This window comes from Phyllobates terribilis, unplaced genomic scaffold (assembly GCF_046119375.1).
Source record: "Phyllobates terribilis strain yellow unplaced genomic scaffold, ASM4611937v1 Scaffold_1__5_contigs__length_1240528914, whole genome shotgun sequence".
NCBI classification, from domain to species: domain Eukaryota; kingdom Metazoa; phylum Chordata; class Amphibia; order Anura; family Dendrobatidae; genus Phyllobates; species Phyllobates terribilis.
In genome coordinates, this window is record NW_027362761.1 from 129,562,322 (window position 1) to 129,706,500 (window position 144,179).

A 144,179-nucleotide genomic window follows, 5' to 3' on the forward strand; every position below is an offset into this window, starting at 1 on the left:
TGGACAATGACCCAAAACATAAAGCCAAAGCAACCCAGGAGTTTATTAAAGCAAAGAAGTGGAATATTCTTGAATGGCCAAGTCAGTCACCTGATCTCAACCCAATTGAGCATGCATTTCACTTGTTAAAGACTAAACTTCAGCTAGACAGGCCCACAAACAAACAGCAACTGAAACACTGCGTCTGGTGATGTCCATGAGTTCAAGACTTCAGGCAGTCATTGCCAACAAAGGGTGTTCAACCAAGTACTAGAAACGAACATTTTATTTACAATTATTTAATCTGTCCAATTACTTTTGGTCCCTTTAAAAACAGGGTGGCACATGTTAAGGAGCTGAAACTCCTAAACCCTTCATCCAATTTTAATGTGGATACCCTCAAATGAAAGCTGAAAGTCTGAACTTCATCTGCATCTGAATTGTTTTGTTTAAAAATCATTGTGGTAATGTCTAGAACCAAAATTAGAAAAATGTTGTCTCTGTCCAAATATATACGGACCTAACTGTATATAGAGCACCTAAGGCAGAGACTTGGACTTTAAGGGTGCTTGTCGCCAACCCCAACTCGAGGCCCTTCTGTAAAAATTCTAAAATTTTACCAAATGGAGCTCCCCCACCAACTGTAGAACCAGAGAAAGATAACATTTTTTTCCAAGTTCTAGCGTAAATCCTGGTAGTGACAGGTTTTCTACTATGCATTAGTGTAGTCACTAGATCTCGGGAGAATCCTTTGAGTTCTAACAGGGACCTCTCAAGTTCCATACCGTCAAGTGGAGGCCAGGAGCTTGAGGATGGAGTATCGGACCCTGGCTGAGGAGATCCGGGATTTCTGGTAGGACCCAAGGATCGGAGATGGACATGCTCCTCAGGCATGAGAACCAGGGCCTCCTGGGCCAAAAGGGGGCGACCAGAAGGACCCTCGCCTTGTCCTCGCTGATCTTTCTTAGAACCATGGGAAGGAGATTGAATGGGGGGGGGGGGGGGGGGAGGCGTAGGCCAGACTGAAATCCCAAGCTATTTGGAGAGAGTCTACTGCCAGGGGGTTTTCTCTGGGATTTAGGGAGCAAAAGAGCTTTGTCTTTCGATTTAGCCTTGTGGCAAAGAGATCTACCACCGGAAGACCCCATTTCCGGACTATTTGGAAAAAAATATCCTGCTTTAGTTCCCATTCGCCCTGTCTCAGAGAAAAACGGCTTAAGTAGTCTGCTTTTACGTTTTCTTTTCCTTTGATATAGAGGGCCGTTAAGGAAAGGAGATGGCATTCCGAAATCTGAAAAAGATGATCCGCCACTTTCATCAGTGATTCAGCACGCGTACCCCCCTGATGGTTCACGTAAGCTACCGCTATCCTATTATCTGAAAGGATTTTAACGTTCTCATCATGAAGGAAAGGCAAGAAATGATTAATCGCCTTATTCACTGCTAGCAGCTCTTTAGAGTTGGAGGAAAGACTTTTTTCAGCGTCTGACCAGGACCCCTGGGCAACCATATCTCCCAGATGAGCCCCCCCCCATCCATGGAAGCTTGCATATGTTGTAATTAATTTAGTGACTCTAAACACCCAGGGAACACCTCGTGACAGGTTCCCCATGTCTACCCACCATTGTAAGGACTCAACCGATCGGGGAGACAAGGACATTCGTCCCTCTAAGTGCCCACTTAACAAAACCTCATTATTTAGGACGTCCCATTGCAGAACCCTGGAGTGGTATTGTGCCCACAGAACCCCAGGGATGCAAGATGACAGGGTACCCAACAAGGACATCGCAGCTCTAAGGGACATGACCAGGTTTGATAATGCTCTCTCTACCAGAATTTTAACCTTTTGTTTTTGGACTTCCAGGAGGAAACATGTTTGAAGGTCTGAATCCAGCATGATACCAAGGAACTGTTGAATTTTTGAAGGTACAACCCTGGACTTCTCTAGATTTAGGATCCAACCCAGACTTTCCAAGATGGAGGATACTAATTTAAGATGATTATTACATTGGGAGGCCGAGTCTCCAACTATCAAGAAATCATCCAGGTAAGGGATAATTAAAATATTATGTTCCCTAACATGGGCCATGACTTCCGCTATAACCTTAGTAAATACCCTGGGGGCTATGGCCAGACCGAATGGTAAGGCTCTAAACTGGAAATGTTTAATTTCATCATCTATGATCAAAGCCACCCTGAGGTATTTCTGGAAATCCATATGTATAGGTACATGGTAATAGGCGTCTTTCAGGTCTAACACTACCACGTAACAGCCTGAAAAAAGTAACTTTATTGCAGATTTAATAGATTCCATCTTAAAGGTGGGAACTAACAAAAATGTATTAAGGGCTATAAGGTTGATGATGCACCTAAAAGACCAGTCCGGCTTAGAAATCAAAAAGAGAGGCGAGTAGAATCCTAGCCCCCTTTCTGCTGCCAGGACTTCCACTAGGACTCCTTTATGCACCAAGTTCCGGACTTCCACTTGTAGGGCCGTCTGCTCTAATGCTGAGGAACGGTTTGGGGTTAAGATGAATCTCCCATGAGGAATCTGCCGAAACTTGAACCTCAGACTGGAACTTACCAGATCAAGGATCCAGTTACTTGAGGAAATTTTTGTCCAGGCAGGAAAGAAGCCCAACAGTCTCCCTCCTACCTGGGCTGCGAGTCATTGACTCGGTTTCCGGGGGCCTTGGTTAGAAGACGAAGAGCCGAATAGGAGCCCTCTACCTTTCGGTCTGCGGTCTTCCCATTTCTCCTGACCCTTCTGATGTCTTTTCCGTAGAAACCTTCTCCTATGGAAAGGACGTTTATACGTGGGGATAGACAAGCTAGGGTAACCTTTATTTTTGTCACTCGCTTTATCCAGAAGTTCATCCAGGACCGGCCCAAAAAGATGCTCTCCTTCACAAGGAATTGTGCAGAGTCTCGTTCTTGCTTGAATATCACCCGGCCAACATTTCAGCCACAAGGCTCTACGGGCTGAGTTGGACATGGCGGCTGACCTCGCTGCCAATCTGACAGAATCCACAGAGGCGTCTGCCAGGAAAGCCGCTGCCCCATGTAGAAGTGACATATCCGATAAACTCGCCTTCCTGGAGGTGTTATTTCTCAGATGGGATTCAAGTTGGTCCAGCCATATAATTAGGGACCTGGCGGTACAAGTAGTGGCAACCGCGGGTTTCAAGGCCCCCGCCGATGTTTCCCAGGCCCTTTGAGAAAAAAGTGTCAGCCTTTCTATCCAAGGGGTCCTTAGCCCCCATATCGTCAAAGGGGAGAGAGGATCGTTTAGATGCCTTAGCAATAGCCACATCTATTCTGGGGGCTTTCTCCCAGGAGGAAGAAGCTGATTCTTCAAAGGGGTATTTTCTTTTGAAGAACAGAGGCAGAGTACCTTTTCTCTCTGGCTTTTTCCATTCTCTACGTATCAAGTCCTGAATTTTTTCGTTAAAGGGAAAGCTTCTTATTTTCCTTTGTCCCAGCCCCCTGAACATAACATCCTGGACTGATTTTTCCGGTCTGGCATCTGTAATACCCATGGTTGACCGAACCACTTTAATTAAACCATCGACCCTGCTAAGGGGAAAACAATTCTGACCCCACACCACTATCTGAGGAAGTGGATGAGGAAGAGGCTGCGTCGTCCGAGTCCGACTCATAAGCGGAGGACAGGGGGTCATCCGGGACTAGGGAGACTTCACAGTCTGTGTCCACCTTTCCTTTAGTTTTTTTGGAGAGGATTTTATTAATTTCGGATTTGACCAAGGTTTTTAATCCCAATGTCAGGCTAGGGGTCTCCTCTGCCAGTGTTTGGTTTATACAAGACTGACAACTTTTTAGGGTATGAGTCAGGGAGGACGGAGTTACACAATGCACACTGAATATGCTCGGCCTTGGAGGTACACTTCTTCCCCTGTTAAAATTAGAAGGGGAGAAGGGATACTCCATTACTAAGTGAACTTTCTCGAAGATCACTTACCCAGGTGGCTCAAAAAAGGCTGGTACCGATTTGGAGGAAGGACTCCTCTCAGCAGGGGGATCATCCCTGGAGGCAGCAGATTCATCCATCCTGCTGGAGCCGTGATGACTGGACTTAGACGCCGAACCTCATTTTACTGAGGACTGGGCATTACCAGAAACACGCGGGCGATGCACTTTTTGGGGCTCCCCAAACAGCCGCTGAGATGGTGGAGATGGCGGCTGCTCCACTTGCTGCTGCAGTAGCTGCTGCTGCTGTTCACTATCAGACTCCATGATAGGGAGAATGAAGCTGGGAAGCCCTGAACAGTGGTGCCTGGCCAGTTAAATAGGCCTTGATCCACCCCTCCGCCACCAGATTCTAATCAAATTCCTCTTTTTTTTGTTGTTGCAGGGACGCATGCACCGCGGTTAATACCGCACTAACATACAGATGCCGGTAACCCGACTTCCGGGTTCCGGTCACATGATCTCCTCGAGGCGCGGTGACGTCATCAGGCCGCGACTTACAGGAGGACGGAAGTGCGCGCCCGCACGAGCCTCGCGCGAGGAAGCATCATACACCGCCGGCACTCCCCGGTAGGCCCTGCCCCTAGCAATGGCCTGCAACCTCGGAACGGGGCGCCGCTCTCCCACGGCCCGCTCCGGGTCGAGGCGGAGGTTCGCAGACAGCCTCAGACCCGGCGCGCCGACCTCCGCCGGGTGTCGATGCGGACAACACCCCACGCAACCCGCATCTCCAGGGCGATGGTGGGCTTGCCACCCCAGATAGGGGCGCAGTCCCACTGCAATCCGGATCCCAACAAGGGCAGACTCCTCCACAGAAAGCGCAATCTGGCTGAAGCAGATAAAAGGGCTGCCACCCCAGATAGGGGGGGCGCAGCCCCCCTGCATATCTGGTGCAAAAAATGTTGTGCCTTTCCCAGATAGGGGTGCACTCGCATAGGCAGAGCGCTGGAGCGGCAGATCCCAGATAGGGGCGCTGCTCGACAGCAGTCGCCATCCAGATCTTCCACGAGCCTGCAATAGGTTCCCTCCATCAAGGACAGGAAACCAAACTGAGGCGAGAGGAAGGGCCGCCCCCTTTTAAGCCTGTAGGTTACCTGTCCTTGGTGGGCGGATCCCCTCTCTCGTGGTGCTGTCATGGTCGACCGATAAAAAAAAGTATTTAGTCAGCCACCAATTGTGCAAGTTCTCCCACTTAAAAAGATGAGAGAGGCCTGTAATTGACATCATAGGTAGACCTCAACTATGAGAGACGAAATGAGAAAACTAATTCTGAAAATCACATTGTTTGATTTGGACAGAATATTTTTTCAAATTTTGGTGGAAAATAAGTATTTGGTCAATTACAAAAGTTCATCTCAATACTTTGTTATATATCCTTTGTTGCCAATGACGGAGGTCAAACGTTTTCTGTAATTATTCACAAGGTTGGCACACACTGTTGCTGGTATGTTGGCCCATTCCTCTATGCAGATCTCCTCTAGAGCAGTGATGTTTTAGGGCTGTCGCTGGGCAACACGGACTTTCAACGCCCTCCAAAGGTTTTCTATAGGGTTTAGATCTGGAGACTGGCTAGGCCACTACAGGACCTTGAAATGCTTCTTACGAAGCCATTCCTTCTTTGCCCTGGCGGTGTGCTTGGGATCATTGTCATGCTGAAAGACTCAGCCAAGTTTCATCTTCAATGCCCTTGCTGATAGAAGGAGGTTTGCACATGGCCCCATTCATTCTTTCATGTACACGGATCAGTCGTCCTGGTCCCTTGGCAGAAAAACAGCCACAAAGCATGATGTTGCCACCCCCATGCTTCACAGTAGGTATGGTGTTCTTTGGATGCAACTCGGCATTCTTTCTCCTCCAAACACGGCGAGTTGTGTTTCTACCAAACAGTTCTACTTTGTCATATGGTCAGATGAAACCATTCTCCAAATACTCTTCTGGATCATCTAAATGCTCTCTAGCAAACTTCAGACGGGCCTGGACATGTAATGGCTTAAGCAGGGGGACACATCTGGCACTGCAGGATCTGAGTCCCTGGCGGCATAGTGTGTTACTGATGGTAGCCTGTGTAATGTTGGTCCCAGCTCTCTGCAGGTCATTCACTAGGCCCCCCCGGGTGGTTCTGGGATTTTTGCTCACCCTTCTTGAGATCATTTTGACCCCACGGGGTGAGATCTTGTGTGGAGCCCCAGATCGAGGGAGATTATCAGTGATCTTGTATGTCTTCCATTTTCTAATTATTGCTCCCACAGTTGATTTCTTCACACCAAGCTGCTTGCCTATTGCAGATTCAGTCTTCCCACCCTGGTACAGGGCTACAATTTTGTTTCTGGTGTCCTTCGACAGCTCTTTGGTCTTCTCCACAGTAGAGTTTGGAGTATGACTTTTTGAGGTTGCGGACAGGTGTCTTTTATATTGATAACAAGTTCAAACAGGTGCGAGTACTACAGGTAATGAGTGGAGGACAGAGGAGCCTCGTAAAGAAGAAGTTACAGGTCTGTGAGAGCCAGAAATCTTGCTTGTTTGTAATTGACCAAATACTTATTTTCCAGCAAAATTTGAAAAAAGTTTCTTTCCAAATCAGACAATGTGATTTTCAGGAGTTGTTTTCTCATTTTGTCTCTCATAGTTGAGGTCTACCTATAATGTCAATTACAGGCCTCTCTCATGTTTTTAAGTGGGAGAACTTGCACAATTGGTGGCTGACCAAATACTTTTTTCCCCCACTGTATATTATTCGCTAACTTTGGTTCAAAATTGTACACATTTCTGGTACAGTGTCGCACGTTATGCCATGCTCGTTTTTTCACTACACTGCGCCTTTTCAGCTTGGGAATGCCCTCATGTGGGACAAGGCCTAGTAAGTGCCTAAAACACATCAGTATAGTTAAAGTCATAACAGACATTTTTTGGGGGCGCAAATCACATTTAGATTAATGAATCTCCCCCAATGTATTGCCATAATGTCAGTTCCACTATTACATAAATGACAAATGTTATGCAATTCATACTCACTAAAAGGGAGCAACTTACATTTTATTTGCCCTCACTTATACAGACAATATAGAACCTGAAAAACATTAGATAAATGAGAATATATAAATACAGACATTTGTATAAAACCGAAAGAAGCGGTGACAGTTAAAAGGTAAAGACTAGGGTTGAGCGAGTATGTTCTGTCAAAGTATGCTCAGGCTGAGCTCCGAGTATTTACAGCTGCTCGGTGATAAGTAAGGTTGAGCGAGTATGTTCTGTCCAAGTATGCTCGGGCCAAGCACAGAGTATTTACAGCTGCTCGGTGATAAGGTTAAATCGCTACCGTGTGCATGATTTGCAACTGTTTGACAGCTTTATTACATGAGAGGAATGTCTATTTCTTACACATTCCTCACATGTAATAAAGCTGTCAAACAGTTGCAAATCATGCACAAGGGAGCAATTTAACCATATCACCGAGCAGCTGTAAATACTCGGAGCTCGGCCCGAGCATACTCGGCGAAAGGGTTAATAGAACATACTCGCTCAACAGTAGTAAACACATAACTATGGGCCCCTGCGCAAAACCTAAAAAGGGGCCTCAAGTAACAATGGCCATTAGTAACAGCAAGTTCATTCGAAAAACTGAAAAGTATAATGACGGTCACTTGTCTATCCTGCGGGTTTTCAACTCTTTTTTGACCTTTCAGTGCTCTGCATTCCACTTCATATCTTTATCTTTAAGGCTCTTAAGAAAGTAACTGGGCACTGTTAGCTGTTTAAGAGGTATTCTCATGCTAATAAATTGCTTAGGTTAGACAGTGTGAAAATAAGCAAGTTTGCAATTGACTTGCTTTTTCTGTCGTCATTCTCCTGATTTGAGTGCTTTTACAATTCATAGAGTACATCTCCATAAACACTAGAGCCTGGCCTAGAATGTGCAATAGTTAAATTCCAGGAAGAATTAACTCCCAACATACCACTCAGCTGTCCAGATGATTGATTCCTATACAGCATTTAGCATCTTACCACACAATGCCTTGACCGTTTCAAGAGCAGATCTCTTAATAACAGCTCTCACTTTCCTGAGCTGAGTGCTTGTTCAAATGCCCTGTTATCTCTAGGACTGCCAAGTGGCTGACGAGGAAGTTGCAGGACATTTAATTTTGCCATTCTTTTTCAATATTGGAATATCACCAAATATGAAGAGAGTAGTAAGAGGGTAAACATATCAGGGAAGTTCTATATATGCAGATGCCCAACATATTGTATACATAGAAAGAGTTGGCCTATGGCAGTCCAGCAAGACATAAGGCTTTCTATATTTTTTAACATTTTATTTTTATACAGCATATAAATAATAGTCACAGTTGTAGCGGGAACATATTCATCCACATTACATACTACAGAATTTTGTGAGAAAGACCTACACAAACTGTCTCAAAGACAGAATTTAACAGAATTATTTCAGGACTTTGGAGAGAAAACCTGATGGCTTACAAGTAACAAACTAACAAAGAATTTATAAAATTCATGCAACTGTACACTGGAGTGCAACAAAGTCTGCAAACAATTACTGACAAAGGAAAACCGAGTCACAACAATAATCTTGTAAAATCTTTAACATTCTAGGAAAATGCTTGTTACTTCGCCCACATTCCAGACAGAATATTCAGCTGGACAGATCGGAGCATACAGTGCAAGTTTCTGGAAATGGAATCTGTCTCCAGGATTTGACCCCACAAATTATTCATATGTGCATGTAGCTCTTAGTGAGACAATTCCATCCCTACCTACAGTGGGGGAAATAAGTATTTGATCCCTTGCTGTTTTTGTAAGTTTGCCCACTGACAAAGACAGGAACAATCTATCATTTTCTATAATTTTAAGGGTAGGTTAATTTTAACATTGAGAGATAGAATATCAAAAAAAAGAAAAAAAAGAAAAAAAAAAAAAAAAATCAAGAAAAAAATCACATTGTATAAATTAGATACATTTGTTTGCATTTTGCAGTGAGAAATAAGTATTTGATCCCCTACTAACCATTATGAGTTCTGGCTCCTACAGACCAGTTAGATGCTCCTAATCAACTCATTACCTGCATTAAAAGACAACTGTCTTACATAGTCACCTGTATAAAAGACTACTGTCCAAAGACTCAGTCAGCCTCTAACCTCTACAACATGGGCAAGACCAAAGAGCTTTCTAAGGATGTCAGGGACAAGATCATAGACCTGCACAAAGCTGGAATGGGCTACAAAACCAGAAGCAAGTCTCTGGGTGAGAAGGAGTCAACTGTTGGTGCAATAGTAAGAAAATGGAAAAAAAAATATAAAATGACTGTCAATCGACATCGATCTGGGGCACCATGCAAACTATCACCTCGTGGAGTATCCTTGATCATGAGGTGAGAGTTCAGCCTAAAACTACACGGGGGGGAACTTGTTAATGATCACAAGGCAGCTCGGACCAGTGTCACCAAGAAAATCATTGGTAACACATTACACCTTAAAGGTTTAAAATCCTGCAGTGCCCGCAAGGTCCCCGCCTGCTCAAGAAGGCACATGTGCAGGCCCGTCTGAAGTTTGCCAATGAACACCTGGATGATTCTGTGAGTTATTAGGAGAAGGTGCTGTGGTCAGATGAAACAAAAATTGAGCTCTTTGGCATTAACTCAAATCGCCGTGTTTGGAGGAAGAAGAAGGATGAGTACAACCGAAGAATATCGCCCAACCGTGAAGCATGGTGGGGGAAACATTATACTTTGGGGGTGCTTTTCTGCAAAGGGGACATGACAACTGCACCATACTGAAGGGAAGATGGATAGGGTCATGTATCACGAAATTTTGGCCAACAACCTCCTTCCCTCAGTAAGAGCATTGAAGATGGGTCGTGGCTGGGTCTTCCAGCAAGACAATGACCCAAAACATACAGCCAAGGCAACAAAGGAGTGGCTCAAAAAGAAGCACAGTAAGGTCACAGAGTGGCCTAGCCAGTCTCCAGACCTTAATCCCATAGAAAACTTATGGAAGGAGTTGAAGCTCAAAGTTGGCAAGCGGCAGCCTTAAAATCTGAATGATTTAGAGATGATCTGCAAAGAGGAGTGGACCAAAATTCCTCCTGACATGTGCGCAAACCTTCAACTCATCAACTGCAAACAACGTCTGACTGCTGTGCTTGCCAACAAGGGTTTTGCCACCAAGTATTAAGTGTTGTTTGCCAGAGGGATCAAATACTTATTTCTCACTGCAAAATGCAAATAAATGTATCTAATTTATACAATGTGATTTTCTTGTTTTTTTTTGCATATTCTATCTCTCAATGTTAAAATTAACCTACCCTAAACTTACAAAAACAGCAAGGGATCAAATACTTATTTCCCCCACTGTATATAGCTTGCTATTCTGTTCTGTTACGGAGAAATTGCCATAAGGGTAAAGTGCTGTGGGCATGACAAAGCACATTCCATGCCTCAGTCTACTCCGTTCTACTCCCTGGATTGCATGTCTGTGCTTTTCCTGCTCATGCTTCCTCTGAGGCGATTCTTCTAAGTGTATTTTAAGGAGGAGCGGTGCATGCACAAATGAGTGCTGAAGCCAGAGCCCACGGTAAGGAGAAGCACAGCGCAGACAAGCCATCTGAGCATGTGCAACATTTGGATCCCTGCTGCTTCATGTAACACAACACAGAGGCTGTCAAGTCAAGCAGGATAAGCCCGTGCTAGGCGGGAATAGAGCTGAGGAAGCTGAGGCTTAGAAAGTGCTTTGACAGGTCTATGTAAGAGCTACAAACACGTGTGAACAGTTTTGGGGGTCAAATCCTGTTGACAGAACCCCTTTAAAAGAAATCTGTCAACAGGTTTTTGCTATGTAATCTGGGAACAACATAATGTAGCAGCTGAGACACAGCTTTCAGGGATGTGTCACTTATTAGGCTGTGTGCTGTTTTTATACAATAAATATTTTATTGCCAGGACATTATCACTGTCTGGACAATAGTGCATGCAAGCACTGGTCCGACCATGCCTCCTCCTCTTATAAGCAGCTCACTGTCAATAGACAATGTACACAGAAAGCTGTGAAGTGGGCAGGGTTAGCTTTCTGAATTCTGCCACATCTAAAAACTGATGGATTTCTAGGTGTAGCAGCTGACACAAAGTGATACATGGTTGGAATCAGGGTCTCTTTCCCTACATCATGCTGCTCTCAGAGGAGGTAGCAAAAACCTGGCGACAGATTTCCTTTAAAGGAGTTGTCTAGGAAGGGTCTATCCTTGTGCAAAAAAAATGCTCACTTATTTGTGTTGTGTCCGGATAATGCTGCTCTGTTCAATTCAACTTAAAACATTTGGACCCCTTCAGGAGCAATCTATTTTTACTCAAATGCATGTATTTTTGACTAGAAATTGGGTTCCATTAAACACTTTGCACGGTTTGCCTTCTCTAGCCTATGTGTTGCTCTATGCCGGCTGCAGAATGAGTTAACTTAGAAACCATCAGTAAGCATTTATGACACGGAGTTTATAACACTTATCTTCCTTCTCTAGAGCTCCTCTCAGCTGATTTAGGACCATATGAATGTTGAAGTGAACTTTGTGTTCACAAATGAAAAAAAAGCAGTACTAACCCTTCTTTCAGAATAAGCTTACTGACAGATCCACAGTTAACCCCATTCTGCAGCCATAAATACACAGTACAACACAGAGGCTATAGAAGTCACACAAAGTAACATTTTTAATGAAACCCAATGCATTAAAGAAAGAAGAAAATGCTTCCAAAGGTGTCAATGTCTTTTAAAAGAAGCAAACCTGCAGTAATAGACACAGCCTGTGGATAAGAGTGGAGCTATTTCTAGGAATGTTTTTTTTTCTTTAAGTAATTGTGGAGAATCTCTCAAATCTATAAAAGCCACTGGACTCTTGTCACCAGAGCAGGTGACAGTAAGTTATACCCAAGCTGGTACATACAGGTCTGCAGTTAAGCTGTGTACAGAGTCCAAAAATAAAGCAAGAAACATTTGACTTTGGGTGTAAATTGTGAAGAAAGGGTCACAAATAGTAGAAGCTGAGCATTTATGAAGGTACGTCACTTTGATGTCATTTAACTGTGAAATGAAGCTCCAAAAGGTAAAGTTTTCCTTTAAAACATTTTTGTCAGAAGTGTCTTACCATAGGAAATGTCTCAAGATGCCTTTATACCTGTGACAGAGGTATACGTGCCGCCTTTGCCTGAAGTATGACATTTCCCAGCATGGACACTTTTATACAGGAGTCTCAGCGGGGTCTGCATATTCCATCAATCATTAATGCATACAGTAGCTTATTAAACAAGAAGTTTAACAGAAAGAATAGCATAGAACCATAGAAAACTTTTTTTCCCTCCAAAATACACAAGATTATGGGAAAACATTACTATACCAGTGTAAGACAAATACATCACGTACTGCCATACGACCCAATGCAATGTGCTTGTAAAGCAGACAAGGGGTATTCTTCAAAGTGCAGCTTAAAAATAGACATCATAAATTTCGGCACTGCCCCAGAATCGTGAACGAATGCACCCACATGAAAGGTTCTGACAGTTCCAGGTGCTCAGTGATCCATAGCTAAAAAGTCATTAACACATCCCGCTCTTGTACACTGGTGTGAAAAGGCTTCCCGAAAATAAACGAGTGAAGTCCTGGTTTGATCTTTTCAGCTAAAGACATCACAATGTTGAGATCGCCCTCTGCTGTCAGATCCAGATCAGTCTTCAGGTTACGCAGGGACTTGAAAACTTTCTTACCCTTTTGTCTGAAGGAAAACAAAAAAAAAGACCCATAGGGCATCAGTGAACTGCGTGGTGTTATGGCATTAACAAGATGTACTTGTAAATGCAAACAGGTCACTTCCACACGGAGATCATCATTTACAGATAACCGGAGAGGTAAATGCAAATATACTCATACACTTTACAAGTGTCAGCTGTGTTTCTAAAATGGTTCACCCATGTCAGTGCAGATCTGTGAGGTTGCTTTTGGTAACGAACAGGACCTGGACCTAAGTGAACGACTATTCGTAGTTTTCAGCAAATACAAATCCAACACCAGTGCTAGCCTAGCGACTATCATGTTCTTCTAAGGCCAGCAATGCCAAGGCTGATCCATATGGTCATAGCCATTCCTAATAGCACAGCTTCATATACTTTAAGCCAGACTGTTTATGGGGTTACCCACAATCACAACCTGCCATTCCTCCACACTGCTGTCAGTGGTCCCCACTGGTCTTCTGAATGACAGCAGCGGTCAATTTGTGTCCGAGAAGGAAGAAACAGTCTTCTAAACACTTTTTTCGTTATTGAATGGAATAGGACTTCTGTTTTTTTTTTTTTGTTAGGACCACCATGGGCTCATTTGTACACTTAAAAATTTAGGTAACTTCATAAAGGTTGCTCTGTACCCATCTGTATTGGAGCGACAGTCATAGATTAAGTCACTATTACCAGAAGAAATAGCGCAGCATGCAACATTAATTTATTTTTCTGGTAAAGCAACGCACACCATGATGGAAACTCGATGGATCTCATTACTGTCAAGGGGACCCAATTAGGAGCTTTGATGGATCAGTCCTGTGCAGGAAGTTTTTATTTTTTAACTTTTTCTATAACTGAACAGAAAAAAAAAATCTCTAACACACACACAGAAGTCTGGTATAATGTATTTTTCGGACTATAAGACGCACCAGACAATAATACGCACTTAGGTTTTAGAGGAGGAAAGTAGAAAATAAATTAAAGCAAGAAATGTGGCCATGATGCACTGTTATGGAAAGGGGGGGGGGGGGGGGGGCGGAAGGTCTGCTGTTGACACTGTTATAGGGGTAATGTCCCCCAATTCTATACCAATATCCCCCATCCTGGTATATATGCCGCCCCCATCCTGATATATTTTTTGTCCCTATTCTGGTATGCATGGCCTCCTCATCCCCAACCTGGTATGCATGGCCCCCTCATCCCCCCATCCTGGTATGCATGGCCCCCTTCACCCACTTCCTGGTATGCATGGCCCCCTTCACGCTGTACATAAAAAAAAAAAAATATATATAATGATTCTACTCACCTTCCTTCTCTCTGCTCCAGCGCTGCGTCCGGTTCTGCTGCCATCAGCTGATCTCAGCGTGTAAGCAGCGCATGATGTCACTGCAATGCGCGCACACACACACACACACACACACACACACACACACACACACCAGCTGCCGGAATATTCACTGCTCTCCACGCCGGGACTATGGGAGTGGAGAGTAGGGAATACTCATTTCCTTTAATAAGCGGGCACGATGTTAGCCGCAGCCGCCGGCTTCCTGCAGCGGATTGGCGATTATGTGTGCCCGCTGTTAAAAGAAAATGAATATTCACTGCTCTCCATGCCCATGAGAGTGGGGAGCAGTGAATAGTCATTCTGTTTAATAGCGGGCATACGTGATCGCCCAGCTGCTGCAGGAAGTTGGCGTTTGCTGCTAACAGAGTGTCTGCTATTAAAGAAAATGAATATTCACTGCTCTCCACTCCCATGGGCATGGAGAGCAGTGAATATTCATTTTCTTTAACAGTGGGCACAGTGTTAGCCGCAGCAGCCGGCTCCAGCCTCCTGTGACCAGCACCTCCGCCGCTGCTGCCCCCCCGCCATCCACAGTCCAAAATATACGGTAATCCGATGTCCTGTGCCAGTGTCTTAGAAATCTGCCATTTCATTATCGTTCTTTGCATTCCTCATCTAGGACAATTTCTCTTTTTTCTGCATGTTAAAGGGGTAGTTTCATAAATAACATTTATCATCTATTCCCAGGATCACAGGACGATTTGTCTGCTGGGACCATGAAAGATCACAGAACGAGGCCCCAAAGTCCTCAGTGTGGATGGAGTGATGGGGCATTAGTGAGCATGTGTGACCAATACAGGAAACTATGGAATCCACCCCCCCCCATACTTATGATTGCAGCTGCTGCAAAGTTCTTGAATTTTTAGTTGTCACTGGTCTACTCACTCCCCCTTGGGTTCATTTAAGCAAAAGTCACTTTGAATGCTCTGCAGCATGCCAAAGACCCTTTGCTCTATCCGTAGGTGAGGGTCACAGAATCCGGACACTTGTCTAATTTTTTTTTAGTTGGCAATACTCGTTATAGAAGTTCTATTAGAAGAAAAAAAAAAAAAAAAAAGGTGTTATTTACTTACCCTTCCCAGGTCCGATGCTGGGTCTTTTCTGTGGCTCCTGATGTCTGTTATTGTGTGTAGTGTTGGCATCACATTGTCAGAGCTGCAGCCAATTTGTGAGCTAAGTAGCGGTGAGTCGGCGAGTTCAGTTATTGGCTGCAGCACTATCAACATGCCGTCAGCGCTGCAGACAATAACAGACATTGAGAGCAGCGGCAGAGACTCAGCATTGGACCTGGCGAGGACGAGTCAAGTGTGGTTTGTTTTTTAAATAGAAACTGCACCTAAGGGCAGGGGTTTTCTGAAAATGGAAAACCCTTTTAACGTATTACTAAACCTGATTCTCAGGAAAAACGGTGTGACAATGTTATATGTAAAAGCGGTATACTTTTTTTTCCGATGGGGAAAGAATAGAACTTCCGAAGTAACAGGATGAACTTTTTTTTTTTTAATATTAAAAGTAGTTTTGGCAGCATTGCGCCAACAAGATTTTACAATATCTTGTCCACTATAATAATATGTCTGGCACAATGGCAAAACATAGCAGCATACCTTAAGGAAATAGAGGTAACACAGAAATAATATAGATCATCAGGATAGTAGATGCACAAAACCAATTAACAATGCTGTTATATTCAAAATACTATTTTTTTTCATATTTCTGAACTTACGTGTCATCTTCAATGTATTTTATTAGTGTCAGTGCCTTACGATGAAGTATCAGCATAAACTGTGCCAAGAAAGAACTTCTTAGAGAGAGGTTAGGCTTCAACTGGAATATCTGGAAAAAATAATGAGTAGCATAAATATTGCATGGGTGTCATTAGACAGGACTAATCAGAAAACGCACCACAATCAGACTTTACATGCCTTCTTGGCTCATATGTAGTGTTGAGCGAACGTGCTTGGATAACGTGTTATCCGAGCATGCTCAGTCTTACCTGAGTATTTTCGGCGTGCTCTGCTAATATGTTTGCCTAGCTGCATGTTTTCCGGCAGTAGACAGATGCAACACATGTGGGGATTGCCTGTTTGTTAGCCAATCCCTGCATGCGTTGCGTCTAACGCAGGGCAAGTTCCCACAACACTACTCATTAACAACCCATCCAATCCATACAGGCAGAGAAATCAAACCATAGATGTTCATACATTAAAGTTGTGTGTAATAATGAGAAGTGACAGGGAAAAAATATTGAACACATGAAGAAAGGTGCAAAAAAACAAAGAAAAGTCATGATGGCAGCTGAAATCTATCAGTAATTAGAAAGGAATTCATGCCACTTATTTTTCACTATCAGTTAGTTTTAACTGATAGCTTGTAAAAAGGTGTCTCATTACCAAATTGCCACAAAAACATACACCTCATGATGGGCAACAACCAGTGAGCAGTCTCAATACCTTCGCAAACTTATTGTTGCAAAACATACTGATGGCATTGTTTACAGAATTTCTAAAGTACTGAAGATTCCAGGATTGTTGGAGCCATAATCCGGAAGTGGAAAGAACAGCATTTCACCATGAACCAACCATGACTGTGTGCTCTTCTCAAGATTTCAAACAGAGGAGTGAAAAAAGACAGAAAAGTTGTTCATAGACCAAGGACCACATGTGGAGAGCTACAGAAAGACCTACTTATACATTGATGCCTTATCCATTGGGTCTGGCACCCCGCCGATCAGCTGATATCTGTGTTGGTGGCTGGAAGTACTTACTTGCTGAGATTGGCCATCTAGTTGTAGTGGCCGTCGCGGGTTCTACACATCCGCCTCCCATTGAATTGAATAGGAGGTAGATGTGTAGTACCCCGCGGTGGCCACTAAGGATATGGCATCAATGTATAAGTAGTGGACAACCTCTTTAAGAACCAGAGTGCATAACATTCTGGGGGATTCTAAGCCCATGTTTCATATGGACATTTGTTCATTTGAATATGCCAAATTACAGTGCAATTCTCTAGTTGTTGCTGCTACATGACAAAACAGCAACTGTGGTCAATTTCTTCATCCTTTCACCAGTCATAGGAGCCAACAGTGTGTCTCATATATAATGGTTCTCTATGATTTGACATCGCTTTTATTGAAACTTTGATGGGGTCAGTATTTGGACTGATGAAGTGAAATCTATGAAGGTGAAGCTGTAAGTGAAAGGACTGCAACAATTTATTATATTCTAAAGACTAGGTAACTGATGCCTCACAGCCCAGGTGTAAAAAATGAATCTTTTGAAGATTGAATTCTAAAAAAGTAAGAATCCTGAGCCGCTTAGAACAAAGAAGCCTTTAAGAGTCAGAAATCTGTCCTCCTGCATTAACTAGTATGCTGTATTCCTAAAATCTTTAGCACTTGCAAAACATAACAGAAGAGCTGGCCAGGTTAACATAAGTATTAATCGCATGGTGGCCAGGCTGAGAGGGGGCATTTGTCATACAGGTCACAAACGGCATAATAATCTAATAAAGATGAGCAATTCGATTTGGGCTGCCCCAGTCTGGCATACTGTCCGTCCCGCCATGGCAGCTAGTCTTCACTTTTGCACCCGTCTTGGGTCCTAGTAAGCACCTGGCAATGGTGGTTACTAGGACCCAAGACGTGTATCGCAATGTCATGACGTCACGGGGCTTAGAAAGCGTGAGAGGCGTCCAGCATGCCAGATGGACTGAGGATTCTGGTGCAGAAGTCAAGACAGATTGCCACACAGGACCGGCCTGTATGCCAGACCAGGGCAATGAAAATCAAATTGCTCATCTCTATAAGCTATTGATAAGCAGCATAGAAGAATGTCTAATATCATCTAATCATGTCCTCCCAGCTTCCCCCACTGCTGCATATGACACTTCACATGCCATGATAACATCATGTGTTTCAACATCCTTACAAGGATCTCTGAAATGATTAAGGGGTTAGGACATAAACGCAGCCCCTCACTGCAGAGAGATGGGTGAGAGGTGAAGTAACAAGTGCTTCAGGGGAAAAAACCAACAAACCAAGTAAACTGAGTAAAATAAACCACCACCTAGGGTAAAGTGCATACCCTACCTGTTCCAAAAAGTTATTGACAAATGTGTCTCTGTGTAGAATATCTTGGAAGATGTTCCTAGAATAAAACATTGCAAGAAAGTAATAGAAAAATGGATTAAAGTAATGCAGCGTTATCAGGCACAACTTTACATTATGAGGAACCTGAAATACCCATTACTTTACAGCTTCCACTGGTTTACTTGACAGAACGGATTTTCAGTATTTAACTATATTAAGAAAATCATCAGGAATGTGGTAAAATCATCCAACCTCCTTGGCAGCGAGCAGGGTGGAGGTGGGAAATTGACTGCTTTAGTATAAAGGAATTGGATGTTCTGGAGATAATGAAATTACCATTTCACTAGACACTGGCTCACTGCGGCCACCCTGCTGTACCCATCCGTTCATCTGCTCAGCTGAGCAGCTAACTGCAGGCTTCAGCTCTCTATTAATACTATTTTCCATCAATATTTGCTAAGACTTTCAAATGAGCTTTTATACACTTAAGATGTCACTCATCTGATGCGTCTGAGACATCAGGAAAACGTCGGCTTTTGAAGAGACAAGTCTGCACAGCGGGGACTCTGTCTATTAAGGGAATGCTGAAAGAGGGAACTGTTAATATGAAAATTGATGGTAACACAGGCTCCACTTACAAGTTAGGGGTGAAGCTCTCATCTGTGTGGATGACTGAATCTGCTGCCATGTCTTCATCTGAGGTGGCCTTCCACAAGGCAGCCAGTTCTGCCCTCATGTACCGGCGCTGGTTGTATGTGTGCTCATGACAAGGGGGCATCTGCTTTACGGTGTTGACATCTACATCAATATGGGTAGCAGGGTAGGGAGCATACATCACCTGGCGGAATGGCAGCACAAAGCTTCCAGTTGCATCCTAAAAGCAATTAAATGCTTGTTATGGTTTACACAAATACAGAGTACTTTTCTTTGTCACTTAGTGAGACCAAATGTCTGTCTATGGCCGGAAAATATGAGACACTGATTGGTTTACAGGGTACAGTAATTACATAATCTAGCCATAGGGTCACAACAATCACTGTAATGGGGGGGTCCCAATCACATCATTCTTTATCATGACTGCAGTAAGAAGGGAATGCAAAAAAAACCTTTTGTCCTATTAGGGGACCTTACAACTGCAACCTTTGTATAATTAATTGACATACACAGAATGACAGCATTAAAATGGGCTAGTGTTACACATGCCCCTGGAAAGGCCTAGTAGGCATTGATAGTGCCCACGCCACATTAAGGGCTAAAAGGAAGCAACATGGTACAGACTTATGGCCCACTTATAAAACAGCCCCAAGTAGACCGTTTGCCCCTAGCATTCATGCTACTTTTGATAACTCCACTGATCAGCAAATAAATAGCAAAGGACTTTAATTTTTTTTTCGAGAGGTCTCGGTTGATAACCTCACGTCTATACAGATCAGGGGTGTGGAGTCGGTAAGCCATACCTCCGACTCCTCAATTTCCATGACACCGACTCCACGACTCCCTCATACATGGCTCATATTTAAAGTGATAAATTTACTGTAGCACAGATTCATCTCGGCTAAAAGTCTAGACCCTTAGATCAGGAATAGGACATTTATAGAGCATTTCATAACTTTCCCAAATTCTTATGAAAAAATATTCCCAACAAACTGCATTGAACTACTGTACCCAATTTATTATAGATTTTAGGAGTTGGAGTCGGTCCATTTTATACCAACTCCACCAAAATGGGCTCCGACCCCACGACTCCGACTCCACAGCCCTGAATTACAGACTGACCTTAAGCAGTCCTTGAATGAACAGACCAGATTCATACTTGAAGGATGACTCGGCTCTACAAAGTCGGGAGCATTTTCGCTCTGCGAGAGAAAGAAAGAGGCACAGCGTCCTCACCATCTTTACCAGAAGGGGAAAAAGAACATGTTTAATGCAACAGTATGTCCATAGTACATTCACATAAAATGATTTACTTTAAATAAGTGTAAAAAAAAGCCTACATAGAAGCCTCAATGGCTATGAAAACAAATAAATATATCTAAATGCATGTTTTTATAATAAAGGTTGCAAAAATTGTGCTATTAAACTATAACTTGCGGCTTATTTTTTAGTCTTTTTATTGTTATTCAATAAAGGTATCCCCCCATGCTACCCGCACATAGAAGCTGTTCATATATCTACCATTACTCAGACTATACAGTATTTCAACTTCTTCTGACCTTGATACACTCCTAATGTCAGGTCTGCCCCATGCTGTAAGGCGACTGACACTATACTGCATTGCAAGAAGATTATCACACTTGAATAGGACTGAAAGGCTTTAGAGGAAGTAAGGGGATTATAGCGGAGCAATTGCGTTTCATTTTTCTTATAGCGTGAAAGGCTTCATGGAGCTGGAGTCATAGAACATGTGAATGACCCGATAAAAGGCAGTTTGGCTGTGGATACCAAGCAGACTATAGTTAAGATACCAGCACCTTGTGCTTCATAATTGGCCAAACTAAATTTAAAGTTGTATTGCAGGTTAGACAGTTGCTTTGCATGCAACTCCCTACTCTAAAATAATAAGAATCACTTTCCTTACAAGCTGGAGAAACTAGATAATAATTTAGTAATAATTCTGTAAAGAAATTGAATTCCTTGCCATTCTAAACACATGGTTTATCACAGTCTGAAGCCTGGAAATGAAACTGTCAAAGGAGCGATGAGCCCAAATGGTTTATTCACATTAATAGAAGCTATAATTGGGACCTGTGTACATAGATTATGCTGGAAAAATGGAAGGGATTTAGAGTAGTCTTTGCTTTACTTGCTCGCAAAGTTATCGCCTTACTATGCGCATTGACAGTGCGCTCTCTTGCCAGCTCTTCACTTCTCATCAGTGCTGGTGAGGGAGTGCATGGTCACTGTGCATTAAAAAGAATATTGCACAGTGACAAGATCCTACTGAGCTTGCATTGGAATTGACAAGGTATGCTTGCTCAGTGGAGTCGGGACTTAGCTCCGCCTTGATGACACTGTTTCAGGCTGGGGACAGAAGCTGTGGCAGTGACTGCAGCCTCTGCCCACTGATGACAGCTCGTTTCAGTATCTCAGCATGTACTGGGGATTCTCAAAAGAAAGGACATAAAACAGGAAGATGGTAAAAAAATAAATAAAAGGTAGAATAGAGAGGGAACTATAGGGAATTTTTAATTCAAGTATATGAGAAAAGCAATTTGATTATTTTACCTTAAATAGATAGACATTAAGGATTACATCAGTGTTAGTTTCGGACCACCTCTTAAGTTTCCAAGATATCTACTTGCCATCAATGAAAGATATTTGTGTTTCTCCCCAAAAGTTGAAAGCTTGTACACACCAAAAAAATGACTACATCAGAGTCCAGTCTCTGCAATATTATGCCTTGAAACAGAGCTCTATCTAGTGTCATCTGTCACTATGTGATGCTGAATGCTATTGACGTATCTGGCAGAACCTTCTCTGAACTAAAACCCCAAAGTATAGCTGGCTGATTTTACTTGATCAAGCACAAGTGAAACAATGATTATAAAAAAGACCAGATTGAATTATATACCTTATTTACTTTTTCCGCACTGCTACCCACTACCACCGAGCAGCCGCATGTCTGCAGATGGGAGCTAATGGCACTGTCAAAGAAAAAAATACAACATATGTTAGATTGCTATTTAACAGGGAAAGTTGCTCGACCTTATAGTACATAATAACCAACATTACTTCTAATCAGGTCGTGTACAAGTCATTTATAAATCTCTTTATACATCTGTGCAAATGGAATTCCACAGCAGAGCAGATCTGTAAATTAAGACTGTAATACACTATATTGCAGGGTACATATGGATAGACCTGTCAATAAAAGATTAGGCCATGGAGAATCCACTGGAGGACCAGCCTCAGACTAATCAGTTGAGACACAAGAGGCCCGATTTATCATTTGTGGTTTTTAAGTTGCTTTATTTTTCTCTTGTGGTACTCGCTGATGTTTTTGTTTGTGCCAAGTTCATCAAAATGGCGTACAAGGTTCAGGAATTGTGTGCAACGTATAAAAAAGAAAAAAGTTTTTTTTATGCATTTAACCATTTTTTTGTGACGATTTGAAGCAAAAAGTAATACATTTTGGACAATGTACCAAAAAAAAAAAAAACTGTAGAAAATCTGGCATAGCTAAAAATCACTCAAGGGCGTAGTGGAGTAAATTTGGAACAAATTTTGCAACTTTTTGAAAAGTCAAGTCGCAAATAATAAATCAGGTAAAAATATCTGAAGTCCTAAAGCCTGTCCACAGTGGCAGACTTTAGAAACAAAAACAAGGCTTATACATAAAATACTTCAAAAAAGCACAAACGGAAAGATGAGTTTGCAAACATCAAAAAAAAGTGTAACACCCCAAAAGCCAGGCATAAAATGCATTAATGAAGAGAGCAGCTGGCCTTTTCAAAGTATGTAATTCCTAAAACCGGCGTTCTTGCCAATCCTAGCAGTTTAAACCCTCACAAGCCTCTGTCAAGAGTGATAGCAGCACATGAGGAGTTTGACAGAAGAAAAGTGCTCACTCTGCTAGCCCATTGCCGCTCCCGCAGCACGGTTGTAGGTGCCTACAGGTTCATATGGCATACCCCACAGCCAATCAGATCCTGCGGGGGCAGTCCTAATAGGACACTCGTCAGTTGAACACTGACTGTGTAGTGAAAAACACAGGACTGCTAAAGAAGTGCTGTATATTACTTGTGCGATAATGGGATTCGATATTAAAATCTGCCGGGGAGACTAAAACGGTTGTAATAAAAGAAAAGTAAAAAATACTTTCCCCCAAATCCCAGATTTCCCAGTAAAAAATAAATGTAGCTAAAAACCTATAACATATTTGGTATCACTGGGTCCAAAATAACATACTATAGCAAATAGCACTATGCCATTAATTATGCAGCAAGGTGAATGGCTAAATGCTTTTTCTAAATAAACCCCCAAAAGACTAAATAAAAGGCGATCAGCAGGTTGTACCAATAAATACTACATCTTGTTATACAAAAAACAAGCCCTCATACAGCTCTGTAAATAAAAAAACAAAACGCTGCATAGCTATCAGAGTGTACTCATTTGGAGAACAGATGCTGGCAGTGTACAGATCAGCACTTGCGTCCCACTAATGGTAGGTTCACACGAGCGAATATAAACAATTGTTCAGTTTCATTCAGAAAAGAGGGACACATTTATTCTCCCTGGTCATCCATCCGCGTGCAGTCCGTACACAATCGTTCTTTTTTTTTTACAGCAGCAGCTATTATTTATAAGACCATTTACAGTTTCCTATGTCACACAATTGCAATGGACCTGTAAAAATCAGATGCTATACTGCGGCTGCGTATGGCATTCAAATTTTTTTTGCCCATAAAAATGGGTAAGTCTCATCCAATTTATGGAAGAAAACTACAGCATGCTACATTTTTTTTTTTCTCTTAGGTCAGTGAAAAAAAAATTGCTTATCTGCACTGCCCTATTGAATAACATTGGTCCGAGGGTCTGTTTTTATTTTTTTTTTCATGGACTGCACTCTGAAAATATCATCATGTGAACGAGCCCTAACTCTGGGGATAATCTGCTGCAGGAGATTGCTCGGATAAGCACAACACTCACAGGAGGAGGCAGGTGCCTAGCACTTTTTTTATACTAATATAGCACAAGACAGGCAAAAAAGCTGGAAAAAAGCAGGGTCCTGGAAACCACTGTCATTTAACAGGAATGAAAACAAATCCCAGAATAAAATGGATTTGCAAAGTTTCCATGCTGGACAAGAACATCACTGCAGAGTAATAAGTGGGCCTCCTGGACATTTAAAGTCTATGTGTGGTTTGCAAGTGGATAAAAAAAAACAAAAAACATATTTAATAATAAGCAGAAAGTAACTTACAACTGACAATGCTTTTGTGGCATGCCTCTTTGCTAGCTGTATGTTTGGCAGTATTCTTCCTTCAAAGCGTTCCATCTACAGGAGGATAGACCTGTTTACAGTGCTGCTCACCAGTATTGGCACCCCTTCATTTTTTTCCACAGACTTTATAATATCTTCAGAAATAAATGGAAATGTACCAAAGTTATATCCTCAGGATTTTTAAATTAGTGGTCCAAAGTAATACAACAATAGAACATTGAAATTGCAACATGGAAGTTGAAAAACAAAGAAAAAAAACTGAGAAAACAGAACGTGCAGCAATAAAGGCACCTCTAATACTTGGTTGTATACCCTTTGACATTGAGGACAGCCTCCAAACGTTTCTTGTAGCCATCTATAAGCTTCTTGCACGTCTCAGCAAGAATTTTCTCCCACTCTTCCTTTGCAGTTTGTTCAAGCTCTTGAATGTTTGCAGGGTTCTTTTTCACAATGGCAGATTTCAGCTCACCCAAAACATTTTCAATGGGATTGAGGTCAGGACTCATTGCTGGCCATTTTAAAACAGTCCATTTTTTCTTTCAACCATTCCGGTGTACTTTTGGATGTGTGCTTTGGGTCATTGTCTCGCTGGAAGACCCATGATCTTCGACTCAAACCACGTTTTCTTACACTGGGTAGAACATTTCACTCTAAAATCTACTGATATTTCTCTGATTTCATGATTCCTGTCATACGGTCAAGGCCTCCAGTACCAGACGCAGCAAATTACCCCACAGCATTATGGATCCTCCACCGTGTTTAACTATTGGTAAGGTGTTCTTTTCCTTATAAGCTTTATTGCACCGTCTGTAATCAATCTGTTGCTTTGCATAGCCAAAATGCTCTATTTTTGTTTCATCTGTCCACAGAATAATTTTCCCAGAAGGATTGTGGTTTGTCAAGGTACTCTTTGGAAAAGATCAGTCGTTCCTTTTTATGTATTTTCTTCAGCAATGGTTTCTTCCTTGGCCTTTGCCCATGAACCTCTGCTTGGTTTAGTGTGTGGAGTATGGTACTTGTTGAAACCATGACCCCAGACTGTTCCAGGTTGGCCTTCAGGTCTTTGGAGGTTTGACGTGGTGTTTTTTTCACACCAACCTTTGAAGACATCTTTTGTCAATTTTCCTCTTTCCCCCACATCCAGGGAGGTTCTTGATGGTTCCATGCTTGGCAAATTTATTCATAACATTGCGCACTGTTGAAACAAGGATAACAAGGTTTTTGGAGATGGCCTTATACCCTTTGGAAGCCTTGTGCCGGCTAATAATAGCAGTGCTGATGTCCTCAGACAGCTCCTTTGTCTTCAACACTGTGACAAAGGAACAAGACCTACTATGTGGCTTTTTAAATGGCATGGCAATGACATGGCTAATTCACGTCACATGGGCACCGACCATCACAGGTGAATCTCTTGATTTACCACAGGCGAGTCAAAATAGGTTTCCATAGTAAATTAATGTAAAGGGTGCCAATACCAGTGTCACAGTAAGCTTTAGGATTTTCTATTTTTTTCTCCCATTGTTTTTGGTTGAAATTATTGTTTATCATTTGCTCTTTTGTATTTAACACGAGTGCTCTATACAAAATAACGGTTTCACTTGATTTATTTTTTTTCAGGAAATATTCCACATTATGTACTTAAACTTTATGGGTGCCAATAACGATGAGCAGGACTGTATATGGAACTTCTATGACCGTACTTGGAGTGGTATGGCCTGCCGTATGCATGAGGTCTTAAAGCGACTAAGAAAGGCTCAAACGATTTCAATTAAAGCAGAACATTTTTACATCATTGTATCCTCCATCTGAATATTATCGGTTCTTCTAAAAATATATAAATATGTGTCAAAAACTACACAATTTAAAACTTTTAGAAAATATGCCTAAGAGCAGAGTTCGGAGCTGCAGTCACTACCCTATCTGTTGTTAGGACTGAATCCTAACACTCACATGGGGATGAACAAACCAAGGGAGATGTTCAACCTGCACACCACAAGTTCCTATACAAACTAGGCAAATCCCCAACTTGACCCTCTGTCCCTGCCTGACCGCGGAGTTTGGCACCCTAAAATTTCACAATAGCGCCCACACTCGAAGTCTGCTGACCCCGAGTGTGTTTAACTGCACCTTCAACTATACACAGACTGTAACCAATAACAACAACAGAACGAAGTGCACACGCAGACAGAGGGTGAGACACAGGGCTAAAGACGAGTTCACACTGTCATACATGAAAGACGGAATAAGAATGGAACCCAAAAGACCTGTGGAATGTAACAAAATAGGAAGAGTGCTGGGAAGGGGAACATGCAAACAAACCACAGGAGAAACAATAGAGAAAACCTGAGCAAGATAATCCTTAACTGGGGAGATGGGACTCCAAATATCTAAGTTTGGCTACAGCCAGCAAAGACTGCATGTGGCAGGAGAGTATAGATAGCCCCTTCCAAAATGTGATAGGGCAAACCAAACGAAGAAGTGAAAACACCTGCACAAAAGCAAAATAGCAATGCAAAACACAAGAGCATTATCAGCAGTTGACAAAAAAGGTAGGGTCCAACAGAGAGGGAAACCAACCACACAGCCAGAGTTCACTGGATCGAGCCCTGAAGTTGAGCTATGACATCGGTTTACATTCTGAAGCAGTGACCATCTGTACTGTGGTCACATTGCACACTGTCCAGCCTTCTCCAAGGCTTGTATTTCTTCATCTAGTGAAATGCCCTCCTGAAGTCACTGACAGTTTTTCAGGTAACCCCTAAATAATGGGGAAAGACAGACTTTTCTCATTTGTGTTCTGCACTCTTGATCTTCTGTGAAGCAGTTCTGCTTGTGTTGTGCTGTGTCCAATCTTGTGCCTGCTCCCTCTGCTCTTCTCTTGGTCGTCTATTTTCAAAAGGGTGGAAATGTCTTTAAAGTATATTGTACCCACTTCCCTGAAGTTCCAGCCTCCTGTCAGCTTCAGATCAGGCACCATCTTGAATTGTTGATTTAAGCCAGCTTCCTATTATTCTATTTTTTGTTATTAATCCCATGATGCCTGGGCACAGCATCACATCAATGGACCATAACTACCTCCCAAGAGGACAGATCGCAGTGTGATTATTCTTCTTTCTAAATTCTACGACAGAAGCTAAAAAAAATCTAAGTATTCAGGCAGGGGGCTAAACTATGATCTCTTATTATGACTGTGTGATAGTGATGATGATTAGACAGCTCTAACTGATAGGAGTTTGTGTATCCCCCATGTGAGAAGTTTTGTGGAACATTCCTTGAAGCTTCATCATACAAGAGTTTCTTTTGAGTTCTGATCATGTCCAGAACGTTGGGAAGTGCGGTTGCCATTGAGAGCCAACATAAAACTCCAATTCACATCTCCACAGATGCCATATTATATTGGACTGTTGTATGATGAGTAGCACTTTATGGGTTCATACGTCACATCTTACAAGGTCAGTGACTTCTCTTGTTTGGAACTTCAGTTGCCTCACTATTAAATAGTAACTCAGTGTGCTAGATCACACAAAAGTGTGATCACTTCTGTCTGGTTGTTGTGATGCCATTTCCCTACCTTAAAGAAGTTGTCCACTACTTTTTTCATTGATGCCCTATCCTTAGGATAGAGAATCAATGTTTGATCGGCCGGGGTCCTGAACCAATTGAATTGGAGGCGGATGTGCAGTACCCTGCGGCAGCCACTACAGCTAGACGGCCAAGCACCGCAAGTAAGTACTTCCGGCCAGTGGCCGCCAGCACCGATAACAGCTGATCGGCGGGGGTGCCGGGTGCCTGACCCTGGCTGATCAAACATTGATGCTCTATCCTACGGATAGGGCATCAATGAAATAGGAGTGGACAACTTCTTTAATTTTAACCAAAATGCTTTTGGTTACGGTCATTTAGTTAAAGAAAACTGACTGCCAAAAGTTTTGCATATACTATTTATTGATCACAACATAGAGAGTAATTCATTGTTTACAATGCCATAATCTGCAAAAATGCAGAACCGGTGCACTTGTTTCTCACCTGGTTTTGGCTTACAAATACTGAGGAAAAATACTGACCAAATATTGATAGTGGGGCCGTAGCCCAAGGTGAAAGGAGGGGAGCTGAACGTCAGACCAATATGTCTCAAAGAGGGAGAGAGAAAAGAGAGCCCTCTTTGGAGCCTCGCCTGATGGAAGTTATTGCTAGAGAGAAAAAAAAAAAAAAATCACCCTGCCAGAAAGCCAAAATGGCGAGATATCTCTGATCAGCATAAAAGGATAAAAGGAGAGGACTATAGGGCATCCAAGACCCCAGTTCTGGTGGTGCTAATACAGCTGCCCAGAGTTCGCCCTACCTGGGCGGGCAGTCCTACCCTATTGCCCACAAGTCAAGTCCTGTTGGACCAGGATAGCCAAGGCAGGAACCTAGCCCTTGGAGGTTTACCCTAGCTCAAGATAGATGTGCAAAAAAAAAAAAGAAAAAAGAAAAAAAAAAAAAAAAGAGGATATCACCGTAGGAGCGCTGCCGATTTGTTCTTAGGCGAGAACCTGCGATTTTTAAATGTAATTATAGAAATGTGACATCTAAGGCCCTTGTTCCCCATTCCTAGCCAGTCAAAGCTAAACTGAAAATCCCAAAGCCTTCCGAACTGTGGACACAACACTCCTGCTGATAAATTAAAATACCAATAAATTGGAGAGGAGTGGAGGCCGTTGGGAAAGGTTTATCTGGATGCTACAAATAATGGGAGTTCTGGACTCAAAATGAAGAATCCAGGCATTCAAAATCTTCAGTCCAAGATGGGGAAGGAGAATCCAGCCCTGATAGGAAAAGACAGACTCCCATGGAATGTAGAAGAGCCAGACCTTTGCCCTGACCAGTCACCTACCTGGGGAACACCCTAGTGGATGAGTTAGGCCTCTTGGGAGAACGTCACAGAAGTAAAATCTCCAAATGCTCCCGAAGCTCTTTCACAGTCATCAAGGACTGTATGCGAAAAAGACTGGACAAGGTGGAGACCGCCTTGGGAACAGAGCCAGAATAAGGAAAGAATCAAAAGTACTGAATTAGCTGCCTAGATAGCCACTCATTGCATCTAAAAGTGGAGCCCTAGTCAGGGACAAAGCATTCACAAGGGCAATGAATCTGGGGAAACTGCCTGAAAAATTCAGCCCACTGGCAAGAAGTCATACTGTCAAGGGGATATGGGGTGACGCGACTATAGGGCTCAGGAAGGGTCAGTGACGAAGTATCTCATCAATGGTCTAAGATACAGTGAATAAAGGACTTCCACTGGCTGAAGAAGCCGATACAAATGTTACCCGCCAGCATCCTGCACTGCAAAGCAAAAAAGACTAGCTGAGTGGACCAGTCATCCCAGCCTCAACAATCAGGAGATGATCCTAACCGGCCTGCTACTCAGATCCATGTCTGACCAAGCTAAACTGAGTAACTGGGAGTTGGCTGCTCAAGTGTAGCCAGTTTTTTTTCCTGAGATGCATTCTTAGGCTAGGGTCACACGACAGTATAAAACACGCAGTCTGATTTTCATCCAGAAAAGTAGCAGGATTTTTTTTTTTCCTCAATCATCATACATATGCCGTTCATATATAATCCGTTTTTTTACTCAGCAGCTATTAATAATTTAGTTTCCTATGTTACAGAATTACAATGTATCCGTAAAAATCGGATGCCATACTGGGGCTCCATATGGCATCCGATTCTTTTTGTCACACCCATCCGATTTCAGAATGAAATCGCAGAATGCTGCAACTTTTTTCATAGACAAATAGTCAGCTAAAAAAAAAAGCAAAAAAACGGTCACCAGCACTGCCCCATTGAATAACAGTGGCCCGAGTGCTATCCGATTAAAAAAAAAAAACAAACAAAAAAAAACACAGATAGCACTCTTCCAATTTATAAGGTGGTGTGAGCGAGCCCTTGGTGTCAGCCTCTAGGTAGCAGCATATTAACCCATGCTTCCTGTGTCCCCCAATGACGTGACCGAGAAAGCAGGACTGGTGTGTTTCTGAGCTTGTGTGACCACCCAGCCCTTAACACAAGATGGATGTTCTAGGAGGGAATAAGAAGAAATTGTTACAACAGCTGCGTCTGAGGTTATATCATGAGAGGTACGTTTTTATGATTTTACGGTGATGGAATAAATATTTAAATATAATTTCAGTGCTGGATATACTTCTCCTATCCTATGGATTCCACTGATGGCACTTCAGTTTCCGATTCCCAGAATTAACATTGAATAACACGTGTCTGGTGAGCTGACCATCTCCATTTTTCACTATATTTGGAATAAGAAGAAAACCAGGGGGTATCACACCAGGCACTGTAAGCAATAATAAAATCTAGAAATGGGCGCATTAAGTGCAAAATTTTTCAGTGTTCTGTGATCCAACAGCTTTAATTCATGCAGGAGTAAGTCACTTTATATCACAGTCATAATCTACTATTTCACCATTAAAATAATAATACACTTAAAATAAAGGTAAAGTAAAATATTTTTAAATATGGCGGCAGCTATAAGCAACGGTGTGCTAAACATTTGGCTGTAGCATACTTGGCAATAGTAAAGAAGCCCCTTGTTATTCTGATTGAGCCATCAAAGGTTGTACTTTCAGAAAATAAGTGAAGCTGTGACGGGAACCTTTCAAGCACCATTGCCCATGCTGAGCGAGCCTTCTGAATATACAGAGGAACATCACTACCGGAGCCCAAAGCATGCCAGAAAGAATGTCAGGCTAAACAAGGGAGACAGAAGGTGATATGGGACTTGAGCAGGTGGATGAACTTGCTTAGGACTGCGGATAGTCCACTCAGGGAAGTATTATTTAGCCAATAGCCATGATAAGAGATGATATACCTAATAAATTAGATTTTTATGAAAGCAGCATATAGTATACAAATCAATGGGGACGCAAAAATTGTTAAAACGCCACAGGAACTCTGTCAGTAACAATTTTAGAGCAGTAGCCTTGACAAGTGCTTCACAGGAGCAGCCATAACCCTTAATAGACTGTTCCCCCTGGCAAAAATAATGAAACCCGCTAGACCTAATGCTGGGTAGTTATTGAAGTGTTTTTTTTCACCACTGTTCTCAGATAAAGAGATAAAATGCAAAATGCCTTCTTACCTTTATCAAGCAGTCACTACGGCACAATTAGTAGTAAGAGTCTGGAGGGAATGTGAGAGTAGCAGCGGGGAGCACTCCAGAAAAAACGGAAACACATGCTTTTCTACACTACAGTACAATAGACTGCTCAGAAAATACATATACTTTTCCTAGGGCCTCATTAATTTGAAGCTTTATCTACAGTACATGGCTTCTGATAGCAGTTGTAGCACAGCAGTTAGATTCCACATCATAACAACACCTACTGTGCTCATTCAGTCATCCTACACTAGAATCGGACGCCTCCTGTTCTGCAGGACCCTGAAAATCCAGGAACTATTGATTAAGAAGCAAAAGAAAGGCAGAGTATTTCACAATTTATACTGCGAAAGTTGAGAACGGGACAGATATTTTGCAGAAAATAAAATAAGTACTCTCAGTTGCGGGAAGGATTTCAAAGAAGCAAGTTACAGGGCAGTTCCCAACATTATAGGATAGCTAAGAAATGGGGGCCAGCAGCTGGAACCTCACTGATACCCAAAACAGGACTGTGAAATGCCCAGTTGGGAAAAATGTAAAAATCACATTCATCATCTGTGAGACTGTCGGAGATATCTGAGTACATCGCTCAGGTCTGAGCGAATACCTTGGCAGCACACATGCATTTCGATGGAGCATTTCAATGCTTTCTTCTCAGGTTTAGTAGGGATCAAGTGGATGGGTGAGAATGTTGGAATGACCCTTTAGACTAAGGGCTCAATCAGACGTCTGTGCAAATCAGTCCAAGCACAGACCGCAATGCATGGACTGGCCGCAGCTCTCCCACCCAGAGCGTGACAGCTTCATATTTCTTCTAGGATGTCACACTTGGGTCGGGAGAGCCGCAGCCAGTCCTTGAATTACAGTGTAAGATCAGACTGAGATCAACGGATGGCTACATGAGCCCTTACAAGTAGTGTTGAGCGATACCTTCCGATATCAGGAAATATCGTATCGGATTGGATCGGGCCGATACCCAAAAAGTATCGGATATCGCCGATTCCGATACCGGAAACCAATGCAAGTCAATGGGACACAAATATCGGAATGAAAATAAACCCTTTCTTTCCTTGTAGGTTAATTCTACATGAAGTAAAACAACTAAGAATAATGTAGAATGACATGAAAAGCCGGCAATTCATCAGCGGCATACACCGGTACCCGACAATTTACAACAGAAAGAATAGAGCTTCACACATAGATTAGATAGATAGAAACATGTCAGTCACATATATATGAAGTACAGTGACAGTGTTGCTTACTGTACTTGTCATTTAGTGTAAAGGATTTATTAAAAAAAATATTAGTGTTTTCGTGCACCGTCTCTTTAAAAAAGCCGGCCGGCAATTCAGCATCTGTACCCGACAATTTATAACAGAAAGAATAGAGCTTCACACATAGATTAGATAGATAGAAACATGTCAGTCACATATATAAGAAGTACAGTGACAGTGTTGCTTACAGAACTTGTCATTTAGTGTAAAGGATTTATTTAAAAAAATAATAGTGTTTTCATGCACCGTCTCTTTAAGAAAGCCGGCCGGCAATTCAGCATCTGTACCCGACAATTTAGAATAGAAGGAATAGAGAATCACACATAGATTAGATAGATAGAAACATGTCAGTCACATATATATGAAGTACAGTGACAGTGTTGATTACTGTACTTGTCATTTAGTGTTAAAATAAAGGATTTATTTAAAAAAAAATTGGCGTGGGGTTCCCCTTAATTTTAGGCTCTAGCGGAGGTTAAGCAGACAGCTGGGGCAGATGTTTGAAGCCTGGGAAGGAGCTAATACCCACGGAGCTTCCCAGGCTACTAATATCAGCCCCCAGCTGAATACCTAGCCTTTACTAGCTATTAAAATGGGGGACCCCCCCAAAAAAATGACGTGGGGTCCCCCCTAATTTAATAGCTAGCACAGGCTAGGCAGACAGCTGGGGGCTGATATTAATAGCCCAGGAAGGGTGCCATGAATATTGGCCCCCTCCCAGGCTAGAAACACCAGCCGTCAGCCGCCCCAGAAATGGCGCATCCATAGGATGCGCCAATTCTGGCACTTAGCCTCGCTCTTCCACGCTGCCCTGGTGCGGTGGCAGGGGGTAATAGGGTTGGGGTTGATGTCAGCTTATAATGCCAGCTGACATCAAGCCCAGGTTAGTAATGGAGAGGCGTCTATAAGACACCCCCATTACTAACCCCATAGTCAAAGTTAAAAGAAAACACAAACACCCAGAGTAAAGTCCTTTAATTGAAATAAAGACACAATTCTTTATTGTTCTAAATTAAACCATACTTACCATCACGCCCATTCCAGCTGAAGCCAACGATCTCCTGCAATAAAAGAAAAATAATAAAGCAACCTCATCCTTACCTTTCGATGGTTCCCAGGACAGCTCCAGCTCTGCTACATCGAGATGACAGGCTGGACCGCAGCAGAAAGCTGCCATCCAGCCTGTCATCCCGCAGACACTGAGAAGCGCAGGCATGCTTGCGCTCCTCAGTGTCTCTCTGTGACGTCATCCAGATGAGCCGAGTTCATGTCCAATGAACTCAGCTCACCTCATGCACGTCACTGACAGCGTGGGAAAATTCTCCTGCACTCAGCGCTTCAGCGTGAGAATTCTCCCACGCTGTCAGTGACATACATGAGGTGAGGTCATGTCCAATGAACTCAGCTCACCTCATGCACGTCACTGACAGCGTGGGAAAATTCTCACGCTGAAGTGCTGAGTGCAGGAGAATTTTCCCACGCTGTCAGTGACGTACATGAAGTGAGCGGAGTTCATTGGACATGACCTCGGCTCATCTGGATGCCGTCACAGCCAGACACTGAGGAGTGGAAGTATGCCTGCGCTTCTCAGTGTCTGCGGGATGACAGGATGGATGGCAGCGTTCTGCTGCGGTCCAGCCTGTCATCTCGATGTAGCAGAGCTGAAGCTGTCGTGGGAGCCATGGAAAGGTAAGGATGAGGTTGCTTTATTATTTTACTTTTATTGCAGGAGATCGTTGGCTTCAGCTGGAATGGGCGTGGTGGTAAGTATGGTTTAATTTAGAACAATAAAGAATTGTGTGTTTATTTCAATTAAAGGACTTTATTCTGGGTGTTTGTGTTTTTTTAAATACTTTACTAGAAATTCATGGTGGTCATGTCTAATATTGGCGTGACCCCATGAATTTTGGGCTTAGGGCCAGCTGATAATGCCAAGCTGGCCTTAACCCCTTTATTACCCAGTGAGCCACCGCACCAGGGCCCTGGATGAGTTGGGTACAGCGCCAGAAGATGGCGCTTCTATGAACGCGCCATTTTCTGGGGCGGCTGCGGACTGCAATTTGCAGCGGGGGTGGCCCAGAAAGCTTGGGTCTCCCTGCGCTGCGGATTCCAGCCCCCAGCTGCCTAGTTGTATCTGGCTGGGCACAAAAATAGGGCGAAGCCCCACGCATTTTTTTTTAAAATTATTTCATGAAATTCATGGAATAATTAAGAAAAAAAGGGCTTCCCTATATTGTTGTGTCCAACCAGGTACAAATAGGCAGCTGGTGGTTGGGGGCAGCCCATTCCTGCCTGCTGTACCTGGCTGGACACAAATATAGTGCGAAGCCCCACGTCAATTTTTTTTTAATTATTTCATGAAATAATTTTTTTAAAAAAGGGCTTCCCTATATTGTTGTGTCCGGCCAGGTACAAATAGGCAGCTGGTGGTTGGGGGCAGCCTGTTCCTGCCTGCTGTACCTGGCTGGACACAAATATAGGGCGAAGCCCCACGTCAATTTTTTTTAAAATAAGTCCTTTATTTTAACACTAAATGACATTTGAGGAGTTAATAAAGATGCAGTCCCTAAATTATTATTTATTTTTTAATTAATTTTTCCCAAAACTTTTGACGTGGGCTTCGCCATATTTTTGTATGCCAGCCAGGTACAGCATCCAGCTTCTATGAACGCACCATTTTCCGGGGTGGCTGCGCACTGCAATTTTCAGCGGGGGGAGGGTGGGGGGCAGAAAGCTTGGGCCTCCCTGCGCTGCAGATTCCATCCCCCAGCTGCCTAGTTGTACCTGGCTGGACACAAAAATAGGGAGAAGCTTCACGTATTTTTTTTTTTTAATTATTTCATGAAATTCATGAAATAATTAAGAAAAAAAGGGCTTCCCTATATTGTTGTGTCCAACCAGGTACAAATAGGCAGCTGGTGGTTGGGGGCAGCCCGTTCCTGCCTGCTGTACCTGGCTGGACACAAATATAGTGCGAAGCCCCACGTCAATTTTTTTTAAATCATTTCAGGAAATTCATGAAATAATTTAAAAAAATTGATGTGGGGCTTCGCCCTATATTTGTGTCCAGTCAGGTACAGCAGGCAGGAACGGGCTGCCCCCAACCACCAGCAGCCTATTTGTACCTAGCCGGACACAACAATATAGGGAAGCCCTTTTTTTCTGAATTATTCCATGAATTTCATGAATTTAAAAAAAAAAAAACGTGGAGCTTCGCCCTATTTTTGTGTCCAGCCAGGTACAACTAGGCAGCTGGGGGCTGGAATCTGCAGCGCAGGGAGGCCCAAGCTTTCTGGGCCCCACCCGCTGCAAATTGCAGTCCGCAGCCGCCCCGGAAAATGGCGCGTTCATAGAAGCGCCATCTTCTGGCGCTGTACCCAACTCATCCAGGGCCCTGATGCGGTGGCTCACTGGGTAATAAAGGGGTTAAGGCCAGCTTGGCATTATCAGCTGGCCCTAAGCCCGAAATTCATGGGGTCACGCCAATATTAGACATGACCACCATGAATTTCTAGTAAAGTATTTAAAAAAAACACAAACACCCAGAAAAAAGTCCTTTAATTGAAATAAACACACAATTCTTTATTGTTCTAAATTAAACCATACTTACCATCACGCCCATTCCAGCTGAAGCCAACGATCTCCTGCAATAAAAGAAAAATAATAAAGCAACCTCATCCTTACCTTTCCATGGCTCCCACGACGGCTCCAGCTCTGCTACATCGAGATGACAGGCTGGACCGCAGCAGAACGCTGCCATCCAGCCTGTCATCCCGCAGACACTGAGAAGCGCAGGCATACTTCCACTCCTCAGTGTCTGGCTGTGACGGCATCCAGATGAGCCGACAATGAACTCGGCTCACCTCATGTACGTCACTGACAGCGTGGGAGAATTCTCCTGCACTCAGCGCTTCAGCGTGAGAATTTTCCCACGCTGTCAGTGACGTGCATGAGGTGAGGTCATGTCCCATGAACTCGGCGCACCTCATGCACGTCACTGACAGCGTGGGAGAATTCTCACGCTGAAGCGCTGAGTGCAGGAGAATTTTCCCACGCTGTCAGTGACGTGCATGAGGTGAGCTGAGTTCATTGGACATGACCTCGGCTCATCTGGATGACGTCACAGAAAGACACTGAGGAGCGCAAGCATGCCTGCGCTTCTCAGTGTCCGCGGGATGACAGGATGGATGGCAGCGTTCTGCTGCGGTCCAGCCTGTCATCTCGATGTAGCAGAGCTGAAGCTGTCCTGGGAACCATGGAAAGGTAAGGATGAGGTTGGTTTATTATTTTACTTTTATTGCAGGAGATCGTTGGCTTCAGCTGGAATGGGTGTGGCGGTAAGTATGGTTTAATTTAGAACAATAAAGAATTGTGTCTTTATTTCAATTAAAGGACTTTTTTCTGGGTGTTTGTGTTTTTTTTAAATACTTTACTAGAAATTCATGGCGGTCATGTCTAATATTGGCGTGACCCCATGAATTTCGGGCTTAGGGCCAGCTGATAATGCCAAGCTGGCCTTAACCCCTTTATTACCCAGTGAGCCACCGCACCAGGGCCCTGGATGAGTTGGGTACAGCGCCAGAAGATGGCGCTTCTATGAACGCGCCATTTTCCGGGGCGGCTGCGGACTGCAATTTGCAGCGGGTGGGACCCAGAAAGCTTGGGTCTCCCTGCGCTGCAGATTCCAGCCCCCAGCTGCCTAGTTGTACCTGGCTGGACACAAAAATAGGGCGAAGCGCCACACATTTTTTTTTTTAATTATTTCATGAAATTCATGGAATAATTAAGAAAAAAAGGGCTTCCCTATATTGTTGTGTCCGGCTAGGTACAAATAGGCAGCTGGTGGTTGGGGGCAGCCCGTTCCTGCCTGCTGTACCTGGCTGGACACAATTATAGGGCGAAGCCCCACATAATTTTTTTTTAATTATTTCATGAATTTCCTGAAATAATTAAAAAAAAATTGACGTGGGGCTTCACACTATATTTGTGTCCAGCCAGGTACAGCAGGCAGGAACGGGCTGCCCCCAACCACCAGCTGCCTATTTGTACCTAGCCGGACACAACAATATAGGGAAGCCCTTTTTTTCTTAATTATTCCATGAATTTCATGAAATAATTAAAAAAAAACGTGGAGCTTCTCCCTATTTTTGTGTCCAGCCAGGTACAACTAGGCAGCTGGGGGATGGAATCTGCAGCGCAGGGAGGCCCAAGCTTTTTGCCCTCCCCCCCCCCGCTGAAAATTGCAGTCCGCGGCCGCCCCGGAAAATGGCGCGTTCATAGAAGCTGGATGCTGTACCTGGCTGGCATACAAAAATATGGCGAAGCCCACGTCAAAAGTTTTGGGAAAAATTTATTAAAAAATAAATAATAATTTAGGGACTGCATCTTTATTAAGTCCTCAAATGTCATTTAGTGTTAAAATAAAGGATTTATTTAAAAAAAAAATGGCGTGGGATCCCCCATAATTTTAGTCTCTAGCGGAGGTTAAGCAGACGGCTGGGGCAGATGTTTGAAGCCTGGGAAGGGGGTAAAACCCACGGAGCTTCCCAGGCTACTAATATCAGCCCCCAGCTGAATACCTAGCCTTTACTAGCTATTAAAATGGGGGACCCCCCCAAAAAAAATGACGTGGGGTCCCCTCTATTTTAATAGCTAGCAAAGGCTAGGCAGACAGCTGGGGGCTGATATTAATAGCTCAGGAAGGGTGCCATGAATATTGGCCCCCTCCCAGGCTAGAAACACCAGCCGTCAGCCGCCCCAGAAATGGCGCATCCATAGGATGCGCCAATTCTGGCACTTAGCCTCGCTCTTCCACGCTGCCCTGGTGCGGTGGCAGGGGGTAATAGTGGTGGGGTTCATGTCAGCGCCAGCTGCCATGAAGCCCAGGTTAGTAATGATGGCCGTCTATATGACACCCCCATTACTAACCTACAAAGTGTTAAAAAGAAAAAACACACTACACCCAGAAAAAAATAATTTATTTGAAATAAAACACCATTTTATTTAATTCTTAGTTTACTAAAAAAAAAATAGTTACCTGTCCACGTTCCTGCGCTGATCTCCCATGCACAGCTGTCACATCTGGAGATGGTGACAGCTGTGCATGGCTGCTGTAAGCTCACGCTGCCGGGAACACGTCCGCTCCCGGCAGCGGGAGCCACTGACTGAGGTCACCGGAGTGCATTCAGGCAGCGCAGCTCCGGAGACCTCCTTTACGGCAGTGCTGTACCGTGGGAATTTCTCACGATACAGCAGTGCCGTAAAGGAGCTAACCGGAGCAGCGCTGCCTGAACTCCGGTGAACCCTTACGGCCCCGTCATTCTAGCGGCGGCAGCGGTTCAGAGCGGTCACATTCTATGTGGCTGCTCTGAACTGGAGATCTTCGTGGGACACTCGTGGACTACTACGGAGGGGTAAGGATAAGGTTGTGGTTTATTATTTTATATTTTATTACAGGAGATCGATGGCTTCGGGGAATTAGGTGTCTTGGTGAGTATAGGTGTAGTTTTTTATTTTTTACTTTATTTTAGGTGGCGATCGGCGGGGACAGGTAATGTATGAACTAATTTCTTTTAGGTAACCACTGGCCACCAATGACATGTATTTAACATTTATTGGGGACACAGTAGGGCAATTTAAATAGCAGGATCAGGCTGATGGGAACTACTGCTCCCATCGAGCTGATCCTGCTGGCAGGAGTGGACGGGGGACAGACATAGGCCGATGGGAGTAGTAGTGTCACATCGGCCTATGTCTGCCCGCACACACACCCGCACACACACCCGCACACACACACCCCGCACACACACCCGCACACACACCCCGCACACACACACACCCCGCACACACACCCCGCACACACACCCCGCACACACACCCGCACACACACCCCGCACACACACCCCGCACACACACCCCGCACACACACACACCCCGCACACACTAATCATGACGGGTCCGGGAGGTGAGGCTGACCTGTGCGACCGTGGGAAAGTTCATGTGAGTTCATGCAATGCAGTCAAGCATGAACTCACATGAACCCTCTGAGGGCACCGCGGCTACTTCAAATGAACAGCTGATCGGCATCACCTGATACCTCAGCTGTTCATTTGAAATAACCGGCGGGAAAGCGCAGCACAGAACGGGAAAGCCGGCGGTGAAGTCTTTTCACTGCCGGCTTCCCCGCCCGGGTCCTTCGCTCCTTGGTGCTGCGCTCCCCGCCCGGTCCTAATTTACGATCGGGATGGGAGGTGGCGAGGGGAGCGGAGGATCGGGGTGGTAGGCTGCGGGGAAGCAGTATGGGGCTGCGTGATTGTTTAAAAGCCGGCGGCTTTTTACCGCGCGCCGGCTTTTAAACAATCAGGAGAATTCTCCCACGCTGGGATGGCATTCTGATGACAAGCTGGATCGCAGCTGAGCGCTGCCACCCAGCTTCTCATCCTTCAGAGACACTGCAGAGCGCAGGCATTATGGGAACTTCCGATTCCGGTATTCGATATTATAAAAGTATCGGAATTAAGTATCGGAATTCCGATACAGTGAATATCGGCCGATACCCGATATTTCAGTATCGGAATGCTCAACACTACTTACAAGTCATGTAAGGTAAGCAGGTAACTTCAGAGAGATACACTTACATCAAAACAATGTCTGTGTGCAATCAATATGGAGTGAGTCACAGTCACATGAAAAGATGAGAAAAGGCTAGAACAATACGCTTGCTACTACGTACTTGCTTAGGAAACCTTCATGGCAGCTGTCACCAATATCGTCATCATTAAGAACAGTAGCGGCAATCTAGAAAACAAATCAACAGGATGAATAAGTCACTAGAACAACACATTTAAAATATAATATATGGCAGTATCTACTGGAAATTGGCCAGCGTGAGGATGTATCACAAAGAAACCAGCCTCCAGCAGTCCCTGACCTCCACCTTCTCTAGATTTAAGAAAGTTCGCCAAAATACACCTGAAGAGCACATTATTCGAGTCTGTGAGGTCAGACCACCACAAATTTCCAAAATTAAGGGGCTAACTTAACTCCTTGATCATTGTAAATTCAACGGAGATCCGAGATTCCTTCAATGTGATCTTCTGATTATCACTTTTGGGTTGAATTTCCCCTATAAACAGCAGAATATAATAAGTAATTGAAGAAAGCCTACTGGGGTCTTTAAAAAAAAAGGAATAAACACATTACAGCAGCAGCAAACACTTAGAACTGGGATGACACCATGATTGACGGACAGCACCATTATTCACTTTTGTCCCCGTGGACCTCGTCTGCAATATCCCAGACCCTGTATCATAAAGAACGGCTGCACTCATCCACACTGTCACCCGTCTTTCCTTCTCGCTTTCTCTTTCCTGTAGCAGATAGCAGGTCTTGTAGATAAGTTAGTAAAACATGATTTCTCAGCTGTATAACAGAGATAACTGATCACACAGGAGATAGGAGAAGACAAAGTAAAGACTCCTTTGTGGACAAGACATGAATAAACTGGTATAGCGGCCCTTCCAGCAGATGAGTGCACGGTGTGAAAACCACCGAGGCTCTTGGCCCCCATGCATGTGCCTCCCTAGCTGGCAGCAGTTTATCATACAGCACTACTATCAGCCATGTAATGGCATTATTCACATGTATACAGGTAAAACCCCCTGTACACATTGGCTTCACCAACGGATTTAGCTGATAGTCTAATGTGTATAAGGGCCCTAGACTGAGGATTGTCAGGGAAGTTAAGGATACAGAGAGTGTCAGATTTTGGACTACACATCATATTATTCTGTAGTTTGGCAGCAGCTCTCTCATTGAGAACACAAGCACTTGGCAAAGGGAGAGCTCTAGTGTATGGGAGGGCCAGCCGAGATTGCGGCTTGCTGAACCATCATTCAGCTGACAGCCATCCAAGGTCTATGAGGGGCTTACAAACCGTACCACCAGCACTCCAGACCAAAGCAAACATTGTAAAATTAGATTATATGCCAGCACAACATAGCACTTAGTTATGTAGCATTCATTGAGCTAGGCAGACCTCTGCCAGGAAGAGGGTATTGTCAGCACGTTTCTCCTTCAAATGGCTGTCTCATCTTAAACTACAAGTCTGCAGTCACGGTATATGACTGCAGACTTGTGAATCCTCACATCATGTCCACTGCACGCTGTGAGGATTCTCCGGTTCCTGCGCCAGGCGCATGACCACTAGTATATGATTTGCATACATGCGGTTACATGACGACTAGACGGGCACAGCCTTGCTCTATGCAAGTGTATTGAGAGAGGCCAGATACAGTCTAGTTGGAATGTGGCTGGAAAGATGCAAATCGCATACTTGTGGTCACATCACCAACCACTTCCGGAGAATCCTCACAGCACCCCGTGCACGTGATGTGAGGATTCACAAGTCTGCAGTCACATAGAAAGACTGCAGACTTGTACCTTAAGGCCAGACAACCCATTTAAAGGATTGGGCAAAACTAAGCATAATAAATGCAGGTTTTCACAAGATGTGCAACTGCATTACCCCATGCACACTGGGCTGATGGTGGGGTTTTCCATAATTATCCACATGTCATATAATGATATAATCAGAGAATGTGTTGGGTCATCTGTAGAAAGTCACACAACTTAACATACCGTGAACAGGCTACTATAGGTTTGTGCAGATTTTACATCATATTAAAAGGTAAAACTTCTGATCGCAATGCAAACTACCCATCACAAAGCATATATGTATGAATATTATATTCCCCACAGCAAGCAGCGAGGATTTTACTGCAGATTTTCTACATCACAGCAGACAAAGCAGAGGGCGGCAAAGAGCCATATTCTCGGGCGCTTCCTAAAGAATGACAAATGTACGAGGTGACACCAGAATGCATTAATCACTGAGCTGACAGATGGATTTGGAGACTCTCTTCAAACAGCCGGGTTTAAGGGCTTACATCTATTTCTTCAGGAACGCCATGCGACTTCATAGACGACAGCAGCTCCATAATAGGGATGACTTCTCCAGTCAACATGGAAATGATGCTCTGGCCCTGTACAAAGAGAGAGAGAAAGGGTTGGGGAGTGATACTATTTTATAACCACAGAATGGAATGTGAAAGTGGAAACAGCTGAATACTTTATCTTTATGGATTCCTGTATCTCTATATATGCTGTTTTGGAAACATTGTGTAGGATCAAAAGAAACAGAAACACAACCACATGTGGTAGTAGATAAGATCCCATTCACATCTAGCTCTTCCACACTTAGCATGTCCGCCAGGAACGTGGTGCCACATTCTGCTCTGAGAGAAACAAGCAGATGCCAAAGTCCTCAGCTTTGCTGGGCAGCATAAGGTTTCCCACTGATCCCTCTGTGTCCTTGAATAGTGCTCCTCCTCACCCTACTTCTCCAGCTCCGATATTCCTCTCTAAGGGCCTGCATAGGCAATATATCCTACATTATAAGCATGCAGCTGGATATCTTGTAGCCTTCACATGGACTATTAGTGGCAAAGTATTCCAAAGTATTCCAGTACTCCTGGAGCCATACAAGGCTTGTTGTACTATTTTCACACAGTATAGATCAGCCATAGAAAAATCTACTGTGGAATTCTAGATAATCCAAATTGGAAACTAAGATTTCTACCATGAATTGACTAGCACATGTGAACTAGTTTCATTAAAGATATCCAGGACTTTTTTTTTTTTGCTGATTGAAGCCGGCTCCACACTGCCTAATTGGGGGAAGCCGTCTGTCAGTCAGCATGACACCAGTAGTCCCACCCTGTCATCAGGAAGAGAAACTGCTGCTCTGTTCACAGGGAGCAGCTGAATCTCCAGCAGGAGCGGTCAATGACTGGCACCGGGTAAAACAGGCAGCTAGTTAGCAACTACATGGCTTTTTTTTTTTTTTTTTTTAAAAAGTACTTCATTCACAGGCACAGCCAGGAAACCAGGGTAAATTTAGGTGCAAATTCTGTGCCTAAATCCGGACAGTATTTCCCCCCATACAAAGACTAATATCTGCCAAACCTGCTGATGTCGACGGGTTTGGCTGACAGTCTAATGTGTATGGGATCCTCCGATAGAGGATAATTGAGGAGTTGAGGAACCGCCATCTTTGATTATGAATTGACAATACTTTTGTTCTCCGGGACATAAGCAACCACCAGAGATGCCTGGCATCAACTTTCACAGAGAACACAAGAGTACTTAGCAGCCAGACAAACTATTTAAAAATGTATGGGGAGGCTTTAGTGCACACGTCAAAATCTGGCCCGGAGGGTGAGTGTATCCTGGATGCCAATACAAAAAAGCAATGATAAAAGAGGGAGCGTCAGCTGATGCTCCCTCAGCCATCATTCTCCCTCTGCGTCTGACATCTCAGCGTAGTGGGCGCGATGATGTCACTACAACATGCCCACTGTGCTGCCAGCAGTGCAGAGGCTCAGAGCGCTCACTGCCGAGACAGAAGTAGTGGGAGACCGGGGAGAGGCGAGTATTTATTTTTAATGTGGGCCCATTATACTGTATGGAGGGCCACGCGGGGCCCATTATACTGTATGGAGGGCCACGCGGGGCCCATTATACTGTATGGAGGGCCACGCGGGGCCCATTATACTGTATGGAGGGCCACGCGGGGCCCATTATACTGTATGGAGGGCCACGCGGGGCCCATTATACTGTATGGAGGGCCACGCGGGGCCCATTATACTGTATGGGGGACTATGTGGGGCCATTATACTGTATGGAGAGCAATGCAGGGCCCATTATACTGTATGGAGGACTATGTGGGGGTCACCATACTTTGCCGGGAATTGAGGGGCTGGGGGCACAGTATGGTCATCATACCGTGCGGGTGGAGAGTACTTTGGAGGAATTCATTGTAGGGGTATCTTACTGGGTTTGGCGGGCACTTTTGTTGGCTTCATACTTTATTATTCAAGTTTTTTTTATTTTTTTTTTTATTTATTACATATCTAAAATTATCCCATATGCTTTTACTGCTCTTGCATAACATATTATATTATTCCAGTATGCCCCATTTGTGATTATGTGTTTATTTTATTCTAAGATATATTAATTAAAATGTATTTTGTTCATGGGACAAACCCTTTAAGGCTATGTGCCCACGATGCAGAAATGCTCCGGATTTTTCCTGAGCGTTTCTGCATCTGCCTGGCAGAAAAAACGCATGCGGATTGTACATGCGTTTTCCTGCCAGGGACATGCGGATGTGAAGCGTTCTTCACATGCATTTTCGCATGCGGATTGTACATGCATTTTCCTGCCAGGGACATGCGGATGTGAAGCGTTCTTCACATGCATTTTCGCATGCGGATTGTACATGCGTTTTCCTGCCAGGGACATGCGGATGTGAAGCGGTCTTCACATGCATTTTCGCATGCGGGTTGTCAAGCGCTTTCCAAGCGATTTTAGCATCACTTGGAAAGTGCTTGACAACTTGGTCACATTATATAAATCCATCCAAAAGGCATTGATTTATATACTGTGACCTTTAAAGAATGGTAAAAAATAAATCTATACTTACCTTCTGATGGCCCCCGGAGTCTTGCTTCGCTCCGTCCTGGCTGCCGGCAGCTCGCGATGCACTACACTGAAGGACCTGCCGTCACATGACTGACGTCAGCGCAGGTCCTTCAGTCCACCACGAGTTGCCGGCAAGTGAAGACAAGGACACCGGGGGCCGTCAGACGATAAATATAACATTTATTTTTTATTTTATTCTTTGTTTTACAGGTTCTATGGTACCCGGGTCCGGAGGAGAGTCTCCTGTCCTCCACAACCGGGTACCATCCGCGCACTCAAACGCTTGGATTCCGCATCTACAGATGCAGTGATGCGGATTCCATGCGTTCCAATGAAAGTCAATGGCGGCGAAAACGCAGCACTTCCGCAAAATAATTGGTACTGCTGCGTTTTTTTCCGCAATGATAACTCGCAGCGGAAATTTCCGCAGCATATGCACAGCACATGCGGATTATCATTGGGGAACATGGCAGGCCTTCTACCATGTGTTTAAGCGTTTCTGCAGGGTTTTTGCCACTGCGGAAACGCTTAAAAAACGCATCGTGGGCACACAGCCTAAGTTTGTTTCCATAAGAAAAGTTTTTCATTTTGGCCCTCTGTGTATTGGAGTTTGGCATCCCTGCTTTAGTGTGTGAACATGGCCGATCGTTAAGAACTTTTCTGATAGATAGAAACTAAAAAAGAAAGGCAATTGTAATAAACACTATATTTAAATAGGGCTGGATGCTTTTCTCATAACAAGTGGAGCTGTGGGTAGTAAATAAGTGATAGATAATGTATGATTGATCCAGAAAGGTTGAACTGGATGCACCAGTGTCTTTTTTCAATCCTTGTAACTATGTTCCATTGGATGCCATGTTATCCAGACACATGGGTGCCTATGGCTACAAGGTATTGAACATCTCTCGTACTCAAACAAGAGCCTGAAGTCGTAGTATGATCAATATTTTTTCTTATTAACGAAGACCAGACACTGAAACATTCTGTTTAGATAAGAGAAACTATGTTAATTTTATATTCTCCATATATGACTGTAACATAGTCATCTTGCCCGAGTTGCGATTTAGAAATATACTTTACAGAAGCTACATGGAAAGAATAGTCTGGAGCGGACTCATTGCCTTCAATGGGACAGTTTTCTAGGCACTGAAATTGCAGCACCAAGAAGGAAAAGTCCTGGAATTGTGGAAATCACTGGATCGATAGACCTGTTAATATCCAAATGATGAAAAAAATGCAAACATTTTCAAAACATCAAGATCCGCTTCTGGCAGCCCCCTTTCCAATTGCCGACCAGTGGCATCCCAGATGTGCTCAATGGGAGACAAGTCCGGAGACACTGCAGGCCATGCAGGTTGCTCACAGTAGCACGAGCATCATGTGGCCTGGTGTAGTCGTGTTGAAATACAGCTTCTGGGACACATTCAATTTCCTTTGTGCAAGCCTCTTCATGGTGTTGCCTATGTGCTATCCAGACCAATCTCTGGCTATCATTGCATCCAAGACAAGAGCGGGACTCATCGCTGAAGAGGAATGACCTCCATTCATGTCTTGCTCAGCATCATAATAGCTGTTGAGAGCTATGGTATGAGGTCAATGTAGCTGAATGCCTGGCTTGTGGCCCATTGAGTGCAAATGCCCTATGACGGTCTGAGTAGACACTGATGTCTTAAACTTGGTATGTGACATGTAATTTCGCTTGCAGTACAGAATGGATCACTACACGCCATTCTTCAAATCTGACGAGACCACGTGAGTAACGTCATAAAGAGGCCTTCATGAGGGAATGTCAAACCGGTCCTACTCCCTGGATTATTGTGTGGTGTGGCATAATGTACAGTAGCCAAACCGACATTGCATTGATTGGTCATGGATCCAGTGATACGGCCATCTCTCCAGACTGTCCAGGAAGTTGTTTTTCAAGAGGACAACATCAAAGTGCATATTGCTGGTGCAGCTTGGGTGGCCTAAACGTGCTACCATTGCCTGCAGCGTCTCTGGACTTGTCACCCATGGAGCACATCTGGGACATTATTGGTTGGCAATTATAAAGGGAGCTGTCAGCAGTAGATCTTAATAATTTGCGCACCCAAGTGCATTCAATGTGTCAGAACATTCCTCAGACAACCATTAATAAACCTCATTGACAGCATGCCAAGGAGTGTAAGTATGTATATTTCTCATACTAAATAAATAGAGATGTTTTGAAAATGTGGTTTCCATTTTTTTTTTTTTTTTTTTACCATTTTCAGATTATTAAAGTGGTGGTCCAAAAGACAACTTAATTTTCATCCTAAATGCCTATGTAATCCCATAATCTAAACTATTTTCTAAAATATATATATATATATATATATATATATATATATATATATATATATATATTAAAAATTCCCTATCCTTCCCTAACTACACTAACTGATTTTCTATATATTTTTTTTTCATTTTCTTTTTGATGACGCTTTGTTTGAGAATCCCATAGCATGCTCCCTGCTCCCATGTGCACAATGACAGTGCGCTGTCACTGGCTCAGATCAGTAGCAACGAACCAGCAAGAGTGCACTGTTAGGCCCCCTTACCATTTGAGTGTGGCATCCGTTTTTCTCACAGATACTACACGTACCAATTATAACCTATGGTGATCTTCACATGTTCGTGTGAGCCACAAGGAGACATGTTCGTTTTTTCCTGCAGCACGGATGACAATGGCCAATACAAATCTGTGGGTCCGTGAAAAACATGTACATGGAGTATGGCATCCGTATATCATCCATGTGCTGTAGCCATGTTTTATTTTCCTTTCAGTCACTCACTTCCTGTCATTAGGGTAGTACATGGAGATATTATAGTCACCGCTCATTCCCTGAAACTGCAAGCGTACCTTGCAGCATGTGTGTGTGTAGCATTTTCGTGCAGGGCATGCTGTCAATCAACTTGCGGGGAAGTCATGATAACTACACTCACTACGTAGTGAGCAGTGACTGTAACATCTACCTCTATCGACCCAATGACTAGAAGCAAGCAGCTGCAGTGAGAATAGAACGTCATTTTCCCCATGTAGCCACTGCTCAAGTAAGGTGGCTACACAGGGTATAAGCAATACCTGCAGATTAACCCTATATCTGCAGATAATTAGCATTTATGGAGGTGACAGCTCCTGTATGAAGGCGGCTCTGTCAACAGATATACAGATTGTATACATTATTACACATCTCTTAGACCTGATGAGGCGGATATACTTTCTTTGAAAATGCATATCAGATTGGCTGTATAATCATTTTTGAAAGTTTCTCTTGGATATTCAAACGAGTTCTAGCTAGAAAGAGAAAAGGGTCATTTTACTATAAGGCTTGTAAACACGACGTCTTTTGTAGGCAGATTCAGCTCGAAAAAGCGCCAAAAGAGTGCCCCACAACTGAATAGTGTGCAACAATGTCAAAACAAACTTGTTCCATCTTATTTCACTTCTACTAACGACTTCAAGGTTCAGAAACCATGAAGCAGTTAAAAGAAGTGACACGCTAAGTCTTCAGTTCACATCAACTGGGAAGCCGCCCACTCTCTATACTTAACAGTACGGAGTGAAAGCCAGAAGCGGTGGAGGACAAGGCACTGGCCAAGCCACGGCAGGAAAGCAACCGCCATGCACATACCCTAAGTATTATACAGCTATATTGACATGGATTTTCAAAGTACGCCAGCCTCAACAGGTCTCAGAACAGTATGTGTGCTGCTTTTATTGTGAGATTTTGTGACAGATTCCCTTTATTATTGTTTTGAAGATCTTTTCTTGCTGTTGGGTATATTATACTTGGCTAGGGATACACTGTGTTTATGACTACTGTGAGGCTCATACACTCAAAGTAGGCATGCCCCCGACAGTGGCCACAGTCAAGGTGGCTTTTACCCACCATAGGGAACCAGTGCAAAAAATAAAAAACCTTAGCCTAAGTTCCCACAATGAGTTTTTGTTGAGTTTTTTCAGGCTGCCTATTTTCTGAAAAAGGCAAGTAACTTATTTTACTTAATGCGCGCAGAAAATCTGCAACATCAAAAACTCACCAAAAGCTCATTGTGGGAATGTAGCCTTTTACTGCAAGCTATATATGTTTTTTGTTGTGACTCTGTCACTCTCTACAGCAAAACAAAAGGTATACAAGCGCGTCCCTGCCAGACAGAGGCCAGAAGAACATACTTTTGGCCTTCTTCTGGTACATGACAGCCTACAAATCTGAGCTGTGTGTATATAGCGCTTGGATGCCAAGCCACATTTTCCTTAGCAACTTATATCATGGAGCCCTCCTTTTCGGATTAATAGCAAATATTACTAACATATCCTGAAATCCGCAGTGTAGACTTACTTTGTGCATCCATATCCGTCCCTTCCTGATGATGTGTGTAAGGCGGGCCACGCAGACCCTGTGCAGAGGCAGGTAGAAGCACAGTTCAGTTTGGGGCAGAATGATAGAGAGGCCATATGTACTCCGATCCCCGTTCCAGTTTCCATCAAATATCAGAGACACAATGATCACTCCCTTCTCTGCAAGTACAAAAAACTTCACATCGATGGCTCCACTTTCTGCATTCCTCAAGATCTCGCCATTCAACGTGTGATTTGCCAGGAACGTAACCTCTCCATCGCTCAGCACCACTTCATCAGTCTTCGGGGCCCAGATGTGTCTCACTCGAGGTCCCAGAATGTTGTCCCAGTATGCAAAGGTAGCAGCTAAAAGTGGTGAGTAACCATCGATAGTGATCAGAGTCTTGGCTACAGCTGGAGAAGGTGGAGGGCAAAGAGCTGCCATTCTTCATTCCAGTGAAAGGACTTTTCCTGAGGAATAAAGAATACAACATGTGAACGAGGTTTACAGCCATTGATCCCAAGTGCAGTATCCACAATACAAATCCATAGGAATTGTTCAAGGTGCGAAATAACCCTATCACAGGATCACAACTTTTTTATTTTATTTTTTTTACAAAAAAACAATCAACTTGGAGAAATAAAAGTTAACTAAACTACTTTATGAAGTGTTAAAGAGGACCCATCACTTGCGCTCAAAAAAAAAGTGACCTTGCAAAAATCCCTGAGGTCCCGATTCTAGTCCAGAGATATTGACATTTGTTTCTTCTGGAGTGCACTTTGTGAAATCTCTGCTTCTACTTCAACTGTGCAACCTTTCTCTGGGGGTGTGCGCGTGTTCACCCCTCCCTCCCAGATGCTGCCAATCACAGCTCAGCAGCTGATCTAGCAAGTCCCCCCCCCCCAAAGAAGACTCTAGAGAAGCGCCCAGTGCAGTTCAGGCCTGCACAACATGCGGCCCGCAGGATCCGGGAGATACAGGCTCCTTACTTCCCATATACAAATGGTTTTGCATTTTTCAGGGTCGGTGCCCACGATACATTTTTCAAGTGTTTATGCTGCGAAATTTTTGCAGCGTAAAGTGCTTGGTAATCCATCCCCCATGGTCCCCAATGAAATTCCGCACTTTCAATGCCCATGCTGCGGAATTTTCCACAGCGTTTTTGATGTGTGGAAAAATCTGCGGCATGTCCATTATTTGTGCGTTTACGCATGCGGAATTGCCATCTCCAATGCATTAGAAAACGCAAGGCAATTCCGCATGTGCAAAACGCTTGAAAAACGAGTGTCAAATTCCGCATGTGTTTTTCCGGGCAAGGACATGCAAAAATGAAGCGGAAATTTTCTGCTTCATTTCAGCATCGTGGGCACATAGCCTCAGACACGAATACATTTGAACACATGTATCGGCATGACCTCATCACTGTACTGCTGTCACCAGTGACGTGGAGACGGCAGGCAAGGCAACGGTGAGCACTCCATTGAGGAGCTGAACATTGAATGTCCTATTATTTTAGATGAGGGGGGCAAGAGTTGGTGTTAATGTGAGTGTACATATGAGGCAATGGAGGGGGGGGGGGATTGTGAAAGGGGACATAGTATAACGAGGGGCAGTGCGTGGTAATATTATGGAAAGTGGCAGATTATGTAGAAGAGCACTGTGGGGGACATTATGGGGAGGGGAAGTGTGTGGGGATTATGGAGAGTGCCAGTGTGGTGGGGACATTATGGTAGAGGGGGGGGAAGTGTGGGAAGTACTATGGAGAGGGTCAGTGTCACAGGGACACTATGGAGAGGGTCAGTGTCACAGGGACACTATGGAGAGGGTCAGTGTCACAGGGACACTATGGAGAGGGTCAGTGTCACAGGGACACTATGGAGAGGGTCAGTGTCACATGGACACTATGGAGAGGGTCAGTGTCAGGGGGAATAATATGGAGAAGTGAGTTGGGGGGGGGGGGCACAGTAAAGGGCAACTATTTATTCAGGTACGCAGCGTGGGAGATATTTTTATTTGTGGAGCAGTATAAAGATACTTTTATTTTTAAGGGCACCATGCTGGAACGTGCTAATAAAGACTGAGAAGAGGAAAATCTACAGACAAGCTCTGGGCATGAAATCTCATCATGACGTCTGTACTACATGGAGACAAAAAACGATGAGAATGACTCCAAAACAGAGAAGATGTCGTCTACAAGGTACGTGGATGTAAATGTTTATTTGTGATATTACCTGTGTCTCATCAGTACTGTGGTCCCTGTATACTCCGCAGTCTGATGATGGCTGGTAACAACAGTTGTAGGTTCATGCGATACAATTGTATAATGAGGCTGAACGGACATTACAATTGATCACTGTACTAAGGTGCTGAATTCATGTACTGACGGTGGTTCTGATCTTGTCCACATGTAGCAATCCATGACGTGCTTCATGGCTATGTTAAAACTTAAAAATCCTAAAAATGTAGAGATTTGAGATTATGAGGAGGATTTGGCGAAAAGTTTCATTAGCTTGTGTTCACACAGTTTTTTTGGAAGCAGAATTTGGCACAGTATGGTGGTATTATTTATGCAGGGTACATGGGTACTATTTTGGCAATGTGTGGTGCTATTTACATGGTGTACAATATGGTGGTATTATTTATGCAGAGTACTATTCTGGCACTGTACAGTGGTATTATTTATGTGGGGTACCATCTTGGCACTGTAGAGTGGTATTTACGTAGTGTACTCTTGGCACTGTTTCAGGATTTGGCGAAAAGTTTCATTAGCGTGTGTTCACACAGTTTTTTTTTGGGAGCAGAATTTTGGCACTGTATGGAGGTATTATTTATGTAGTGTACAATTTGGGCTCTGTATTGCAGTATTATTTATGTAGGCACAGCATAATGGTAATATTTATGTGAGGTACTATTTTAGCACTTTATGGTGGTATTATTTATGTAAGGTGCACAGGTACTATTTTGGCACTGTGTGGTGGTATTATTTATGTAAGGAACGCGGGTACTATTTTGGCACTGTGTGGTGGTATTACTTATGTAAGGCATGCGGGTACTATTTTGGCACTGTGTGGTGGTATTACTTATGTAAGGCATGCGGGTACTATTTTGGCACTGTGTGGTGGTATTATTTATGTAAGGCACGTGGGTACTATTTTGGCACTGTGTGGTGGTATTACTTATGTAAGGCACGTGGGTACTATTTTGGCACTGTGTGGTGGTATTATTTATGTAAGGCACACTGGTACTATTTTGGCACTTTGTGGTGGTATTATTTATGTAAGGTACACAAATACTATTTTGCACTGTCTGCCAGTGTTCTGTACATAATAAATGGTGATACTTTCTTGGTGGTATAAAGCCATATTATTTAGCATCACTTTGTAGGTGGTCCAGCTGTCTCGCCATGGTTTATGGTAGGTGACATCTTCCCATGTCTCCCCACAGACTCATCATTGCGCTGGTCCAGCTTCCCCACAATATACAGTGTGTGCATGATACAATCAGATATCACAGCGATTAGGGTAATACAGAGAACCACAAGCACGATAAGGATCTGTCCAGCCGCGGCAGCTCACATCAGCATAAGGCTCCATACATCCATACAGAGCGCCTAGGGCACACACACGTCACTGCAGCACTAGTATATATAACGCACACACACGTCACTGCAGCACTAGTATATATAATACGCACACACACGTCACTGCAGCACTAGTATATATAATACGCACACACACACACGTCACTGCAGCACTAGTATATATAATACGCACACACACACGTCACTGCAGCACTAGTATATATAACGCACACACGTCACTGCAGCACTAGTATATATAATACGCACACACGTCACTGCAGCACTAGTATATATAATACGCACACACGTCACTGCAGCACTAGTATATATAATACGCACACACGTCACTGCAGCACTAGTATATATAATACGCACACACGTCACTGCAGCACTAGTATATATAACGCACACGTCACTGCAGCACTAGTATATAAAATACGCGCACACACACACGTCACTGCAGCACTAGTATATAACGCACACGTCACTGCAGCACTAGTATATAACGCACACGTCACTGCAGCACTAGTATATAACGCACACGTCACTGCAGCACTAGTATATATAATACGCACACACGTCACTGCAGCACTAGTATATATAATACGCACACACGTCACTGCAGCACTAGTATATATAACACACACACACACACGTCACTGCAGCACTAGTATATATAACGCACACACACACGTCACTGCAGCACTAGTATATATAATACGCACACACGTCACTGCAGCACTAGTATATATAACACACACACACACACGTCACTGCAGCACTAGTATATATAACGCACACACACGTCACTGCAGCACTAGTATATATAACGCACACACACGTCACTGCAGCACTAGTATATATAATACACACACACGTCACTGCAGCACTAGTATATATAATACACACACGTCACTGCAGCACTAGTATACATAATACACACACGTCACTGCAGCACTAGTATACATAACGCACACACGTCACTGCAGCACTAGTATACATAATACACACACACGTCACTGCAGCACTAGTATACATAATACGCACACGTCACTGCAGCACTAGTATATATAACGCACACACACACACACAAGTCACTGCAGCACTAGTATATATAACGCACACACACACACACACGTCACTGCAGCACTAGTATATATAACGCACACACACACACGTCACTGCAGCACTAGTATATATAACGCACACACACACACGTCACTGCAGCACTAGTATATATAACGCACACACACACGTCACTGCAGCACTAGTATATATAACGCACACACACGTCACTGCAGCACTAGTATATATAACGCACACACGTCACTGCAGCACTAGTATATATAATACGCGCACACACACACACGTCACTGCAGCACTAGTATAACGCACACACGTCACTGCAGCACTAGTATATATAACGCACACACACACGTCACTGCAGCACTAGTATATAAAACACACACACACGTCACTGCAGCACTAGTATATATAACACACACACGTCACTGCAGCACTAGTATATATAATACACACACGTCACTGCAGCACTAGTATATATAATACGCGCACACACACACACGTCACTGCAGCACTAGTATAACGCACACACGTCACTGCAGCACTAGTATATATAACGCACACACACACGTCACTGCAGCACTAGTATATAAAACACACACACACGTCACTGCAGCACTAGTATATATAACACACACACACGTCACTGCAGCACTAGTATATATAACACACACAGACACGTCACTGCAGCACTAGTATATATAATACACACACACGTCACTGCAGCACTAGTATATATAACGCGCACACACACACACGTCACTGCAGCACTAGTATATATAACGCGCACACACACGTCACTGCAGCACTAGTATATATAACACACGTCACTGCAGCACTAGTATATATAACACACACGTCACTGCAGCACTAGTATATATAATACGCACACACACGTCACTGCAGCACTAGTATATATAATACACACACACACGTCACTGCAGCACTAGTATATATAATACACACACACACGTCACTGCAGCACTAGTATATATAACACACACGTCACTGCAGCACTAGTATATATAATACACACACACACATCACTGCAGCACTAGTATATATAATACACACACACACACGTCACTGCAGCACTAGTATATATAACACGCACACACGTCACTGCAGCACTAGTATATATAATACACACACGTCACTGCAGCACTAGTATATATAACGCACACACACACGTCACTGCAGCACTAGTATATATAACGCACACACACACGTCACTGCAGCACTAGTATATATAACACACACACGTCACTGCAGCACTAGTATATATAACACACACACGTCACTGCAGCACTAGTATATATAACACACACACGTCACTGCAGCACTAGTATATATAACACACACACGTCACTGCAGCACTAGTATATATAATACACACACACACACGTCACTGCAGCACTAGTATATATATAATACACACACACACGTCACTGCAGCACTAGTATATATAACGCACACACGTCACTGCAGCACTAGTATATATAACGCACACACGTCACTGCAGCACTAGTATATATAACGCACACACGTCACTGCAGCACTAGTATATATAACGCACACACACGTCACTGCAGCACTAGTATATATAACACACACACGTCACTGCAGCACTAGTATACATAATACACACACACGTCACTGCAGCACTAGTATATATAATACACACACACACGTCACTGCAGCACTAGTATACATAATACACACGTCACTGCAGCACTAGTATATATAACGCACACACGTCACTGCAGCGCTAGTATACATAATACACACACGTCACTGCAGCACTAGTATACATAATACACACACGTCACTGCAGCACTAGTATATATAACGCATACACTTCACTGCAGCGCTAGTATACATAATACACACACGTCACTGCAGCACTAGTATACATAATACACACACACACACGTCACTGCAGCACTAGTATATATAACGCACACACACACACGTCACTGCAGCACTAGTATATATAATACACACACACACGTCACTGCAGCACTAGTACATATAACACACACACACACACACGTCACTGCAGCACTAGTATATATAACGCACACACGTCACTGCAGCACTAGTATATATAACGCACACACGTCACTGCAGCACTAGTATATATAACGCACACACGTCACTGCAGCACTAGTATAACGCACACACGTCACTGCAGCACTAGTATATATAACACACACACACACGTCACTGCAGCACTAGTATATATAACGCACACACGTCACTGCAGCACTAGTATATATAACGCACACACGTCACTGCAGCACTAGTATACATAATACACACACGTCACTGCAGCACTAGTATACATAATACACACACGTCACTGCAACACTAGTATATATAATACACACACACGTCACTGCAGCACTAGTATATATAACGCACACACACGTCACTGCAGCACTAGTATATATAACGCACACACACACGTCACTGCAGCACTAGTATATATAACACACACACACACGTCACTGCAGCACTAGTATATATAACGCACACACGTCACTGCAGCACTAGTATATATAACGCACACACGTCACTGCAGCACTAGTATATATAACGCACACACGTCACTGCAGCACTAGTATATATAACGCACACACGTCACTGCAGCACTAGTATATATAACGCACACACGTCACTGCAGCACTAGTATATATAACGCACACACGTCACTGCAGCACTAGTATACTGTATATAACGCACACACGTCACTGCAGCACTAGTATATATAACGCACACACACGTCACTGCAGCACTAGTATATATAACGCACACACACGTCACTGCAGCACTAGTATATATAATACGCACACACACGTCACTGCAGCACTAGTATATATAACGCACACACGTCACTGCAGCACTAGTATATATAATACACACACACGTCACTGCAGCACTAGTATATATAACGCACACACGTCACTGCAGCACTAGTATACATAATACACACACACACGTCACTGCAGCACTAGTATACATAATACACACACACACGTCACTGCAGCACTAGTATACATAATACACACACGTCACTGCAGCACTAGTATATATAACGCACACACGTCACTGCAGCACTAGTATATATAACGCACACACACACACGTCACTGCAGCACTAGTATATATAACGCACACACACACACACGTCACTGCAGCACTAGTATATATAACACACACGTCACTGCAGCACTAGTATATATAATACACACACACGTCACTGCAGCACTAGTATATATAACGCACACACGTCACTGCAGCACTAGTATATATAACGCACACACGTTACTGCAGCACTAGTATATATAACGCACACACACGTCACTGCAGCACTAGTATATATAACGCACACACACGTCACTGCAGCACTAGTATACATAATACACACACACGTCACTGCAGCACTAGTATATATAATACACACACACGTCACTGCAGCACTAGTATACATAATACACACACACGTCACTGCAGCACTAGTATATATAACGCACACACGTCACTGCAGCGCTAGTATACATAATACACACACGTCACTGCAGCACTAGTATACATAATACACACACGTCACTGCAGCACTAGTATATATAACGCACACACGTCACTGCAGCGCTAGTATACATAATACAGACACGTCACTGCAGCACTAGTATATATAACGCACACACACACACACGTCACTGCAGCACTAGTATATATAACGCACACACACACGTCACTGCAGCACTAGTACATATAACACACACACACACACGTCACTGCAGCACTAGTATATATAACGCACACACGTCACTGCAGCACTAGTATATATAACGCACACACGTCACTGCAGCACTAGTATATATAATACGCGCACACACACGTCACTGCAGCACTAGTATATATAACGCACACACACACACACGTCACTGCAGCACTAGTATATATAACACACACACGTCACTGCAGCACTAGTATATATAACACACACACACACACACACACACACGTCACTGCAGCACTAGTATATATAACGCACACACGTCACTGCAGCACTAGTATATATAATACACACACACACACGTCACTGCAGCACTAGTATATATAACACACACACGTCACTGCAGCACTAGTATATATAACACACACACACACGTCACTGCAGCACTAGTATACATAACGCACACACGTCACTGCAGCACTAGTATACATAATACACACACGTCACTGCAGCACTAGTATACATAATACACACACGTCACTGCAACACTAGTATATATAATACACACACGTCACTGCAACACTAGTATATATAATACACACACACGTCACTGCAGCACTAGTATATATAACGCACACACACGTCACTGCAGCACTAGTATACATAATACGCACACGTCACTGCAGCACTAGTATATATAACGCACACACGTCACTGCAGCACTAGTATACTGTATATAACGCACACACGTCACTGCAGCATTAGTATATATTACGCACACACACACACGTCACTGCAGCACTAGTATATATAATACGCACACACACACACACGTCACTGCAGCACTAGTATATATAACGCACACACGTCACTGCAGCACTAGTATATATAATACACACACACACGTCACTGCAGCACTAGTATATATAACGCACACACGTCACTGCAGCACTAGTATACATAATACACACACACACGTCACTGCAGCACTAGTATACATAATACACACACGTCACTGCAGCACTAGTATATATAACACGCACACACGTCACTGCAGCACTAGTATACATAATACACACACGTCACTGCAGCACTAGTATATATAATACGCGCACACACACGTCACTGCAGCACTAGTATATATAACGCACACACACACACACACGTCACTGCAGCACTAGTATATATAACACACACACGTCACTGCAGCACTAGTATATATAACACACACACACACGTCACTGCAGCACTAGTATACATAACGCACACACGTCACTGCAGCACTAGTATACATAATACACACACGTCACTGCAGCACTAGTATACATAATACACACACGTCACTGCAACACTAGTATATATAATACACACACGTCACTGCAACACTAGTATATATAATACACACACACGTCACTGCAGCACTAGTATATATAACGCACACACACGTCACTGCAGCACTAGTATACATAATACGCACACGTCACTGCAGCACTAGTATATATAACGCACACACACGTCACTGCAGCACTAGTATATATAACGCACACACACACACGTCACTGCAGCACTAGTATATATAACACACACACACACGTCACTGCAGCACTAGTATATATAACGCACACACGTCACTGCAGCACTAGTATATATAACGCACACACGTCACTGCAGCACTAGTATATATAACGCACACACGTCACTGCAGCACTAGTATATATAACGCACACACGTCACTGCAGCACTAGTATATATAACGCACACACGTCACTGCAGCACTAGTATATATAACGCACACACGTCACTGCAGCACTAGTATATATAATACACACACACACGTCACTGCAGCACTAGTATATATAATACACACACGTCACTGCAGCACTAGTATATATAACGCACACACGTCACTGCAGCACTAGTATATATAATACACACACACACGTCACTGCAGCACTAGTATATATAATACACACACGTCACTGCAGCACTAGTATATATAATACACACACACACGTCACTGCAGCACTAGTATATATAACGCACACACGTCACTGCAGCACTAGTATATATAATACACACACACACGTCACTGCAGCACTAGTATATATAACGCACACACGTCACTGCAGCACTAGTATATATAATACACACACACACACACACGTCACTGCAGCACTAGTATATATAATACACACACGTCACTGCAGCACTAGTATATATAATACACACACACACACGTCACTGCAGCACTAGTATATATAATACACACACGTCACTGCAGCATTAGTATATATTACGCACACACACACACGTCACTGCAGCACTAGTATATATAATACGCACACACACACACACGTCACTGCAGCACTAGTATATATAACACACACACGTCACTGCAGCACTAGTATATATAACACACACACACACACACACACACACGTCACTGCAGCACTAGTATATATAACGCACACACGTCACTGCAGCACTAGTATATATAATACACACACACACACGTCACTGCAGCACTAGTATATATAACACACACACGTCACTGCAGCACTAGTATATATAACACACACACACACGTCACTGCAGCACTAGTATACATAACGCACACACGTCACTGCAGCACTAGTATACATAATACACACACGTCACTGCAGCACTAGTATACATAATACACACACGTCACTGCAACACTAGTATATATAATACACACACGTCACTGCAACACTAGTATATATAATACACACACACGTCACTGCAGCACTAGTATATATAACGCACACACACGTCACTGCAGCACTAGTATACATAATACGCACACGTCACTGCAGCACTAGTATATATAACGCACACACGTCACTGCAGCACTAGTATACTGTATATAACGCACACACGTCACTGCAGCATTAGTATATATTACGCACACACACACACGTCACTGCAGCACTAGTATATATAATACGCACACACACACACACGTCACTGCAGCACTAGTATATATAACGCACACACGTCACTGCAGCACTAGTATATATAATACACACACACACGTCACTGCAGCACTAGTATATATAACGCACACACGTCACTGCAGCACTAGTATACATAATACACACACACACGTCACTGCAGCACTAGTATACATAATACACACACGTCACTGCAGCACTAGTATATATAACACGCACACACGTCACTGCAGCACTAGTATACATAATACACACACGTCACTGCAGCACTAGTATATATAATACGCGCACACACACGTCACTGCAGCACTAGTATATATAACGCACACACACACACACACGTCACTGCAGCACTAGTATATATAACACACACACGTCACTGCAGCACTAGTATATATAACACACACACACACGTCACTGCAGCACTAGTATACATAACGCACACACGTCACTGCAGCACTAGTATACATAATACACACACGTCACTGCAGCACTAGTATACATAATACACACACGTCACTGCAACACTAGTATATATAATACACACACGTCACTGCAACACTAGTATATATAATACACACACACACGTCACTGCAGCACTAGTATATATAACGCACACACACGTCACTGCAGCACTAGTATACATAATACGCACACGTCACTGCAGCACTAGTATATATAACGCACACACACGTCACTGCAGCACTAGTATATATAACGCACACACACACACGTCACTGCAGCACTAGTATATATAACACACACACACACGTCACTGCAGCACTAGTATATATAACGCACACACGTCACTGCAGCACTAGTATATATAACGCACACACGTCACTGCAGCACTAGTATATATAACGCACACACGTCACTGCAGCACTAGTATATATAACGCACACACGTCACTGCAGCACTAGTATATATAACGCACACACGTCACTGCAGCACTAGTATATATAACGCACACACGTCACTGCAGCACTAGTATATATAATACACACACACACGTCACTGCAGCACTAGTATATATAATACACACACGTCACTGCAGCACTAGTATATATAACGCACACACGTCACTGCAGCACTAGTATATATAATACACACACACACGTCACTGCAGCACTAGTATATATAATACACACACGTCACTGCAGCACTAGTATATATAATACACACACACACGTCACTGCAGCACTAGTATATATAACGCACACACGTCACTGCAGCACTAGTATATATAATACACACACACACGTCACTGCAGCACTAGTATATATAACGCACACACGTCACTGCAGCACTAGTATATATAATACACACACACACACACGTCACTGCAGCACTAGTATATATAATACACACACGTCACTGCAGCACTAGTATATATAATACACACACACACACGTCACTGCAGCACTAGTATATATAATACACACACGTCACTGCAGCATTAGTATATATTACGCACACACACACACGTCACTGCAGCACTAGTATATATAATACGCACACACACACACACGTCACTGCAGCACTAGTATATATAACGCACACACGTCACTGCAGCACTAGTATATATAATACACACACACACGTCACTGCAGCACTAGTATATATAACGCACACACGTCACTGCAGCACTAGTATACATAATACACACACACACGTCACTGCAGCACTAGTATACATAATACACACACGTCACTGCAGCACTAGTATATATAACACGCACACACGTCACTGCAGCACTAGTATATATAACACACACACACACGTCACTGCAGCACTAGTATATATAACACACACACACACACGTCACTGCAGCACTAGTATATATAATACACACACACACACGTCACTGCAGCACTAGTATATATAATACACACACACGTCACTGCAGCACTAGTATATATAATACACACACACACGTCACTGCAGCACTAGTATATATAACACACACACACGTCACTGCAGCACTAGTATATATAATACGCACACACGTCACTGCAGCACTAGTATATATAACGCACACACGTCACTGCAGCACTAGTATATATAACGCACACACGTCACTGCAGCACTAGTATATATAACGCACACACGTCACTGCAGCACTAGTATATATAACACACACACGTTACTGCAGCACTAGTATATATAACGCACACACACGTCACTGCAGCACTAGTATATATAACACACACACGTCACTGCAGCACTAGTATATATAACGCACACACACACGTCACTGCAGCACTAGTATATATAATACACACACACGTCACTGCAGCACTAGTATATATAACGCACACACACACACACGTTACTGCAGCACTAGTATATATAATACGCACACACACACACACGTCACTGCAGCACTAGTATATATAACGCACACACGTCACTGCAGCACTAGTATACATAATACACACACACACGTCACTGCAGCACTAGTATATATAACGCACACACACGTCACTGCAGCACTAGTATACATAATACACACACACGTCACTGCAGCACTAGTATATATAACACATACACGTCACTGCAGCACTAGTATATATAACACACACGTCACTGCAGCACTAGTATATATAACACACACACGTCACTGCAGCACTAGTATATATAACACACACACGTCACTGCAGCACTAGTATATATAACACACACACGTCACTGCAGCACTAGTATATATAACACACACACACACGTCACTGCAGCACTAGTATATATAAAACACACACACGTCACTGCAGCACTAGTATATATAACACACACACACGTCACTGCAGCACTAGTATATATAACACACACACACGTCACTGCAGCACTAGTATATATAACACACACACGTCACTGCAGCACTAGTATACATAATACACACACGTCACTGCAGCACTAGTATACATAATACACACACGTCACTGCAGCACTAGTATATATAATACACACACGTCACTGCAGCACTAGTATACATAATACACACACACACGTCACTGCAGCACTAGTATATATAATACACACACGTCACTGCAGCACTAGTATATATAACGCACACACACGTCACTGCAGCACTAGTATACATAATACACACACGTCACTGCAGCACTAGTATACATAATACACACACGTCACTGCAGCACTAGTATATATAACACACACGTCACTGCAGCACTAGTATATATAACACACACACACACGTCACTGCAGCACTAGTATATATAACGCACACACGTCACTGCAGCACTAGTATATATAATACACACACACACGTCACTGCAGCACTAGTATATATAACACACACGTCACTGCAGCACTAGTATATATAACACACACGTCACTGCAGCACTAGTATATATAACACACACACGTCACTGCAGCACTAGTATATATAACACACACACACACGTCACTGCAGCACTAGTATATATAAAACACACACACGTCACTGCAGCACTAGTATATATAACACACACACACGTCACTGCAGCACTAGTATATATAACACACACACACGTCACTGCAGCACTAGTATATATAACACACACACGTCACTGCAGCACTAGTATACATAATACACACACGTCACTGCAGCACTAGTATACATAATACACACACGTCACTGCAGCACTAGTATATATAATACACACACGTCACTGCAGCACTAGTATACATAATACACACACACGTCACTGCAGCACTAGTATATATAATACACACACGTCACTGCAGCGCTAGTGTAATACACACACGTCACTGCAGCACTAGTATACATAATACGCACACACACACACGTCACTGCAGCACTAGTATATATAATACACACACGTCACTGCAGCACTAGTATATATAATACACACACGTCACTGCAGCACTAGTATATATAATACGCACGCACACGTCACTGCAGCACTAGTATATATAATACGCACACACACACGTCACTGCAGCACTAGTATATATAATACGCACACACACGTCACTGCAGCACTAGTATATATAATACACACACACGTCACTGCAGCACTAGTATACATAATACGCACACACACACGTCACTGCAGCACTAGTATACATAATACACACACACGTCACTGCAGCACTAGTATACATAATACGCACACACACACACGTCACTGCAGCACTAGTATATATAATACACACACACACGTCACTGCAGCACTAGTATATATAATACACACACACACGTCACTGCAGCACTAGTATATATAATACACACACGTCACTGCAGCACTAGTATATATAATACACACACGTCACTGCAGCACTAGTATATATAATACACACACACGTCACTGCAGCACTAGTATACATAATACACACACGTCACTGCAGCACTAGTATACATAATACACACACGTCACTGCAGCACTAGTATACATAATACGCACACACACGTCACTGCAGCACTAGTATACATAATACGCACACACACGTCACTGCAGCACTAGTATACATAATACACACACGTCACTGCAGCACTAGTATATATAATACACACACACACACACGTCACTGCAGCACTAGTATATATAATACGCACACACACACGTCACTGCAGCACTAGTATATATAACGCACACACGTCACTGCAGCACTAGTATATATAATACACACACACACGTCACTGCAGCACTAGTATACATAATACGCACACACACGTCACTGCAGCACTAGTATATATAATACGCACACGTCACTGCAGCACTAGTATACATAATACGCACACACACACACGTCACTGCAGCACTAGTATATATAACGCACACACGTCACTGCAGCATTAGTATATATAATACGCGCACACACACGTCACTGCAGCACTAGTATATATAATACGCACACACACACACACGTCACTGCAGCACTAGTATATATAATACGCACACACGTCACTGCAGCACTAGTATATATAATACACACACGTCACTGCAGCACTAGTATATATAATACGCACACGTCACTGCAGCACTAGTATATATAATACACACACGTCACTGCAGCACTAGTATATATAATACGCACACACACGTCACTGCAGCACTAGTATATATAATACGCACACACACGTCACTGCAGCACTAGTATACATAATACACACACGTCACTGCAGCACTAGTATACATAATACGCACACACACGTCACTGCAGCACTAGTATACATAATACACACACGTCACTGCAGCACTAGTATACATAATACGCACACACACGTCACTGCAGCACTAGTATATATAATACGCACACGTCACTGCAGCACTAGTATATATAATACACACAAGTCACTGCAGCACTAGTATAGATAATACACACACGTCACTGCAGCACTAGTATATATAATACGCACACACACACACACGTCACTGCAGCACTAGTATATATAATACGCGCACACGTCACTGCAGCACTAGTATATATAACGCACACACGTCACTGCAGCACTAGTATATATAATACGCGCACACATCACTGCAGCACTAGTATATATAATACGCACACACGTCACTGCAGCACTAGTATACATAATACACACACACGTCACTGCAGCACTAGTATATATAACGCACACACACGTCACTGCAGCACTAGTATATATAATACACACACGTCACTGCAGCACTAGTATATATAACGCACACACACGTCACTGCAGCACTAGTATATATAATACACACACACGTCACTGCAGCACTAGTATATATAATACACACACGTCACTGCAGCACTAGTATATATAATACACACACACGTCACTGCAGCACTAGTATATATAACGCACACACGTCACTGCAGCACTAGTATATATAATACACACACGTCACTGCAGCACTAGTATATATAATACGCACACACATCACTAGTATACATAATACACACACGTCACTGCAGCACTAGTATATATAATACACACACACGTCACTGCAGCACTAGTATATATAACGCACACACACGTCACTGCAGCACTAGTATATATAACGCACACACACGTCACTGCAGCACTAGTATACATAATACACACACGTCACTGCAGCACTAGTATACATAATACACACACGTCACTGCAGCACTAGTATACATAACACACACACGTCACTGCAGCACTAGTATATATAACACACACACGTCACTGCAGCACTAGTATATATAACGCACACACGTCACTGCAGCACTAGTATACATAACGCACACACGTCACTGCAGCACTAGTATACATAATACACACACGTCACTGCAGCACTAGTATACATAACGCACACACGTCACTGCAGCACTAGTATACATAATACACACACGTCACTGCAGCACTAGTATATATAATACACACACACGTCACTGCAGCACTAGTATATATAATACACACACACGTCACTGCAGCACTAGTATATATAATACACACGTCACTGCAGCACTAGTATATATAATACGCACACACACACGTCACTGCAGCACTAGTATATATAATACGCACACACGTCACTGCAGCACTAGTATATATAATACGCACACACGTCACTGCAGCACTAGTATATATAATACGCACACACACGTCACTGCAGCACTAGTATATATAATACACACACACGTCACTGCAGCACTAGTATATATAATACACACACGTCACTGCAGCACTAGTATATATAACGCACACACGTCACTGCAGCACTAGTATACATAATACACACACGTCACTGCAGCACTAGTATATATAATACACACACGTCACTGCAGCACTAGTATATATAACGCACACACGTCACTGCAGCACTAGTATACATAACGCACACACGTCACTGCAGCACTAGTATACATAATACACACACGTCACTGCAGCACTAGTATATATAATACACACACACACACACGTCACTGCAGCACTAGTATATATAATACACACACACGTCACTGCAGCACTAGTATATATAATACACACGTCACTGCAGCACTAGTATATATAATACGCACACACACACGTCACTGCAGCACTAGTATATATAATACACACACGTCACTGCAGCACTAGTATATATAATACGCACACACGTCACTGCAGCACTAGTATATATAATACGCACACACACACACGTCACTGCAGCACTAGTATATATAATACGCACACACGTCACTGCAGCACTAGTATATATAATACGCACACACACGTCACTGCAGCACTAGTATATATAATACGCACACACACGTCACTGCAGCACTAGTATATATAATACGCACACACACGTCACTGCAGCACTAGTATATATAATACGCACACTCGTACCTCCCACACACCAGCCGCCGGCCAGGACACTGGGGATACACCTTCTATGCCGGAAGTTGTCTCACGTGTTATTATTTGCAAGCATTTCTCTACTCACAACCAATCACCGTGCTCAACTCATTCCACCAATAGCAGCGTGGATAGATCGGGGTCAAATGGATATGAGAAAAGGGGTCCCATTGGCTTCTGGCCTTTTGTTCAGTGGATGACGTCAGTTGTTGCTAGCGAGAGACGCTGCAGGAGAAAAGCGTGATGTGGAGGATAGAGTGATCTGTGCTCATTCATCACAATTATAGCTGGTGCTACAACAGTGACCCTCCATGGGGGAGAGTAATGCCAGCCATGGGGGAGAGTAATGCCAGCCATGGGGCAGAGTAATGCCAGCCATGGGGGAGAGTAATGCCAGCCATGGGGCAGAGTAATGCCAGCCATGGGGGAGAGTAATGCCAGCCATGGGGCAGAGTAATGCCAGCCATGGGGGAGAGTAATGCCAGCCATGGGGCAGAGTAATGCCAGCCATGGGGGAGAGTAATGCCAGCCATGGGGGAGAGTAATGCCAGCCATGGGGCAGAGTAATGCCAGCCATGGGGGAGAGTAATGCCAGCCATGGGGCAGAGTAATGCCAGCCATGGGGGAGAGTAATGCCAGCCATGGGGCAGAGTAATGCCAGCCATGGGGGAGAGTAATGCCAGCCATGGGGGAGAGGAATGCCAGCCATGGGGGAGAGTAATGCCAGCCATGAGGGAGAGTAATGCGAGCCATGGGGGAGAGTAATACGAGCCATGGGGCATAGTAATGCGAGCCATGGGGCAGAGTAATGCGAGCCATGGGGGAGACTAATGCCAGCCATGGGGCAGAGTAATGCCAGCCATGGGAGAGAGTAATGCCAGCCATGGGGGAGAGTAATGCCAGCCATGGGAGAGAGTAATGCCAGCCATGGGAGAGAGTAATGCCAGCCATGGGAGAGAGTAATGCCAGCCATGGGGCAGAGTAATGCCAGCCATGGGGGAGAGTAATGCCAGCCATGGGGGAGAGTAATGCCAGCCATGAGGGAGAGTAATGCGAGCCATGGGGGAGAGTAATGCGAGCCATGGGGCAGAGTAATGCCAGCCATGGGGGAGAGTAATGCCAGCCATGGGGCAGAGTAATGCCAGCCATGGGGGAGAGTAATGCCAGCCATGGGGCAGAGTAATGCCAGCCATGGGGGAGAGGAATGCCAGCCATGGGGGAGAGTAATGCCAGCCATGAGGGAGAGTAATGCGAGCCATGGGGCAGAGTAATGCGAGCCATGGGGGAGAGTAATGCCGGCCATGGGGCAGACTAATGCCAGCCATGGGAGAGAGTAATGCCAGCCATGGGAGAGAGTAATGCCATCCATGGGGCAGAGTAATGCCAGCCATGGGGCAGAGTAATGCCAGCCATGGGGGAGAGGAATGCCAGCCATGAGGGAGAGTAATGCGAGCCATGGGGGAGAGTAATGCGAGCCATGGGGCAGAGTAATGCGAGCCATGGGGGAGAGTAATGCCAGCCATGGGAGAGAGTAATGCCAGCCATGGGGGAGAGTAATGCCAGCCATGGGAGAGAGTAATGCCAGCCATGGGGGAGAGTAATGCCAGCCATGGGGCAGAGTAATGCCAGCCATGGGGGAGAGTAATGCCAGCCATGGGGCAGAGTAATGCCAGCCATGGGGCAGAGTAATTCCAGCCATGGGGCAGAGTAATGCCAGCCATGGGGGAGAGTAATGCCAGCCATGGGGGAGAGGAATGCCAGCCATGGGGGAGAGGAATGCCAGCCATGGGGCAGAGTAATGCCAGCCATGGGGGAGAGTAATGCGAGCCATGGGGGAGAGTAATGCAAGCCATGGGGCAGAGTAATGCCAGCCATGGAGGAGAGTAATGCCAGCCATGGGGAGAGTAATGCCAGCCATGGGGCAGAGTAATGCCAGCCATGGGGGAGAGTAATACCAGCTATTGGGAATAATAAACGCCAACTGTGTAAGACCATAATGCCACCTGTGGAATATAGTAATACCAGCTATTGAGGATGGTAATGGGGAATAATAATGACTTCTTCATTTATGTGCATTTATAGGGGTTTTATTCATTATTCTTGGGATATGCCATCACTGTACACTCTGCCATCCAGTGCCAAAAAGTATGCCCTGGGAATGTCCATGGCATACTGCAAGGGTATGCCATCAATGTGTGTCTGAAGCTGGGGCAGAGTGGCACCATTAGGCCGGGTCACACTACCATGTAGCACGGCCGAGTGCTATGTAATAAACCATCTCATAGCACTCGGCTCAGTGTTATTCTATGGGGCAGTGCAGATCAGCGATTATTTTCTCATACCGATTCGGCACGAGAGAACAATGGCAGCATGCTACGATTGATACAAGTCTATGGGTGCGAGTGAAACATCGCACTGCCCTCTGTTGTCATCCCAGTGCAGTGCGATATATACTGCGAGTCAGGCCATGGAGAAGGTAGAGAAATTACTTTTTCCGTCCCCTCCGCAGCTGTGCTCCTATCATGTGAGAGAATCTGAGCACAGAGCACTGACACTCGGCTCCTGCTCGCAGCAGACCTGGAGCCGAGTGTCATTATCATATCGCATCCTATGGGTGCGTGTGAAACATCGCACTGCACTCAGATATCACCATGCAATACCATGCATTAGGTCTCAAACTGGGCACAACTAACTTTGCAGTACGTCCACCCATAGTGGTTTTGCTACGAAAGGTTTCTGCAGGAAATCCTCTGCAGCAAATCTGCACCAAATAGTGCGGCGTGGCCCTCCCCGCATCTGCTGCTTTGCCACTTCTAGGACTGTCACCACAGGAGACCAGAATGTACCACTGGCTTGGAAACAGTCCTAAGAGAAATGAAAGTGGCAGAAAAGGCATCCCCATTTTCACCATTTCAATAAATTTTTCAGCTTTATAGGATTTTTTTTATTTTATTCTTGACTTGTGGGTTTTATTATGGACCGGAGTGTAGTTGGCCTTTATGGCAGGTTTTGACTATAAACTCATTGGGGAAGTTAAAAAAAAAACAATTTATCCACAACATAAATTAACATGTTGTGGACTAAAAAATTCTGTAAAAATCTAACAACAATTTCTACTTTTATCCTGCTGTTCTGAAGTTAAAGGGTGTTCCTATGGGCCCCCATGCAAAATTTGGACCTGCTCCCCCAACTTCAGGTTGGTCAGATGTATGGGCCCTAGTAGCGTTCTAAATCCTGTAAGGACATATGTGTTGCACCCCCTCCCCCATTATGTAGTAATGTCTCCCATCCTCTACTAATGTCTCCCATCCTGGGCCCCTTCCTTGTATATACAGTGCGTTGTGGAAGTATTTGGGCCCCTTGACCTTTTCTACCTTTTGCCACATTTCTGGCTTCAAACATAAATATATAAAATTCTAATTTTTTTGGGGAAGAATCAACAACAAGTGGGACACAATCGTGAAGTGGAACGAAATTTATTGGATATTTTAAACTTTTTTAAAAAATTAAAAACTGAAAAGTGGGGCGTGCAATATTATTCGGCCGCCTTGAGTTAATACTATGTAGCGCCACCTTTTGCTGCGATTGAAGCTACAAGTCCCTTGGGGTATGTTTCTATCAGTTTTGCACATCGAGAGGCTGAAATTCTTGCCCATTCTTCCTTGCAAAACAGCTCGAGCTCATTGAGGTTGGATGGAGGGCGTTTGTGAACAGCAGTTTTCAGCTCTTTCCACAGATTCTCGATTGGATTCAGGTCTGAACTTTGACTTGGCCATTCTAACACCTGGATACGTTTATTTTTCAACCATTCCATTGTAGATTTTGCTTTATGTTTGGGATCATTGTCTTGTTGGAAGATAAATCTCCGTCCCAGTCTCAGGTCTTTTGCAGACTCCAACAGGTTTTCTTCCAGAATGGTCCTGTATTTGGCTCCGTCCATCTTCCCATCAATTTTATCCATCTTCCCTGTCCCTGCTGAAGAAAAGCAGGCCCAAACCATGATGCTGCTGTGGGGATGGTGTTTTGAGGGTGATGATTTTACGCCAAACATATCGTTTTGCATTGTGGCCAAAAAGTTTGATTTTGGTTTCATCTGACCAGAGCACCTTATTCCACATGTTTGGTGTGTCTCCCAGGTGGCTTGTGGCAAACTTCAAACGAGACGTTTTTTGGATATCTTTGAGAAATGGCTTTCTTCTTGCCACTCTTCCATAAAGGCCAGATTTGTGCAGTGTACGACTGATTGTTGTCCTATGGACAGACTCTCCCACCTCAGCTGTAGATCTCTGCAGTTCATCCAGAGTGATCATGGGCCTTTTGGCTGCATTTCTGATCAGTCTTCTCCTTGTTCGAGATGAAAGTTTAGAGGGACGGCCGGATCTTGGTAGATTTGCAGTGGTCTGATACTCCTTCCATTTCAATATGATCGCTTGCACAGTGCTGCTTGAGATGTTTAAAACTTGGGAAATCTTTTTGTATCCAAATCTAGCTTTAAACTTCACCACAACAGAATCTCGGACCTGCTTGGTGTGTTCCTTGGTCTTCATGATGCTCTCTGCACTTGAAACAGAACCCTGAGACTATCACAGAGCAGGAGCATTTATACGGAGACTTGATTACACACAGGTGGATTCTATCTATCATTACCAGTCATTTAGGACAACACTGGATCATTCAGAGATCCTCACTGAACTTCTGGAGTGAGTTTGCTGCACTGAAAGTAAAGGGGCCGAATAATATTGCACGCCCCACTTTTCAGTTATTAATTTTTTAAAAAAGTTTAAAATATCCAATAAATTTCGTTCCACTTCACGATTGTGTCCCACTTGTTGTTGATTCTTCCCCCAAAAATTAGAATTTTATATCTTTATGTTTGAAGCCAGAAATGTGGTGTAGCATCGGCGTCTCTGCCCCGTACTAGGCAGAGACGCCGTCCCTCTCACCTCCCCGCTCCTGGCGCGGCGTCCTCCAGCGCTTCTCTCCCCGCTGCTTCCGGCACGCGCTCCTTCTCCGGCAGTGTGCTTAGGGCGCGTGCGCGCGCGCTCCCCCTCTCTTAAAGGGACCGCGCGCGCCGTCCTAAGGAGTCCCCGGCCAATTGCCGGAGGACCTCCCATATTTAAGGCACCTCCTCCAAAATGGAGGTGCCCGAGCAATGTTGTTGCAAAGCCTTCACTCTGCTTCAGCCCTCAGGTCCCGTTACCAGTTACCAGCCAGTCACCTGCCAGATTCCTGCTTGTTACCTGCCAGTCACCTGCCGGATTCCTGCCTGTTACCTGCCAGATTCCTGCTTGATACCTGCCTGATATCCGTTTACCTGCTTGCAAGCCTGCGGTCCGACGGTCTGCTTTCTGACACCTGTCAGTCTGTCTATGGACCAGCCTGCCCGCTCACCTGGGAGCGCTCATCTGCTACCTGCCTGCTAGCCTACCTGGAGGCTCCGCCGTCACTTGCCGTGTCCACCTGCCTGTCCAGAGACTCTTGCCTGCTCACCTGGGAGCGCTCACCTGCTACCTGTCTGCTAGCCTACCTGGAGGCTCTGCCGTCACTTGCCGTGACCACCTGCCCGTCCAGAGACTCTCGCCCGCTCACCTGGGAGCGCTCACCAGCCACCTGCCTGCTGTCCTTCTACCCAGAGACTGTCCCTGTCACTTGCCGTGAGTACCCGTCCTTTTACCCAGAGACTGTCCCTGTCACTTGCCGTGACTACCTGCCCCTCTACCCAGAGACTGTCCCTGTCACTTGCCGTGACTACCTGCCCCTCTACCCAGAGACTGTCCCTGTCACTTGCCGTGACTACCTGCCCGTCTTCCCTGGGAGCCACCTGCTTCCTTACAAGGACTGCCCCCTTGTATAGTTGCACAGAGGTTCCACCTCCCAGATCCGTTACAGTTTGCTCGGGCCATGGAACCCGGTGGCCCCCAGATCTCCGATCTGCACCAGGAAGTCTTACGTCAGAAAACTCAGCAGGAGGTGGTACTGTCCTATCTACGGTCCGTTAACTCTCGTCTAGGCGCATTGTGTGACTTGTCTATGTCTACCTCTGGTCCAGCCGTGCCCATTCCTGCGGTACTGCAATCCAGTCCCTTCATGGTACTCGACTATGGACCTCGGCTTCTGGCACCTCCACGCTTTGCCGGCGAACCTACTTTAGCTCGGGGTTTCATAAACCAGTGCACCCTGCACTTTGAGCTATTGGCATACCAGTTCATCTCCGACCGGGCCAAGGTGGCCTTCATCATGTCCCATCTTACTGGGGAGGCACTGGCATGGCTAAATCCCCTGTGGGAGAGAGGGGATCCCCTGGTGTCCGACCTGCCGTCTTTCCTCGCTGCTTTCCGGAAAGTCTTCGATGAACCTGGACGGAAAACCTCTTCTGCCTCCTCACTGCTACGACTCCGCCAAGGGAGTCTCACCGTGGGCCAATATGCCATACGGTTCCGCACCCTCGCTTCTGAGCTTGCCTGGGAAAATGAGGCTCTGGTGTCCGTCTTCTGGGAGGGTCTTTCCGGTCGGATTAAGGACGAGTTAGCTGGTCGGGACATTCCTACCACTCTGGATGACCTGGTGTCACTAGCTACCCGGATTGGCATCCGGTTCCAAGAACGTGCCAAAGAGACTACCTGGGAGAAAGACTTTTCTTGCTCTGCTCCTACTTCCCTGAGACCTGCCTCTCAATCAGTCACTCCGCGGACGCCCTCGCCTGAACCTATGCAGATCGACCAGACCAAGATGGTCAAATCTCGCCAAGAATCTCGCCGAGCCGAGGGAAGCTGTTTCTATTGTGGCAGTATGGAGCACTTCATCCGTTCCTGCCCGGAGAAGCTGGGAAACGCCAGTGTCTAGGACCGCTCGGAGAGGTTGTCCTAGACAAAAGTAAGCCCTCTCCGTCTCTGACTTTACCGGTCTCTATTGCTATGGGAGAAAACCGTCACTTTGAACTTGCCCACCTGGATTCTGGAGCTGCTGGAAACCTCATCTCCCAGTCTCTGGTAGAGAGATACCGTATTCCCACCAAGTCCCTGGCTGAACCATTATCAGTCGCCTCCGTGGATGGAAGACTTCTCTCGGAGACCATCCTGCTCGTCACTGAACCCATAACCCTGCAGGTGGGAATGCTGCACTCTGAGGAAATCTCATTCCATGTGTTGTCCGGACTTTCTCACTCCCTGTTGCTAGGTCTACCTTGGCTCCAGACACACGAACCCGTATTGAACTGGCGATCCGGTGAAGTACTCCGATGGGGTCCAGACTGCCATAGGACCTGCCTGGTTCCGGTCCGCCCAATTCGCCCTCCGCCTACTCCAGCTAATTTACCAGGTCTCCCGGCTCCTTACTGGCCCTATGCGGACGTCTTCGGTAAGAAGGAAGCAGAGACGTTGCCACCCCATAGGCCATATGACTGCCCGATCGACCTGGTACCTGGCACCACTCCTCCCCGTGGGCGTATCTACCCGTTGTCTGCAGCCGAGACCCGGGCCATGTCTGAGTACATTGAAGAGAATCTGGCTAGGGGATTTATCCGGAAATCTACCTCCCCGGCTGGAGCCGGATTCTTCTTTGTCAAAAAGAAAGACGGCTCGCTACGCCCCTGTATTGACTATAGAGGACTCAATCAGATCACGGTTAAAAATAAATACCCCCTTCCGCTCATCTCTGAGTTATTTGATCGTCTTAAAGGCGCCAGGATCTTCTCCAAGCTGGATCTACGTGGAGCGTATAACCTGGTCCGTATCCGTCAGGGAGACGAGTGGAAAACAGCATTTAATACCCGGGACGGACACTATGAGCACCGTGTGATGCCCTTCGGTCTCTGCAATGCTCCCGCCGTCTTCCAAGAACTGGTCAACGACATCTTCCGTGACCTTCTTTACTCCTGCGTGGTGGTATACCTGGACGACATCTTGGTCTTCTCTCCGGATCTTCCCACACACCGGAGGGATGTTCGTCAGGTCCTGCTTAGGCTCAGGCAGAACCACCTCTATGCTAAATACGAGAAGTGCCTTTTTGAGCAGACCTCTCTTCCTTTCCTGGGCTATGTTATCTCCCAGACAGGTGTTATGCACACGCCCGGGCTGAGCGGCGTGTGCGTGTGATTGTAGTGATTCCACTGGACCATGAACCGGAGAGTGCCTGGAGGGGCGTGACTAAGTATCTGGCCGATCCGACCAAGATGGCACGACGGCATACGACGCCAGTGCACCAGGGAGAAACCGGGCAGAGGGACCAGGTGCTACTCCAGGTCAAACTCCGGACACGGGGGTTGACCCACACAGGGATTACTGGATCAGGCTGGTTAGGCTGGCGCACAGACTGGAGGGTATAGGCAGGCACGACTGGTATGCAGGCAGGCGGGTAAAGGCAAGCGCAGCTAGAGTGCAGACAGGGAGGCACTAGCAGGTAGGAACACAGGCGGGATAGGACCCAGTACACACTGGGACTCAGGAACAATACAGGTAGAGGGGTACAGGCAAGCACAGCTAGAGTGCAGACAGGGAGGCACTAGCAGGTAGGAACACAGGCGGGATAGGACCCAGTACACACTGGGACTCAGGAACAGGCAGGTTAGGCTGGCACAGACTGGTGGATATAAGCAAACACGGCAGGTATGCAGATGGGTGGATACAGGCGAGTATGCAGGCAGGGAGGTACTGGCCGAAAGGACGGGCTGGAGCACAGAAAGGTTAAGACCCAGTACAGACTGGGTCACAGAACCGCAGATGCGGTAGACAACCACAGCAGAGAGGGAACGCCCGAAGCGGTGGGCAAGAACAGAGCAGGACAGGGCTGCAGGAGCAGCGAGCACAAGCAGGGCAGGACAGGACTGCCGGAGCAGCGGGCAGAAGCAGGGCAGGACAGGACTGCCGGAGCAGCGGACAGAAGCAGGGCAGGACAGGACTGCCGGAGCAGCGGGCAGAAGCAGGGCAGGACAGGACTGCCGGAGCAGCGGGCAGAAGGAGGGCAGGACAGGACTGCCGGAGCAGCGGGCAGAAGCAGGGCAGGACAGGACTGCCGGAGCAGCGGGCAGAAGCAGGGCAGGACAGGACTGCCGGAGCAGCGGGCAGAAGCAGGGCAGGACAGGACTGCCGGAGCAGCGAGCAAAGGAGTCAGAGCAGGCTAGGCTGAGTAGGGGGGACAGGGCTCTGTTCACACGGAACAGACAGGAAGGGAAAGGCAGAGCCAGACACCCACAGGGTACTTGCAGTGAAGTAGCGAGTGGACCACAAACTCACAAACGGGAGTACAGAGACAACAAGCAGGAGTTAGGTACGAGTTCAGACTCTGCAGCAAAAGGAAGGGAACGGACATAGAGGCAAAACAGGTAAAGGATAGGAGAGAGTTCAGACTGGAACTGAGTGTACGGAGGAGACCGACACTGCAGCGGGATACAGGAGCGGGTCTGGGAATACGGCCCCCAGAGAGGCAGGACGAACAGGCAAGGAGCGTGTTCAGACAGGACAGACAAGATACAGAAGCGGGTCTAGGAAATCAGCCCCTAGAAGGCGAGAGGAACAGGCTAGGAGCGTGTTCAGACAGGTCAGACAAGATACAGGAACAGGTCTAGGTAATCGGCCCCTAGAAGGCAGGAGGAACAGGCTAGGAGCGTGTTCAGACAGGTCAGACAAGATACAGGAACAGGTCTAGGTAATCGGCCCCTAGAAGGCAGGAGGAACAGGCTAGGAGCGTGTTCAGACAGGTCAGACAAGATACAGGAACAGGTCTAGGTAATCGGCCCCTAGAAGGCAGGAGGAACAGGCTAGGAGCGTGTTCAGACAGGTCAGACAAGATACAGGAACAGGTCTAGGTAATCGGCCCCTAGAAGGCAGGAGGAACAGGCTAGGAGCGTGTTCAGACAGGCCTGGAAATACAGCCTCCAGGATAGGCAGAAAAGAGAACACAGAACGGGACCTGGCACCTTCAGAGTGCAAGCACACACTGAAAGAAACACTATGCTCAGGCAGGGATAGATGGGCGCAGCTGAGCTATATACCAGGTGACAGACAGCAATAGGCTGAGGACGCACAAGAGGTGTGACCCACAGCAGGTACAAAAAGCAGGAAGTGATCGGGCGCCGCCCTTAAGCAGCAGAAACAGACACAAACAGACAGCATGGAGGGAAGCCAGAGAGACATTCTGGACAGGAGATCAAGTGCGCGCTCTTGCACAGTGGGAGATGGACCACTATGCAAGGACGCCGCCAGGTATGTTACAACAGGCTTGCGAATGGATCCCGAGAAGCTCTCTGCTGTCCTAAAGTGGCCCCGTCCGGAGGGCTTAAAGGCGATACAGCGATTCCTGGGCTTCGCTAATTACTATCGTCTCTTCATTCCTCACTTCTCGTCACGGACTGCGCCCATATCTGCGCTCACCCGTTAGGGAGCAAATCCCAAGGTATGGTCATCCGAAGCTGAGGAGGCCTTCCTTTCCCTGAAACAAGCCTTCTCCTCTGCCCCTGTGCTGCACCTTCCGGACTGCAACAAACAGTTCTACCTGGAGGTTGATGCCTCCTCCTCTGGAGCCGGAGCGGTGCTCACCCAGAAGTCTTCCTCCGGGAGAATGGTAACCTGCGGCTTTTTCTCTAAAATCTTCTCCTCCTCTGAGCGCAATTACTCCATAGGAGACCGAGAACTGCTTGCCGTTAAATTGGCGCTGGAGGAGTGGCGTTACCTGCTTGAAGGGGCCCTATACCCGGTGATCATCTATACGGATCACAAGAACCTGGCATATCTCCAAAATGCCCAGAGACTTAATCCACGTCAAGCCCGGTGGTCTTTGTTCTTTGCCCGCTTCGATTTCATCCTTCATTTCCGCCCGGCGGACAAAAATGTCAAAGCTGATGCCTTGTCCCGATCCTTCCTGTCCTCCGACCAAGAGGAGGAGCCTATGCACATTATCGACCCCTCCAAGGTGATGAATGTGGCCCCCTTGGATTTGACTCGTCTTCCACCCGGCAAGACGTTCGTGGCGCCTCCAGACCGTGAGAGGGTTCTTCGCTGGGGTCATTCTTCTAAACTAGCTGGCCATGCCGGCCAAAAGAAGACCTTCCTACTCATTTCCCGGCATTACTGGTGGTCTACCCTGCGTAAGGATGTGGTAGACTTCGTCTCTGCCTGTTCATCTTGTGGCCGCAACAAAATTCCCAGACACTTACCAGCTGGTCATCTCCTGCCGCTTCCCATACCTGTTGCCCCGTGGCAACACATCGCTATGGACTTCATTACCGATCTTCCTGTCTCTGCCGGGTGTACTGTCATTTGGGTGGTCGCGGACCGCTTCTCTAAAATGGCCCACTTCATTCCCCTGCCTGGTCTTCCGTCTGCACCTGAGCTGGCTAAGGACTTTATTCGCCATATCTTCCGTCTCCATGGCCTACCCCTCCACATCGTGTCGGATCGAGGGGTTCAGTTTACCTCACGCTTCTGGAGAGCCACATGTAAACTGCTGGACGTCACCCTGGACTTCTCCTCCGCTTACCACCCTCAGTCCAATGGTCAAGTGGAGCGGATCAATCAGATCCTTACCAGCTATCTCCGGCACTTTGTTAATGCCCACCATTCTGATTGGGTGGACCTCCTTCCTTGGGCCGAGTTCTCTTATAATAACCACGAGAGCGAATCCTCTTCCAAGTCCCCGTTCTTTATTGTCTATGGCCAGCACCTCCGGATTCCGCTCCCTGTCTCCGTTTCTGTGGACAACCCTGCTGCGGAGTCTCTTGTCAGCGAATTTTCTACTATTTGGGAGAGTACCAGGTCCGCTCTTCTTCTGTCCTCTGAGCGGATGAAGAGATATGCTGATAAGAGACGTCTGGATCCGCCTCAATTCCGTCCGGGAGACAAGGTTTGGCTCTCGTCCAAACATGTGCGGCTCAAAGTACCCTCCTTCAAGTTGGGCCCTCGATTCATCGGTCCCTTCGAAGTCCTCAGGCAAATTAACCCTGTGGCCTACAAATTAAAACTCCCGCCACCCTACGGATTCCCAACTCCTTCCACGTAACTCTCCTCAAACCCGTTGTCTTCAACTCTTTTTCCAATAATCCAGGTGCCCCTCCTGCTCCGGTTTCCACTGATGACGTCTTTGAGGTAGAGAGTATTCTGGCCTCCAAGAGGGTAAGAGGAAAGACCTTTTTTCTGGTAGATTGGAAGGGGTTTGGTCCTGAGGAGAGAACTTGGGAACCCAGGGAGAACATCAACGCCCCGCTTCTCCTTGAAAAATTTCTTTCTGGCCAAAAAAAGAGGGGGCCTAAAGGGGGGGGTACTGTAGCATCGGCGTCTCTGCCCCGTACTAGGCAGAGACGCCATCCCTCTCACCTCCCCGCTCCTGGCGCGGCGTCCTCCAGCACTTCTCTCCCCGCTGCTTCCGGCACGCGCTCCTTCTCCGGCAGTGTGCTTATGGCGCGCGCGCGCTCCCCCTCTCTTAAAGGGACCGCGCGCGCCGTCCTAAGGAGTCCCCGGCCAATTGCCGGAGGACCTCCCATATTTAAGGCACCTCCTCCAAAATGGAGGTGCCCGAGCAATGTTGTTGCAAAGCCTTCACTCTGCTTCAGCCCTCAGGTCCCGTTACCAGTTACCAGCCAGTCACCTGCCAGATTCCTGCTTGTTACCTGCCAGTCACCTGCCGGATTCCTGCCTGTTACCTGCCAGATTCCTGCTTGATACCTGCCTGATATCCGTTTACCTGCTTGCAAGCCTGCGGTCCGACGGTCTGCTTTCCGACACCTGTCAGTCTGTCTATGGACCAGCCTGCCCGCTCACCTGGGAGCGCTCATCTGCTACCTGCCTGCTAGCCTACCTGGAGGCTCCGCCGTCACTTGCCGTGACCACCTGCCTGTCCAGAGACTCTCGCCCGCTCACCTGGGAGCGCTCACCAGCCACCTGCCTGCTGTCCTTCTACCCAGAGACTGTCCCTGTCACTTGCCGTGAGTACCCGTCCTTTTACCCAGAGACTGTCCCGGTCACTTGCCGTGACTACCTGCCCCTCTATCCAGAGACTGTCCCTGTCACTTGCCGTGACTACCTGCCCGTCTTCCCTGGGAGCCACCCGCTTCCTTACAAGGACTGCCCCCTTGTATAGTTGCACAGAGGTTCCACCTCCCAGATCCGTTACATGTGGCAAAAGGTAGAAAAGTTCAAGGGGGCCAAATACTTTCACAATGCACTGTATGCCAATCATCCTTGTATATTCAGTATGTCTCCCATTTTGGGCCCATCCTGCTACATACAGTACAGACCAAAAGTTTGGACACACCTCATTTAAAGATTTTTCTGTATTTTCATGACTATGAAAATTGTACATTCACACTGAAGGCATCAAAACTATGAATTAACACATGTGGAATTATATACTTAACAAAAAAGTGTGAAACAACTGAAAATGTCTTATATTCTAGGTCCTTCAAAGTAGCCACGTTTTGCTTTGATGACTGCTTTGCACACTCTTGACATTCTCTTGATGAGCTTCAAGAGGTAGTCACCGGAAATGGTCTTCCAACAATCTTGAAGGAGTTCCCAGAGATTCTTAGCACTTGTTGGCCCTTTTGCCTTCACTCTGCGGTCCAGCTCACCCCAAACTATCTCAATTGGGTTCAGGTCTGGTGATTGTGGAGGCCAGGTCATCTGGCGTAGCACCCCATCACTCTCCTTGGTCAAATAGCCCCTACACAGCCTGGAGGTGTGTTTGGGGTCATTGTCCTGTTGAAAAATAAATGATGGTCCAACTAAACGCAAACCGGATGGAATAGCAAGCCGCTGCAAGATGCTGTGGTAGCCATGCTGGTTCTGTATGCCTTCAATTTTAAATAAATCCCCAACAGTGTCACCAGAAAAGCACCCCCACACCATCACACCTCCTCCTCCATGCTTCACGGTGGGAACCAGGCATGTAGAGTCCTTCCGTTCACCTTTTCTGCATCGCACAAAGACACGGTGGTTGGAACCAAAGATCTCAAATTTGGAATCATCAGACCAAAGCACAGATTTCCACTAGTCTAATGTCCATTCCTTGTGTTCTTTAGCCCAAACAAGTCTCTTCTGCTTGTTTCCTGTCCTTAGCAGTGGTTTCCTAGCAGCTATTTTACCATGAAGGCCTGCTGCACAAAGTCTCCTCTTAACAGTTGTTGTAGAGATGTGTCTGCTGCTAGAACGCTGTGTGGCATTGACCTGGTCTCTAATCTGAGCTGCTGTTAATCTGCGATTTCTGAGACTGGTGACTCAGATAAACTTATACTCAGAAGCAGAGGTGACTCTTGGTCTTCCTTTCCTGGGGCGGTCCTCATGTGAGCCAGTTTCTTTGTAACGCTTGATGGTTTTTGCAACTGCACTTGGGGACACTTTCAAAGTTTGCCCAATTTTTCGGACTGACTGAACTTCATTTCTTAAAGTAATGATGGCCACTCATTTTTCTTTACTTAGCTGCTTTTTTCTTGCCATAATACAAATTCTAACAGTCTATTCAGTAGGACTATCAGCTGTGTATCCACCTGACTTCTGCACAGCACAACTGATGGTCCCAACCCCATTTATAAGGCAAGAAATCCCACTTATTAAACCTGACAGGACACACCTGTGAAGTGAAAACCATTTCCGGTGACTACCTCTTGAAACTCATCAAGAGAATGCCAAGAGTGTGCAAAGCAGTCATCAAAGCAAAAGGTGGCTACTTTGAAGAACCTAGAATATAAGACATATTTTCAGTTGTTTCACACTTTTTTGTTAAGTATATAATTCCACATGTGTTAATTCATAGTTTTGATGCCTTCAGTGTGAATGTACAATTTTCATAGTCATGAAAATACAGAAAAATCTTTAAATGAGAAGGTATGTCTAAACTTTTGGTCTGTACTGTATGTCCCTCATCCAGGACCCCTTCAAGGTATATATGTCTCCCACCCTGGTATATATGTCCCTCATCCTGGTATACATGTCCTCAATCCTGGTCCCATGCTAGTATATATGTCCTGCATCCTGGTATATATGTTCCCCATCCTTGGCCCATCCTGGTATGTACGTCCCCCCATCCTGGTATATATATCCCCCATCCTGGGCCCATTCTGGTATGTACGTCCCCCATCCTGGTATATATGTCCCCCATCCTGTGCCCATCCTGGTATATACGTCCCCCATCCTAGTATATATGTCTCCCATCCTTTGCCCATCCTGGTATATATGCCCCCATCCAGGTATATATGCCCCCCATTCTGCTGCCATTCTTTAACACCTAAAAAAAAAAGAAATAATAATATTATTTATTCCTATAACGCCAACATATTCTGCAGCACTTTACGTTTTAGAGGGGACATGTACAGACAATAAAACACATTACAGAGTAACACATAACTCAACAGATACCAAGAGGAGTGAGGGCCCTGCTCGCAAGCTTATAATTATGAGGAAATAGGGGGAACACTAAGGTAAAAGGTAAAAAGTGCTTTTTTTATATGGTCCAGCCATCAATATAATAGAGGGAGACCGATTAGTAGAGAATTACAATAGTCCAGACAAGAATGAATAAGAGCGACAGTAAGAGTTATTACCGAGTCAAAGGTAAGAAAAGGTCAAATTCTAGGATGGTTTTGAGGTCTAAGTTACATTAGCAAGCGAGTGAAGGAAAGAGCTAAATCAAATATGACCCCAAGACAGCTGTCATGTTGCTGAGGAATAATGATAGAACCGCACACAGAACTGGCAATATCGGCACAGGTAGGTTAGTGGAGGAAGGAAATCAGTTTTTTATAAATCCGTTTTAGATAGAGAGAGGGCATAAAGACAGCAGAAAGACAATCACTGGTATTTTGTAATAATGCAGAACTGATGTCAGGAGACAATGTGTACAATTGGGTGTCATCAGAATAGAGATGGTACTGAAAACCAAATCTACTGATTGTTTGTCCAATAGGGGTAGAGGAGGGGGCCTAGGACTGATCCTTCAGGAACCCTGACAGGAAAGGGAAGAGGAGAGGATGAGGAGCTGGCAAAAGATACAGTGAAGGAGCGGTTAGAGAGGTAGGAGGAGAACCAGGAGAGAACCGTGTCCTTGAGGCCTATAGAGCTGAGCTGGTGATCCACAGTGTCGAATGCAGTAGAGAGATCCAGGAGAATCAGCAGGGAGTGGTGACCATGAGATTTAGCTGTTAGTAGGTCATTAGAGACTTTAGTAAGGGCAGCTTCAGTAGAGTGTGAGGAGCGGAAACCTGATTGTAAAGGGTCAAGAAGAGCGTTATCTGAGATATCTACTCACCTTCTACTCACTTTTCTCCACTCCCACGACGAGCTGCATCTTTTTCTGTAGCTGGCGCAGAGGCCGGAAGCTGACTCCAGCATGCTAGCGACGGGCAGAGCATGATGTCACGACTATGCGCATCCAGTGACTTGCACGCTGACATCAGCTCTGATTGGCCGGCAGCTTGTATTGAGGTGTAGGAACCCACGTGCATTTCAGCTGAATATTCGCCCTTGGATGCACATCCAGCTAAAATATGCGCTGGCATCGGCAGGCCCCCCTCCAGCACGGCCCTGGTTACGGTCGCACCCTCTGCGACTGCAATCGTTATGCCCATGGTTCCACCTCATATTTCGTAGGTATTTACTGATAAAGGCACAGGTGAGTGTTATGTTAATGTGTTCTGCAGTCTGAAAAGTATTTTCCAGTTGACTGACCTCCTGTGTACATGTGCCATGTAACCTGTACCAGTGACCAGGGCTGCCATCAGGGCATTACTGCCCTTACTGCTTGCTGTATGGGGCCCGGTGAGCAACAGTAAAGAGAGGGGGCCCAGTCCGGGGGCCCCCCTCTTGTGCTTCTGCTCACCTGGCCCCGGGGTATTGCGTGCTGGCGTGCCGGTGGCGTACATCTGAGCGCAGGGAGTTTCAATCTTGGAGCTCTCACAGCCGAACGGCCGTGCAGCTCCAAGGGAGTCCCTCTGCCTCATCTGTGATGCACTGGAAACTGCATTGAGCGTCAGAATATCAGTCCAGAAGTGGAGTTGCGCTTGCAGGGATCGTATGAGAGGTAAGGATGAAAAACTTCTTTTTTTTTTAATAGAATTAATTAACTGGTCTTTAGGGGGTGGGACAAGCACATGATGAACTGGGAGTAAGGAGTGGGCAGAGCATATGATGAACTCTGAGTTGGGGGTAGGGAGAGCATGTAATGAACTGGGAGAGCATATGATGAACTGGGAGTGTGAGGTGGGGAGAGCATATGATGAGCTGGGAGTAGGGGGTGGGGAGAGCATATGATGAACAGGGAGAGTATATGATGAGTGGGGTGTGTGGAAAGCACATGATGGCTGGGAGTGAGGGTGGGGGGAGCATATGATGAACTGGGAGAGCATATGATGAACTGGGAATGGGGGGAGAGCATATGATGAACTGGAAGTGGGGGGTAGGGAGAGCATATGATGAGCTGGGAGAGCATATGATGAGTGTGGGGTGGGGAGAGCATATAATGAATTTGGAGGGGGGGGCAAATGACGGAAGGGGGGTGGGGAGAGCAAATGATGAATTGGGAGTGGGGGTAGCAAATGAATTGGGAGTGGCGCTCATAGCAATCTTTACATGACAACCACAGTGGTCTGCTGCAGACCCCGGGTTGCCATGCCCACCCATCGGTGACCCGCGATCACGTGACGTGGTCACCGATGGGCGGGGTAAATGACGCGCTTCTGGCGCGGCGCTGTTAAATGCCACTGTCAGAGATTGACAGCGGCATTTAAGTAGTTAACAGCCGCGGGTGGATTGCGATTCCACCCGTGGCTGTTGCGGGCACATGTCAGCTGTCTACCAGAAGAGTCTACCTTGTCATGGTGGCAGCTTAAAAATCTTTTGGCCAAAACAAAACCTGATGTCTATGAATGTGATATGGTGTTCGATGGGAACTGTTAATGTGTAATTGATGAGGACGTGGTTCAAAAGTGGAGTTTTTCCAAGAGTGGGCGGTGGGACTATGGAGGGTTTGAGGGATGCAGAGCTGGGGTGGAGCCTGGGCGGAGTCTCAAGGGGGCCAGAAAATTTGCAGGTATGGGGCCCTGAAATTCCTGGTGTCAGCCCTGCCAGTGATCCTTTATCTCTGTAGGCCACCGGTACAGGCTATTCAGAAATAGACTCTTCTACAGATCCCTTTCAATGCTTACAAAAGGTCACATTTGTGTCAACCAAACATGCCATCTAAAGTGACAAATGTAAAATGTGTTGAGACGTGGTCAAATAACCACTAAGACTGTGAATACCAATTGGACAACAAATATTCAGCCTTTGGCTGGTTAACCGCCAACCATGGGCATTAAACAAAAAATGAATGGTTATATGCCAGCCTATGAGTGAGCAATTACTTGCCTGGTTACACCGCCCACCAGAGTTCTATGCACGCAGAACAATCATTAATACGATCGTCCTGTGCACATACAACATCATCGTTATCCACAGTACATTACCTGTTTACACAGGACAATGTGATGCCGATAATGATGATTATAATACTGGCATATACAATTCAATCACCCAACGAATGGACATTTTGTTTGTTCATTGTGTGATCGCTGGTGTGTTTACACAAGGTCAAATCATAAAATCATGTAATGAATGCTTGTGGCTAATTATCAGCTCATTTACAGTATATGAGCCTTTAGTCCCCGGCCAGAGAAATGTTTTCCCACAGGTGTGTCCAGTTCATTCTTGTGTGTGTGTCTGTGTAAATTCATTCTCGTTTACAGTTTTTGCATTATTTCTCCAATATAAACTCCTTCCGGACACTGTATGAAAGATCTAAAAGTTTTAATACTAAAAGGTCACTTCTAGGGCAACAGAGAAAGAAAATTTTGGGAATTCAAATTGATAAGGATGTTCAATTCACTGACAACAGGACTAAATATAACACCTGGGTTTATGACTCACTACATGGACACAATTCACACCTCCAGATAATTAAACATTCCCAAGGCTTCTCATTTTGCAACAAAAAAACTAATTTGATCTCCCTAACTTATCAGTAGGAGGCATCACAACTGACACCTCATGAACAAATGTCTTGTTGTAACATCTCTCAAATGTTGTGCCTTTTGTCTTATGAATTCATTTGTAATCTTGCCTGACAAAGGAGCCTCTGTGCTCTGAAAGCTTGTATATATATATATATATATACAGTACAGACCAAAAGTTTGGACACACCTTCTCATTTAAAGATTTTTCTGTATTTTCATTACTATGAAAATTGTACATTCACACTGAAGGCATCAAAACTATGAATTAACACATGTGGAATTATATACTTAACAAAAAAGTGTGAAACAACTGAAAATATGTCTTATATTCTAGGTTCTTGCTTTTCACACTCTTGGCATTCTCTTGATGAGCTTCAAGAGGTAGTCACCGGAAATGGTTTTCACTTCACAGGTGTGCCCTGTCAGGTTTAATAAGTGGGATTTCTTGCCTTATAAATGGGGTTGGGACCATCAGTTGTGTTGTGCAGAAGTCAGGTGGATACACAGCTGATAGTCCTACTGAACAGACTGTTAGAAATTGTATTATGGCAAGAAAAAAGCAGCTAAGTAAAGAAAAACGAGTGGCCATCATTATGTTAAGAAATGAAGGTCAGTCAGTCCGAAAAATTGGGAAAACTTTGAAAGTGTCCCCAAGTGCAGTTGCAAAAACCATCAAGCGCTACAAAGAAACTGGCTCACATGAGGACCGCCCCAGGAAAGGAAGACCAAGAGTCACCTCTGCTTCTGAGGATAAGTTTATCCGAGTCACCAGCCTCAGAAATCGCAGGTTAACAGCAGCTCGGATTGGAGACCAGGTCAATGCCACACAGAGTTCTAGCAGCAGACACATCTCTTCAACAGCTGTTAAGAGGAGACACTGTGCAGCAGGCCTTCATGGAAAAAACAGCTGCTAGGAAACCACTGCTAAGGACAGGCAACAAGCAGAAAAGACTTGTTTGGGCTAAAAAACACAAGGAATGGACACTAAACCAGTGGAAATCTGTGCTTTGGTCTGATGAGTCCAAATTTGAGATCTTTGGTTCCAACCACCGTGTCTTTGTGCGATGCAGAAAAGGTGAACGGATGGACTCTACATGCCTGGTTCCCACCGTGAAGCATGGAGGAGGAGGTGTGATGGTGTGGGGGTGCTTTGCTGGTGACACTGTTGGAATTTATTCAAAATTGAAGGCATACTGAACCAGCATGGCTACCACAGCATCTTGCAGCGGCATGCTATTCCATCCGGTTTGCGTTTAGTTGGACCATCATTTATTTTTCAACAGAACAATGACCCCAAACACACCTCCAGGCTGTGTAAGGGCTATTTGACCAAGAGGGGGAGTGATGGGGTGCTATGCCAGATGACCTGGCCTCCACAGTCACCAGACCTGAACCCAATCGAGATGGTTTGGGGTGAACTGGACCGCAGAATGAAGGCAAAAGGGCCAACAAGTGCTATGCATCTCTGGGAACTCCTTCAAGATTGTTGGAAGACCATTTCCGGTGACTTCCTCTTGAAACTCATCAAGAGAATGCCAAGAGTGTGCAAAGCAGTCATCAAAGCAAAAGGTGGCTACTTTGAAGAACCTAGAATATAAGACATATTTTCAGTTGTTTCACACTTTTTTGTTAAGTATATAATTCCACATGTGTTAATTCATAGTTTTGATGCCTTCAGTGTGAATGTACAATTTTCATATTCATGAAAATACAGAAAAATCTTTAAATGAGAAGGTGTGTCCAAACTTTTGGTCTGTACTGTATATATATATATATATATATATATATATATATATATATATATATTTTTTTTTTTTTTTCTAGTTAGCCAATAAAGGTATCACTCCGAGAATACTTTTGTCATTTTTGGCATAAAAGTATTTACATCGGTTTTTCTGGCTAACACGGTACCACAATATAACTTTGTATTGTTTATCACGCTGTCTACCAAAAAATCCTGAAGGAGAATGTCCGGCCATTTGTTCATGACCTCAAGCTGAAGCGCACTTGAGTTATGCAGCAAGACAATGATCCAAAACGCACCAGCAAGTCCACCTCTGAATGGCTTAAGAAAAACTAAACTAAATTAAGACTTTGGAGTGGCCTAGTCAAAATCTTGACCTTAATCCATTTGAGATGCTGTGGCATGACCTTAAAAAGGTGGTTCGTGCTCAGGAACCCTCCAATGGGCTGAATTACAACAATTTTGCAAAGATGAGTGGGCTAAAATTCCTCCAGAGCGTTGTAAAAGACTCATTGCCAGTTATCGCAAATGCTTGATTGCAGGTGTTGCTGCTAAGGGTGGCCCAACCAGTTATTAGGTTTAGGGGGCAATCACTTTTTCACACAGGGCCCTGTAGGTTAGAATTTCTTTTTCCCTTAACAATAAAGACCTTCATTTAAAAACTGCATTTTGTGTTTACGACAAACATGCAAAAGAATAAGAAATCAGGAAGGGGCAAACACTTTGTCACACCACTGTATATATATTGTGGTAGATTGCCTCACTTGGTTGCACATAGAAATAGACACAGGAACACTGTCTCTTTAAATCTTCTATGGTTTATTAAGAGCATTGCACAAACCACGGCAACGTTAGCAAAACAACCATGGCCTTCCCGACCTAACAGGAAAAACAAAATATAACGTATGGCACAGTCCTTGTTGCTACAGCTAATCGCCCACTTCAGGAACAAAACAACCCAAGGGTTAGCTTTCCTTAACATGAACACCACAGCTCCAGAGCTTGTGCCTCCAGGTCCACCCCACAACAAATGCTCTAAAAGGCTGGGATTTTATCCTCCGAGTTCCTCCCTTTCTACAGGTGTTTAATCACCCTAGCACTAAAGATGGCTGATTAACCCCTTTCTATACTTCGTGTGCTGGAACACTTTTTGTAGGTTTATATTACTGGGGCTAACAATCTTAGTGCTACACATCTTCCCTCTAGTACTTTGCCTGTGACTTTGTCATAATATATATACATACCTCTCTCATTATTCTGGCATATGGCAAATATTAAAAATTATGGTAATCTTATTTGACCTAAAACGGGAAAGGTTTATTCTGATTTCATGTCAGATATTGAGAAAAACATGCATATGTGTCTTTTTATATAGTGTATGTAAACTTCTGGTTTCAACTGTATATGTGTATGGTGCGGTCACCAAAGGGTTTGCATAGTCTGCTGTACATGGATGGCGCGGTGTCCTAAGCCTGCAGCAGGTGTCAACTTTGTATTACAGCTGATACTCTAATGTGCCCGACAGTCAGAGATGCCTCCAATCCTGGTCATTTACTCTATAGATGCCACAGTCAATAACCTGCTTGGTGAATGGTGTGATAAAATAAATAAATTAAAAAAGACAATGCCGTCACCTGTGTCTGCTTATTTGCAGGATTAATAAGTACTGCAGTGTTGTTTTGCATTCTTGATGTCTTGATGCCAGATAGACACTGGATTGTGGTAAATAATATTCCCTATAAATCCATTGTATAAGGGCTCTTTCACACGTCCTGATATTTCCAGAACTGGAGAAACCAGTACCGGAGATGTCCGTGTGCACTGTGTGGCAACCGTGTGCCACATCAGGATCATATGTACTGGCGCCTGGTAAGCACCTGTACAGTTAGCACTGTTCCCAAGCGCCAGGTGCTGAACACTGTCCTCATCATTGCCCCCTGCCAGCACTGCGATCAGCACCAGCAGGGGACTATGATGAGAGTAGTAGTCTGCCCCCGCAGTGTCCAACTTTAAAAATAAGAATAAAATAAAAAATCCTTATGCTCACCTGTCCTAAGTGTCTCCCGCTGTAATCCATGCAACCGCCCACGCCGAGGAGCCGGGGAGAATGACTCCTGTAGTAAACGGGCTCCGGAGCTGCACTCAGCGAGCGGTGTCCTGTCACTCACTGAGCTCAGCGTAGCTCTGGTGCCCACTCGCTGGAGCGAGTCATTCACCCCAGCTCCTCGGCATGATCGATTGCATGGATTACTGCGAGGGACACTTAGGGCAGGTGAGTATATGTTTTTTTTAAATTTTATTGTTATTTTTACAGGTGGAGACATCGGGAGCAGACTACTACTCTAATCATTGTCCCCTGCTGGTGCTGATTGCAGCACCGGCAGGGGACTATGATGAGGGCAGCGTTCAGCACCCAGCGCTTGGGAACAGTGCTAACTGTATGCTGATTCCCAAGCGCCGGTACGTGTCACATGCATGACATCCGTGTGCGGTACTTGTTTACACAGTCCTATTGACTTGAATGGGTCTGTGTGATCCATGCTGCCAAAAACGGACATGTCTACAAACACACTGACATGTGCACAAGCCCATTCAAATGAATGGGTCTACGGGTGTCAAAGTGTCTCCGGTACGTGTGGAAACTGTCACCACACGTACCAGACACACTGACATGAGAAAGAGGCCTAATTGTTTTTTATTCCTACAATGTTGACAAAACTTATGGAACCATAAAAAACAAAGCCAGAAGTGCTACTCTTTTTTTTATCCCACCTACCAAAAATGGTATGAAACGTATTTTAAAAAAAAAAAGTGTACTGAACAATGGTGCCAACAAAAGAATTGTCTCTTCCTGCAAAAACAAACAAGCCCTTATTCATTTGAGATGACGGAAATATAAAGTTATGGCTCTTAGAACATAGCAACACAAAAAAAATATGCAACCTAATGTGTAAAAGGAAAACATAAAAAGCTATTAATTGGCTATCTGCATAATTCAGGATAAAGTTACCATGTTATTTATACCGCATGGTGAACACTGTAACAAAGCACAAATAAAAAATTGTGAATTCCTTTTTTGCTAAGTTTTTCTGCACATTATATGTACCTGTAAATGGTGCTATTAAAAAATACAACTCACCCCAAAATGCAACTCAACAAAAGGCTCTGCTGATGAACAAACAAAAACCCATGGCTTTTAGAAAGGGGGACTAATAAAAAATAAGAAAATCAGCATATCTAAAAGGCCAAAACAGGCTTAGGGAAACACTCTCATGCTGCTTGTGGGCAATGGTTTGTCCCTGCATATTTTAGTATCCGAGCTGCGTGTGAGATTTCAGTGTAATATATAAGAAAGTTGACAAGTGCTACATTTTTTTTTTACCACTGATTTCCAATATTGGAACAAAAACACATTGTCTTTCTGCCATTATTAAAAACACAATAAAACTACCTCAGTTTTCCTCAGAATATCCAACATCGAATACATAGTGGAAATACAGAGAACACATGAGTAATATGGCATAAAAAACTACTTTATTAGATAATATTAAAGGACATGATTAAATTGATCACAATGTAAAAAGAGAAACATGGAGTACAGTGGAATGAAGCTCAGCAACACCATACAATGTAAGGCCCAAATATGTGTCCCATATGAATGGGAAAGGCAAAAAAAATGGGAAAAAGTCGTTCATTTGTAGTCAAAATCATGCAAATATGAAATGTCCAAAAAGCGCCTCTTGAGAAAGCCTCATTCAACTTGGTCGAAACGCGCGTCGGGGCATGTTGCAACTGCCGCACCTCATGTGACACCCTACTCTGTCTGGTGTCCCTTTGATTTGGTGAGCTTTTGGGACATTTCATATTTGCATGATTTTGACTACAATTGAACTACTTTTTCCCATATTTTTCGCCTTTCCCATTCATATGGGACACATATTTGGGCCCTCCTTACATTGTATGGTGTTGCTGTGCTTCATTCCACTGTACTCCATGTCTCTCTTTTTACATTGTGATCAATGTAATCATGTCATTTAAAATTATCTAATAAAGTTGTTTTTTATGCCATATTACTCATGTGTTCTCTGTATTTCTACATGTTTTTGAGTAGGCTATTTTTGGCGGGCTGTGTGAATTTAGTTACCAATTCTCAAGCCTGAGTGCCATATTATGAGGGTCGCTGTTTGTTCATCGAATACATAGTGCAGCCACAACATGTGAATGCAGCCTTAGGCCTCATTCACATGTCTGTGGTCATACATGTATGTGAAAAAAATGGTACCGGTGTCCACAGTGTTGTGTATCAGCACGTCCCTGTTTTACAATCAATGTGTCAGATTTTACCATCTGGGTATCATCAGTGTTTTTCATGGATGGATAAATAAATAAACTACAAAGCTTCTCTTATCCTTTGCCATGTTAAATACGTTGGATGGCCCACGGACTCTCTTGTCATCTGTGCTGCTGGGAAAAATAAACATGTCTTCGTGTGTTTTGCAAGGACACACGGTCCGTGAAAAAACACGGACATATGAACAGCCCCATAGACTATAATGGGTACATGTTCTATCCGTGAAAAACACTAAGGGCACTTTCAGATGTCAGTGTGTCCGGTACGTGTGGTGACAGTTTCTACGCAAACTGGAGACACTGACCCACGTAGACCTATTCAAATGAATGGGTCTGTGCATGTCAGTGTGTTTCTACGGACCGTGTGTCCGTGGGCAAAACATGCTGACATGTCCGTTTTTTATCCGCTGCACAGGTACTGAACGTTTTTTACCGGGTGCTGAACGTTGCCCTCATCATTGTCTCTTGCCTGCGCTGCGATCAGCACCAACAGGGGACAATGTTGAGAGTAGTAATCTGCTCCCGCAGTGTCCAACTGTAAAAATAAGAGTAAAATAAAAATCCTTAAACTCACCTCTCCTAAGATTCCCCCGCTGTAATCCATGCGACCGCTTACGCCGAGGAGCCGGGGAGAATGACTCGCTGCAGCGAGCGGGCCTTGGAGCTGTGCTCAGCGAGCGGTGTCCTGTCACTCACTGAGCTCAGCGCAGTTCTGGGTCCCGCTCGCTGCAGCTAGTCATTCACCCCGTCTCCTCGGCGTGAACGGTTGCATGGATCAGTGTGTCATCCGTGTACAGTCTGTGTGTCGGTTTTTACCATCAGTGTGTCATCAGTGTACGGTCCATATGTTCGTTTTTACCATCAGTGTACGATCCGTGTGTCCCTTTTTACCATCCGTGTGTCATCAGTGTATGGTCAGTGTGTCCCTTTTTACTATCAGTGTCATAAGTGTATGGTCCGTGCGTCCATTTTTACCATCAGTGTGTCACTGTACGGTACTTGTGTCCCTTTTTACCATCAGTGTGTCATCAGTGTACGGTCTGTGTGTCCCTTTTTACCATCAGTGTACGGTCTGTGTGTCAATTTTTACAATCAGTGTGTCATCAGTGTATGGTCCGTGTGTCCCTTTTTACTATCAGTGTCATAAGTGTATGGTCCGTGTGTCCATTTTTACCATCAGTGTGTCATCCGTGTACAGTCTGTGTGTCCGTTTTTACCATCAGTGTACGGTCCGTGTGTCCCTTTTTACCATCAGTGTGTCATCAGTGTATGGTCCGTGTGTCCCTTTTTATCATCAGTGTGTCATCAGTGTAAGGTCTGTGTGTCCCTTTTTACCATCAGTGTATGGTCCGTGTGTCCCTTTTTACCATCAGTGTATCATCAGTGTTTGGTCTGTGTGTCCCTTTTTACTATCAGTGTCATAAGTGTATGGTCCGTGTGTCCGTTTTTACCATCAGTGTGTCATCAGTGTATGGTCCGTATGTCCGTTTTTACCATCAGTGAGTCAGTGTACGGTACTTGTGTCACTTTTTACCATCAGTGTACGGTCCGTGTGTCCCTTTTTACCATCAGTGTGTCATCAGTGTATGGTCCGTGTGTCCCTTTTTACTATCAGTGTCATAAGTGTATGGTCCGCGTGTCCATTTTTACCATCAGTGTGTCATCCGTGTACAGTCTGTGTGTCCGTTTTTACCATCAGTGTACTGTCCGTGTGTCCCTTTTTACCATCAATGTGTCATCAGTGTATGGTCAGTGTGTCCCTTTTTACTATCAGTGTCATAAGTGTATGGTCCGTGTGTCCATTTTTACCATCAGTGTGTCATCAGTTTACCATCCGTGTGTCCCTTTTTACCATCAGTGTACGGTCCGTGTGTCCCTTTTTACCATCCGTGTGTCATCAGTGTATGGTCAGTGTGTCCCTCTTTACTGTCAGTGTCATAAGTGTATTGTCCGTTTGTCCGTTTTTACCATCAGTGTGTCATCAGTGTATGGTCCACGTGTCCGTTTTTCCCATCAGTGTGTCAGTGTATGGTACTTGTGTCCCTTTTTACCATCCGTGTGTCATCAGTGTATGGTCAGTGTGTCCCTCTTTACTGTCAGTGTCATAAGTGTATTGTCCGTTTGTCCGTTTTTACCATCAGTGTGTCATCAGTGTACGGTCCATGTGTCCCTTTCTACCATCAGTGTATGGTCCGTGTGTCCCTTTTTACTATCAGTGTCATAAGTGTATGGTCCGTGTGTCCGTTTTTACCATCAGTCTGTCATCAGTGTATGGTCCGTATGTCCGTTTTTATGATCAGTATGTCAGTGTACGGTACTTGTGTCCCTTTTTACCATCAGTGTACGGTCCGTGTGTCCCTTTTTACCATCAATGTGTCATCAGTGTATGGTCTGTGCGTCCCTTTTTACTATCAGTGTCATAAGTGTATGGTCCGTGTGTCCGTTTTTACCATCAGTGTGTCACTGTACGGTTCTTGTGTCCCTTTTTACCATCAGTGTGTCATCCCTTTTTACCATCAGTGTACGGTCCGTGTGTCCTTTATTACCATCAGTGTATGGTCCGTGTGTCCTTTATTACCATCAGTGTACGGTCCGTGTATCCCTTTTTACCATCAGTGTGTCATCAGTGTACGTTCCATGTGTCCCTTTTTACCATCAGTGTATGGTCCGTGTGTCCCTTTTTACCATCAGTGTGTCATCAGTGTACGGTCCGTGTGTCCCTTTTTACCATCAGCGCACGGTTTGTGTGTCCCTTTTTACCATCAGTGTGTTACTGTACGGATCTTGTGTCCCTTTTTACCTTCAGTGTGTCATCAGTGTACGGTCCGTATGTCCCTTTTTACCATCAGTGTACGGTTCGTGTGTCCTTTTTTACCATCAGTGTACGGTCCGTGTGTCCCTTTTTACCATCAGTGTGTCATCAGGGTACGGTCCATGTGTCCCTTTTTACCATCAGTGTATGGTCCGTGTGTCCCTTTTTACCATCAGTGTGTCATCAGTGTACGGTCCGTGTGTCCCTTTTTACCATCAGTGTGTCATCAGTGTACGGTCCATGTGTCCCTTTTTACCATCAGTGTATGGTCCGTGTGTCCCTTTTTACCATCAGTGTGCCATCAGTGTATGGTCCGTGTGTCCCTTTTTACCATCAGTGTGTCATCAGTGTACGGTCCATGTGTCCCTTTTTACCATCAGTGTATGGTCCGTGTGTCCCTTTTTACCATCAGTGTGTCATCAGTGTACGGTCCATGTGTCCCTTTTTACCATCAGTGTACGGTCCATGTGTCCCTTTTTACCATCAGTGTACGGTCCGTGTGTCCCTTTTTACCATCAGTGTGTCACTGTACGGTTCTTGTGTCCCTTTTTACCATCAGTGTGTCATCCCTTTTTACCATCAGTGTACGGTCCGTGTGTCCTTTATTACCATCAGTGTACAGTCCGTGTTTCCTTTATTACCATCAGTGTACGGTCCGTGTATCCCTTTTTACCATCAGTGTACGGTCCATGTGTCTCTTTTTACCATCAGTGTATGGTCCGTGTGTCCCTTTTTACCATCAGCGTGTCATCAGTGTACGGTCCGTGTGTCCCTTTTTACCATCAGTGCACGGTTTGTGTGTCCCTTTTTACCATCAGTGTGTTACTGTACGGTTCTTGTGTCCCTTTTTACCTTCAGTGTGTCATCAGTGTACGGTCCATGTGTCCCTTTTTACCATCAGTGTACGGTTCGTGTGTCCTTTTTTACCATCAGTGTATGGTCCGTGTGTCCCTTTTTACCATCAGTGTGTCATCAGGGTACGGTCCATGTGTCCCTTTTTACCATCAGTGTGTCATCAGTGTACGGTCCATGTGTCCCTTTTTACCATCAGTGTATGGTCCGTGTGTCCCTTTTTACCATCAGTGTGCCATCAGTATATGGTCCGTGTGTCCCTTTTTACCATCAGTGTGTCATCAGTGTACGGTCCATGTGTCCCTTTTTACCATCAGTGTATGGTCCGTGTGTCCCTTTTTACCATCAGTCTGTCATCAGTGTACGGTCCATGTGTACCTTTTTACCATCAGTGTATGGTCCATGTGTCCCTTTTTACCATCAGTGTACGGTCCATGTGTCCCTTTTTACCATCAGTGTACGGTCCATGTGTCCCTTTTTACCATCAGTGTACGGTCCATGTGTCCCTTTTTACCATCAGTGTACGGTCCATGTGTCCCTTTTTACCATCAGTGTACGGTCCATGTGTCCCTTTTTACCATCAGTGTATGGCCCGTGTGTCCCTTTTTACCATCAGTGTACGGTCCGTGTGTCCCTTTTTACCATCCGTGTGTCATCAGTGTATGGTCAGTGTGTCCCTCTTTACTGTCAGTGTCATAAGTGTATTGTCCGTTTGTCCGTTTTTACCATCAGTGTGTCATCAGTGTATGGTCCACGTGTCCGTTTTTCCCATCAGTGTGTCAGTTTATGGTACTTGTGTCCCTTTTTACCATCAGTGTGTCATCAGTGTACGGTCCATGTGTCCCTTTTTACCATCAGTGTATGGTCCGTGTGTCCCTTTTTACTATCAGTGTCATAAGTGTATGGTCCGTGTGTCCGTTTTTACCATCAGTCTGTCATCAGTGTATGGTCCGTATGTCCTTTTTTACCATCAGTGTGTCAGTGTACGGTACTTGTGTCCCTTTTTACCATCAGTGTACGGTCCGTGTGTCCCTTTTTACCTTCAGTATCTCATCAGTGTATGGTCCGTGTGTCCCTTTTTACTATCAGTGTCATAAGTGTATGGTGCGTGTGTCCGTTTTTACCATCAGTGTGTCATCAGTGTATGGTCCGTATGTCCATTTTTATGATCAGTATGTCAGTGTACGGTACTTGTGTCCCTTTTTACCATCAGTGTGCGGTCCGTGTGTCCCTTTTTACCATCAATGTGTCATCAGTGTATGGTCTGTGTATCCCTTTTTACTATCAGTGTCATAAGTGTATGGTCCGTGTGTCTGTTTTTACCATCAGTGTGTCACTGTATGGTTCTTGTGTTCCTTTTTACCATCAGTGTGTCATCCCTTTTTACCATCAGTGTACGGTCCGTGTGTCCTTTATTACCATCAGTGTACGGTCCGTGTTTCCTTTATTACCATCAGTGTACGGTCCGTGTATCCCTTTTTACCATCAGTGTACGGTACGTGTCCCTTTTTACCATCAGTGTATGGTCCGTGTGTCCCTTTTTACCATCAGTGTGTCATCAGTGTACGGTCCGTGTGTCCCTTTTTGCCATCAGCGCACGGTTTGTGTGTCCCTTTTTACCATCAGTGTGTTACTGTACGGTTCTTGTGTCCCTTTTTACCTTCAGTGTGTCATCAGTGTACGGTCCGTGTGTCCCTTTTTACCATCAGTGTACGGTTCGTGTGTCCTTTTTTACCATCAGTGTACGGTCCGTGTGTCCCTTTTTACCATCAGTGTGTCATCAGTGTACGGTCCATGTGTCCCTTTTTACCATCAGTGTGTCATCAGTGTACGGTCCATGTGTCCCTTTTTACCATCAGTGTATGGTCCGTGTGTCCCTTTTTACCATCAGTGTGTCATCAGAGTACGGTCTATGTGTCCCTTTTTACCATCAGTGTATGGTCCGTGTGTCCCTTTTTACCATCAGTGTGTCATCAGTCTACGGTCCATGTGTCCCTTTTTACCATCAGTGTACGGTCCATGTGTCCCTTTTTACCATCAGTGTACGGTCCGTGTGTCCCTTTTTACCATCAGTGTACTGTCCGTGTGTCCCTTTTTACCATCAGTGTACGGTCCATGTGTCCCTTTTTACCATCAGTGTACGGTCCATGTGTCCCTTTTTACCATCAGTGTACGGTCCATGTGTCCCTTTTTACCTTCAGTGTACGGTCCATGTGTCCCTTTTTACCATCAGTGTATGGCCCGTGTGTCCCTTTTTACCATCAGTGTGTCATCAGTGTACGGTCCTTGTGTCCCTTTTTACCATCAGTGTACGGTCCATGTGTCCCTTTTTACCATCAGTGTACGGTCCGTGTGTCCCTTTTTACCATCAGTGTATGGTTCGTGTGTCCCTTTTTACCATCAGTGTGTCATCAGTGTACGGTCCGTGTGTCTCTTTTTACCATCAGTGTGTCATCAGTGTACGGTCCATGTGTCCCTTTTTACCATCAGTGTATGGTCCGTGTGTCCCTTTTTACCATCAGTGTGTCATCAGTGTACGGTCCATGTGTCCCTTTTTACCATCAGTGTGCGGTCCATGTGTCCCTTTTTACCATCAGTGTACGGTCCGTGTGTCCCTTTTTACCATCAGAGTATGGTCCGTGTGTCCCTTTTTACCATCAGTGTACGGTCTATGTGTCCCTTTTTACCATCTGTGTACGGTCCATGTGTCCCTTTTTACCATCAGTGTACGATCCATATGTCCCTTTTTACCATCAGTGTACGGTCCGTGTGTCCCTTTTTACTATCAGTGTATGGTTCGTGTGTCCCTTTTTACCATCAGTGTACGGTCCGTGTGTCCCTTTTTACCATCCGTGTGTCATCAGTGTATGGTCAGTGTGTCCCTCTTTACTGTCAGTGTCATAAGTGTATTGTCCGTTTGTCCGTTTTTACCATCAGTGTGTCATCAGTGTACGGTCCATGTGTCCCTTTCTACCATCAGTGTATGGTCCGTGTGTCCCTTTTTACTATCAGTGTCATAAGTGTATGGTCCGTGTGTCCGTTTTTACCATCAGTCTGTCATCAGTGTATGGTCCGTATGTCCGTTTTTATGATCAGTATGTCAGTGTACAGTACTTGTGTCCCTTTTTACCATCAGTGTACGGTCCGTGTGTCCCTTTTTACCATCAATGTGTCATCAGTGTATGGTCTGTGCGTCCCTTTTTACTATCAGTGTCATAAGTGTATGGTCCGTGTGTCCGTTTTTACCATCAGTGTGTCACTGTACGGTTCTTGTGTCCCTTTTTACCATCAGTGTGTCATCCCTTTTTACCATCAGTGTACGGTCCGTGTGTCCTTTATTACCATCAGTGTATGGTCCGTGTGTCCTTTATTACCATCAGTGTACGGTCCGTGTATCCCTTTTTACCATCAGTGTGTCATCAGTGTACGGTCCATGTGTCCCTTTTTACCATCAGTGTATGGTCCGTGTGTCCCTTTTTACCATCAGTGTGTCATCAGTGTACGGTCCGTGTGTCCCTTTTTACCATCAGCGCACGGTTTGTGTGTCCCTTTTTACCATCAGTGTGTTACTGTACGGATCTTGTGTCCCTTTTTACCTTCAGTGTGTCATCAGTGTACGGTCCGTATGTCCCTTTTTACCATCAGTGTACGGTTCGTGTGTCCTTTTTTACCATCAGTGTACGGTCCGTGTGTCCCTTTTTACCATCAGTGTGTCATCAGGGTACGGTCCATGTGTCCCTTTTTACCATCAGTGTATGGTCCGTGTGTCCCTTTTTACCATCAGTGTGTCATCAGTGTACGGTCCGTGTGTCCCTTTTTACCATCAGTGTGTCATCAGTGTACGGTCCATGTGTCCCTTTTTACCATCAGTGTATGGTCCGTGTGTCCCTTTTTACCATCAGTGTGCCATCAGTGTATGGTCCGTGTGTCCCTTTTTACCATCAGTGTGTCATCAGTGTACGGTCCATGTGTCCCTTTTTACCATCAGTGTATGGTCCGTGTGTCCCTTTTTACCATCAGTGTGTCATCAGTGTACGGTCCATGTGTCCCTTTTTACCATCAGTGTACGGTCCATGTGTCCCTTTTTACCATCAGTGTACGGTCCGTGTGTCCCTTTTTACCATCAGTGTGTCATCCCTTTTTACCATCAGTGTACGGTCCGTGTGTCCTTTATTACCATCAGTGTACAGTCCGTGTTTCCTTTATTACCATCAGTGTACGGTCCGTGTATCCCTTTTTACCATCAGTGTACGGTCCATGTGTCTCTTTTTACCATCAGTGTATGGTCCGTGTGTCCCTTTTTACCATCAGCGTGTCATCAGTGTACGGTCCGTGTGTCCCTTTTTACCATCAGCGCACGGTTTGTGTGTCCCTTTTTACCATCAGTGTGTTACTGTACGGTTCTTGTGTCCCTTTTTACCTTCAGTGTGTCATCAGTGTACGGTCCATGTGTCCCTTTTTACCATCAGTGTACGGTTCGTGTGTCCTTTTTTACCATCAGTGTACGGTCCGTGTGTCCCTTTTTACCATCAGTGTGTCATCAGGGTACGGTCCATGTGTCCCTTTTTACCATCAGTGTGTCATCAGTGTACGGTCCATGTGTCCCTTTTTACCATCAGTGTATGGTCCGTGTGTCCCTTTTTACCATCAGTGTGCCATCAGTATATGGTCCGTGTGTCCCTTTTTACCATCAGTGTGTCATCAGTGTACGGTCCATGTGTCCCTTTTTACCATCAGTGTATGGTCCGTGTGTCCCTTTTTACCATCAGTGTGTCATCAGTGTACGGTCCATGTGTCCCTTTTTACCATCAGTGTACGGTCCATGTGTCCCTTTTTACCATCAGTGTACGGTCCGTGTGTCCCTTTTTACCATCAGTGTATGGTCCATGTGTCCCTTTTTACCATCAGTGTACGGTCCATGTGTCCCTTTTTACCATCAGTGTACGGTCCATGTGTCCCTTTTTACCATCAGTGTACGGTCCATGTGTCCCTTTTTACCATCAGTGTATGGCCCGTGTGTCCCTTTTTACCATCAGTGTACGGTCCGTGTGTCCCTTTTTACCATCCGTGTGTCATCAGTGTATGGTCAGTGTGTCCCTCTTTACTGTCAGTGTCATAAGTGTATTGTCCGTTTGTCCGTTTTTACCATCAGTGTGTCATCAGTGTATGGTCCACGTGTCCGTTTTTCCCATCAGTGTGTCAGTTTATGGTACCTGTGTCCCTTTTTACCATCAGTGTGTCATCAGTGTACGGTCCATGTGTCCCTTTTTACCATCAGTGTATGGTCCGTGTGTCCCTTTTTACTATCAGTGTCATAAGTGTATGGTCCGTGTGTCCGTTTTTACCATCAGTCTGTCATCAGTGTATGGTCCGTATGTCCTTTTTTACCATCAGTGTGTCAGTGTACGGTACTTGTGTCCCTTTTTACCATCAGTGTACGGTCCGTGTGTCCCTTTTTACCTTCAGTATCTCATCAGTGTATGGTCCGTGTGTCCCTTTTTACTATCAGTGTCATAAGTGTATGGTGCGTGTGTCCGTTTTTACCATCAGTGTGTCATCAGTGTATGGTCCGTATGTCCATTTTTATGATCAGTATGTCAGTGTACGGTACTTGTGTCCCTTTTTACCATCAGTGTGCGGTCCGTTTGTCCCTTTTTACCATCAATGTGTCATCAGTGTATGGTCTGTGTATCCCTTTTTACTATCAGTGTCATAAGTGTATGGTCCGTATGTCTGTTTTTACCATCAGTGTGTCACTGTACGGTTCTTGTGTTCCTTTTTACCATCAGTGTGTCATCCCTTTTTACCATCAGTGTACGGTCCGTGTGTCCTTTATTACCATCAGTGTACGGTCCGTGTTTCCTTTATTACCATCAGTGTACGGTCCGTGTATCCCTTTTTACCATCAGTGTACGGTACATGTGTCCCTTTTTACCATCAGTGTATGGTCCGTGTGTCCCTTTTTACCATCAGTGTGTCATCAGTGTACGGTCCGTGTGTCCCTTTTTGCCATCAGCGCACGGTTTGTGTGTCCCTTTTTACCATCAGTGTGTTACTGTACGGTTCTTGTGTCCCTTTTTACCTTCAGTGTGTCATCAGTGTACGGTCCGTGTGTCCCTTTTTACCATCAGTGTACGGTTCGTGTGTCCTTTTTTACCATCAGTGTACGGTCCGTGTGTCCCTTTTTACCATCAGTGTGTCATCAGTGTACGGTCCATGTGTCCCTTTTTACCATCAGTGTGTCATCAGTGTACGGTCCATGTGTCCCTTTTTACCATCAGTGTATGGTCCGTGTGTCCCTTTTTACCATCAGTGTGTCATCAGAGTACGGTCTATGTGTCCCTTTTTACCATCAGTGTATGGTCCGTGTGTCCCTTTTTACCATCAGTGTGTCATCAGTCTACGGTCCATGTGTCCCTTTTTACCATCAGTGTACGGTCCATGTGTCCCTTTTTACCATCAGTGTACGGTCCGTGTGTCCCTTTTTACCATCAGTGTACTGTCCGTGTGTCCCTTTTTACCATCAGTGTACGGTCCATGTGTCCCTTTTTACCATCAGTGTACGGTCCATGTGTCCCTTTTTACCATCAGTGTACGGTCCATGTGTCCCTTTTTACCTTCAGTGTACGGTCCATGTGTCCCTTTTTACCATCAGTGTATGGCCCGTGTGTCCCTTTTTACCATCAGTGTGTCATCAGTGTACGGTCCTTGTGTCCCTTTTTACCATCAGTGTACGGTCCATGTGTCCCTTTTTACCATCAGTGTACGGTCCGTGTGTCCCTTTTTACCATCAGTGTATGGTTCGTGTGTCCCTTTTTACCATCAGTGTGTCATCAGTGTACGGTCCGTGTGTCTCTTTTTACCATCAGTGTGTCATCAGTGTACGGTCCATGTGTCCCTTTTTACCATCAGTGTATGGTCCGTGTGTCCCTTTTTACCATCAGTGTGTCATCAGTGTACGGTCCATGTGTCCCTTTTTACCATCAGTGTGCGGTCCATGTGTCCCTTTTTACCATCAGTGTACGGTCCGTGTGTCCCTTTTTACCATCAGAGTATGGTCCGTGTGTCCCTTTTTACCATCAGTGTACGGTCTATGTGTCCCTTTTTACCATCTGTGTACGGTCCATGTGTCCCCTTTTACCATCAGTGTACGGTCCATATGTCCCTTTTTACCATCAGTGTACGGTCCGTGTGTCCCTTTTTACTATCAGTGTATGGTTCGTGTGTCCCTTTTTACCATCAGTGTGCGGTCCATATGTCCCTTTTTACCATCAGTGTTCGGTCCATATGTCCCTTTTTACCATCAGTGTACGGTCCATATGTCCCTTTTTACCATCAGTATACGGTCCGTGTGTCCCTTTTTACCTTCAGTGTATGGTTCGTGTGTCCCTTTTTACCATCAGTGCATGGTTCGTGTGTCCCTTTTTACCATCAGTGTGTCATGTCATCAGTGTACGGTCCATGTGTCCCTTTTACCATCAGTGTATGGTCCATGTGTCCCTTTTACCATCAGTGTACGGTCCGTGTGTCCCTTTTTACCATCAGTGTATGGTTCGTGTGTCCCTTTTTACCATCAGTGTACGGTCCGTGTGTCCTTTATTACCATCAGTGTACGGTCCGTGTTTCCTTTATTACCATCAGTGTACGGTCCGTGTATCCCTTTTTACCATCAGTGTACGGTACATGTGTCCCTTTTTACCATCAGTGTATGGTCCGTGTGTCCCTTTTTACCATCAGTGTGTCATCAGTGTACGGTCCGTGTGTCCCTTTTTGCCATCAGCGCACGGTTTATGTGTCCCTTTTTACCATCAGTGTGTTACTGTACGGTTCTTGTGTCCCTTTTTACCTTCAGTGTGTCATCAGTGTACGGTCCGTGTGTCCCTTTTTACCATCAGTGTACGGTTCGTGTGTCCTTTTTTACCATCAGTGTACGGTCCGTGTGTCCCTTTTTACCATCAGTGTGTCATCAGTTTACGGTCCATGTGTCCCTTTTTACCATCAGTGTGTCATCAGTGTACGGTCCATGTGTCCCTTTTTACCATCAGTGTATGGTCCGTGTGTCCATTTTTACCATCAGTGTGTCATCAGTGTACGGTCTATGTGTCCCTTTTTACCATCAGTGTATGGTCCGTGTGTCCCTTTTTACCATCAGTGTGTCATCAGTGTACGGTCCATGTGTCCCTTTTTACCATCAGTGTACGGTCCATGTGTCCCTTTTTACCATCAGTGTACGGTCCGTGTGTCCCTTTTTACCATCAGTGTACTGTCCGTGTGTCTCTTTTTACCATCAGTGTACGGTCCATGTGTCCCTTTTTACCATCAGTGTACGGTCCATGTGTCCCTTTTTACCATCAGTGTACGGTCCATGTGTCCCTTTTTACCTTCAGTGTACGGTCCATGTGTCCCTTTTTACCATCAGTGTATGGCCCGTGTGTCCCTTTTTACCATCAGTGTGTCATCAGTGTACGGTCCATGTGTCCCTTTTTACCATCAGTGTACGGTCCATGTGTCCCTTTTTACCATCAGTGTACCGTCCGTGTGTCCCTTTTTACCATCAGTGTGTCATCAGTGTACGGTCCGTGTGTCTCTTTTTACCATCAGTGTGTCATCAGTGTACGGTCCATGTGTCCCTTTTTACCATCAGTGTATGGTCCGTGTGTCCCTTTTTACCATCAGTGTGTCATCAGTGTACGATCCATGTGTCCCTTTTTACCATCAGTGTGCGGTCCATGTGTCCCTTTTTACCATCAGTGTACGGTCCGTGTGTCCCTTTTTACCATCAGTGTATGGTCCGTGTGTCCCTTTTTACCATCAGTGTACGGTCCATATGTCCCTTTTTACCATCAGTGTTCGGTCCATATGTCCCTTTTTACCATCAGTGTACGGTCCATATGTCCCTTTTTACCATCAGTATACGGTCCGTGTGTCCCTTTTTACCATCAGTGTATGGTTCGTGTGTCCCTTTTTACCATCAGTGCATGGTTCATGTGTCCCTTTTTACCATCAGTGTGTCATGTCATCAGTGTACGGTCCATGTGTCCCTTTTACCATCAGTGTATGGTCCGTGTGTCCCTTTTACCATCAGTGTACGGTCCGTGTGTCCCTTTTTACCATCAGTGTATGGTTCGTGTGTCCCTTTTTACCATCAGTGTACGGTCCGTGTGTCCCTTTTTACCATCAGTGTACGGTCCGTGTGTCCCTTTTTACCATCAGTGTGTCATCAGTGTACGGTCCATATGTCCTTTTTTTGTCACGGGTGTGTTGCCACGAAGATCGTCACGAGTACACAGCCTGACTTCTCGCAGCTGACTTGTTGGTGCTTTGTGTTTTCTCGGCAGTGAAGGAGTTAATTCTCTCTCTCTCTGGGCTAGCTGAGGTCCAGCCTCGCCCAGCTGCAATCAATGCTTCGTTAGTGAGACTCCTTTATATTCCTGCAGGTCTGTTTGTGAGGTGTCGGTGAAAGCTTTTCATTCAGACTTACAGAGCGGATCGTGGTGTTTGGAGTTGCTGAGATAAGTGTATCTGGAAGTGTTATTTCCCTTTCCTCGCTTTATCATTTATCTCCTTTCCCGTTGGTGTTCCCTCTGTTGTAGTTGTATGCAAGGTGGTTTTGGTTTTTCCCTTGTACTGTCTCGTTCGTCTAAATACTGTGTGTGGGCATATTATTGCTGGTTCCCAATTGTTGTGATCGGGGTCCTTCTCAGGACTAGATTACTGTGGTGCAGGGATCCTCAGGAGGTAGGGGTTACGCTGGCGGCCTGGACCTCTGTACCTTTAACAGTACCTCCAGGATGAGGGATTAGTCAGGGCCCCAGCTTAGGGTCAGCTTAGGCCCCCTACCTCCAGTATTCTGTGACAGTGTGACATTTTTACCATCAGTGTACGGTCCGTGTGTCCCTTTTTACCATCAGTGTATGGTTCGTGTGTCCCTTTTTACCATCAGTGTGTCATGTCATCAGTGTACGGTCCGTGTGTCCCTTTTACCATCAGTGTACGGTCCGTGTGTCCCTTTTTACCATCAGTGTACGGTCCATGTGTCCCTTTTTACCATCAGTGTATGGTTCGTGTGTCCCTTTTTACCATCAGTGTGCGGTCCGTGTGTCCCTTTTTACCATCAGTGTACGGTCCGTGTGTCCCTTTTTACCCTCAGTGTACGGTCCATGTGTCCCTTTTTACCATCAGTGTATGGTTCGTGTGTCCCTTTTTACCATCAGTGTGCGGTCCGTGTGTCCCTTTTTACCATCAGTGTACGGTCCGTGTGTCCCTTTTTACCCTCAGTGTACGGTCCATGTGTCCCTTTTTACCATCAGTGTGTCATCAGTGTACGGTCCATATGTCCCTTTTTACCATCAGTGTATGGTTCGTGTGTCCCTTTTTACCATCAGTGTATGGTTCGTGTGTCCCTTTTTACCATCAGTGTATGGTTCGTGTGTCCCTTTTTACCATCAGTGTGTCATGTCATCAGTGTACGGTCCGTGTGTCCCTTTTACCATCAGTGTACTGTCCGTGTGTCCCTTTTACCATCAGTGTACGGTCCATTTGTCCCTTTTTATCATCAGTGTATGGTTCGTGTGTCCCTTTTTACCATCAGTGTACGGTCCATTTGTCCCTTTTTATCATCAGTGTACGGTCCGTGTGTCCCTTTTTACCATCAGTGTACGGTCCGTGTGTCCCTTTTTACCATCAGTGTACGGTCCGTGTGTCCCTTTTTACCATCAGTGTACGGTCCGTGTGTCCCTTTTTACCATCAGTGTACGGTCCGTGTGTAACTTTTTACCATCAGTGTATGGTCCGTGTGTCCCTTTTTACCATCAGTGTGTCTTCAGTGTATGGTTCGTGTGTCCCTTTTTACCATCAGTGTGCGGTCCATGTGTCCCTTTTTACCATCAGTGTACGGTCCGTGTGTCCCTTTTTACCATCAGTGTATGGTCCGTGTGTCCCTTTTTACCATCATTGTACGGTCCGTGTGTCCCTTTTTACCATCAATGTGTCATCAGTGTACGATCCGTGTGTCCCTTTTTATCATCAGTGTGTCATCAGTGTACGCTCCATGTGTCCCTTTTTACCATCAGTGTATGGTCCGTGTTTCCCTTTTTACCATCTGTGTGCCATCAGTGTATGGTCCGTGTGTCCCTTTTTACCATCAGTGTGTCATCAGTGTACTGTCCATGTGTCCCTTTTTACCGTCAGTGTACGGTCCGTGTGTCCCTTTTTACCATCAGTGTGTCATCAGTGTACGGTCCATGTGTCCCTTTTTACCATCAGTGTGCGGTCCATGTGTCCCTTTTTACCATCAGTGTACGGTCCGTGTGTCCCTTTTTACCATCCGTGTATGGTCCGTGTGTCCCTTTTTACCATCAGTGTACGGTCCATGTGTCCCTTTTTACCATCAGTGTACGGTCCATATGTCCCTTTTTACCATCAGTGTACGGTCCGTGTGTCCCTTTTTACCATCAGTGTATGGTATGTGTGTCCCTTTTTACCATCAGTGTACGGTCCGTGTGTCCCTTTTTACCATCAGTGTGTCATCAGTGTACGGTCCATATGTCCCTTTTTACCATCAGTGTACGGTCCGTGTGTCCCTTTTTACCATCAGTGTATGGTTCGTGTGTCCCTTTTTACCATCAGTGTGTCATGTCATCAGTGTACGGTCCGTGTGTCCCTTTTACCGTCAGTGTACGGTCCGTGTGTCCCTTTTACCATCAGTGTACGGTCCATGTGTCCCTTTTTACCATCAGTGTATGGTTCGTGTGTCCCTTTTTACCATCAGTGTATGGTCCGTGTGTCCCTTTTTACCATCAGTGTACGGTCCGTGTGTCCCTTTTTACCCTCAGTGTTTGGTCCGTGTGTCCCTTTTTACCATCAGTGTGTCATCAGTGTACGGTCCATATGTCCCTTTTTACCATCAGTGTACCGTCCGTGTGTCCCTTTTTACCATCAGTGTACGGTCCATTTGTCCCTTTTTACCATCAGTGTATGGTTCGTGTGTCCCTTTTTACCATCAGTGTACGGTCCGTGTGTCCCTTTTTACCATTAGTGTACGGTCCGTGTGTCCCTTTTTACCCTCAGTGTACGGTTCATGTGTCCCTTTTTACCATCAGTGTGTCATCAGTGTACGGTCCATATGTCCCTTTTTACCATCAGTGTACGGTCCATGTGTCCCTTTTTACCATCAGTGTACGTTCCGTGTGTCCCTTTTTACCATCAGTGTATGGTCCGTGTGTCCCTTTTTACCATCAGTGTGTCTTCAGTGTATGGTTCGTGTGTCCCTTTTTACCATCAGTGTGCGGTCCATGTGTCCCTTTTTACCATCAGTTTATGGTCCGTGTGTCCCTTTTTACCATCAGTTTATGGTCCGTGTGTCCCTTTTTACCATCAGTGTACGGTCCGTGTGTCCCTTTTTACCATCAGTGTGTCATCAGTGTACGATCCGTGTGTCCCTTTTTATCATCAGTGTGTCATCAGTGTACGCTCCATGTGTCCCTTTTTACCATCAGTGTATGGTCCGTGTATCCCTTTTTACCATCTGTGTGCCATCAGTGTATGGTCCGTGTGTCCCTTTTTACCATCAGTGTGTCATCAGTGTACTGTCCATGTGTCCCTTTTTACCGTCAGTGTATGGTCCGTGTGTCCCTTTTTACCATCAGTGTGTCATCAGTGTACGGTCTGTGTCCCTTTTTACCATCAGTGTACGGTCCATGTGTCCCTTTCAACCATCAGTGTACGGTCCGTGTGTCCCTTTTTACCATCCGTGTATGGTCCGTGTGTCCCTTTTTACCATCAGTGTACGGTCCATGTGTCCCTTTTTACCATCAGTGTACGGTCCATATGTCCCTTTTTACCATCAGTGTACGGTCCGTGTGTCCCTTTTTACCATCAGTGTATGGTATGTGTGTCCCTTTTTACCATCAGTGTACGGTCCATATGTCCCTTTTTACCATCAGTGTTCGGTCCATATGTCCCTTTTTACCATCAGTGTACGGTCCATATGTCCCTTTTTACCATCAGTATACGGTCCGTGTGTCCCTTTTACCATCAGTGTACGGTCCGTGTGTCCCTTTTACCATCAGTGTATGGTCCGTATGTCCCTTTTTACCATCAGTGTATGGTTCGTGTGTCCCTTTTTACCATCAATGAATGGTCCGTGTGTCCCTTTTTACCATCAGTGTACGGTCCGTGTGTCCCTTTTTACCATCAGTGTGTCATCAGTGTACGGTCCATATGTCCCTTTTTACCATCAGTGTACGGTCCGTGTGTCCCTTTTTACCATCAGTGTATGGTTCGTGTGTCCCTTTTTACCATCAGTGTGTCATGTCATCAGTGTACGGTCCGTGTGTCCCTATTACCATCAGTGTACGGTCCGTGTGTCCCTTTTACCATCAGTGTACGGTCCATGTGTCCCTTTTTACCATCAATGTATGGTTCGTGTGTCCCTTTTTACCATCAGTGTATGGTCCGTGTGTCCCTTTTTACCATCAGTGTACGGTCCGTGTGTCCCTTTTTACCATCAGTGTACGGTCCGTGTGTCCCTTTTTACCCTCAGTGTACGGTCCGTGTGTCCCTTTTTACCCTCAGTGTACGGTCCGTGTGTCCCTTTTTACCATCAGTGTATGGTTCGTGTGTCCCTTTTTACCATCAGTGTGTCATCAGTGTACGGTCCATATGTCCCTTTTTACCATCAGTGTACCGTCCGTGTGTCCCTTTTTACCATCAGTGTATGGTTCGTGTGTCCCTTTTTACCATCAGTGTATGGTTCGTGTGTCCCTTTTTACTATCAGTGTGTCATGTCATCAGTGTACGGTCCGTGTGTCCCTTTTACCTTCAGTGTCCCGTCCGTGTGTCCCTTTTACCATTAGTGTACGGTCCATTTGTCCCTTTTTACCATCAGTGTATGGTTCGTGTGTCCCTTTTTACCATCAGTGTACGGTCCGTGTGTCCCTTTTTACCATCAGTGTACGGTCCGTGTGTCCCTTTTTACCCTCAGTGTACGGTTCATGTGTCCCTTTTTACCATCAGTGTGTCATCAGTGTACGGTCCATATGTCCCTTTTTACCATCAGTATACGGTCCGTGTGTCCCTTTTTACCATCAGTGTATGGTTCCTGTGTCCCTTTTTACCATCAGTGTGTCATGTCATCAGTGTATGCTCCGTGTGTCCCTTTTACCATCAGTGTACTGTCCGTGTGTCCCTTTTACCATCAGTGTACGGTCCATTTGTCCCTTTTTACCATCAGTGTATGGTTCGTGTGTCCCTTTTTACCATCAGTGTACGGTCCGTGTGTCCCTTTTTATCATCAGTGTGTCATCAGTGTACGGTCCATGTGTCCCTTTTTACCATCAGTGTATGGTCCGTGTGTCCCTTTTTACCATCAGTGTGTCATCAGTGTACGGTACATGTGTCCCTTTTTACCATCAGTGTGCGGTCCATGTGTCCCTTTTTACCATCAGTGTACGGTCCGTGTGTCCCTTTTTACCATCAGTGTTCGGTCCATTTGTCCCTTTTTACCATCAGTGTACTGTCCGTGTGTCCCTTTTTACCATCAGTGTATGGTTCGTGTGTCCCTTTTTACCATCAGTGTATGGTTCGTGTGTCCCTTTTTACCATCAGTGTCATGTCATCAGTGTACGGTCCGTGTGTCCCTTTTACCATCAGTGTACGGTTCATGTGTCCCTTTTTACCATCAGTGTATTATTCGTGTGTCCCTTTTTACCTTTTGTGTACGGTCCATGTGTCCCTTTTTACCATCAGTGTACGGTCCATATGTCCCTTTTTACCATCAGTGTACGGTCCATATGTCCCTTTTTACCATCAGTATACGGTCCGTGTGTCCCTTTTTACCATCAGTGTATGGTTCGTGTGTCCCTTTTTACCATCAGTGCATGGTTCGTGTGTCCCTTTTTACCATCAGTGTGTCATGTCATCAGTGTACGGTCCATGTGTCCCTTTTACCATCAGTGTATGGTCCGTGTGTCCCTTTTTACCATCAGTGTACGGTCCGTGTGTCCCTTTTTACCATCAGTGTATGGTTCGTGTGTCCCTTTTTACCATCAGTGTACGGTCCGTGTGTCCCTTTTTACCATCAGTGTACGGTCCGTGTGTCCCTTTTTACCATCAGTGTATGGTTCGTGTGTCCCTTTTTACCATCAGTGAATGGTCCGTGTGTCCCTTTTTACCATCAGTGTACGGTCCGTGTGTCCCTTTTTACCATCAGTGTGTCATCAGTGTACGGTCCATATGTCCCTTTTTACCATCAGTGTACGGTCCGTGTGTTCCTTTTTACCATCAGTGTATGTTTCGTGTGTCCCTTTTTACCATCAGTGTATGGTTCGTGTGTTCATTTTTACCATCAGTGTACGGTCTATGTGTCCCTTTTTACCTTTTGTGTACGGTCCATGTGTCCCTTTTTACCATCAGTGTACGGTCCATATGTCCCTTTTTACCATCAGTGTACGGTCCATATGTCCCTTTTTACCATCAGTGTACGGTTCGTGTGTCCCTTTTTACCATCAGTGTATGGTTCGTGTGTTCCTTTTTACCATCAGTGTGTCATGTCATCAGTGTACGGTCCGTGTGTCCCTTTTACCGTCAGTGTACGGTCCGTGTGTCCCTTTTTACCATCAGTGTACGGTCCATGTGTCCCTTTTTACCATCAGTGTATGGTCCGTGTGTCCCTTTTTACCATCAGTGTACGGTCCGTGTGTCCCTTTTTACCATCAGTGTACGGTCCGTGTGTCCCTTTTTACCCTCAGTGTTCGGTCCGTGTGTCCCTTTTTACCATCAGTGTGTCATCAGTGTACGGTCCATATGTCCCTTTTTACCATCAGTGTACGGTCCGTGTGTTCATTTTTACCATGAGTGTATGGTTCGTGTGTCCCTTTTTACCATCAGTGTATGGTTCGTGTGTCCCTTTTTACCATCAGTGTACGGTCCATATGTCCTTTTTTACCATCAGTGTACGGTCCGTGTGTCCCTTTTTACCATCAGTGTATGGTTCGTGTGTCCCTTTTTACCATCAGTGTGTCATGTCATCAGTGTACGGTCCGTGTGTCCCTTTTTACCATCAGTGTACGGTCCGTGTGTCCCCTTTACTATCAGTGTACGGTCCATGTGTCCCTTTTTACCATCAGTGTATGGTTCGTGTGTCCCTTTTTACCATCAGTGTATGGTTCGTGTGTCCCTTTTTACCATCAGTGTATGGTTCGTGTGTCCCTTTTTACCATCAGTGTACGGTCCGTGTGTCCCTTTTTACCATCAGTGTGTCATCAGTGTACGGTCCATATGTCCCTTTTTACCATCAGTGTACGGTCCGTGTGTCCCTTTTTACCATGAGTGTATGGTTCGTGTGTCCCTTTTTACCATCAGTGTATGGTTCGTGTGTACCTTTTTACCATCAGTGTGTCATGTCATCAGTGTACTGTCCTTGTGTCCCTTTTACCATCAGTGTACGGTCCGTGTGTCCCTTTTACCATCAGTGTACGGTCCGTGTGTCCCTTTTTACCATCAGTGTATGGTCCGTGTGTCCCTTTTTACCATCAGTGTATGGTCCGTGTGTCCCTTTTTACCATCAGTGTATGGTCCGTGTGTCCCTTTTTACCATCAGTGTATGGTCTATGTGTCCCTTTTTACCATCTGTGTACGGTCCATGTGTCCCTTTTTACCATCAGTGTACGGTCCATATGTCCCTTTTTACCATCAGTGTGCGGTCCGTGTGTCCCTTTTTACTATCAGTGTATGGTTCGTGTGTCCCTTTTTACCATCAGTGTACGGTCCATATGTCCCTTTTTACCATCAGTGTTCGGTCCATATGTCCCTTTTTACCATCAGTGTACGGTCCATATGTCCCTTTTTACCATCAGTGTATGGTTCGTGTGTCCCTTTTTACCATCAGTGTCATGTCATCAGTGTACGGTCCATGTGTCCCTTTTACCATCAGTGTATGGTCCGTGTGTCCCTTTTACCATCAGTGTACGGTCCGTGTGTCCCTTTTTACTATCAGTGTATGGTTCGTGTGTCCCTTTTTACCATCAGTGTACGGTCCATATGTCCCTTTTTACCATCAGTGTTCGGTCCATATGTCCCTTTTTACCATCAGTGTATGGTTCGTGTGTCCCTTTTTACCATCAGTGCATGGTTCGTGTGTCCCTTTTACCATCAGTGTATGGTCCGTGTGTCCCTTTTACCATCAGTGTATGGTCCGTGTGTCCCTTTTACCATCAGTGTACGGTCCGTGTGTCCCTTTTTACCATCAGTGTATGGTTCGTGTGTCCCTTTTTACCATCAGTGTACGGTCCGTGTGTCCCTTTTTACCATCAGTGTACGGTCCGTGTGTCCCTTTTTACCATCAGTGTGTCATCAGTGTACGGTCCATATGTCCTTTTTTACCATCAGTGTACGGTCCGTGTGTCCCTTTTTACCATCAGTGTACGGTCCGTGTGTCCCTTTTTACCATCAGTGTACGGTCCGTGTGTCCCTTTTTACCATCAGTGTGTCATCAGTGTACGGTCCATATGTCCTTTTTTACCATCAGTGTACGGTCCGTGTGTCCCTTTTTACCATCAGTGTATGGTTCGTGTGTCCCTTTTTACCATCAGTGTGTCATGTCATCAGTGTACGGTCCGTGTGTCCCTTTTACCATCAGTGTACGGTCCGTGTGTCCCTTTTACTATCAGTGTACGGTCCATGTGTCCCTTTTTACCATCAGTGTATGGTTCGTGTGTCCCTTTTTACCATCAGTGTACAGTCCATGTGTCCCTTTTTACCATCAGTGTATGGTCCGTGTGTCCCTTTTTACCATCAGTGTATGGTCCGTGTGTCCCTTTTTACCATCAGTGTACGGTCCGTGTGTCCCTTTTTACCATCAGTGTGTCATCAGTGTACGATCCGTGTGTCCCTTTTTATCATCAGTGTGTCATCAGTGTACGCTCCATGTGTCCCTTTTTACCATCAGTGTATGGTCCGTGTATCCCTTTTTACCATCTGTGTGCCATCAGTGTATGGTCCGTGTGTCCCTTTTTACCATCAGTGTACGGTCCGTGTGTCCCTTTTTACCATCAGTGTATGGTCCATGTGTCCCTTTTTACCATCAGTGTATGGTCCGTGTGTCCCTTTTTACCATCTGTGTACGGTCCATGTGTCCCTTTTTACCATCTGTGTACGGTCCATGTGTCCCTTTTTACCATCAGTGTACGGTCCATATGTCCCTTTTTACTATCAGTGTACGGTCCGTGTGTCCCTTTTTACTATCAGTGTATGGTTCGTGTGTCCCTTTTTACCATCAGTGCATGGTTCGTGTGTCCCTTTTTACTATCAGTGTGTCATGTCATCAGTGTACGGTCCATGTGTCCCTTTTACCATCAGTGTACGGTCCGTGTGTCCCTTTTTACCATCAGTGTACGGTCCGTGTGTCCCTTTTTACCATCAGTGTATGGTTCGTGTGTCCCTTTTTACCATCAGTGTACGGTCCGTGTGTCCCTTTTTACCATCAGTGTACGGTCCGTGTGTCCCTTTTTACCATCAGTGTGTCATCAGTGTACGGTCCATATGTCCTTTTTTACCATCAGTGTATGGTTCGTGTGTCCCTTTTTACCATCAGTGTGTCATGTCATCAGTGTACGGTCCGTGTGTCCCTTTTACCATCAGTGTACGGTCCGTGTGTCTCTTTTACCATCAGTGTACGGTCCATGTGTCCCTTTTTACCATCAGTGTATGGTTCGTGTGTCCCTTTTTACCATCAGTGTATGGTCCATGTGTCCCTTTTTACCATGAGTGTGCGGTCCGTGTGTCCCTTTTTACCATCAGTGTACGGTCCGTGTGTCCCTTTTTACCCTCAGTGTACGGTCCATGTGTCCCTTTTTACCATCAGTGTGTCATCAGTGTACGGTCCATATGTCCCTTTTTACCATCAGTGTACGGTCCGTGTGTCCCTTTTTACCATCAGTGTATGGTTCGTGTGTCCCCTTTTACCATCAGTGTATGGTTCGTGTGTCCCTTTTTACCATCAGTGTGTCATGTCATCAGTGTATGCTCCGTGTGTCCCTTTTACCATCAGTGTACAGTCCATTTGTCCCTTTTTACCATCAGTGTATGGTTCGTGTGTCCCTTTTTACCATCAGTGTGTCATCAGTGTACGGTCCATGTGTCCCTTTTTACCATCAGTGTATGGTCCGTGTGTCCCTTTTTACCATCTGTGTGCCATCAGTGTATGGACCGTGTGTCCCTTTTTACCATCAGTGTGTCATCAGTGTACTGTCCATGTGTCCCTTTTTACCGTCAGTGTATGGTCCGTGTGTCCCTTTTTACCATCAGTGTGTCACCAGTGTACGGTCTATGTGTCCCTTTTACCATCAGTGTACGGTCCATGTGTCCCTTTTAACCATCAGTGTACGGTCCGTGTGTCCATTTTTACCATCAGTGTACGGTCCGTGTGTCCCTTTTTACCATCAGTGTACGGTCCATGTGTCCCTTTTTACCATCAGTGTACAGTCCATGTGTCCCTTTTTACCATCAGTGTACGGTCCATGTGTCCATTTTTACCATCAGTGTACGGTCCATGTGTCCATTTTTACCATCAGTATACTGTCCATGTGTCCCTTTTTACCATCAATGTACGGTCCATGTGTCCCTTTTTACCATCAGTGTATGGTTCGTGTGTCCCTTTTTACCATCAGTGTGTCATCAGTGTACGGTCCATGTGTCCCTTTTTACCTTTTGTGTACGGTCCATGTGTCCCTTTTTACCATCAGTGTACGGTCCATATGTCCCTTTTTACCATCAGTGTACGGTCCATATGTCCCTTTTTACCATCAGTATACGGTCCGTGTGTCCCTTTTTACCATCAGTGTATGGTTCGTGTGTCCCTTTTTACCATCAGTGTGTCATGTCATCAGTGTACGGTCCGTGTGTCCCTTTTACCATCAGTGTACGGTCCGTGTGTCCCTTTTACCATCAGTGTACGGTCCGTGTGTCCCTTTTACCATCAGTGTACAGTTCATGTGTCCCTTTTTACCATCAGTGTATTATTCGTGTGTCCCTTTTTACTATCAGTGTATGGTCCGTGTGTCCCTTTTTACCATCAGTGTACGGTCCGTGTGTCCCTTTTTACCATCAGTGTGTCATCAGTGTACGGTCCATATGTCCCTTTTTACCATCAGTGTACGGTCCGTGTGTTCCTTTTTACCATCAGTGTATGTTTCGTGTGTCCCTTTTTACCATCAGTGTATGGTTCGTGTGTTCATTTTTACCATCAGTGTGTCATGTCATCAGTGTACTGTCCTTGTGTCCCTTTTACCATCAGTGTACGGTCCGTGTGTCCCTTTTACCATCAGTGTACGGTCCGTGTGTCCCTTTTTACCATCAGTGTATGGTCCGTGTGTCCCTTTTTACCATCAGTGTACGGTCTATGTGTCCCTTTTTACCTTTTGTGTACGGTCCATGTGTCCCTTTTTACCATCAGTGTACGGTCCATATGTCCCTTTTTACCATCAGTGTACGGTCCATATGTCCCTTTTTACCATCAGTATACGGTCCGTGTGTCCCTTTTTACCATCAGTGTGTCATCAGTGTACGATCCGTGTGTCCCTTTTTATCATCAGTGTGTCATCAGTGTACGCTCCATGTGTCCCTTTTTACCATCAGTGTATGGTCCGTGTATCCCTTTTTACCATCTGTGTGTCATCAGTGTACGGTCTATGTGTCCTTTTTTACCATCAGTGTACGGTCCATGTGTCCCTTTCAACCATCAGTGTACGGTCCGTGTGTCCCTTTTTACCATCAGTGTGTCATCAGTGTGCGGTCCATGTGTCCCTTTTTACCATCAGTGTGCGGTCCATGTGTCCCTTTTTACCATCAGTGTACGGTCCGTGTGTCCCTTTTTACCATCCGTGTATGGTCCTTGTGTCCCTTTTTACCATCAGTGTACGGTCCATATGTCCCTTTTTACCATCAGTGTACGGTCCGTGTGTCCCTTTTTACCATCAGTGTATGGTATGTGTGTCCCTTTTTACCATCAGTGTACTGTCCATATGTCCCTTTTTACCATCAGTGTTCGGTCCATATGTCCCTTTTTACCATCAGTGTACGGTCCGTATGTCCCTTTTTACCATCAGTGTATGGTTCGTGTGTCCCTTTTTACCATCAGTGTACGGTCCGTGTGTCCCTTTTACCATCAGTGTGTCATCAGTGTACGGTCCATATGTCCCTTTTTACCATCAGTGTACGGTCCGTGTGTCCCTTTTTACCATCAGTGTATGGTTCGTGTGTCCCTTTTTACCATCAGTGTGTCATGTCATCAGTGTACGGTCCGTGTGTCCCTTTTACCATCAGTGTACGGTCCGTGTGTCCCTTTTACCATCAGTGTACGGTCCATGTGTCCCTTTTTACCATCAGTGTATGGTTCGTGTGTCCCTTTTTACCATCAGTGTACGGTCCGTGTGTCCCTTTTTACCCTCAGTGTACGGTCTGTGTGTCCCTTTTTACCATCAGTGTACGGTCCATATGTCCCTTTTTACCATCAGTATACGGTCCGTGTGTCCCTTTTACCATCAGTGTACGGTCCGTATTTCCCTTTTTACCATCAGTGAATGGTCCGTGTGTCCCTTTTTACCATCAGTGTACGGTCCGTGTGTCCCTTTTTACCATCAGTGTACGGTCCGTGTGTCCCTTTTTACCATCAGTGTGTCATGTCATCAGTGTACAGTCCGTGTGTCCCTTTTACCATCAGTGTACGGTCCGTGTGTTCCTTTTACCATCAGTGTATGGTCCGTGTGTCCCTTTTTACCATCAGTGTACGGTCCGTGTGTCCCTTTTTACCATCAGTGTACGGTCCGTGTGTCCCTTTTTACCATCAGTGTATGGTTCGTGTGTCCCTTTTTACCATCAGTGTGTCATGTCATCAGTGTACAGTCCGTGTGTCCCTTTTACCATCAGTGTACGGTCCGTGTGTTCCTTTTACCATCAGTGTATGGTCCGTGTGTCCCTTTTTACCATCAGTGTACGGTCCGTGTGTCCCTTTTTACCATCAGTGTATGGTTCGTGTGTCCCTTTTTACCATCAGTGTATGGTCCGTGTGTCCCTTTTTACCATCAGTGTACGGTCCGTGTGTCCCTTTTTACCATCAGTGTACGGTCCGTGTGTCCCTTTTTACCATCAGTGTGTCATCAGTGTACGGTCCATATGTCCCTTTTTACCATCAGTGTACCGTCCGTGTGTCCCTTTTTACCTTCAGTGTCCCGTCCGTGTGTCCCTTTTACCATTAGTGTACGGTCCATTTGTCCCTTTTTACCATCAGTGTATGGTTCGTGTGTCCCTTTTTACCATCAGTGTACGGTCCGTGTGTCCCTTTTTACCATCAGTGTACAGCCCGTGTGTCCCTTTTTACCCTCAGTGTACGGTCCATGTGTCCCTTTTTACCATCAGTGTGTCATCAGTGTACGGTCCATATGTCCCTTTTTACCATCAGTGTACGGTCCGTGTGTCCCTTTTTACCATCAGTGTATGGTTCGTGTGTCCCCTTTTACCATCAGTGTATGGCTCGTGTGTCCCTTTTTACCATCAGTGTGTCATGTCATCAGTGTACTGTCCGTGTGTCCCTTTTACCATCAGTGTACTGTCCGTGTGTCCCTTTTACCATCAGTGTACGGTCCATTTGTCCCTTTTTACCATCAGTGTATGGTTCGTGTGTCCCTTTTTACCATCAGTGTGTCATCAGTGTACGGTCCGTGTGTCCCTTTTTATCATCAGTGTGTTATCAGTGTACGGTCCATGTGTCCCTTTTTACCATCAGTGTATGGTCCGTGTGTCCCTTTTTTACCATCTGTGTGCCATCAGTGTATGGTCCGTGTGTCCCTTTTTACCATCAGTGTGTCATCAGTGTACTGTCCATGTGTCCCTTTTTACCGTCAGTGTATGGTCCGTGTGTCCCTTTTTACCATCAGTGTGTCATCAGTGTACGGTCTATGTGTCCCTTTTACCATCAGTGTACGGTCCATGTGTCCCTTTTATCCATCAGTGTACGGTCCGTGTGTCCATTTTTACCATCAGTGTACGGTCGGTGTGTCCCTTTTTACCATCAGTGTACGCTCCATGTGTCCCTTTTTACCATCAGTGTACGGTCCATGTGTCCCTTTTTACCATCAGTGTACTGTCCATGTGTCCCTTTTTACCATCAGTGTACGGTCCATGTGTCCCTTTTTACCATCAGCGTATGGTCCGTGTGTCACTTTTTACCATCAGTGTGTCATCAGTGTTCGGTCCTTGTGTCCCTTTTTACCATCAGTGTACGGTCCATGTGTCGCTTTTTACCATCAGTGTACGGTCCGTGTGTCCCTTTTTACCATCAGTGTATGGTTCGTGTGTCCCTTTTTACCATCAGTGTGTCATCAGTGTACGGTCCGTGTGTCCCTTTTTACCATCAGTGCATGGTTCGTGTGTCCCTTTTTACCATCAGTGTGTCATGTCATCAGTGTACGGTCCATGTGTCCCTTTTACCATCAGTGTATGGTCCGTGTGTCCCTTTTACCATCAGTGTACGGTCCGTGTGTCCCTTTTTACCATCAGTGTATGGTTCGTGTGTCCCTTTTTACCATCAGTGTATGGTTCGTGTGTCCCTTTTTACCATCAGTGTACGGTCCGTGTGTCCCTTTTTACCATCAGTGTACGGTCCGTGTGTCCCTTTTTACCATCAGTGTACGGTCCGTGTGTCCCTTTTTACCATCAGTGTACGGTCCGTGTGTCCCTTTTTACCATCAGTGTGTCATCAGTGTACGGTCCATATGTCCTTTTTTACCATCAGTGTACAGTCCGTGTGTCCCTTTTTACCATCAGTGTATGGTTCGTGTGTCCCTTTTTACCATCAGTGTGTCATGTCATCAGTGTACGGTCCGTGTGTCCCTTTTACCATCAGTGTACGGTCCGTGTGTCCCTTTTTACCATCAGTGTATGGTCCGTGTGTCCCTTTTTACCATCAGTGTGCTGTCCATGTGTCCCTTTTTACCATCAGTGTACGGTCCGTGTGTCCCTTTTTACCATCAGTGTACGGTCCGTGTGTCCCTTTTTACCATCAGTGTACGGTCCGTGTGTCCCTTTTTACCATCAGTGTGTCATCAGTGTACGATCCGTGTGTCCCTTTTTATCATCAGTGTGTCATCAGTGTACGCTCCATGTGTCCCTTTTTACCATCAGTGTATGGTCCATGTATCCCTTTTTACCATCTGTGTGCCATCAGTGTACTGTCCATGTGTCCCTTTTTCCCGTCAGTGTATGGTCCGTGTGTCCCTTTTTACCATCAGTGTGTCATCAGTGTACGGTCTATGTGTCCTTTTTTACCATCAGTGTACGGTCCATGTGTCCCTTTCAACCATCAGTGTGCGGTCCGTGTGTCCCTTTTTACCATCAGTGTGTCATCAGTGTACGGTCCATGTGTCCCTTTTTACCATCAGTGTGCGGTCCATGTGTCCCTTTTTACCATCCGTGTACGGTCCTTGTGTCCCTTTTTACCATCAGTGTACGGTCCATGTGTCCCTTTTTACCATCTGTGTTCGGTCCATGTGTCCCTTTTTACCATCAGTGTACGGTCCATATGTCCCTTTTTACCATCAGTGTACGGTCCGTGTGTCCCTTTTTACCATCAGTGTATGGTATGTGTGTCCCTTTTTACCATCAGTGTACGGTCCATATGTCCCTTTTTACCATCAGTGTTCGGTCCATATGTCCCTTTTTACCATCAGTGTACGGTCCATATGTCCCTTTTTACCATCAGTATATGGTCCGTGTGTCCCTTTTACCATCAGTGTACGGTCCGTGTGTCCCTTTTACCATGAGTGTACGGTCCGTATGTCCCTTTTTACCATCAGTGTATGGTTCGTGTGTCCCTTTTTACCATCAGTGAATGGTCCGTGTGTCCCTTTTTACCATCAGTGTACGGTCCGTGTGTCCCTTTTTACCATCAGTGTGTCATCAGTGTATGGTCCATATGTCCCTTTTTACCATCAGTGTACGGTCCGTGTGTCCCTTTTTACCATCAGTGTATGGTTCGTGTGTCCCTTTTTACCATCAGTGTATGGTCCGTGTGTCCCTTTTTACCATCAGTGTACGGTCCGTGTGTCCCTTTTTACCCTCAGTATACGGTCTGTGTGTCCCTTTTACCATCAGTGTACGGTCCGTGTGTCCCTTTTACCTTCAGTGTCCCGTCCGTGTGTCCCTTTTACCATTAGTGTACGGTCCATTTGTCCCTTTTTACCATCAGTGTATGGTTCGTGTGTCCCTTTTTACCATCAGTGTACGGTCCGTGTGTCCCTTTTTACCATCAGTGTACAGCCCGTGTGTCCCTTTTTACCCTCAGTGTACGGTCCATGTGTCCCTTTTTACCATCAGTGTGTTATCAGTGTACGGTCCATATGTCCCTTTTTACCATCAGTGTACGGTCCGTGTGTCCCTTTTTACCATCAGTGTATGGTTCGTGTCCCTTTTTACCATCAGTATACGGTCCATATGTCCCTTTTTACCATCAGTGTACGGTCCATATGTCCCTTTTTACCATCAGTATACGGTCCGTGTGTCCCTTTTACCATCAGTGTACGGTCCGTGTGTCCCTTTTACCATCAGTGTACGGTCCGTGTGTCCCTTTTTACCATCAGTGTATGGTTCGTGTGTCCCTTTTTACCATCAGTGAATGGTCCGTGTGTCCCTTTTTACCATCAGTGTATGGTCCGTGTGTCCCTTTTTACCATCAGTGTGTCATCAGTGTACGGTCCATATGTCCCTTTTTACCATCAGTGTACGGTCCGTGTGTCCCTTTTTACCATCAGTGTATGGTTCGTGTGTCCCTTTTTACCATCAGTGTGTCATGTCATCAGTGTACAGTCCGTGTGTCCCTTTTACCATCAGTGTACGGTCCGTGTGTTCCTTTTACCATCAGTGTACGGTCCATGTGTCCCTTTTTACCATCAGTGTATGGTTCGTGTGTCCCTTTTTACCATCAGTGTATGGTCCGTGTGTCCCTTTTTACCATCAGTGTACGGTCCGTGTGTCCCTTTTTACCATCAGTGTACGGTCCGTGTGTCCCTTTTTACCATCAGTGTGTCATCAGTGTACGGTCCATATGTCCCTTTTTACCATCAGTGTACCGTCCGTGTGTCCCTTTTTACCATCAGTGTATGGTTCGTGTGTCCCTTTTTACCATCAGTGTATGGTTCGTGTGTCCCTTTTACCTTCAGTGTCCCGTCCGTGTGTCCCTTTTACCATTAGTGTACGGTCTATTTGTCCCTTTTTACCATTAGTGTACGGTCCGTGTGTCCCTTTTTACCATCAGTGTACGGTCCGTGTGTCCCTTTTTACCATCAGTGTACAGCCCGTGTGTCCCTTTTTACCCTCAGTGTACGGTCCATGTGTCCCTTTTTACCATCAGTGTGTCATCAGTGTACGGTCCATATGTCCCTTTTTACCATCAGTGTACGGTCCGTGTGTCCCTTTTTACCATCAGTGTATGGTTCGTGTGTCCCCTTTTACCATCAGTGTATGGTTCGTGTGTCCCTTTTTACCATCAGTGTGTCATGTCATCAGTGTATGCTCCGTGTGTCCCTTTTACCATCAGTGTACTGTCCGTGTGTCCCTTTTACCATCAGTGTATGGTTCGTGTGTCCCTTTTTACCATCAGTGTGTCATCAGTGTACGGTCCGTGTGTCCCTTTTTATCATCAGTGTGTTATCAGTGTACGGTCCATGTGTCCCTTTTTACCATCAGTGTATGGTCCGTGTGTCCCTTTTTACCATCTGTGTGCCATCAGTGTATGGTCCGTGTGTCCCTTTTTACCATCAGTGTGTCATCAGTGTACTGTCCATGTGTCCCTTTTTACCGTCAGTGTATGGTCCGTGTGTCCCTTTTTACCATCAGTGTGTCATCAGTGTACGGTCTATGTGTCCCTTTTACCATCAGTGTACGGTCCATGTGTCCCTATTATCCATCAGTGTACGGTCCGTGTGTCCATTTTTACCATCAGTGTACGGTCGGTGTGTCCCTTTTTACCATCAGTGTACGGTCCATGTGTCCCTTTTTTCCATCAGCGTATGGTCCGTGTGTCACTTTTTACCATCAGTGTGTCATCAGTGTTCGGTCCTTGTGTCCCTTTTTACCATCAGTGTACGGTCCATGTGTCGCTTTTTACCATCAGTGTACGGTCCGTGTGTCCCTTTTTACCATCAGTGTATGGTTCGTGTGTCCCTTTTTACCATCAGTGTACGGTCCGTGTGTCTCTTTTTACCATCAGTGTGTTATCAGTGTACGGTCCATGTGTCCCTTTTTACCATCAGTGTATGGTCTTTGTGTCCCTTTTTACCATCAGTGTACGGTACATGTGTCCCTTTTTACCATCAGTGTGCGGTCCATGTGTCCCTTTTTACCATCAGTGTACGGTCCATGTGTCCCTTTTTACCATCAGTGTACGGTCCATATGTCCCTTTTTACCATCAGTGTACTGTCCGTGTGTCCCTTTTTACCATCAGTGTATGGTTCGTGTGTCCCTTTTTACCATCAGTGTACGGTCCATATGTCCCTTTTTACCATCAGTGTTCGGTCCATATGTCACTTTTTACCATCAGTGTACGGTCCATATGTCCCTTTTTACCATCAGTGTACGGTCCGTGTGTCCCTTTTTACCATCATTGTGTCATGTCATCAGTGTACGGTCCATGTGTCCCTTTTACCATCAGTGTACGGTCCGTGTGTCCCTTTTACCATCAGAGTACGGTCCATGTGTCCCTTTTTACCATCAGTGTATGGTTCGTGTGTCCCTTTTTACCATCAGTGTATGGTCCGTGTGTCCTTTTTTACCATCAGTGTACGGTCCGTGTGTCCCTTTTTACCATCAGTGTATGGTTCGTGTGTCTCTTTTTACCATCAGTGTATGGTTCGTGTGTCTCTTTTTACCATCAGTGTATGGTTCGTGTGTCCCTTTTTACCATCAGTGTATGGTTCGTGTGTCCCTTTTTACCATCAGTGTATGGTTCGTGTGTCCCTTTTTACCATCAGTGTATGGTCCGTGTGTCCCTTTTTACCATCAGTGTGTCTTCAGTGTATGGTCCGTGTGTCCCTTTTTACCATCAGTGTGCTGTCCATGTGTCCCTTTTTACCATCAGTGTACGGTCCGTGTGTCCCTTTTTACCATCAGTGTATAGTCCGTGTGTCCCTTTTTACCATCAGTGTATAGTCCGTGTGTCCCTTTTTACCATCAGTGTACGGTCCGTGTGTCCCTTTTTACCATCAGTGTGTCATCAGTGTACGCTCCATGTGTCCCTTTTTACCATCAGTGTATGGTCCGTGTATCCCTTTTTACCATCTGTGTGCCATCAGTGTATGGTCCGTGTGTCCCTTTTTACCATCAGTGTGTCATCAGTGTACTGTCCATGTGTCCCTTTTTCCCGTCAGTGTATGGTCCGTGTGTCCCTTTTTACCATCAGTGTGTCATCAGTGTACGGTCCATGTGTCCCTTTTTACCATCAGTGTGCGGTCCATGTGTCCCTTTTTACCATCAGTGTACGGTCCGTGTGTCCCTTTTTACCATCCGTGTATGGTCCTTGTGTCCCTTTTTACCATCAGTGTACGGTCCATGTGTCCCTTTTTACCATCTGTGTTCGGTCCATGTGTCCCTTTTTACCATCAGTGTACGGTCCATATGTCCCTTTTTACCATCAGTGTACGGTCCGTGTGTCCCTTTTTACCATCAGTGTACGGTCCTTGTGTCCCTTTTTACCATCAGTGTACGGTCCATATGTCCCTTTTTACCATCAGTGTTCGGTCCATATGTCCCTTTTTACCATCAGTGTACGGTCCATATGTCCCTTTTTACCATCAGTATATGGTCCGTGTGTCCCTTTTACCATCAGTGAATGGTCCGTGTGTCCCTTTTTACCATCAGTGTACGGTCCGTGTGTCCCTTTTTACCATCAGTGTGTCATCAGTGTACGGTCCATATGTCCCTTTTTACCATCAGTGTACGGTCCGTGTGTACCTTTTTACCATCAGTGTATGGTTCGTGTGTCCCTTTTTACCATCAGTGTATCATGTCATCAGTGTACGGTCCGTGTGTCCCTTTTACCATCAGTGTACGGTCCGTGTGTCCCTTTTACCATCAGTGTACGGTCCATGTGTCCCTTTTTACCATCAGTGTATGGTCCGTGTGTCCCTTTTTACCATCAGTGTATGGTCCGTGTGTCCCTTTTTACCATCAGTGTACGGTCCGTGTGTCCCTTTTTACCATCAGTGTACGGTCCGTGTGTCCCTTTTTACCCTCAGTGTACGGTCTGTGTGTCCCTTTTTACCATCAGTGTATGGTTCGTGTGTCCCTTTTTACTATCAGTGTGTCATGTCATCAGTGTACGGTCCGTGTGTCCCTTTTTACCATCAGTATACGGTCCATATGTCCCTTTTTACCATCAGTGTACGGTCCATATGTCCCTTTTTACCATCAGTATACGGTCCGTGTTTCCCTTTTACCATCAGTGTACGGTCCGTGTGTTCCTTTTACCATCAGTGTACGGTCCATGTGTCCCTTTTTACCATCAGTGTATGGTCCGTGTGTCCCTTTTTACCATCAGTGTACGGTCCGTGTGTCCCTTTTTACCATCAGTGTACGGTCCGTGTGTCCCTTTTTACCATCAGTGTACGGTCCGTGTGTCCCTTTTTACCATCAGTGTACGGTCCGTGTGTCCCTTTTTACCATCAGTGTACGGTCCGTGTGTCCCTTTTTACCATCAGTGTGTCATCAGTGTACAGTCCATATGTCCCTTTTTACCATCAGTGTACCGTCCGTGTGTCCCTTTTTACCATCAGTGTATGGTTCGTGTGTCCCTTTTTACCATCAGTGTATGGTTCGTGTGTCCCTTTTTACCATCAGTGTATGGTTCGTGTGTCCCTTTTTACTATCAGTGTGTCATGTCATCAGTGTACGGTCCGTGTGTCCCTTTTACCTTCAGTGTCCCGTCCGTGTGTCCCTTTTACCATTAGTGTACGGTCCATTTGTCCCTTTTTACCATCAGTGTATGGTTCGTGTGTCCCTTTTTACCATCAGTGTACGGTCCGTGTGTCCCTTTTTACCATCAGTGTACAGCCCGTGTGTCCCTTTTTACCCTCAGTGTACGGTCCATGTGTCCCTTTTTACCATCAGTGTGTCATCAGTGTACGGTCCATATGTCCCTTTTTACCATCAGTGTACGGTCCGTGTGTCCCTTTTTACCATCAGTGTATGGTTCGTGTGTCCCCTTTTACCATCAGTGTACGGTCCATGTGTCCCTTTTTACCATCAGTGTGTCATCAGTGTACGGTCCATTTGTCCCTTTTTACCATCAGTGTATGGTTCGTGTGTCCCTTTTTACCATCAGTGTGTCATCAGTGTACGGTCCGTGTGTCCCTTTTTATCATCAGTGTGTTATCAGTGTACGGTCCATGTGTCCCTTTTTACCATCAGTGTATGGTCCGTGTGTCCCTTTTTACCATCTGTGTGCCATCAGTGTATGGTCCGTGTGTCCCTTTTTACCATCAGTGTGTCATCAGTGTACTGTCCATGTGTCCCTTTTTACCGTCAGTGTATGGTCCGTGTGTCCCTTTTTACCATCAGTGTGTCATCAGTGTACGGTCTGTGTCCCTTTTACCATCAGTGTACGGTCCATGTGTCCCTTTTATCTATCAGTGTACGGTCCGTGTGTCCATTTTTACCATCAGTGTACGGTCGGTGTGTCCCTTTTTACCATCATTGTGTCATGTCATCAGTGTACGCTCCATGTGTCCCTTTTTACCATCAGTGTACGGTCCATGTGTCCCTTTTTACCATCAGTGTACTGTCCATGTGTCCCTTTTTACCATCAGTGTACGGTCCATGTGTCCCTTTTTACCATCAGCGTATGGTCCGTGTGTCACTTTTTACCATCAGTGTGTCATCAGTGTTCGGTCCTTGTGTCCCTTTTTACCATCAGTGTACGGTCCATGTGTCACTTTTTACCATCAGTGTACGGTCCGTGTGTCCCTTTTTACCATCAGTGTATGGTTCGTGTGTCCCTTTTTACCATCAGTGTGTTATCAGTGTACGGTCCATGTGTCCCTTTTTACCATCAGTGTATGGTCTTTGTGTCCCTTTTTACCATCAGTGTGTCATCAGTGTACGGTACATGTGTCCCTTTTTACCATCAGTGTGCGGTCCATGTGTCCCTTTTTACCATCAGTGTACGGTCCGTGTGTCCCTTTTTACCATCAGTGTTCGGTCCATTTGTCCCTTTTTACCATCAGTGTACGGTCCATATATCCCTTTTTACCATCAGTGTACTGTCCGTGTGTCCCTTTTTACCATCAGTGTATGGTTCGTGTGTCCCTTTTTACCATCAGTGTACGGTCCATATGTCACTTTTTACCATCAGTGTACGGTCCATATGTCCCTTTTTACCATCAGTGTACGGTCCGTGTGTCCCTTTTTACCATCATTGTGTCATGTCATCAGTGTACGGTCCATGTGTCCCTTTTACCATCAGTGTACGGTCCGTGTGTCCCTTTTACCATCAGTGTACGGTCCATGTGTCCCTTTTTACCATCAGTGTATGGTTCGTGTGTCCCTTTTTACCATCAGTGTATGGTCCGTGTGTCCTTTTTTACCATCAGTGTACGGTCCGTGTGTCCCTTTTTACCATCAGTGTATGGTTCGTGTGTCCCTTTTTACCATCAGTGTATGGTTCGTGTGTCCCTTTTTACCATCAGTGTATGGTTCGTGTGTCCCTTTTTACCATCAGTGTGTCATGTCATCAGTGTACGGTCCGTGTGTCCCTTTTACCATCAGTGTACGGTCCGTGTGTCCCTTTTACCATCAGTGTACGGTTCATGTGTCCCTTTTTACCATCAGTGTATGGTTCGTGTGTCCCTTTTTACCATCAGTGTACGGTCCGTGTGTCCCTTTTTACCATCAGTGTGTCATCAGTGTACGGTCCATATGTCCCTTTTTACCATCAGTGTACCGTCCGTGTGTCCCTTTTTACCATCAGTGTATGGTTCGTGTGTCCCTTTTTACCATCAGTGTATGGTTCGTGTGTCCCTTTTTACTATCAGTGTGTCATGTCATCAGTGTACGGTCCGTGTGTCCCTTTTACCTTCAGTGTCCCGTCCGTGTGTCCCTTTTACCATTAGTGTACGGTCCATTTGTCCCTTTTTACCATCAGTGTATGGTTCATGTGTCCCTTTTTACCATCAGTGTGTCATCAGTGTACGGTCCATATGTCCCTTTTTACCATCAGTGTACCGTCCGTGTGTCCCTTTTTACCATCAGTGTATGGTCCGTGTGTCCCTTTTTACCATCAGTGTACGGTCCGTGTGTCCCTTTTTACCATCAGTGTACGGTCCGTGTGTCCCTTTTTACCATCAGTGTACGGTCCGTGTGTCCCTTTTTACCATCAGTGTGTCATCAGTGTACGGTCCATATGTCCTTTTTTACCATCAGTGTACGGTCCATATGTCCCTTTTTACCATCAGTGTACGGTCCGTGTGTCCCTTTTTACCATCAGTGTATGGTTCGTGTGTCCCCTTTTACCATCAGTGTATGGTTCGTGTGTCCCTTTTTACCATCAGTGTGTCATGTCATCAGTGTATGCTCCGTGTGTCCCTTTTACCATCAGTGTACTGTCCGTGTGTCCCTTTTACCATCAGTGTACGGTCCATTTGTCCCTTTTTACCATCAGTGTATGGTTCGTGTGTCCCTTTTTACCATCAGTGTGTTATCAGTGTACGGTCCATGTGTCCCTTTTTACCATCAGTGTATGGTCCGTGTGTCCCTTTTTACCATCTGTGTGCCATCAGTGTATGGTCCGTGTGTCCCTTTTTACCATCAGTGTGTCATCAGTGTACTGTCCATGTGTCCCTTTTTACCTTCAGTGTATGGTCCGTGTGTCCCTTTTTACCATCAGTGTGTCATCAGTGTACGGTCTATGTGTCCCTTTTACCATCAGTGTACGGTCCATGTGTCCCTTTTATCCATCAGTGTACGGTCCGTGTGTCCATTTTTACCATCAGTGTACGGTCCATGTGTCCCTTTTTACCATCAGTGTACGCTCCATGTGTCCCTTTTTACCATCAGTGTACGGTCCATGTGTCCCTTTTTACCATCAGTGTACTGTCCATGTGTCCCTTTTTACCATCAGTGTACGGTCCATGTGTCCCTTTTTACCATCAGCGTATGGTCCGTGTGTCCCTTTTTACCATCAGTGTGTCATCAGTGTTCGGTCCTTGTGTCCCTTTTTACCATCAGTGTACGGTCCATGTGTCGCTTTTTACCATCAGTGTACGGTCCGTGTGTCCCTTTTTACCATCAGTGTATGGTTCGTGTGTCCCTTTTTACCATCAGTGTGTCATCAGTGTACGGTCCGTGTGTCCCTTTTTACCATCAGTGTGTCATCAGTGTACGGTCCATGTGTCCCTTTTTACCATCAGTGTATGGTCTTTGTGTCCCTTTTTACCATCAGTGTGTCATCAGTGTACGGTACATGTGTCCCTTTTTACCATCAGTGTGCGGTCCATGTGTCCCTTTTTACCATCAGTGTACAGTCCGTGTGTCCCTTTTTACCATCAGTGTTCGGTCCATTTGTCCCTTTTTACCATCAGTGTACGGTCCATATGTCCCTTTTTACCATCAGTGTACTGTCCGTGTGTCCCTTTTTACCATCAGTGTATGGTTCGTGTGTCCCTTTTTACCATCAGTGTACGGTCCATATGTCCCTTTTTACCATCAGTGTTCGGTCCATATGTCACTTTTTACCATCAGTGTACGGTCCATATGTCCCTTTTTACCATCAGTGTACGGTCCGTGTGTCCCTTTTTACCATCATTGTGTCATGTCATCAGTGTACGGTCCGTGTGTCCCTTTTACCATCAGTGTACGGTCCGTGTGTCCCTTTTACCATCAGTGTACGGTCCATGTGTCCCTTTTTACCATCAGTGTATGGTTCGTGTGTCCCTTTTTACCATCAGTGTATTGTCCGTGTGTCCTTTTTTACCATCAGTGTACGGTCCGTGTGTCCCTTTTTACCATCAGTGTATGGTTCGTGTGTCCCTTTTTACCCTCAGTGTACGGTCTGTGTGTCCCTTTTTACCATCAGTGTATGGTTCGTGTGTCCCTTTTTACCATCAGTGTGTCATGTCATCAGTGTACGGTCCGTGTGTCCCTTTTACCATCAGTGTACGGTCCGTGTGTCCCTTTTACCATCAGTGTACGGTCCATGTGTCCCTTTTTACCATCAGTGTACGGTTCGTGTGTCCCTTTTTACCATCAGTGTATGGTCCGTGTGTCCCTTTTTACCATCAGTGTACGGTCCGTGTGTCCCTTTTTACCATCAGTGTGTCATCAGTGTACGGTCCATATGTCCCTTTTTACCATCAGTGTACGGTCCGTGTGTCCCTTTTTACCATCAGTGTATGGTTCGTGTGTCCCTTTTTACCATCAGTGTATGGTTCGTGTGTTCCTTTTTACCATCAGTGTGTCATGTCATCAGTGTACTGTCCTTGTGTCCCTTTTACCATCAGTGTACGGTCCGTGTGTCCCTTTTACCATCAGTGTACGGTCCGTGTGTCCCTTTTTACCATCAGTGTATGGTCCGTGTGTCCCTTTTTACCATCTGTGTACGGTCCATGTGTCCCTTTTTACCATCTGTGTACGGTCCATGTGTCCCTTTTTACCATCAGTGTACGGTCCATATGTCCCTTTTTACCATCAGTGTACGGTCCATATGTCCCTTTTTACCATCAGTGTATGGTTCGTGTGTCCCTTTTTACCATCAGTGCATGGTTCGTGTGTCCCTTTTTACCATCAGTGTGTCATGTCATCAGTGTACGGTCCATGTGTCCCTTTTACCATCAGTGTATGGTCCGTGTGTCCCTTTTACCATCAGTGTACGGTTCGTGTGTCCCTTTTTACCATCAGTGTATGGTTCGTGTGTCCCTTTTTACCATCAGTGTATGGTTCGTGTGTCCCTTTTTACCATCAGTGTATGGTTCGTGTGTCCCTTTTTACCATCAGCGTACGGTCCGTGTGTCCCTTTTTACCATCAGTGTACGGTCCGTGTGTCCCTTTTTACCATCAGTGTACGGTCCGTGTGTCCCTTTTTACCATCAGTGTATGGTCCGTGTGTCCCTTTTTACCATCAGTGTGTCTTCAGTGTATGGTCCGTGTGTCCCTTTTTACCATCAGTGTACGGTCCGTGTGTCCCTTTTTACCATCAGTGTATGGTCCGTGTGTCCCTTTTTACCATCAGTGTACGGTCCGTGTGTCCCTTTTTACCATCAGTGTGTCATCAGTGTACGCTCCATGTGTCCCTTTTTACCATCAGTGTATGGTCCGTGTATCCCTTTTTACCATCTGTGTGCCATCAGTGTATGGTCCGTGTGTCCCTTTTTACCATCAGTGTGTCATCAGTGTACGGTCCATGTGTCCCTTTTTACCATCAGTGTGCGGTCCATGTGTCCCTTTTTACCATCAGTGTATGGTCCGTGTGTCCCTTTTTACCATCAGTGTACGGTCCATGTGTCCCTTTTTACCATCTGTGTTCGGTCCATGTGTCCCTTTTTACCATCAGTGTACGGTCCATATGTCCCTTTTTACCATCAGTGTACGGTCCGTGTGTCCCTTTTTACCATCAGTGTATGGTATGTGTCCCTTTTTACCATCAGTGTACGGTCCATATGTCCCTTTTTACCATCAGTGTTCGGTACATATGTCCCTTTTTACCATCAGTGTACGGTCCATATGTCCCTTTTTACCATCAGTATATGGTCCGTGTGTCCCTTTTACCATCAGTGTACGGTCCGTATGTCCCTTTTTACCATCAGTGAATGGTCCGTGTGTCCCTTTTTACCATCAGTGTACGGTCCGTGTGTCCCTTTTTACCATCAGTGTACGGTCCGTGTGTCCCTTTTACCATCAGTGTACGGTCCGTGTGTCCCTTTTACCATCAGTGTACGGTCCATGTGTCCCTTTTTACCATCAGTGTACGGTTCGTGTGTCCCTTTTTACCATCAGTGTGTCATGTCATCAGTGTACGGTCCGTGTGTCCCTTTTACCATCAGTGTACGGTCCGTGTGTCCCTTTTACCATCAGTGTACGGTCCGTGTGTCCCTTTTTACCATCAGTGTACGGTCCGTGTGTCCCTTTTTACCATCAGTGTATGGTCCGTGTGTCCCTTTTTACCATCAGTGTACGGTCCGTGTGTCCCTTTTTACCATCAGTGTACGGTCCGTGTGTCCCTTTTTACCCTCGGTGTACGGTCTGTGTGTCCCTTTTTACCCTCAGTGTACGGTCTGTGTGTCCCTTTTTACCATCAGTGTATGGTTCGTGTGTCCCTTTTTACTATCAGTGTGTCATGTCATCAGTGTACGGTCCGTGTGTCCCTTTTTACCATCAGTATACGGTCCATATGTCCCTTTTTACCATCAGTGTACGGTCCATATGTCCCTTTTTACCATCAGTATACGGTCCGTGTGTCCCTTTTACCATCAATGTACGGTCCGTATTTCCCTTTTACCATCAGTGTACGGTCCGTGTGTCCCTTTTTACCATCAGTGTATGGTTCGTGTGTCCCTTTTTACCATCAGTGAATGGTCCGTGTGTCCCTTTTTACCATCAGTGTACGGTCCGTGTGTCCCTTTTTACCATCAGTGTGTCATCAGTGTACGGTCCATATGTCCCTTTTTACCATCAGTGTACGGTCCGTGTGTCCCTTTTTACCATCAGTGTGTCATCAGTGTACGGTCCATGTGTCCCTTTTTACCATCAGTGTGCGGTCCATGTGTCCGTTTTTACCATCAGTGTACGGTCCGTGTGTCCCTTTTTACCATCCGTGTATGGTCCGTGTGTCCCTTTTTACCATCAGTGTACGGTCCATGTGTCCCTTTTTACCATCTGTGTTCGGTCCATGTGTCCCTTTTTACCATCAGTGTACGGTCCATATGTCCCTTTTTACCATCAGTGTATGGTCCGTGTGTCCCTTTTTACCATCAGTGTATGGTATGTGTGTCCCTTTTTACCATCAGTGTACGGTCCATATGTCCCTTTTTACCATCAGTGTTCGGTACATATGTCCCTTTTTACCATCAGTGTACGGTCCATATGTCCCTTTTTACCATCAGTATATGGTCCGTGTGTCCCTTTTACCATCAGTGTACGGTCCGTGTGTCCCTTTTACCATCAGTGTACGGTCCGTATGTCCCTTTTTACCATCAGTGTATGGTTCGTGTGTCCCTTTTTACCATCAGTGAATGGTCCGTGTGTCCCTTTTTACCATCATTGTACGGTCCGTGTGTCCCTTTTTACCATCAGTGTGTCATGTCATCAGTGTACGGTCCGTGTGTCCCTTTTACCATCAGTGTACGGTCCGTGTGTCCCTTTTACCATCAGTGTACGGTCCATGTGTCCCTTTTTACCATCTGTGTTCGGTCCATGTGTCCCTTTTTACCATCAGTGTACGGTCCATATGTCCCTTTTTACCATCAGTGTACGGTCCGTGTGTCCCTTTTTACCATCAGTGTATGGTATGTGTGTCCCTTTTTACCATCAGTGTACGGTCCATATGTCCCTTTTTACCATCAGTGTTCGGTACATATGTCCCTTTTTACCATCAGTGTACGGTCCATATGTCCCTTTTTACCATCAGTGTACGGTCCGTGTGTCCCTTTTTACCATCAGTGTATGGTATGTGTGTCCCTTTTTACCATCAGTGTACGGTCCATATGTCCCTTTTTACCATCAGTGTACGGTCCGTGTGTCCCTTTTTACCCTCAGTGTACGGTCCGTGTGTCCCTTTTTACCATCAGTATACGGTCCATATGTCCCTTTTTACCATCAGTGTACGGTCCGTGTGTCCCTTTTACCATCAGTATACGGTCCGTGTGTCCCTTTTACCATCAGTGTACGGTCCGTGTGTCCCTTTTTACCATCAGTATATGGTTCGTGTCCCTTTTTACCATCAGTGAATGGTCCGTGTGTCCCTTTTTACCATCAGTGTACTGTCCGTGTGTCCCTTTTTACCATCAGTGTGTCATCAGTGTACGGTCCATATGTCCCTTTTTACCATCAGTGTACGGTCCGTGTGTCCCTTTTTACCATCAGTGTATGGTTCGTGTGTCCCTTTTTACCATCAGTGTGTCATGTCATCAGTGTACAGTCCGTGTGTCCCTTTTACCATCAGTGTACGGTCCGTGTGTCCCTTTTTACCATCAGTGTATGGTTCGTGTGTCCCTTTTTACCATCAGTGTATGGTCCGTGTGTCCCTTTTTACCATCAGTGTACGGTCCGTGTGTCCCTTTTTACCATCAGTGTACGGTCCGTGTGTCCCTTTTTACCCTCAGTGTACGGTCCGTGTGTCCCTTTTTACCATCAGTGTGTCATCAGTGTACGGTCCATATGTCCCTTTTTACCATCAGTGTACCGTCCGTGTGTCCCTTTTTACCATCAGTGTATGGTTCGTGTGTCCCTTTTTACCATCAGTGTATGGTTCGTGTGTCCCTTTTTACTATCAGTGTGTCATGTCATCAGTGTACGGTCCGTGTGTCCCTTTTACCATCAGTGTACGGTCCGTGTGTCCCTTTTACCATCAGTGTACGGTCCATGTGTCCCTTTTTACCATCAGTGTATGGTTCGTGTTTCCCTTTTTACCATCAGTGTACGGTCCGTGTGTCCCTTTTTACCCTCAGTGTACGGTCTGTGTGTCCCTTTTTACCATCAGTGTATGGTTCGTGTGTCCCTTTTTACTATCAGTGTGTCATGTCATCAGTTTACGGTCCGTGTGTCCCTTTTTACCATCAGTATACGGTCCATATGTCCCGTTTTACCATCAGTGTACGGTCCATATGTCCCTTTTTACCATCAGTATATGGTCCGTGTGTCCCTTTTACCATCAGTGTACGGTCCGTATGTCCCTTTTTACCATCAGTGAATGGTCCGTGTGTCCCTTTTTACCATCAGTGTACGGTCCGTGTGTCCCTTTTTACCATCAGTGTACGGTCCGTGTGTCCCTTTTACCATCAGTGTACGGTCCGTGTGTCCCTTTTACCATCAGTGTACGGTCCATGTGTCCCTTTTTACCATCAGTGTACGGTTCGTGTGTCCCTTTTTACCATCAGTGTGTCATGTCATCAGTGTACGGTCCGTGTGTCCCTTTTACCATCAGTGTACGGTCCGTGTGTCCCTTTTACCATCAGTGTACGGTCCGTGTGTCCCTTTTTACCATCAGTGTACGGTCCGTGTGTCCCTTTTTACCATCAGTGTATGGTCCGTGTGTCCCTTTTTACCATCAGTGTACGGTCCGTGTGTCCCTTTTTACCATCAGTGTACGGTCCGTGTGTCCCTTTTTACCCTCGGTGTACGGTCTGTGTGTCCCTTTTTACCCTCAGTGTACGGTCTGTGTGTCCCTTTTTACCATCAGTGTATGGTTCGTGTGTCCCTTTTTACTATCAGTGTGTCATGTCATCAGTGTACGGTCCGTGTGTCCCTTTTTACCATCAGTATACGGTCCATATGTCCCTTTTTACCATCAGTGTACGGTCCATATGTCCCTTTTTACCATCAGTATACGGTCCGTGTGTCCCTTTTACCATCAATGTACGGTCCGTATTTCCCTTTTACCATCAGTGTACGGTCCGTGTGTCCCTTTTTACCATCAGTGTATGGTTCGTGTGTCCCTTTTTACCATCAGTGAATGGTCCGTGTGTCCCTTTTTACCATCAGTGTACGGTCCGTGTGTCCCTTTTTACCATCAGTGTGTCATCAGTGTACGGTCCATATGTCCCTTTTTACCATCAGTGTACGGTCCGTGTGTCCCTTTTTACCATCAGTGTGTCATCAGTGTACGGTCCATGTGTCCCTTTTTACCATCAGTGTGCGGTCCATGTGTCCGTTTTTACCATCAGTGTACGGTCCGTGTGTCCCTTTTTACCATCCGTGTATGGTCCGTGTGTCCCTTTTTACCATCAGTGTACGGTCCATGTGTCCCTTTTTACCATCTGTGTTCGGTCCATGTGTCCCTTTTTACCATCAGTGTACGGTCCATATGTCCCTTTTTACCATCAGTGTACGGTCCGTGTGTCCCTTTTTACCATCAGTGTATGGTATGTGTGTCCCTTTTTACCATCACTGTACGGTCCATATGTCCCTTTTTACCATCAGTGTTCGGTACATATGTCCCTTTTTACCATCAGTGTACGGTCCATATGTCCCTTTTTACCATCAGTATATGGTCCGTGTGTCCCTTTTACCATCAGTGTACGGTCCGTGTGTCCCTTTTACCATCAGTGTACGGTCCGTATGTCCCTTTTTACCATCAGTGTATGGTTCGTGTGTCCCTTTTTACCATCAGTGAATGGTCCGTGTGTCCCTTTTTACCATCATTGTACGGTCCGTGTGTCCCTTTTTACCATCAGTGTGTCATGTCATCAGTGTACGGTCCGTGTGTCCCTTTTACCATCAGTGTACGGTCCGTGTGTCCCTTTTACCATCAGTGTACGGTCCATGTGTCCCTTTTTACCATCTGTGTTCGGTCCATGTGTCCCTTTTTACCATCAGTGTACGGTCCATATGTCCCTTTTTACCATCAGTGTACGGTCCGTGTGTCCCTTTTTACCATCAGTGTATGGTATGTGTGTCCCTTTTTACCATCAGTGTACGGTCCATATGTCCCTTTTTACCATCAGTGTTCGGTACATATGTCCCTTTTTACCATCAGTGTACGGTCCATATGTCCCTTTTTACCATCAGTGTACGGTCCGTGTGTCCCTTTTTACCATCAGTGTATGGTATGTGTGTCCCTTTTTACCATCAGTGTACGGTCCATATGTCCCTTTTTACCATCAGTGTACGGTCCGTGTGTCCCTTTTTACCCTCAGTGTACGGTCCGTGTGTCCCTTTTTACCATCAGTATACGGTCCATATGTCCCTTTTTACCATCAGTGTACGGTCCGTGTGTCCCTTTTACCATCAGTATACGGTCCGTGTGTCCCTTTTACCATCAGTGTACGGTCCGTGTGTCCCTTTTTACCATCAGTATATGGTTCGTGTCCCTTTTTACCATCAGTGAATGGTCCGTGTGTCCCTTTTTACCATCAGTGTACGGTCCGTGTGTCCCTTTTTACCATCAGTGTGTCATCAGTGTACGGTCCATATGTCCCTTTTTACCATCAGTGTACGGTCCGTGTGTCCCTTTTTACCATCAGTGTATGGTTCGTGTGTCCCTTTTTACCATCAGTGTGTCATGTCATCAGTGTACAGTCCGTGTGTCCCTTTTACCATCAGTGTACGGTCCGTGTGTCCCTTTTTACCATCAGTGTATGGTTCGTGTGTCCCTTTTTACCATCAGTGTATGGTCCGTGTGTCCCTTTTTACCATCAGTGTACGGTCCGTGTGTCCCTTTTTACCATCAGTGTACGGTCCGTGTGTCCCTTTTTACCCTCAGTGTACGGTCCGTGTGTCCCTTTTTACCATCAGTGTGTCATCAGTGTACGGTCCATATGTCCCTTTTTACCATCAGTGTACCGTCCGTGTGTCCCTTTTTACCATCAGTGTATGGTTCGTGTGTCCCTTTTTACCATCAGTGTATGGTTCGTGTGTCCCTTTTTACTATCAGTGTGTCATGTCATCAGTGTACGGTCCGTGTGTCCCTTTTACCATCAGTGTACGGTCCGTGTGTCCCTTTTACCATCAGTGTACGGTCCATGTGTCCCTTTTTACCATCAGTGTATGGTTCGTGTTTCCCTTTTTACCATCAGTGTACGGTCCGTGTGTCCCTTTTTACCCTCAGTGTACGGTCTGTGTGTCCCTTTTTACCATCAGTGTATGGTTCGTGTGTCCCTTTTTACTATCAGTGTGTCATGTCATCAGTTTACGGTCCGTGTGTCCCTTTTTACCATCAGTATACGGTCCATATGTCCCGTTTTACCATCAGTGTACGGTCCATATGTCCCTTTTTACCATCAGTATACGGTCCGTGTGTCCCTTTTACCATCAGTGTACGGTCCGTATTTCCCTTTTACCATCAGTGTACGGTCCGTGTGTCCCTTTTTACCATCAGTGTATGGTTCGTGTGTCCCTTTTTACCATCAGTGAATGGTCCGTGTGTCCCTTTTTACCATCAGTGTACGGTCCGTGTGTCCCTTTTTACCATCAGTGTACGGTCCATATGTCCCTTTTTACCATCAGTGTACGGTCCGTGTGTCCCTTTTTACCATCAGTGTATGGTTCGTGTGTCCCTTTTTACCATCAGTGTGTCATGTCATCAGTGTACAGTCCGTGTGTCCCTTTTACCATCAGTGTACGGTCCGTGTGTCCCTTTTTACCATCAGTGTATGGTTCGTGTGTCCCTTTTTACCATCAGTGTACGGTCCGTGTGTCCCTTTTTACCATCAGTGTACGGTCCGTGTCCCTTTTTACCTTCAGTGTACGGTCCATGTGTCCCTTTTTACGATCAGTGTGTCATCAGTGTACGGTCCATATGTCCCTTTTTACCATCAGTGTACGGTCCGTGTGTCCCTTTTTACCATCAGTGTATGGTTCGTGTGTCCCCTTTTACCATCAGTGTATGGTTCGTGTGTCCCTTTTTACCATCAGTGTGTCATGTCATCAGTGTATGCTCCGTGTGTCCCTTTTACCATCAGTGTACTGTCCGTGTGTCCCTTTTACCATCAGTGTACGGTCCATTTGTCCCTTTTTACCATCAGTGTATGGTTCGTGTGTCCCTTTTTACCATCAGTGTGTCATCAGTGTACGGTCCGTGTGTCCCTTTTTATCATCAGTGTGTTATCAGTGTACGGTCCATGTGTCCCTTTTTACCATCAGTGTATGGTCCGTGTGTCCCTTTTTACCATCTGTGTGCCATCAGTGTATGGTCCGTGTGTCCCTTTTTACCATCAGTGTGTCATCAGTGTACGGTCTATGTGTCCCTTTTACCATCAGTGTACGGTCCATGTGTCCCTTTTATCCATCAGTGTACGGTCCGTGTGTCCATTTTTACCATCAGTGTACGGTCGGTGTGTCCCTTTTTACCATCAGTGTACGGTCGGTGTGTCCCTTTTTACCATCAGTGTACGCTCCATGTGTCCCTTTTTACCATCAGTGTACGGTCCATGTGTCCCTTTTTACCATCAGTGTACTGTCCATGTGTCCCTTTTTACCATCAGTGTACGGTCCATGTGTCACTTTTTACCATCAGCGTATGGTCCGTGTGTCCCTTTTTACCATCAGTGTGTCATCAGTGTTCGGTCCTTGTGTCCCTTTTTACCATCAGTGTACGGTCCATGTGTCGCTTTTTACCATCAGTGTACGGTCCGTGTGTCCCTTTTTACCATCAGTGTATGGTTCATGTGTCCCTTTTTACCATCAGTGAATGGTCCGTGTGTCCCTTTTTACCATCAGTGTACGGTCCGTGTGTCCCTTTTTACCATCAGTGTACGGTCCATATGTCCCTTTTTACCATCAGTGTACGGTCCGTGTGTCCCTTTTTACAATCAGTGTATGGTTCGTGTGTCCCTTTTTACCATCAGTGTGTCATGTCATCAGTGTACAGTCCGTGTGTCCCTTTTACCATCAGTGTACGGTCCGTGTGTCCCTTTTTACCATCAGTGTATGGTTCGTGTGTCCCTTTTTACCATCAGTGTACGGTCCGTGTGTCCCTTTTTACCATCAGTGTACGGTCCGTGTGTCCCTTTTTACCATCAGTGTATGGTTCGTGTGTCCCCTTTTACCATCAGTGTATGGTTCGTGTGTCCCTTTTTACCATCAGTGTGTCATGTCATCAGTGTATGCTCCGTGTGTCCCTTTTACCATCAGTGTACTGTCCGTGTGTCCCTTTTACCATCAGTGTACGGTCCATTTGTCCCTTTTTACCATCAGTGTATGGTTCGTGTGTCCCTTTTTATCATCAGTGTGTTATCAGTGTACGGTCCATGTGTCCCTTTTTACCATCAGTGTATGGTCCGTGTGTCCCTTTTTACCATCTGTGTGCCATCAGTGTATGGTCCGTGTGTCCCTTTTTACCATCAGTGTGTCATCAGTGTACGGTCCATGTGTCCCTTTTATCCATCAGTGTACGGTCCATGTGTCCCTTTTATCCATCAGTGTACGGTCCGTGTGTCCATTTTTACCATCAGTGTACGGTCGGTGTGTCCCTTTTTACCATCAGTGTACGGTCGGTGTGTCCCTTTTTACCATCAGTGTACGCTCCATGTGTCCCTTTTTACCATCAGTGTACGGTCCATGTGTCCCTTTTTACCATCAGTGTACTGTCCATGTGTCACTTTTTACCATCAGCGTATGGTCCGTGTGTCCCTTTTTACCATCAGTGTGTCATCAGTGTTCGGTCCTTGTGTCCCTTTTTACCATCAGTGTACGGTCCATGTGTCGCTTTTTACCATCAGTGTACGGTCCGTGTGTCCCTTTTTACCATCAGTGTGTCATCAGTGTACGGTCCGTGTGTCCCTTTTTACCATCAGTGTGTCATCAGTGTACGGTCCATGTGTCCCTTTTTACCATCAGTGTATGGTCTTTGTGTCCCTTTTTACCATCAGTGTGTCATCAGTGTACGGTACATGTGTCCCTTTTTACCATCAGTGTGCGGTCCATGTGTCCCTTTTTACCATCAGTGTACGGTCCGTGTGTCCCTTTTTACCATCAGTGTTCGGTCCATTTGTCCCTTTTTACCATCAGTGTACGGTCCATATGTCCCTTTTTACCATCAGTGTACTGTCCGTGTGTCCCTTTTTACCATCAGTGTATGGTTCGTGTGTCCCTTTTTACCATCAGTGTACGGTCCATATGTCCCTTTTTACCATCAGTGTTCGGTCCATTTGTCACTTTTTACCATCAGTGTACGGTCCATATGTCCCTTTTTACCATCAGTGTACGGTCCGTGTGTCCCTTTTTACCATCATTGTGTCATGTCATCAGTGTACGGTCCGTGTGTCCCTTTTACCATCAGTGTACGGTCCGTGTGTCCCTTTTACCATCAGTGTACGGTCCATGTGTCCCTTTTTACCATCAGTGTATGGTTCGTGTGTCCCTTTTTACCATCAGTGTATGGTTCGTGTGTCCCTTTTTACCATCAGTGTGTCATGTCATCAGTGTACGGTCCGTGTGTCCCTTTTACCATCAGTGTTCGGTCCGTGTGTCCCTTTTTACCATCAGTGTATGGTTCGTGTGTCCCTTTTTACCATCAGTGTATGGTTCGTGTGTCCCTTTTTCCCATCAGTGTGTCATGTCATCAGTGTACGGTCCGTGTGTCCCTTTTACCATCAGTGTACGGTCCGTGTGTCCCTTTTACCATCAGTGTACGGTCCATGTGTCCCTTTTTACCATCAGTGTGTCATGTCATCAGTGTATGGTCTGTGTGTCCCTTTTACCATCAGTGTACGGTCCGTGTGTCCCTTTTACCATCAGTGTACGGTCCATGTGTCCCTTTTTACCATCAGTGTGTCATGTCATCAGTGTATGGTCTGTGTGTCCCTTTTTACCATCAGTGTACGGTCCGTGTGTCCCTTTTTACCATCAGTGTGTCATCAGTGTACGGTCCATATGTCCCTTTTTACCATCAGTGTACGGTCCGTGTGTCCCTTTTTACCATCAGTGTATGGTTCGTGTGTCCCTTTTTACCATCAATGTATGGTTCGTGTGTCCTTTTTTACCATCAGTGTGTCATGTCATCAGTGTACGGTCCATGTGTCCCTTTTACCATCAGTGTACGGTCCGTGTGTCCCTTTTACCATCAGTGTACGGTCCGTGTGTCCCTTTTACCATCAGTGTACGGTCCATGTGTCCCTTTTTACCTTCAGTGTATGGTTCGTGTGTCCCTTTTTACCATCAGTGTACGGTCCATGTGTCCCTTTTTACCATCAGTGTACGGTCCGTGTGTCCCTTTTTACCATTAGTGTGTCATCAGTGTACGGGCCATATGTCCCTTTTTACCATCAGTGTATGGTTCGTGTGTCCCTTTTTACCATCAGTGTATGGTTCGTGTGTCCCTTTTTACCATCAGTGTACGGTCCGTGTGTCCCTTTTACCATCAGTGTACGGTCCATGTGTCCCTTTTTACCATCAGTGTATGGTTCATGTGTCCCTTTTTACCATCAGTGTATGGTCCGTGTGTCCCTTTTTACCATCAGTGTACGGTCCGTGTGTCCCTTTTTACCATCAGTGTATGGTTCGTGTGTCCCTTTTTACCATCAGTGTATGGTTCGTGTGTCCCTTTTTACCATCAGTGTGTCATGTTATCAGTGTACGGTCCGTTTGTCCCTTTTACCATCAGTGTACGGTCCGTGTGTCCCTTTTTACCATCAGTGTACTGTCCGTGTATCCCTTTTTACCATCAGTGTTCGGTCCGTGTGTCCCTTTTTGCCATCAGTGTACGGTCCGTGTGTCCCTTTTTGCCATCAGTGTACGGTCCGTGTGTCCCTTTTTACCAACAGTGTGTCATCAGTGTACGGTCCATATGTCCCTTTTTACCATCAGTGTACGGTCCGTGTGTCCCATTTTACCATCAGTGTATGGTTCGTGTGTCCCTTTTTACCATCAGTGTATGGTCCATGTGTCCCTTTTACCATCAGTATGTCATGTCATCAGTGTACGGTCCATTTGTCCCTTTTTACCATCAGTGTATGGTTCGTTTGTCCCTTTTTACCATCAGTGTACGGTCCGTGTGTCCCTTTTTACCATCAGTGTACGGTCCGTGTGTCCCTTTTTACCATCAGTGTACGGTCCATGTGTACCTTTTTACCATCAGTGTATGGTCCGTGTGTCCCTTTTTACCATCAGTGTGTCTTCAGTGTATGGTCCGTGTGTCCCTTTTTACCATCAATGTGTCTTCAGTGTATGGTCCGTGTGTCCCTTTTTACCATCAGTGTACGGTCCGTGTGTCCCTTTTTACCATCAGTGTATGGTCCATGTGTCCCTCTTTACCATCAGTGTATGGTCCGTGTGTCCCTTTTTACCATCAGTGTACGGTCCGTGTGTCCCTTTTTACCATCAGTGTGTCATCAGTGTACGGTCCATATGTCCCTTTTTACCATCAGTGTATGGTTCGTTTGTCCCTTTTTACCATCAGTGTACGGTCCGTGTGTCCCTTTTTACCATCAGTGTACGGTCCGTGTGTCCCTTTTTACCATCAGTGTACGGTCCGTGTGTCCCTTTTTACCATCAGTGTGTCATCAGTGTACGGTCCATATGTCCCTTTTTACCATCAGTGTACAGTCCGTGTGTCCCTTTTTACCATCAGTGTATGGTTCGTGTGTCCCTTTTTACCATCAGTGTATGGTTCGTGTGTCCCTTTTTACC

General features: G+C 45.3%; 1 protein-coding gene across 1 annotated transcript; it reads right to left on the reverse strand.

Annotated features, from left to right (window-relative positions):
• Nucleotides 1–12,478: 12,478 nt before the first annotated feature.
• Nucleotides 12,479–68,239, reverse strand: C9orf72 (C9orf72-SMCR8 complex subunit). Its single transcript, XM_073667417.1, has 10 exons — nucleotides 68,126–68,239; nucleotides 49,438–49,907; nucleotides 42,481–42,576; nucleotides 40,266–40,330; nucleotides 21,734–21,806; nucleotides 19,939–20,055; nucleotides 18,801–19,036; nucleotides 18,163–18,220; nucleotides 15,799–15,908; nucleotides 12,479–12,729 (listed from the first exon to the last, which is right to left on the reverse strand). The coding sequence occupies exons 2-10, from the start codon at nucleotides 49,879–49,881 to the stop codon at nucleotides 12,543–12,545; spliced, it is 1,386 nt and encodes a 461-aa protein (XP_073523518.1). The 5' UTR covers nucleotides 49,882–49,907; nucleotides 68,126–68,239; the 3' UTR covers nucleotides 12,479–12,542.
• Nucleotides 68,240–144,179: the final 75,940 nt, after the last annotated feature.

Coding starts and splice junctions, on each gene's coding strand:
- C9orf72 (XM_073667417.1), bottom strand. CDS start 49,881: ATGGCAGCTCTTTGCCCTCCACCTTCTCCAGCTGTAGCCAAGACTCTG. Junction 19,037..19,938: donor TCATTCAAGGACTGCTTAAG/GTCAGTCTGTAA, acceptor AATTGCTTTTAG/GATGCAACTGGAAGCTTTGT. Junction 18,221..18,800: donor GAGAGCTTCACCCCTAACTT/GTAAGTGGAGCC, acceptor GTTTTATTCTAG/GAACATCTTCCAAGATATTC.